At 41.5% G+C, this 144,179-nt stretch overlaps 8 protein-coding genes and 1 long non-coding RNA gene across 12 annotated transcripts in view; 4 read left to right on the plus strand and 5 right to left on the minus strand.

Annotated features, from left to right (window-relative positions):
• Window positions 1-5,517, plus strand: part of stab2 (stabilin 2) — a 78,932-nt gene extending 73,415 nt beyond the window's left edge. The window contains exons 64-69 of the mRNA XM_084050405.1: window positions 1-40; window positions 827-973; window positions 2,090-2,200; window positions 2,675-2,806; window positions 4,411-4,518; window positions 4,719-5,517. The exon at window positions 1-40 is cut by the window's left edge and continues 80 nt beyond it. Coding sequence (XP_083906531.1) covers window positions 1-40; window positions 827-973; window positions 2,090-2,200; window positions 2,675-2,806; window positions 4,411-4,518; window positions 4,719-4,778 — 598 coding nt within the window. The 3' untranslated portion in view covers window positions 4,779-5,517. The remainder of the gene's footprint in view (window positions 41-826; window positions 974-2,089; window positions 2,201-2,674; window positions 2,807-4,410; window positions 4,519-4,718) is intronic.
• Window positions 5,518-25,461: 19,944 nt separating this feature from the next.
• LOC311040294 (lipase maturation factor 2-like) lies at window positions 25,462-44,704 on the minus strand. The gene is made up of 14 exons (XM_084050490.1): window positions 44,505-44,704; window positions 42,274-42,506; window positions 41,412-41,440; window positions 40,971-41,164; window positions 38,146-38,324; window positions 36,977-37,115; window positions 34,448-34,582; window positions 32,755-32,860; window positions 32,250-32,349; window positions 30,602-30,787; window positions 30,249-30,432; window positions 29,771-29,882; window positions 28,417-28,525; window positions 25,462-26,964 (listed from the first exon to the last, which is right to left on the minus strand). Exons 1-14 carry the CDS (start codon window positions 44,599-44,601, stop codon window positions 26,659-26,661), a joined length of 2,109 nt encoding a protein of 702 aa, XP_083906616.1. The 5' UTR covers window positions 44,602-44,704; the 3' UTR covers window positions 25,462-26,658.
• Window positions 44,705-48,024: 3,320 nt separating this feature from the next.
• On the minus strand, window positions 48,025-63,342 carry LOC311039518 (RAD50-interacting protein 1-like). The gene is made up of 15 exons (XM_084049449.1): window positions 63,100-63,342; window positions 61,166-61,291; window positions 60,187-60,302; window positions 59,303-59,476; window positions 58,387-58,527; window positions 57,542-57,698; window positions 56,988-57,098; window positions 56,644-56,869; window positions 56,053-56,190; window positions 53,416-53,510; window positions 52,600-52,704; window positions 52,042-52,271; window positions 51,500-51,680; window positions 51,159-51,277; window positions 48,025-51,043 (listed from the first exon to the last, which is right to left on the minus strand). The coding sequence occupies exons 1-15, from the start codon at window positions 63,322-63,324 to the stop codon at window positions 50,812-50,814; spliced, it is 2,376 nt and encodes a 791-aa protein (XP_083905575.1). The 5' UTR covers window positions 63,325-63,342; the 3' UTR covers window positions 48,025-50,811.
• Window positions 63,343-76,130: 12,788 nt separating this feature from the next.
• On the plus strand, window positions 76,131-89,278 carry LOC311040073 (LIM/homeobox protein Lhx8-like; the record flags this gene model as incomplete). Its single annotated transcript, XM_084050146.1, has 8 exons — window positions 76,131-76,175; window positions 80,405-80,611; window positions 81,514-81,635; window positions 82,225-82,445; window positions 84,690-84,799; window positions 85,635-85,730; window positions 88,221-88,392; window positions 89,196-89,278. 8 exons carry the CDS (start codon window positions 76,131-76,133, stop codon window positions 89,276-89,278), a joined length of 1,056 nt encoding a protein of 351 aa, XP_083906272.1.
• A 7,561-nt stretch (window positions 89,279-96,839) lies between these two features.
• Window positions 96,840-99,441, minus strand: LOC311040143 (toll-like receptor 1). The gene has a single exon (XM_084050234.1). It carries the CDS (start codon window positions 99,178-99,180, stop codon window positions 97,003-97,005), a length of 2,178 nt encoding a protein of 725 aa, XP_083906360.1. The 5' UTR covers window positions 99,181-99,441; the 3' UTR covers window positions 96,840-97,002.
• A 1,265-nt stretch (window positions 99,442-100,706) lies between these two features.
• Window positions 100,707-103,132, minus strand: LOC311039546. The gene is made up of 3 exons (XR_014600177.1): window positions 102,270-103,132; window positions 101,932-102,058; window positions 100,707-100,851 (listed from the first exon to the last, which is right to left on the minus strand). It is a non-coding gene; the product is annotated as an uncharacterized lncRNA (long non-coding RNA).
• Window positions 103,133-111,336: 8,204 nt separating this feature from the next.
• mkrn1 (makorin, ring finger protein, 1) lies at window positions 111,337-129,081 on the plus strand. The gene is made up of 8 exons (XM_084050257.1): window positions 111,337-111,561; window positions 113,277-113,408; window positions 117,623-117,843; window positions 121,358-121,602; window positions 123,517-123,731; window positions 124,528-124,638; window positions 125,504-125,648; window positions 126,713-129,081. The coding sequence occupies exons 1-8, from the start codon at window positions 111,446-111,448 to the stop codon at window positions 126,923-126,925; spliced, it is 1,398 nt and encodes a 465-aa protein (XP_083906383.1). The 5' UTR covers window positions 111,337-111,445; the 3' UTR covers window positions 126,926-129,081.
• Window positions 129,082-132,633: 3,552 nt separating this feature from the next.
• On the plus strand, window positions 132,634-134,190 carry tmem121b (transmembrane protein 121B; the record flags this gene model as incomplete). Its single annotated transcript, XM_084050147.1, has 2 exons — window positions 132,634-132,901; window positions 133,211-134,190. The coding sequence occupies 2 exons, from the start codon at window positions 132,634-132,636 to the stop codon at window positions 134,188-134,190; spliced, it is 1,248 nt and encodes a 415-aa protein (XP_083906273.1).
• Window positions 134,191-138,291: 4,101 nt separating this feature from the next.
• Window positions 138,292-144,179, minus strand: part of il17ra1a (interleukin 17 receptor A1a) — a 15,188-nt gene continuing 9,300 nt past the window's right edge. For 3 of the 4 annotated variants that reach the window (XM_084050256.1, XM_084050254.1, XM_084050255.1), the window contains exons 11-14: window positions 143,861-144,174; window positions 142,861-143,112; window positions 142,179-142,540; window positions 138,292-141,706 (exon numbers count right to left, since the gene is read on the minus strand). In XM_084050256.1, coding sequence (XP_083906382.1) covers window positions 141,139-141,706; window positions 142,179-142,540; window positions 142,861-143,112; window positions 143,861-144,174 — 1,496 coding nt within the window. In that variant the 3' untranslated portion in view covers window positions 138,292-141,138. The remainder of the gene's footprint in view (window positions 141,707-142,178; window positions 142,541-142,860; window positions 143,113-143,860; window positions 144,175-144,179) is intronic. The other variant, XR_014600243.1, reaches the window with a different exon arrangement.

The raw sequence follows: 144,179 nt of genomic DNA on the forward strand, positions 1-144,179 counted from the left end.
TCTGTTTGTACCTGACAACACTGAGCTCTGGGAGAACCAGGTTGGATACAACTGCAACCTCTCTCTCTCTCTCTCTCTCTCTCTCTCTCTCTCTCTAGCTCTCTCGCATGCACGCATGCACACATACAGTGGTGGAAAAAGTACTCAAATTCTTTACTTAAGTAAAAGTACCAATACTGCAATATAGAAATACTCTGTTACAAGTAAAAGTCCAGAATTAAAAATGTACTTGAGTAAAAGTACAAAAGTATTGGCATCAAAATGTACTTAAAGTACCAAAAGTAAAAGTACTAAGATATTTGAAAATAGCCGATCTACAAGCTCACAACGCGTCGCGATGCGACGCGTTGTGAGCTTGTAGATCTGCTATTTTCAAATAGCCCATGTATAAAATAGGGCCAAAATGGTTAATGTATGTTTGATAATGTAATCATTTATATCTGAAAAGTAACTAGTAACTAAAGTTTTCAAATAATTGTAGTGGAGTAAAAGTACAATATTTGCCTCTGAGATGTAGTGGAGTAGAAGTAAAAGTATTGGAAATTTGACATACTCAAGTAAAGTACAAATACCTCAAAATTATACTTAAGTACAGTACTTGAGTAAATGTAATTAGTTACTTTCCACCACTGCACACATACACATACAGATATGTACTCAGTAAAATCCAAAGTGTTGAGGTCAATTTATGCTTTGAGCGACAAGTGTCGACCAACACGCCACACTATGTGTCTCTCAATGTGTGTGTGTGTGTGTGTGTGTGTGTGTGTGTGTGTGTGTGTGTGTGTGCGCGCGCGTGCGTGCGCGTGCGTGTGCGCGTGAGCAGACTCTGTCCCAGAGGGACATAGAGTACCATCTGTCAGAGGGCCAGGCTCTGCCTCTCAGTGAGCTGAGGAACGGCAGTCGGATCAGAACCCGCCTGGGCAGCCTCACTGTCTATGGCATCGCCGACTTCCTCAACCCCACAGTTCTGGTGAGTTCTCTCTGTCGCTGTACTAGCACTGGAATTGGCAAAATTGAAGGGGGAAAAATATGACTGATATATGACTATTTTATGTTTTTGACATCACTATTAGTGATACTGAAATGACCTATTATTTCTTATGAAACTAAGAAATGAGAATATTATAAAGTTAGATATTAAATTGAAATGAGGGGGTCATACACTGCTGCCGTTTTTCCTTTTCTCCTCTGTAAATATAGCTATTTGTTGATGACATGTATTAATGTGTTCATATTCCATGCCTTGTTGATGAATTGAATGTATAGGCTAAAAGGATAACACAAAAAAGTCCTGGGGACTTGTTTCCACCTAAGTGTTTTACTGTACCTCCGTGCTGTTTAAATGTTTTGGATAATAAAGTATTCCATCAATCAATCAATCAATCAATCAATCAATCAATCAATCAATGCGTCAAGCTCAGAATGTGTGACTGGAAATTGTAGAGCAGAGTTCACATATACATGAACTGTATGGCAGCGATTCCCAACTTGTGGGCCCTGAGGATATTCCAAGTGGGCCCCCAAATAATTGGCAAAAAACTCATACTTATAACATTTATATTGTTTACGGTATGTCAAAAATAAATCATGGTATTTCTCTTTAAAACCTTGAAAAAAAATTAGTTTTCATTGTGATACCGATAAATAGGAACTATATAGGTTCCATTGATCCAAGCCGGAACACATGCTCTGAAAATGTACATGGCTGCCATGTTAATTGGTCAGATACTGGTACTAATTCACTGAGTACAATGGAAACAAGCCCCTGGGGCTTTTTGTGTTATTCTTTTAGCATAACCTTTGACTGTACTACCTGTAGTGTTAATGTAGTGTTAGTGTTGTTATACAAGCTCACAGCGCGTCACTTTGTGCCGCGCTGCAAGCTTGTACATCTGCTATTTTTGAACATTTTTGAAAAATCTTGAAAGTGTGCTGATTTAGAAAGCATTTATAGAATCGGCCTCAGGTCTTAATGAGTTAATAAAGTATTGAGTCAATCAATCAGTCGATGGGTGCGTCGCGAACAGTGGGCTGATCCAGAAATATGTCCACTCACCAGTCACACTGCATGCCTTTGTCTCACCAGGCCTCCCGTTACATCAACGACCGCTTTATCACGGACTCCGACATCCTGGCGTCCAATGGGATCATCCATGTGCTCCGGGGAGCACTTAAAGCCCCGCCCCCTCGGCAAACGGTGCGTGACCTTGTGCACCGACGTGCAACACCTGAGAACAGACAAACCGCCGGCTTGTGTTTGCTCAAAGCTGCGAGGCTCTGAATTGTGATTAGTACGCTGAATGCTAAATGCTTAATCACTTTCAATCTGGGGCCACCAGATAGCTGTATGGGTAGAGAGGCTACCTGGCTAACCTAAGGCCCCAGGTTCGATTCCCTGCCCCTGCAATGTGTCGATGTGTCCCTGAGCAAGACACTTAACCCTAATTCTTTTGAAAAAAGGTTTGGACTTAAAAATGTAAGTTTTTCCATAAAAATGGGTATGCGGCCCAAAAATGGGTCGGGACCCATTGTTTGGGAACCACTGGCATAAGCTAGCGGTGCTTAGGTGGTTGATTGTTTATAATATGACGTGGTGTGTGGGTTTGTCCTGTGCCTTTGAGCGTTGACAGTGTCTATGACTGGCGACTGATTGTCCGTCCTCTCTCTCCAGATTCCCGTGGCGCACAAGGCATCGCTGGGAGTTGGGGTGGTGCTGCTGGTAATACTGGTGGCGGGGGTCATCTTTGTCGGCTACCATTTCTACACCCATAAGACTAAGCCCTTCCAGTTCCACTATTTTAAGGTATGTGTGCAGTGATTTTGATTTGAAAATTTATTGGAGGATAAATCCCTTGAGATGCATCCTCTCGTCTTCCAGGGGGTCCTCAGGCACAACATACAAACAATGACAAAAAACAATCACATAACATTCGCCAACAACAAAACATACACATAAGGGCTCTCACACCATCCCAGGCCATTCTACATCTGTTACGTCTAAAAAACTGAAAATAAATAATGAGAAAATAAAAATAAAAAGTAATCTAAATACAATCAAAAACAAAAATCAGAAACAAGAACAGTTCAATTTGAGTGAATCAAGCAAGGACATTTTGAAAACAGGAAATGAAACAATTGATCTAATTGCAATGGGTAAATTGTTCCAGTCAGTAGGTGCTTTAAACGTGTGTGTGTGTGTGTGTGTGTGTGTGTGTGTGTGTGTGTGTGTGTGTGTGTGTGTGTGTGTGTGTGTGTGTGTGTGTGTGTTTCAGACATGCAAAAGTGTCACTTTTCAGCTACAGTCACCTTTTTGAACCCAAATAGGACAATTGTGTGACACCTGACCCGAAAGAAAACAACATGTCGTCACCTTTTTCACCTCGGGGCTGTTTGCATGCCTGTTGTTTCCTACTTATTCTTCATTCAGTTTTCAGCAGTGTTAATTTTGACAGCAAAGCTTGATTTAGTTTTAGTCATAGTCTTTTGAGTAAAATTCTATAGAGACTAGTCATATTTTAGTCATCTGAAATGTTTTAGTTTCAGTTGACAAAATATCATAAGATTTTATTTGACTAAAACTACGTTTGATTTTGGTGGGCCGTGATGCCATCATAATGCGTGATTTTTACTTAGCTGTCAAAAATAGCCGATCTCCACGCTTGTACTGTAGATCGGCTATTTTCGGAGCGTGACATCAAACAAAACCAAACAATAAAATGAATTACTTCTACTGGATCTCTTCTCCACTAGTCCCTCCCTAACATTTTTGTCTAGTTTTTATTTGTTGAAGAAATTGTCAATATATTCAGTCATAGTCATCATAGCTTAGTTTTGATTTAGTTTTCGCCAGTGACAAAAAGGTGGTCGGCGAACATTTTTCTGCATTAGTTTTAGTCTACCAAATGAACACTGGTTTTGAGGTGGAGTCAAATGCATTTTGTCAGTGGCGTGCACAGACATTTTGAGGGGCAGGTGCTCAAGTAAATTATACTTTTTTTTGTTTACTTGGTGTGCTCTTTTTTCCCTCTACACCTATCTTTGCCAAAAATAGCCGATCTACAAGCTCACAACGCCTCGCAACGCGAGGCGTTGTGAACTTGTAGATCTGCTATTTTTGGCTAAAGTTCTCCTCAGAAAAGGGATGCTAGGTTTCGAGTGGTTATGGTAAAAAGAAAAATCATATCACATAAAGATTTGGCGGACCCCCTGTAGTAACTCTGAGGACCCCCTAGGGGTCCTGGACCCCCTGTTGAAGACCCCTGCTGTAAACTGAAAAAAAATGGCACTTCTGTTCAAGAGGGCAAAGGGCAGGTGCTCTAGCACCACCTAGAGTCTATCTGTGCACGACCCTGCATTTTGTAGCGCTGCTGCTGACTTATGCACCGTGTGTGTGTTTTTTTTTAACAGGACGAAGGTGAAGTGGAGTCGTCCCCTCCAGACTGTGACCCCAGCATCTGTAACCCAGTGTATGACGGAGGCCCAGAGCCTGCTGCTGCTGAGCCCACCTCTTCTGCTGTAGGTTGATTTAGTACTTTTTATTAATAAATAATTAATACAAAAGTATTGGCAACAAAATATACTTCATGTACCAAAAGTAAAAGTATTCATTATGCAGAATGTCCCAAGTTTTGTATGAAAATGTTTGAAAATCCTTTGAAAATAGCAGATCTACAAGCTTTTTCTGTGTGTAGCTGACGAATAGCTCTCATTCACAGGCAGAGGACAAGCATGAAGTGGTGAACGGTGGCCCCTACGACCTGCTCCAGGACAGCTAAGAGGTCCCCAGGCCCCCTGTTCTTCTGGCTAGAAACCCCCGTTAGCTACCGGAAGCCGTTTGGTGTGGACAGGACATGCTACTGAACATGCACGCCACCCTTAAACCAGCATTTGAAAACTAAGGAAGGCTGCACCGAGGGACTTTTCTCCTCTTAACTATTGACAATTGCTGGCATCTCCTTGTGATAAAAACGGCATGGTTCTCAGAGGCCTTGGAGGAAGAACAAGGAACAGACAATGTGGCCAAAGTTTATCACGTTTTGAGATGAGAGACATGGAGTCCAAGTTTATCTCGCATCCGGAACAGCCGTTAAGGTACAATCGGGATCTCACCAACAGTTACTGACATACCGTATGGATTCTGCCTACTTACATTTAGCAATGTTTTCACATTTGGTTATTAATGTTGTCATCTATATCTCTGGCCACTTCCAGAGGTGGTTTGGGTGACCTAGATCTTCAGTCTTGAGATGCATTTACAGATGACTTTATGTCTTAGCTCTATCCATCAAATGTTCATCTTCTCCTTGTTCTTCACAGATTTTAACTCCACATGTTCTCTCATGGTTGATTGCATTGTTTTCGTTATACATGTTCCCCTGTATATGGATTCTGAAGAGTACCAAATGATTATATGAATTGTTAAAAGTCCCCATGGTGTCAGGGGGTAATTTGATTAAATTGTTAAAATGTGTTTTCATGTATATTCACCAAATATCACTTAAATAAATGACAGATATATGACTTTGTTAATGGAATTCTACAATTAAGGAATTATTTTTTTATTATTAAGTGCAGTATTCATTCCAATAGTCAAATCAGTTTTCTTTTTTTTTTTTACATTTTCACTTAGCTCTGGGGGAGCAAAATGGAGCACACGTGCGCAAGGAAACCGGGGTTTTGGTCTGCCTTCAGCCTTTCACTTCCGGTGGTGCGACTGTTTTCATTCCCACTAACAATATTTCTACACGGAACACTAACACCACTTCTCCCAGAGAACATGGATCGTTTTGGTTATAAGCCCACTTGTTTCTATGATGAAAGCTCATTTGCCCGTTAGCCAATGAAAACCCGACCCTCACCCCTTTCCCCAGCCAATCAATGTGATGTTTACCCGCCCCCTCCCTGCACTCTGAGCTCCTCAACGGTGTTCATTGTTGTTTACATGGAGGCTGAAACTCTATGCCACTCTAATATGCCACTAAATTAATTATAGGCACGACAAGAAAATAATGACTATGTTTTTGACAACATTAAGACCTGGATTTGTATCTGTCTCACTGACTGTGACAGCATAGGCCAATATGTGGTACAGTGGTCACACAGCACTAGCAGCGGCAGCAGCATACAGGTAAAAGTGCCTTTTATTTTCCACAGAAACGCCACTAAACACATGTAACATTGCGTGTTAACTGCCTGATTTTTTTTTTGGTCAACTTTGATCAAGGGAGGACCATGCTATTTTTGATAGCATTTTTAAAAGCACGTTAGCATCGTCTATTTAAATAAGGGTTTAAAGGCTCTATGAGGCAGTTTATAACATGGTAAAGCAAACGATTTTATGCTCAAATAACCTGGTGAGTTGGTGAATACAGTGGATTCGTTTTTAGATCGATATGGCATTGTATAATTGTGTTCTGGGCTGTCTGCAGCTTGTGCTTAAAGCTAACAACAGTCCATAGACAAATGTAATGATTCATAAATATACTCACTGATCACTATCATGCTCCTTAGAGTGTTTAGCTTAGTTTAAGGGTCTGATTTGTTGAAAATAGCTGATCAACAAGCTTGTAGATCAGCTATTTTCAAATATGTATAATATATAATAATTTCATAATGTTAATTTCAAATATGTGTTTATCTGTAGTTGGCTGCACGGTTTAACTGCTTTAGTAAATCTGAGACTCCTTGGACCATGTCATTCACTCATCTCTCCATCGCAGCTCATTTCTCTCAGGAGAACCTGTTCCCCTGTCGTCAGCCTCCAGCACAGAGGTAAGCCCAGGCAAGGATAACTTTTATTACTGTGTTGATTCTATTAGTTTTATCAGTGTGCTGTGTTATTATTATCAATGTCTTATTATTGCCCCCGGTCAATGCATGTGTTGGTACCTGCCCACAGTATTCTCTATAAACCCTCTGCTGATATTTAAATAAAGTGTCCAATGATTGTAAGCACAAAAGCCTCTGTCTGTCTTGTTAACCTTGAGTGGGAATATTTGGTCACAACAGTAACAGTAACTGTATAGTTGGTTCAGGGTCTCTCCCCTTAAAGAGAGTGGCATAGTTACATTGATTTATCCAAAAGTATTATCAGTGTCCATCTGGTCACACATGTAAGGATAAATACAACACTATGAACATAAAGAATAAAACATAAACCATGTAAGGGTAAATATAACACTATGAACATAATGAATAAGCCATTTAAAGGTAAATACAACACTATGAACATAAAGAATAAACCATGTAAGGGTAAATACAACATATGAACATAAATAATAAACACACCATGTAAATACAACAATGAGCAGGGCACTGCAGGGAATTGAACCCCATCCCGGTAAACCAGAAGAACCATACCAGAGCCTTTGTTTTGTTTTTTTGTTGTCATTTACAATCACATGGTAACATTCACTCATTTACATTTCAACAGTAAAGTCACTTCACAATTTACAATGTAGATATTCATCTATACTCTTTATCCAGAGTGACTTACAATAAACAAGGTAAACACATACATAGAATGCAGAGACAGTGTAGTATCTCAGTAAACTAGGATCACAGGTAAACCAAGAAACTAGCATCAGTCTAAACAGTATAATAAAATAACAGTACATAGAACCTATAGGATGCCAGGTCAACAAATGAACCCAGCATCTGAGGTATTTTTTTACTTTACTGGAGTATTTCCAATTTTCAGTACTTTTACTTCTACTCCACCATCCATCTCAGAGGCAAATATTGTACTTTTACTCCACTACAATTACTACTGAAGCAGCACAGCTGTACAGTTACAGATAATGAGCCTATTGAGATTAGATACGGTAATGTTTAGTGATATGGCGCCTTAAAAAAAAAAAAAAAGAGAACACAATAAATACAACTTAAATAAAAAAACATCACATTAAAATACAGTAAATAGAAGTTAAAACAAAACGTACATTTAAACTGAAAGTGCTAGCGAAACAAGTCATTTTTTTGTGCAAATGTTACATAATTTCCAGTGATATTATCCATCTAAGGCTAATGCTATTATGTAATTTTGACAGTCCTATGAAGTCATGACGACCAAGAAGAAAACAGGAAAACAATACCACAAAATACATGTCAATAATTAACAGTACAACAATAAAAAAAGGAGGAAAACTAAAACAAAACACAGATAATAGATACAACAGATAATAAAACAGATTCAAATTAATATTTGCAACAAAAAAAAACTCTTGCTGACCTCCCTCATCTATCCCGTCACAGTTCATCCATTTACCAATTTAGTTTAACCACTTAACACGGCCGCCATGTTAAAGGACAAGTCCTGACTAAAATAACAGCCTTTTTCCCTACTTATATTGATCCCAAATGACGGCCATGGAAAATTCATGAACAGACCATAAATAGGTAGCCATGTTTTCACTCCCCAAAAACCTTAAAGGAAAACTCCTTAGACCGAGACTAAGCAAATATATTAGTGTTTTATTTTTTCACTCTCATAAAGTGCTCCATGTGCTAAAGGTGAAAAGTGCAGCAGCCCACGTTTGGGTCAAAGGACCATCGTCAGTGCCTCGCCTATTGACCGGCGTGAATAATGAAGCTTTACCCGCAAATGACAACACATAAATCCACATCACATACAGGGCCTATGGTCACATGTGATGTGGACTGACATGAAGACTTACCTGCAAATTACTTAAGGGACGTGATATGATAAGACGAGACGCAAATCAAATTATGCGAAATGATACGAGACATAAGTCCACATCACATACGACACTACACTACACACACTATGGTCATATGTGATGTGGACTGACGTAATGAAGCTTTAACCGCAAATGATTGTATCTGATGATATAGCACTGACGATGGTCCTATGACCTAAATGTGTGTTGCTGCACTTTTCACTTTGAGCACTTGGGGCACTTTATGAACATGAAACAAAAACAAAAATAGCTTTTCTTGGTCTCCGTCTATGGAGTTTGTGGAAGGAGTCTTTTTTTTTCTGCCATTTTTGCTTTGTTTTTGAGACCAGCTACAGTCAGTAAATATTCCTCTTTCCTTTTAGTTTCCTACAATTAAAAAATAAAACATTTACAAAAATAAAGTTTACATTTTTCAAAGAACCTCATACATTTAAGGCAACAAACGGAACCAAATGGACCCTGGTCCACTGTTTCCCAAGTTATGGGTCGGGACTCAATAGTGGGTCGGGGACACATTTTCTTGGGTCATGAGAAAAAAAAGGTATTAGCATACATTTATTTATTTTTCTCATTTGTTTAACGTACAACTTACATTTAGTTGAAATTTAAACCAGTGGTTCTCCGCCTAAATAATTGGCAAAAACATTATAAAAAAGTTATACCAAATAAATAACTTAGTACTAAGTTAGTTTCAATGGATTGATTGGTCTTTAAAGCATGCTCTGAAAAGGCTCACCCATCTGTCCATTTGACACGGCTGCCATGTTAAGTGGTCAGATCCAGAATAAGGTTGAGAAGCACTGATTTACACATTTCAAAGATCTACAACTACGGCAGATGAAGACATAACCCTATCGATTAACGCTCTGTGCATGAACATTTAATTAAGTTTCACAATTATCATTTTTAGAGGAACCATATTGTATTCAACACTTTTTTAAAGCTCTGTGGAAATTGTTTTACTTTGTTTTAATAAAAACCTGATGCTTTTAATTTGGTAAACAAGATATAGATCATAATTTTTTTATTTATTTTTAAATGTCCACAGAACTTACAAGTGTGAAATAAAATCTTGACTCCCCCAACCATTCTTTTTTAAAATTGTAATAATTTAATCCTTTACAGACCATAACTGGGTAGCCATGTTAACATCTTTAGACAAAAGGAAAACCGGTAGAAGAAAAGACTCACTCCACAAAAACCTTAAGGAAAACTCCTTAGACAGAGACTAAGAAAATGAATTAGTGTTTTATTTTTTCATGCTCATAAAGAGCTCCAAGTGCTAAAAGTGAAAAGTGCAGCAGCAAACGTTTGGGTCAAAGGACCATTGTCAGTGCCTCGCCTACTGACCGCCGTGAATAATGAAGCTTTACCCATAAATCCACATCACATACTACACTACACTACACTACGGTCATTATGTGATGTGGACTGACGTGATGAAGCTTTAACCGCAAATGATTGTATCTGATGATATAGCACTGACGATGGTCCTATGACCTAAATGTGTGTTGCTGCACTTTTCACTTTGAGCACTTGGAGCACTTTATGAACATGAAACAAAAAAAACAAAAATAGCTTTTCTTGGTCTCCGTCTAAGGAGTTTGTGGAAGGAGTCTTTTTTTTCTGCCAGTTTTGCTTTGTTTTTGAGACCAGCTACAGTCAGTAAATATTCCTCTTTCCTTTTAGTTTCCTACAATTAAAAAATAAAACATTTACAAAAATAAAGTTTACATTTTTCAAAGAACCTCATACATTTAAGGCAACAAACGGAACCAAATGGACCCTGGTCCACTGTTTCCCAAGTTATGGGTCGGGACTCAATAGTGGGTCGGGGACACATTTTCTTGGGTCATAAGCCCCCCCCCCCCCCACCCCAACCTGTTAATAAAGTATTCAATCAAAGCGTTCAGCAGGTGATTGGCCCGTGGATTACAGTTCATTGAACATTAATTTATTAAATACATTTGAAAATGACATCGGTTTGTTCTGCATGGAGCAGATATGACATATTGGAATATTGTTGATGTCCAAAACACATTATAAAAAGTGAAAATAGCCGATCTACAAGATCAATGTAATTTAAGAAAATGCTATATAAGAAATTCCATAAAGAAAAGAAAATAATTAAAATCTACAGGAGTGAAGATCTACAAGCTCACACAAATTTCACAAAGTAAATAAAAAAAAGAGCAATTCCATAAAGTATGGAGAAAAAAAAGGTATTAGCATACATTTATTTATTTTTCTCATTTGTTTAACGTACAACTTACATTTAGTTGGAATTTAAACCAGTGGTTCTCCGCCTAAATAATTGGCAAAAACATTATAAAAAAGTTATACCAAATAAATAACTTAGTACTAAGTTAGTTTCAATGGATTGATTGGTTTTTAAAGCATGCTCTGAAAAGGCTCACCCATCTGTCCATTTGACACGGCTGCCATGTTAAGTGGTCAGATCCAGAATAAGGTTGAGAAGCACTGATTTACACATTTCAAAGATCTACAACTACGGCAGATGAAAACATAACCCTGTCGATTAACGCTCTGTACATGAGCAACATTTAATTAAGTTTCACAATTATCATTTTTAGAGGAACCATATTTTATTCAACACTTTTTTAAAGCTCTGTGGATTTTGATAATGTAACCTGATAATGCATTTAATCATCGGGTAAACAATACATCATATTTTTATAAAAAAAATATATATATATCCACAGAACTTGCAAGTGTGAAATACAATCTTGACTCCTCCAACCAAAAACATTTAGACAATTGTAATAATGTAATCCTTTACAGACCATAACTGGGTAGCCATCTTAACATCTATATACAAAAGGAAAACCGGTAGAAGAAAAGACTCACTCCACAAAAACCTTACGGAAAACTCCTTAGACAGAGACTAAGAAAATAAATTAGTGTTTTATTTTGTCATGCTCATAAAGAGCTCCAAGTGCTAAAAGTGAAAAGTGCAGCAGCAAACGTTTGGGTCAAAGGACCATTGTCAGTGCCTCGCCTACTGACCGCGGTGAATAATGAAGCTTTACCCACAAATGACAACACATAAATCCACATCACATACTACACTACACTGCACTACGGTCATTATGTGATGTGGACTGACGTGATGAAGCTTTAACCGCAAATGATTATATCTGATATAGCACTGACGATGGTCCTATGACCTAAATGTATGTTGCTGCACTTTTCACTTTGAGCACTTGGAGCACTTTATGAACATGGAAAAAATAAAATACAAATATATTTTCTTAGTCTCTGTCTAAGGACTTTTCCTTAAGGTTTTTATGGAGTGAGTGTTTATTTCTGCCAGTTTTAATTTGTTTTTGAGATAAGTCAGTAAATATTCCTCTTTCCTTTTAGTATCCTACAATTTTTTTTACATGAATAAAATAAAAACATTTAGAGAAGTAAAAAGTTCTCATGTTTCAAAAGAACCCGATACATTTAAAAACAAAAATCTAAGAAATTCCATTTAAAATATTAAAATAAGAGTAGTTGAAATAGCAGATCTACAAGCCAAGCTTGTAGATCTGCCATTCTCACTAGGTCCCAGGGAGACATCACGTCTTTTGGGTCTCGAGCTAAAACATTATGATAATCCTTACACTGGAATGTTTACATCCCAGTGTGTTTTTGCCATTGTTAGTTTATTGTTAATTTCAGATCCAGATTCATTAGTGACTATTCTTCCTGGGGTCAAATAGTAAATTTAAAATGAATTAAAAGCACATATAAGAAGCAAGCAAAAATAGAACATGTGCTATTTCGTGAAAACAACAAATCTAAGCAATAAATTAGAAGAAAAAAAAAGGTTGTGAAAATAGATTTACATGCTCGTTGTGAGCTTGCAAATCTATTATCTTCACTAGTTTGGGTCCTGAGCTAAAAGGTTTGGGAACCTCTGCAGTGGCACAATGCCTGGTAGCTGTTAAATAGAGCTTACACATTTTGATTGACATGAGTTATGACTGTAATGTTTAGAATGCAATCACACAGTTATGACTGTTTATTTTATTTTCCAGGAGTAATACAGTCTACAGTGACTGAACTGCCTCTTACACAGTGTCACAGTGGCTGCTAGCTGATGCCTATGAGTTCAATTCAAAGTTTACAATTTAAATGGTGCATTTATCTATAGTACCTTTAACCAAAGCACTTTGTAATGTGCATTACATTCACCAACATACTTAGCAGGGGGAGAGATAGAGAGATGAGAGGGATAAAGAGACAGAGAGAGGGATAGATAGAGACTCGTATAATTTACATCATTTGTGAACGATTGACATAAATCATACGAGGCGCATATGACGCAATGGCAGCAGCATTCTTTGTTTCATGTTCTCTGCATCAGTCTCAGTCCAGCATCAGTCCATTTTCTTCATTATTCTCCTGCCAAATGACGAGCATTGTACGCAAACAACGTGAAGCTAAGTCCACATCACATACTGGTCATATGGTTGTATGTATCGTTTATATTATATTATATTATTATTATTATTATGTGATGTGGATTGACGTGATGAAGCTTTACTCGGAAATGACGGCACAAATAACGAGTAACTATACGTGATGCACATGCCGACATCCGTCAAACACCTTCACATCACATACTGGTCATATGTGATGTGGATTGGCGTGATTAAGCTTTACCGCAAATGACGCAACGCAAAATCAATTGTGCCAATATTTGTCAGCAATACAGCAACAGCATGAATGACATTAGTACACAACATACAACACTATGAATGACATTAGTAAACAACATACAACACTATGAATAACATTAATACACAACATACAACACAAGCAACAGGAATAACCAAAGTCATTAACCCTTTAAGACCTGAAGCCGACACCCATCAAAATATTTTGTTCCACGGACCCCCCCAGAAGCAAAGATTTGAGTTTAAAAATATTTGCTTTAAAAATGTATATATTCAAAGACTTGCACACATTTTCAAAAATTTAAAAAAATAACAGATCTACAAGCTCATAGCGCGGCACTCGGTGCTACGCTATGAGCTTGTACATCTGCTATTTTTGAATAGCCAAAGTGTAAAATAAAGCTTTTTAGCTCAAATCTAAAAATGACACAGTTCCAGGTCTTAATGGGTTAAATGCATATGATATGAATGATGGCCCTACATCTCTCCCTGTTCTGACCTACTGTAAACAACGGCGTGTACCTCGCCTAAAAGAAAAAAATTGCCGACCGATGTGAATGACGAGCTATCCGCAAATGTCGTGAAATAATCACAAAATCACATAAATCCACATCACATACTGTAGGCCTACGACCAGTAATGTGATATTATTATTATTATTATTATTATTATTATGTGATGTGGATTGACATGATGAAGCTTTACTCGCAAATAGCCTGAAACGGTACAACGGCAATTAAAATTACGCGAAACGACACACGACGTAAAGGACGACATGCATCACATACCTCCACATATGTTCATATGTGACGTGGACTAACGTGATGATGTTTTACCCGCATATGTTGTGAAATGACACAACACAAGACATACATCACATCAATGCACATCACATACGGCCCCCGTGTACGGTCATATGTGATGTGGGCTGACGTGATGAAGACTTACCTGCATATGACGGAAGCGACGTGAAATCAAATGTAATTTTTACCCGTATGTGTTGTGAAATGACAACACATACATCACATCAATCCACATCACATACTACACTACACTACCCAATGGACTTATGTGATGTGGGCTGACGTGATGAAGACTTACCTGCACGGATGTGACGTGAAATCCTGAGACGCGACGCAAATCAAATCAAAACGCTGGCCGTGACCCGATAATAAAAAAAACACTGGTCCAGTCCCTTCTTACTTATTCTTCACGAATGACGGGCATTGAACGCAAACGACGCAAACCACTGGCCCGCCACCCGTTAAATGACGCAACGCAAGCGGCGCCAAGCGAATGACGCTGATAGTGCAAATTTTACAGTTAAAACTAAAAAAGGTTTACTTGATACTATGACAGGGCAAAAAAAAAGCTATATTTTTAACTATCAAAAATAGATAAAGCGCAAATAGGTTTAACTATGTGAGTTTGCTATGTGACCAAGAGCCACATATACTATACCCTGTCACTATATTATACAACCTAGTATACATATACTGTACCCTGTCACTATATTATTATACAACCTAGTATACATATACTGTACCCTGTCACTATATTATACAACCTAGTATACATATACTGTACCCTGTCACTATATTATACAGCTTAGCGTAGGCCTACATATACTGTACCCTGTCATTACATAAACAGCCTAGTATACGTATGCTGTCAGTACTACAAATAGAACCAAATGGACCAGTGACTGGTCCATTTGGTTCCATTTGTACACACAAAAACCACACAAAGACACACTAGGGGGAAAAAAAGTAATAACTTTATTAAAGCAAATAATAAAGAGAAAAGAGGGAAAGTTAAAGTATGGAGGTCAGGTAGAAACCTTTTATGTCCAAAACTGTTACTTTTTAACCCATGAGACCTGAAGCCGATTCTACATGTCTCCTAAATCTCAACAGTTTTCTGAAAAACTTATGTTTCTATATCAGTGGTGCTCAATCTTTTTCATGTCAAGGACCCCCAAAATTATATGTATTTGGCCACGGACCCCCATCAAAATATTTTGTTCCAGGAACCCCCCAGAAGCAAAGATTTGAGTTAAAAATGTTAGCTTTAAAATATAAATATATATATATAAATATATATACACAAAGATTTGCACACATTTTAACGATTTTTGAATAGCCCAAAGTGTAAAATAATGCTTTTTAGCTTTTTCATCTAAAAATGACACAGTTTCAGGTCTTAATGGGTTAAAATGGACACAAAAAATAAACTGTGTTCCAATGGAGCCAATGTAATTATCATGATCTTTGCTTTGTGAGCTTGTAGATCGGCTGTTTGTACTGCTTTAGTGTGCGACACTGTAGTGTGACCAAGTAAAGAAATGTATTTACAAAAAATTATGTTTAAATATGGAGATACAAGGTTTCTGCCCGACAACCAATGATAGACCGTGTCACTACTAGCACTTACCTTCAACAGCAGCCACGACTCAAACAGCAAATGAAAAAAAAAACACTAATAAAGGAAGCAAATGACACGTCGCACATCATTTGCTTTCTCTATTAGTTTGCACAGACCTACAGCACAGATGGATGTAAACACAGTGTTAATGGGGCTACATGCTACCATAATGATACCAGACATAAATCACATACCTCCACATCACATACATTTGTACACACAAACCACTAGTGAAGAACTAGTGCAATAGACAGGCAAGAAGAAAGAAATGTGTTTGTGAAAAGAAAGAAAGACAAAAATAAAAAATCGATCAAATAACTCAGACACAAGAGTGAATAAAAACATATCATTTTGTTATTGCTTTATTAAAGCAAAGAATAGAGGAAAAGAGGAGAAGTTACGACCACATATGGTCGTATGTGATGTGGACCGACGTGACCAAAGCTTTAGCCGAACAATTACGTGAAAGGATAAATAAATCACATAAATGTGATGTGGACAGACATTTGTCATTTGTGGCAACGCAAATGACGTGAAACTATACGATAGACGACGCGAATGACGACATACATGGTATGGTAGCATGTAGCATGTAGCCCCCTTAACAAGCAGCAGCAGAAATCAGAAGGTTCCTACCTTCCGGCCATCTACAGACGTCTTCTTCTTGTCAACTTCATGTTCTGTAAAGACACAAGAAAAAGAAAACAAAAGGTTGAGTTGTGCCGGCCCTACAGGGTGACATTTTGGAAGCCATAGTGACATGTCATAACCTAGTCACTGACAGGCTGTGTCACCATTATGACATTTTACTTCATTAATTGTCACAAATAATTGCAATTAATGATTTAATTGTGTTTGTTTGTGTTTGTAGATCGGCCATTTCCTCCATTTTATGAACTGGAAACTATGACGATTTTATGCAAAATAATTGCAATTACCTCAAATAATTTGCGATTATGTAACCGGAAGAGTGGGCACCTGGGAAAAGTGGGCACTTCAATGTGTAATTGGCCATTTATTTTCCTCACATTCAGGTCACGTGACGTCTGTTTACGTCCTGGTTTCCATTAGGAGGGGATCAGTCTATTTTCTCCTTTGACTTACATGCATTCTGCTCATCAGACACAAGCCAACTAACGTCTTATTTCGAAAGGTAAAGTTATTCTAATACTGTGTGCTGTATTATTATCTTGTTTTCTTGATGATGTTATTGTTCTTTTACATCTTACCATTTGGAAATTGACTTTAATAGATAGATTGCGAATGCTAGCAATGTTACCTGCCTGTGTAGAACACATCACCATACAGTGGTGTAAAGTAACCAAGTACATTTACTCAAGTTTTACTTTACTGGAGTATTTACAATTTCCAGTACTTTTACACCACTGCATCTCAGAGGCAAATATTGTACTTTTCACTCCACTATTGCATTGTGAGCTTGTAGATCTGCTATTTTCATAAGATTTTTTATACATTTGAAAACTGGGACATTCTACATAATAATTACATTCTACTTTGGTACCTTAAGTGGCCTACATTAACATTTTGATACCAATACCTTTTACTCAAGTACATTCTGAATTTCTGACCATACATACATTCATACACACATATGCTACAAGTGAAAGTCAGAAATGCAGAATTTACTTGAGTAAAAGGTATTGGTATCAAAATGTTAATGTAGGCTACTTAAGGTACCAAAGTAGAAAGTACGCATTATGTACATATGTAGAATGTCCCAGTTTTCAAATGTATTAAAAAAATCATAAGAAAATAGCAGATCTACAAGCTCACAATGCAATAGTGGAGTGAAAAGTACAATATTTGCCTCTGAGATGCAGTGGAGTAGAAGTAAAAGTACTGGAAATTGTAAATACTCCAGTAAAGTAAAAAATACCTAAGAAATCGTACATAAGTACAGTACTTGAGTAAATGTACTTGGTTACTTTACACCACAGTATGGTGAGTACGTATATATATTGGTATAAAAAGGAAATGCTAAAATAAGCCTATGTGTTCTACACAGGCAGGTAACATTGCTAGCATTCTCAATCTATCTATTAAAGTCAATTTCCAAATGGTAAGATGTAAAAGAACAATAACATCATCAAGAAAACAAGATAATAATACAGCACACAGTATTAGAATAACTTTACCTTTCGAAAAAAGACGTTAGTTGGCTTGTGTCTGATGAGCAGAATGCATGTAAGTCAATGGAGAAAATAAACTGATCCCCTCCTAATGGAAACCAGGACGTAAATAGACGTCACGTGACCCGATGTGAATAAGGCCTAATACAGCCACTGTGGGCATAAAACAATACGTTGAAGGGTACGTTTAGGTCTGATAATGATGTACAGTACACATGTTCACATCATGTATACTTCACATCACTTGAGACCATTTAGCAAATTCTTAATTTGTTTAACATTTGAGAAACAACAATAGCCAATTTAACAAAGACGTGCCCACTATTCCTGTATCAAACACCATTTTCAAGTAAATACACAATGCTTAGCATTTAATCCAGTTTTAGAAACAACTAAACAGTGGCTCTCAAAGGTTTTCATATCAAGGACCCCAAATGAAAATGCATTTGACCAAGGATTGGGCCTCTTCCGTACTTTCCTTCACAGGTGTTACAAATGATACTAATTAAGAGTGTACAGATGGAACCAAATGGACCCGTAATTTGTTTCCATTTGTACACTCGGAGTTAAAGGGATATTTCATTTTCAAAAAAAACTTTGGGTCATTTTATCGTCTACTCAGGCTTTTGTGAGCCCCCCAGACCGTTTTTAAGTTGCTTGATTCAGTATTTAGACATTTGATATTCATTTTATCAGACACGCGCCCTTGACACGGCTCCCTTATCAACGGCCCTTTGTATGTTGGTGAGTGATTAGCGACGCATCAAAGCAAACATCTAAAATGACTGGAATTCTCCTTTAACCCTTTAAGACCGGGAACGTATACATGTCATTTTTAGATTTCTTAATAGGCTATAAAAAAAATAGCAGATCTACAAGCTCATGAGCTTGTAGATCTGCATTTTTTTCGAAAGAAATCGTGAAAATGTGTGCAAATCTTTGAATATACATTTTTTTTTTAAGCAAACATTTGTAACTCAAATCTTTGCTTCTGGGGGGATTCTACAAATGTAGAAATCCTCAGACCCCCGCAGACCCCCATCTCAAAATATTTTGTTCCAGAAGCAAAGATTTTAGTTAAAAATGTTAGTTAAAAAAAATATCTAAATTCAATGATTTGCACAAATTCAAGATTTTTCCAAAACATAGCAGATCTACAAGCTCATAGAGCGCGGCACTATGAGCTTGTATATCTGCCATTTGACACAGATGCGTTCCCGGTCTTAATGGTGACACAGCCCTATAGTTTATAGTGTTCAGGTGTGATCCAGGTACGTACCGTGTGGGGTCTCCCGCCGCTCGGTTGAAGATAGCTGGTATTAATAGAGCCGCGTAGGTTGTATGGCACCACGTCCCGAGCACCGTACGCCTTGTATCTCGACGGAGAACGTTCGTTGGCACCGTTATACGTTTCAGCTCTCGGGGCCTCGTTGCTGCGTCGACTCCATCGAGGTTCCGTCTTCAAGCCCCTTGTCCTGAGTTACAGACACTCTATTACCAGCTATCTCCTGATGACTCCATCCATCCTTTGAACCTTCCCTGAAGCATTCATACAGCGAGTCAAACGCTGAGTCATAGCTAGGAGCCATGACTCAGCGTTTTTAACTCACTGTATGAAGTAGATTTAGTCCACTCTGCTGAAGGTCACCTCATGATTAACCTGCAAGACACAGATATACACCAACATTACATTTAATATATTGTAGAATAATAATAAAAACAATAATAGAAAATAGAGCCACTATATTTCCACACTCACTGCAGAGGAACACACTGCATATTGTTGTTGTCGGGCAGAAACCTATTATCTCCTTATTTTAACTTTTTTTTTGTAAATTAAATTTGTCATTCTAGTATGTCACACAAAAGTAGCAAAAATAGCTGATTTACAAGCTCAAAGCGCACCGCGACGCATTTTGAGCTTGTAGATCTGCTATTTTGCAATCCTGAATTCTTTTGGGGTATTTTTTAATTGGAATCCTGAAGTTTTTTTTACAAATACATTGGACATACAGGAAAGTCATTAAAGGAGTAGTTCACCCAAAAAAATGACTTATTTTCTATCAATTACACACCCCATGAAGCCTTGAATTCATGGAGATTATTATAGTTTCATTTTAGCATTAGATCAAGACTCACATTTCTTCTTATTGATTTTGATATCGATACTTAGTTTAGATTAATTATTCTCCTGCCTGAGTTTCATTTATCTTATGTTACAATTTATAGCTCCGTTATCTCTCCTATCCTTAGGCTTTTACATTTGTTTTGTTCTAGATATTTTACCAATATTCTATGTGTAAAGTGCTGTACAAATAAAATGTCATTATTATTATTATGATGATCTCATCTATGACATTCTTGAACACTCTCCAAAAATAGTGTTTGTAGTTAGTTCCATGTTAAAGTCTCAAACATCTTGATAAATGTATATTACTCTAAATCATACATGGGCAACTGGCGGCCCGGGGGCCACATGAGGCCCCCACCTTCACTTAATGCGGCCCACGGGTTAATATCAGAATAGTGATATATTATTGATTTCAGCTGTTATGATTCCTAACATGCAAACATGACCCGCTTTAATTACTTCAGTCTATATGAGTAGCTTAATGACTAGTATTTAAATTCTGTAGTCTTTTTTATGTCCAATGTATTCGTATTTAAGTTCATAAAGCTAACAATTATAACTAAATGCATTTGAAATTAAATTAAACTGTAATACTTTTCAGGATTCAAATTCAAAAATAGCAACAAAAAAAATTGGATTCCAAATCAAAAGTAGCAAAAATAGCCGATCTACAAGCTCAAAACGCGTCGCGCTGCGACGCGTTTTGAGCTTGTAGATCGGCTATTTTTGGCACTTTTGTGCGACAAAGAATGGCGTAGTAAGTACAGCATTCATTTAAGAAAAATACGGAGGTGTCTGCCCGACAGTATACAGTATAAGCAATGTGGCCCTCTGGAGTGAGTGTGGAAATATAGTGGCCCTCTCCATCATCAAAGTTGCATCACCCCTGCTCTAAATGTAAAGTGTTTATCCCAAAGCCACAGATGTTATCCCACCATGCGGACCCTTTATGTTCAGTAATATTAATATACAGATGTTATCCCACCATACGGACCCTTTATGTTCAGTAATATTAATATACAGATGTTATCCCACCATACGGACCCTTTATGTTCAGTAATATTAATATACAGATCTTATCCCACCATTCAGTTCAGTAATATTCCACATTATCCAATGAATAAATGGTTCAATCTGGTCTGTCTGAACATCACCATCCATCCATCCATATCTATATCATGTAATGGGTTGCAGCAGGTGAGCACAGGTATTACACCCCATGTAATCCAGGAAATACAATGACGTTCATCCACAAACGGGATTAAATCACTTTTTTATTAAACTATAATGAACATTAACTGAACACTAACACCCCGTATGTACGGATAACATCTGTGGCTTTAAGATAATCGCTTTATATTTACAATGCATACGTAAATGTAGACGCACGCGCCTTAAACACAGAACCACAAACTATTTGGTAAAGTGGCACAGCAGGTGAACGCAGGTATTACACTCCATGTAAATGTGGAAATAGAACGGCGTTCCGACACACACGGGATTAAAACACTTATTTATTCAACTTTACGCAATATTACGGAACACAACTGACCCGTGTGGACGGGTAACATGCGTGGCTTTGGGTTTAAACACTTTATGTGTTGGTTTGGGTTCATTTATGGGGATTTATGAGTCGTTTAAAACGACCAACAAACATCAGACTCGATCACCATAAATAAAATCCCTGACCGTCTTGTTCCAAGTCTTAAATAGATTACAAAACGCACATTAATGTATATATGGCGGGATTAGATCTACAAACCTCCTCACAGTGAGTGTGGTTTAAGGTTTAAACGTTAGGTGACAATTTAGTTCAGTGATCATTTGGAACAAATGTTTGTTTGATGATAGCCTTGGATCAAGACTATCAGAGATGTATTTGATCGATTTATACATTTCATTTCAAGTCAGACTCTATAGAAATGACTAGTTTGATGCCTTTTCTCCCTCAGTTATAAAACACAATATTTCACATATTTGTCCATGTTGGTGTCATAATAATTCACAGTCCTAGAACACCTTGTAAGCTTAAATAATAATGGTGTTAAATATTGGTGATAAAAACGTGTCATGTTGATATAAATACCTTCTACAGAGGACCGTGGCGCTCTGCACCCACACCAAACAATTCAAAGCAAACGAGCGTCGTGCGCTTGCGTCCGATTTAAACCTGTATTCACATCCGGTCCAAAGCCCCGCCTACTGGATCCGGTGTGTTGAACACGTATGGGACATGGACGCACCATTTCCGTTTCCCTTTTTCTGACCGGATGTTCTTCCTGCGGAGTGAATTGATCCCCAGTCTGCTTTCAAGTAATCAACACTAAATTATCTACTGCTGTGTGGAGGATGCAGTAGTGTAAAGTAACTAAGTACATTTACTCAAGTACTGTACTTAAGTACAATTTTTAGGTGTTTGTGCTTTACTTGAGTATTTCCAATTTCAAATACTTTTACTTTTACTCCACTACATCTCAGAGTCAAACATTGTACTTTTACTCCACTATATTTGAAAACATTAGTTATGGTTACTTTGTACATTTTTATTATTATTACAAAACATACATTAACCACTGCAGCCCTATGAAAATAGCAGATCTACAAGCTCACAACGAGTAGCAAAGCGATGCGTTGTGAGCTTGTAGATCTGCTATTTTCAAAGCATTTTTATACATTTTGGAAACTTGTGAAATGGGACATTCTGCAAAATGAGTACTTAATTACTTTAAGTACTTAAGTATATTTTAATACTAATACTTTTGTACTGTACTAGTGGTAAATGTTGAATTCCGCACTTACAGAGTATTTCTACGTTGCAGTATTGATACTTAATAAGTAAAAAATGTGAGTACTTTTTCCACCACTGCTGGTATGGAGTCAAAAACAAACGTGCACACACGCATGCACGCACGTACGTGCGCGCGCGCCACACACACATGCACACGCACGCACGCACGCACACACACACACACACACACACACACACACACACACACTCTTTCTGTGATAGTGGAAAGTAGGCGAGTGGTGGAAGAAGTAGCTTATATTCAAACTTTTATATTAACTTAAATTATTATGAACAAATGCTAAACTTGTTATAGACCAATTATTTGTTTACTAACATTGAGCCTGGACGCACAGGTGATTGTTTCACGCAATCAATTCCCAGCCTGTTTCGGGGTGCACTGGTTTCAGCACACCCCAACCCCCTCTTGTGTGTGTTGGCTAGTGAGACGCGTCCTAACGAGACCTGATATAATGGGTTTCGTTGCGCGCATACATGACGTCGTCTGTTAAGGGGTCTATAGTAAAAGTAGTGATAATATAAACATAGCTACTCTGTTACAAGTAAAGTCCATCTATTCTCAATTTGCATGAGTAAAAATAATAAAACATGTTGGACATTCAGCTGATATGTGATTCTTCTTGTAGTTTAAATTGTGCATATTTAATGAGACAATTTACATATTTGAATAAATTGTCTATTTAAAACCACACATCAATATGAACTTGTTTCTCAAAGTGGGGTCCTTATTGGGGAGGTCTCAGGGGGTCCCCAGCAAAATTATTTAATAAAGCATCAGCATCACAATCATTTTAACCACTTTATCCATATTAAATATCAGATATACAAGCTCACAGCACCACTGATATTTTAGAAATGTTTTGAAAAATGTGTGGGAAACGTTTAATAATGTTTAACTTCTTAACATAAATCTTCTTGTCTGGGGGTCCCTGGGGGTCCCTGGCACAACATCATTTCAGATGGGGGTCCGTGGCCAAATTAATACATTAATTTGGGGGTCCTTGACATGAAAAAGTGTGAGAACCACTGGTTTATAGCAGCCATAGTCAGACACATGTAGTGTCTGATGATGGACACTAGATAGCGTCTGAACAGCAGTTTTGCCAAGTGCTGCTGGAAAAGGAAACCAGCATCTTATCTCCATTAAGATGGTCAAGGTAGGAAGAAAAAGTACATTTAGATTCACATGTATGAAATATTACCCAAACTATTCTCTGACAGTGGTGGAAGAAGTACTCAGATATTTTACTTAAAAGTAGCAATACCGCAATATAAAAATGCTCTGTTACAAAAGGCCTGTGTTCAAAATGTTACTTGAGTAAAAGTACAAAAGTGTTGGCATAAAGTACCAAAAGTAAAAGTACTAAAATGTTTGAAAATAGCCTAGGTATAGGTATAAAATAGGGCTGATGTGGTTAATGTGTTATATAATGGAATATATTTATATCTGCAAAGTAACTAAAGTTTTCAAATAATTGTAGTGGAGTAAAAGTACAATATTTGCCTCTGAGATGTAGTGGAGTAGAAGTAAAAGTACTGAAAATGGGAAATACTCCAGCAAAGTAAAAAATCCTCAAAAGTGTACTTAAGTACAGTACTTGAGTAAATGTACTTAGTTACTTTACACCACTGCCCAAACTATTATCTGACTATGCCGATGATGATGATATCTTGGACATTTAGACCAGTGGCTCTCAAAATAAATTCATGTCAAGGACCCCCACAATAAAATGTATTTGGCCACAGACCCCCATCTGAAATGTTTTAATGCCAGGGACCCCCATCTGAAATGATTTAATGCCAGGGACGCCCATCTGAAATGTTTTAATGCCAGGGACCCCCATACAAGGATTTGTGTTGTTAAAATGTTAAAGAATATATATATTGCAATTTCTTTCCAATTTCTTCCGAGATTCTTTTTGTAAATAGCAGATCTACAAGCTCACAACAGGTTGCATCATGTATCTAGCTCGACAAAGTCGCTCCTTTTCAGCCTGGCTTGGCGTTCATGGAACGGAATAAACCAGGCTGTACGGACCAGACTTTGTCAAACCTGGATTTAACTTAAATCCAGGCTTATTTAATTCTGCTTTCGTGTTGACAATTGTTAACATTATGCAGTTACTGTTCCTACCCAAAGCATAGGTTGAACCTGTGAACATCAGCTGACTTGGGCTGGGTAATATCGTCACTGTCAGGCAAAAACCTTTATCTCCATATTCAACTTTTTAAAATATTTTTTATTAATGCTCTCCTTAGTTATACGGGTAACCGTTATCCGTTAAGGACATCCAAGGTTTCCGCCCGACAAATGTGACATGAGACAAACATAGTCTCGGATATGGTGATGACATGCTATGCCATGAATATTGACTTTTCCTTGTTTTAAAGGCTGCAATTACAGTAAAGAGATATCATTTTCTGAACTTACCCGACTGTTAGCTGTTGTTAGACTTTTACACTCTAATTATTATTATTATACAGATCACTGACAATTATTTAACAAAAATAACATTGTGTTAATATTTTGTGAAAACACTTGATAGTCCCCCCCCCACAATACCGTAACAAATAGTGATATTTATTATCATCTTATGTCAATATTGCACATCACCTACTGTAAGCTGACCTAATGTATGACAAAAACAGGTAGCACCAAAAAACCAACACACATCCCTTGAATTCTGACAGTATAGTGCAGTAAGTTACAGTTAAGATGCAGAGACAGCGGACCTGAGAGTTTGTTGGAGGCACAGACAGTACAGTCCCATAACGTACGCAGTATATCGTCTCTGTCGGGTGGAAACCTCATGTCCAAAACTGTTACTTTTCAGGATTCAAATTCAAGAATAGCAAAAGCAGCAGATCTGCAAGCTCAACGCTCAACGCTTCACACCGCGTTTCAAGCTTGTGGATCTGCTACTTTTGTGTGACGCTGTAGTGTGATCAAGTAGGGCATTAATTCACAAAAAGTTTAAATATGGAGAAGAGAAAAAAAAGGAGAGGTTTCTGCCCGACAGCAACGATATTGTTGCCGTCGGGCAGAAACCTTGTATCTCCGTTTTTTTTTATGTTTTCCCATAAATGAATGTCCTACTTCTGTCATACTATCAAAAATAGTTTACAGAAATAGTTTTCCGATCTACAAGCTCACAACGTGAGATTAACATGAATTATTATTATTATTATTTCTTTAAATGGTTCGGTGTGGGTTTCATAAATATTTAACTAATGAAAAGCGAGCTTTGCACCAGACAGTGACGATATCAGATGATGGTAGCTGAGTGAATGTAAGTGAGCTTTGTACTGTAGCCAAGTTTGAAAAATGTCAGCTGGGAAGGGCTTGTTTGGCGTGAGGAAAACCTGAGAGATTGTAACATGTAATATCCATCTTGGTACATGCAGGACGTGTCGCAGTACATAAAGTGGTTCTCAAATTGGGGTCCGGGGACCCCCAGGGGTCCTTGACGGAGTTCCAGGGGGTCCCCATACAAAAAAAAGAAGATTTTGAAGATTTTGTACTTCGGCTATTCAAAAATTGTAGATCTACAAACTCACGGCGTGCTGTGAGCTTGTAGATCTGCAATTGTTGATACATTTGGAAACATCTTGAAAAAAGTAAAAAAAATATGAATAATTTGGACATTTATAACATACATCTTCACTTATGGGGCTCCCTGGCACAAAACGTTTTCAGATGAGGGTTCGTGGCCAAATAAATACAATTGATAAATTTGGGGGTCCTAATGTTTGAAAATCACTTCCTCTTCCTGGGGCTCTTGTCAGAATCCTGCCTGGTTGGGACGTCCTGCTCCATCGAGGCCTTCACCTTCGACACAACCTGCGGCTCCTTGGACCTCTTGGTCTTAGGCTCCGTCTGACGTCCCCGCTTGCTGCTGCCACGGTCCCAGGACAGCAGGGACTTGAGGAGGCAGACGGTGGCAACGGCGGCAAAGAGAGACTGGAGCATCAGTGGCCCAGGCAGATTCTGGACATGTGCTCTCAGCCGCTTCAGAACCTGGACTAGGGTGGAGTCTGGATCGGACTGGTCCTGGTCCTCTTCCTGTGCAGAGGACATTATCATGGATTAAGCAAGGGTGATTAGGCCTCCACCTGAAGGGATTTATTTATCAATAATGACTGGCTACCTGTCAATTATCCCGCTTATTACACGGCTACTTAATAAATGTACCCAAAAGTAACAACGAAACAAAGTATTTCCTTGCTTACGGCAATGAGTGTTGCGCTGGGCGGACAAGGTCGCCTCGGAAAACAAGGAAGTGTTGATCAAATAGAATATTTTTTTGTTTACTGCATTGTCTATTTCTCGCTTTAAATGTTTTCAAAAACATTCTTGAGAGCAATGTTTAGTTGTAAATGACATGGTGTGTTTGTTTACATGGCTGTCATGTTGGATACAGCATACAATCAAGCAGCGCAGGTTGATATGAGCAGGTGCTTTGATTAGACAGCGGTCTGTTATTGAGCTCAATGGTCATTATCCAGAAATACCACACCGCTGAATTCAGCGATTGACCAATCAGAATCAAGCATTCAACCAAAGCGTGTAATAAAGCAAAATAAAATCTATTACTACTGAAAAAATGCCTAATCTGTGCAATTTGCTCTGTGTGAACAGCGTTTTCAGCGCTCAATGCGTTTTTTTTTCTACATAGGACAACATTGTGTAGCATGGCATTTATTTTTAATGTTTTTTTGTTACATTGGACGACATAGTGTAACATGGCATTTAAAAAAAAAAAAAAAAGTTCTTAAAGTTGAACAACATTGTGTAGAATGGTATTGGTTTATGGTTTTTACATTGGTACCGACATGATACAGCTTTGATACCTTGCTGTCCTGTTCTATCATGTTAACACTTATCTGGTGATTATTTCACAAACATGAACTGTTGTATATTGTCCTTGTATATCATGAATTGTTTTGTACAAAGTATCAATGATACTGACTATGATACTGACTGTGATACTAACCAAGATACTGACCAAGATACAGATAGAATTCCTGTTCTCTATACATCCCTAAGGCTCATGAAAATCCCACTAACCCTCCTGGACGCCCCATAGTTTCAGGCATTGGTTCTCAAACATTTCCAACTTCGTAGATTTTTTCCATCAGGCTGAACAGCTTCCATCTTATGTTAAGGACACAGGCCATTGAATCTCTTTATTGGAGTCCATAGCCCCACTTCCCACAGACATAATATTAGTGACTTTGGATGTGGAAGCACAAATGTTCTCCGTGGTGGTGGTATTCAGGCCCTTGAACACTGTTTTTCTTTTATCGCGTAGCACAGACTCAAAACCCACAAACCATTGCATTAACACTCTTGCCGAGCTAGTGCTCACTCACTATTTCTTTATGTTGACTTTTTCCCATAACCAACCCTTTTCTCCCCAATACAAAAGGTATGTACAGTAGATTGTTTGTGCCTGTTTTAATGCCAAAAGACGAAGAGATTAATGAATATGAATAAAGCATAAGCATGTCTTACATTCAATCCGTGTTGTGTTAGCATCCCCTCCAGGGTGGCATCACCCAAGCGCACTGTGGGATAGACCTCTTCCATTATGTCTCTCCTCCACCATTGTTTGGGACTAGACCTGTTCACAAACGTGCACAAAACAAAACAAAACGCCACTCTTTTATGGGATGGGTTGCAGAGAGCATGATGTCAATTTGTTTTCATCTCAGAATACGATTTTTTCGGTACTTTTACTTCTACTCCACGACATCTCAGAGGAAAATATTGTACTTTTACTCCACTACAATCATTTGAAAACTTTAGTTACTTTTTAGATTTAGATTTTTATAACTAAGCATATTTTAACCATGCGATGCGACGCATTGTGAGCTTGTAGATCTGTTATTTTCAAGATTTTTAGAAAACTTGAAATGGGACATTCTGCATAATGAGTACCGTAATTTTCGCACTACAAGCCGCACCTGAATATAAACCGCAGCAGCTAAATTGAATGATTTGTACATATATAAGCCGCACTGGACTATAAGCCGCGGGTGTAAAATCCCTAGATTTAGGAGGTCCCCTAGTGGCCGTTAGCTATAAAAATCCATAAATAAGCCGCACCGTTATATAAGCCGCAGGGTCGAAAAATGGGAAAAAAGTCGCAGCTTATAGTCCGAAATTTACTGTACTTTTACTTTTGGTACTTTAAGTACATTTTGATGCCAATACTTTTGTACTTTTACTCAAGTAAATTCAGAAGTCCGGACTTTCACTTGTAGCAGAGTATTTCTACATAGCAGTATTGATACTTTTCCTTAAGTAAAACATTTGAGTACTCTTTCCACCACTGATCAGGACCCACAAATTCACCGAAGTGTTCGCGGCCCACCCATCTGACCACGGCAGCCGAACCTTAAGTGGTCAGATGGGTGGGCCATGTGCATTTTCAGAGCATGTTTATTTTAACGATCAATTGATTGATTAATTGAATACTTTATTAACACGTTTGAAAAACAGTCAATCAAAAGAATATGGGTTGGATCAATGGAACTAACGTAGTACACTTTGAGTTCAGCATTTATCGGCATCACAATGAGAACAAATTTTACAAGGTTTTAAAGAAGAAAAACTAGTTATATTATCATTCAAATCTTATGTTTTGCCAATTATTTGGGGGCCCACTTGCAATATCCTCAGGGTCAGGAATGGCTGTGATAGAGTGAATGCAAGTGTGAGTACTGACCCGTCCTCGTCTTTGTGATAGACTGAATGCAAGTGTGAGTACTGACCCGTCCTCGTCTCTGTGATAGACTGAATGCAAGTGTGAGTACTGACCCGTCCTCGTCTCTGTGATAGACTGAATGTAAGTGTGAGTACTGACCCGTCCTCGTCTTTCCCAGTGAAGCGGTACTTGTAAAGACTAGCTCGGAGATATGTGGGCGGGGCTTTACTGAACGGATACAGGTCCTGGTCTTTCTGGAGCAGGTCAACCACTAGAACACACACACACACACACACACACACACACACACACACACACACACACACACACACACACACACACACACACACACACACACACACACACACACACACACACACACACACACACACACACACACACACACACAATGTACTATGGCCTATCTAAATTATCTGTGCCAAATTTAATAATTATATACTTTCAACATAATAAATGGAAATAGGCAATCTACAACTATTTTTGAAAATGTCTCAACATTATTCAACAGATGAATTCAAACAGATGAATGGAGAAGACGATTATGCTAAATGTATTAATAATTGTGATTATCTCTAACATCTGCGATAAGGCGATTATGACATAATGGTGAACTCACCATCCCTCTTGCCCTGCAGCAGAGCCTGGACCAGCCCAGTGAACCAGCGGCCATGCGGCCAGCGGCCAGCCGGTACCACCTGGGCTGCCTGCTGCCACATCAGCCAGTCCAGTCGGGCCTGGTAGGGGGCTACTACTGGGGGTGCTATGTCCACATTACCAGGCCTATACATCCACTGGATCTCCTAGGGAAGTCAAGTCAAGTTACGCTTATTTGTATAGCACATTTAACCTATTCAATCCGGGAAAGCATCGGTGTCATTTTAGATTTTAGCTATAATATGTATAGCAAATTGGTTCTCAAACCATTTGAGAACCCCCCAAGGGTCCAAAAGTGACATGTAGACATTTTACCTTCCAGGTGGTGTTGTCCATGCTGCCTTCTAGAACCACCTCAGGCCGCCCTCCGTGGTCCTGTCTGATGGTGCCAGATGGGGCGTAGCTACTGACCAGCCTATATGGCTCCACCAAGCTGTAGGCTTTCCTCACCTCAGGAATCACTCTACTGCTAGACACTGGCTCCATGGATGTGTATGGGACCTGGTCAGAGAGAGAGAGTCAGAGAGAGAGAGAGAGAGTCAGAGAGAGAGAGAGAGAGAGAGAGAGAGAGTCAGAGAGAGAGAGAGTCAGAGAGTTAGAGTGAGCGTGAGAGAGAGAGAGAGAGCGAGAGAGAGAGAGAGACAGAGACAGAGACAGAGACAGAGACAGAGACAGAGACAGAGACAGAGACAGAGACAGAGAGACAGAGAGAGACAGAGAGACAGAGAGACAGAGAGAGAGAGAGAGAGAGAGAGAGAGAAAGATTGAGTCAGAGAGAGAGAGAGAGAGAGAGAGAGTCAGAGAGTTAGAGTGAGCGTGAGACAGAGAGAGAGTCAGAGAGAGAGACAGAGAGAGAGAGAGAGAGAGAGAGAGAGAGAGAGAGAGAGAGAGAGAAAGAGAGAGAGAGAGAAAGAGAGAGAGAGACAGAGAGAGAGACAGAGAGTGAAAGATTGAGTCAGAGAGAGAGAGTCAGAGAGTTAGAGTGAGCGTGAGACAGAGAGTGAGAGAGTGAGAGTCAGAGAGAGTCAGAGAGTGAGAGAGAGTGAGTCAGAGAGTGAGAGTGAGCGTGAGACAGAGAGTGTGAGAGAGAGAGAGAGTGAGTGTGAGAGGGAATCAGAACTTTATTGCCATATCACTGGTTTACAGGTGTAAAGAAGTGGGTGAAATTCACACGGGTAAGGATCCTGCCAATCGCCACCAGGGAGACTGTTTGAATGTTTCACGGTGCATCCACTTTGGCCGGGTGTCACGAACACAATAGACCATATTCACACGGTGGCCATTTTGGCATTTTGCATTGAAGAAACGGGCTGGCATTTCATGCCGCCATGTGAATATGGTCTATAGGCCGCGTTTGTGTCGCTGCACTAGCGACTCCTACAAGTTGGCCAGGGTGCATGTTCAGTGCGCTGTGTGACTCCACATGCGTTACATGCCCTCAGTGATACTCTTCACTGTCAGGTGGAAAGAAGCAGACTGACGGCGACGGCGTCGCCGCATGTGTATCATCTACACTAGGGTTGGGATCCGTAACCGAGGGAAACCGGATCCAACATTGACGAACCGGTTTATCACACTGTCAGAGCTGGTATGTGGAATTCACGTCTGCTATACAATTACAAAACCGGTGGTTCTCAAACTTTTTAATTTCAAGGACCACTGAGAGTGTACAAATGGAACCAAATGGACCCGTAAGGGTCCATTTGGTTCCATTTGTACACTCTCAGACCTGTAAGGGTCCATTTGGAAACCCCTATAGGAATCGTTAAAGGGAATACCAGTTCCAGTTCATTTTCCCATAGCTTGGTTTGATTGGCTCGGCAGCAGTCAAATCAAATCAAATCAAACAATCAAATGGAGCTATGAAAAAAATTGAATTGATAGAATAAATAAATGGGGAGAAATAAAAACTGATTGCAAGCTAGATGAACAGGTGATGGTTGATCCGTCTGTCGGTACTTACCACACTGAGGGTGAACAACGCTACCGCCGCAGCACCGAAGACGAACCACTGAAGCAGAGCCCAGAGCTTCCAGAACACACCCCTCACAGACACCACGGCGCTGGGAGAGAGAGAGAGAGACATTTTAGTTGCCGATTAATTGTCCTACAAATAATTGTGATTAACATTTTAATTGTGTTTTTGGCATTGAACATTGGAACATATACCGTAATATTGCGCTGGGCGTAATACACACAGGAATGACTGACAATGACTGCTATCAATAATAAAAAATAAATAATGTACAATGGCCAAAACAGGCCATACATTTATCCTTTAAAAAATGTTCAAAAATAGCTAAAATAGGTCATCTAGTGGCTCACAACGTGTCACAACGCAAAACGTTGTGTGCTTGTAGATTAAATGTATTAGCTTCTGACGATTATCCTAAAATTGCGATCGGGCGATTATTTAATAACTTGTGACAGGCCCCATGTACAACAAACACAATGAAAAGTGAACTCACTCCAGCATGGATGCTACCAGTTCCCAGGTGAGAGAGAGCACGCCTATCCAGATACTGGGCACCGTAACCAGCTTCAACACCTCTGCAAACTGCTGCTGAGAGAAGGCTGCAAGCCACAGGAGATTCAATTCATTTTCACCACTGCACCATGAATTAGCTGTTCTGGATCAACCTGTGTGACGGGGCCCACTAGTGGGCCGTGAGGATATAGCAAGTGGGCCCCCACATAATTGGAAAAACACAAAAATAATTATGATAATATAACATTATTAAAAGATTAGTGTACCAATAAATAAAAAACATGCTCTGAAAATGCACATTGCCCACCCATCTGCCCACTCAAAATGGCAGCCGAATGGCTGTCGTGTTAAGTGGTCAGATGGGTGGGATGTGAACGCTTTCCGAGATTTTCAGCCCCTGATCAAGAAAAGGTTGGGAACCGCTGGCATCATAGGCGGCGGAAGGGGGGGGGGGGTTCTGAATGTCCCCCCACCATGTAGCAATCAACAAGTGTATTCATTTTCCCAACCAGCGCTGGTCTAGCAGCCCGCTGTTCTGGTCACCGTTTCCCATTGTGTTGCGCAATCGACGTTGTGTATTGGCTGCATGCTTGCCTCTCGCCGCAATGACCGTTCTGTTACTGGCTACGTGCAGTTGCTCTCTCAACACGATCAACTAGGTGTCAGACAAGCTAATACACAAAAAAATCCTGGTTCTTTGTATGCTGGCTGTGGGTGTGGAAGAAGAATCAAGTGCTGCTATGTTAGACTGACTGACCAGGGATCAGATTACTGCAGCACAATATATGGGGAAACAAAGTTGTTCCCCCTTCAGTTAAAGTGAGAGGCGAGAGCGCACGCACAAAGCGCATTAAACCTCCGTGGAATCAAAGTGCACGTGGCACGTGTGATCATGGATTAGGCTACTTTTCATCGAGGTGAAAACATGCAATTTAATGTCATTGTCTTTTGGCTGATTGTTTTTGATTGATTGAATATTTTATTAGGCAAAAGAATGTAAAACAACACATTTACATTTAAAATACTTTGTCTAACAGGTCCGTTCATAAAAGTCCTTGCGGACTTGTTTCCAATGAGGGCCTTGGTATTCAATTCATAGACTGCTACAGGCTGCTACAGCTTACATCGCCTATACTGTGGTAGCACAGCATTTTAGGTTTGTCGGGTCCATAAAATAATGGGTGCCGTCCAGGTGTGTCTTTCTTTTTTTAATGTCAGCTCCACTCGGATCTCAGAACCAATTTCAGGTTCCATTAGGGTTTGGGTCCGTCATTTTGAACCTGTGAAGAGCTCCGTGTATAATAATCTAATCTACGGTAATATTTTCATTATTTATTCTGACTCCTTATTACTAAGTGATGTTTATTGAAATGCAATCCTATTTTTCATGTAGTTCTTCTAACTTTCACAATAGAGTAAGCTTGAATGTCCCTTAAATAGAAAGTCTGAAAATGACTTCAACATTTACAATCTCGTCTTTATCCGGAGCTACTTAGTGCTTATAGTAAGTTAATTCAATTCCGAGGACTCGTTGTCCATTTGGTTTCATTTGTATACTCTTCGGAGTTATAACAAAACTGACGGTGACGTCATGACGTTCACCCCCCCCCCATAATGTCCCTTCACTTTTTTCCTCCTGCGCTTGGCTGGCATGAGTCATTGACAGCACCCACCTATTTCGGAGGATATGGTTTTGGCCTCCCAGTTGAGCTTCAGCTGAAAGAGCGTTATGGTGCCATAGATTATGAGAACACAGATAGCCGCCTCGACCAGCAGAGTCAACCAGGACATCAGGGCTTGGCTCCAAGCTGGTGACACAAAGACAGTCGATAAAAGACCATTAGATCAGGCTGTGTCAGCAAATGATAAACTTAAAGCATGGCACCCTGGTGGTGGCACAGTCAGTCTGTGTGCATGTGTCCTGGGCAGTGTTGGGCAATATTACTCAGGAGAATAATATGTTACTTATTACATATTACTCCTTAAAAAAAGTCATAATATTATATTACTTATTTCTTGGAATCAAGAGTAATGTATTATATTACATATTATATTACATATTACCTTTGTCCCACCCCCACGGGGGAAAAAAACAATCTGTTTAGCCAGCTCATTTTAGAACAGAATCCAATTTACTATTCCCAATGTTGCGATGCGTCTACAGTTACATCTGGTAGGATTCACTTTTCATTATGAAAGTTTCTTGAATTCTGACGAAGCAAGTTAATTATAGACTATCCAGAAAAATCCTTGATTATGCGGTGACATATGCAGGTTTTTTTTTTCAATTTTATGCGGTGAAATTGCGAAAAATGCGAAAAGTTGCGAAATATGCGGAAATACGCGATGCGCATATTGTGCGATGCGGCCTTTTTGAAAAAACATTACCCCCGCATAATTATGCTCCATTTTGCTGATTATGCGGTAAATTCTGCGATCGCATAATCACATTTTTCTGGAGGGTCTATAATTAACATGAAGTAAATTGAGCAAACAGGAGGAGTAGTGTATGAGTCTTCTCTTCTGCAGCAGCAGGCTGTCCCTGCCTGCGTCTGACACGTACGTACGCACGCGCGCGCACACACACACACACACACACACACACACACACACACACACACACACACACACACACACACACACACACACACACACACACACACACACACACACACACACACACACACACACACACACACACACACACACACACACACACACACACACACACACACACAATATAGGTTCAAATTGAGAGTGGTCGTCTTGTGCCGCAGCAACAACAATTATTATATTAATAATGTTGAAGTAAAATAAATATAAGGAACGCAAATTCAACTAGTAACTTTCTTTACTAGTAAAGTAAATACATCAGTTTTTTTAAAGCAGTAGTAGCTACAGTATAAAACTAGTTACTAATTTGATACTCCCAGGATACTCCGGCCTATGTATGTTAGCAAACTCCCCTCTTTAATCCTGAAATCTCAGCCCAGGGACAGTGCTGTTGACTTAACGTACTGAACACAGCTGAGCTCACACACATAAATTCCTACTAAGCAAAATGTCAACCTGTCCCTGTGTTACACGCACTGCTGCTTGGCTGTGCATGCACACTCCCTGGGTGCCAGAGCAGAATCTCTGGCCCAAACTTTTTCAGATCAGCCTGTTATAGCGCCACCAGGAGGCCGATTTTTGCAAAACATTTTTTTTGATAATGCTCCTACAGATTCTATCCCTACATCACGCTAATCGGTATACAGTATCTCTAGAGTCATGTGATCAAGACGGATATGTCAGATTTTTCATATTCCATCCTGATTGGCCTCCAAAGTTTTTCAGGATTGCGATTTCCGAGAGATTTTGCACAACATTCCCACTAGGCCGAGGAAGAAATGCCACTTGAAAATGTTGAAATCAGCTTCATGGTGGCGCTATAACAGGCCGATTCGTGTTTTTACCGATATACTGTAACTGCACCGATCTGCATGAAACTTTGCATGCACACTCCTTACAGGCTATACAAGGATCTACAAACTCACAAAGCATTGCGATGCGACGCGTTGTGAGCTTGTAGATCGTCTATTTCCACTATTTAAAAAAAAAGATTCATAACATGGAAACGATCATGACTATTATGGAAATGAATTGCTATTATCTCAAATAATTACGATTAGGCGATTATGTAATAATTGTGACAGGCCTAGAATGAGCTTAACATCTAAAGCAGCATTTCTCAACAGCTTGGCCAGGATCCAAACAAATGACTCACCAGATGTTCTGAAAAGGAAACGGCTTTCGCTGGAAGAATACTACCATATTATTTTTGTTTTAGCTAAATCCAAATTTGGATCCCAGTGAGTAACCAGTTGAGAAGCATTGGTCTGATGCTCAATCTAAATGGGACTGAGGGTTGGGTCAGAAGGACGAAGCCTTTTTCATAATATACCTGCCCCACTGGAAGGTCCCTTAGTGTTCACTGTTCACTTGACAAAGCGATATGAACAGCTGCAGAGGGTGAATGATGCAGGGCTCCACAGAAGGACAAAAAATAATACGAAATAATAATTTGAGAATAATTCAGCACTGCAGGTGTAGCACCAGGATGAGATGACACTAGTTTTATTTGTGGCCGCATTATCGCCTATTTGCTTTCAACAAGAACTCAGGATTTGACTGTGGATGATGGGGTTACGGTTACGTACTCTTGGCTCTCCTCTTCTTGCCGTGAGCCGTCCAGGACCTGACGTGCTCATCGTCCAGCAGGGAGAAGCTCAGAGCCATGGACAACAGGGTCACGACGGACACGTTGGTCACCAGCATGGACACCACTCCGCTCACCAGCTGACACACACAGGGACACAATACAGTGACATAGACATGGGGTCTTCAACGTTTTTTCCGGGCCAAGGACCCCTTGGCCGAGAGAGTGATGAAGCAGGGACCCCCACTACATATTGTATAAAATAGTGTTACAGATTAAACCTTTTTCCTAGTTTGACAGCATCAGTGTTGTGTAAATTAATGTTTTTAGTTTGTTTACCCATTATCTTTTCTATTAATATGTTGGATTTCATGTTAATGTGTATTTTTACTTTTAGACATTTAACCACTTAAACCCTCAATACTTAAATGCAAACTTGACCTTTGGCTCTGTACTTGGTCTGCTCTTTTTTACCCCTACACGAAACGTCTTCCCAAAAATAGCCGATCTACAAGCTCACAACGCGCTGCTACGCGTTGTGAGCTTGTAGACTGGCTAACGTTCCCCTCAGAATAGGGATGCTAGGGTTGAAAGTGGTTAAAAAAGTTCCTATCAGACAAAGATTTGGCGGCCCCCTTGTAGCAACTCTGAGGACCCCCTGTTGAAGACCCATGACATACAGTAGATAGTAACTATGCTAATCCTTCTCAGGAGTCAATGAGGAGTCATTTCACGGTTTTGTAAACATGACTGCTTAGAAATGCTTACAGGGCTCATAACGACACATGGCATTTTTTTTCCTATCGATTATACACCCCATGGAGACTTGAATTCATGGAGATTTTTTTTGTTTTTGTCGCATTCCTAAGCCAATAATTTGACCGGCGCCGGCTCCGGTAGGAGACACAAAGTGTCAACTTTGAGTCTCCTATCGGAGACATTAGCTAGCATCTTTCCACCGGTCATCAAATTAATGGCTTAGGCGACAAAAGCTAAAACGTCTCCATGAATTCAAGGCTTCATGGGGTGTGTAATTGATAGAAAATAAGTTTTTTTTTGGGATGAACTACACCTTTAATGTATAATTCAAGCCATATTATCAACTACTTTTTACGTCAGGAAAAAACAAGGAAGTGAAACACTCATTTGAACCATTGTTCTCAAAGTCACCTGTATGTAGAAGGCCCCTAGGCGGAGACGACGGAATTCAGCGAAGTAAAGGAAAGGCAAAATGATTTCAGACACCAGATGTGCCACAGCTGCCAGCCTGAGGAGCCAGTCTGGCAGCTGGTAGGCAAACCAGGCCAGAGGTGTGGGACTGCCTTGAGTCTCCAGCATGTCACTCACCGCTAGAGGGACAGACAGACAGACAGACAGACAGACAGACATCACTTAACCCATTTAGACCTGAGGCCGTTTCTACAAATGTCTTTTAAATCAGTTTTTTTTTAAATGTATATTGGTATAATATCAGTAGTTCTCAAACATTTTCATGTTAAGGACCCCCAAAAGGATATGTATTTGGCCGCGGACCCCTATCTCAAAATATTTAGTTCCAGGGACCTCGCAGAAGCAAAGATTTGAGTTACAAATTTTCACTTTAAAAAAATAAAATAAAAATGATATATATATATATATTTTTTTTTTTCAAAGATTTACACAAATGTTCATACATTTTCAAAAATAGCAGATCTACAAGCTCATAGCGTGGCACTCGGGCTATGAGCTTGTATATCTGCTATTTGTGAATAGCCAAATAAACCTAAAATGACACAGATGTGTTCCCGGTCTTCATGGATTAATGTCCAGAATGACAAAGCCTATGATCTATTAGTGCTCATCCACTTCTACCCGTGGGTGTATTTAACTTAATTAATGAACATGAACTGAAATATACTCAGCTAGTGGAATGCAAGTTTACATGATGTACTGCAGTGTTAATTTAGACTGCAGATTTTGATTTAGTTTTAGTCATAGTCTTTTGAATAAAATTCCATTTAGTTTTAGTCATCTGAAATGTTTTAGTCAACTAAAACCAATCTACAGTTGATTTAGTCTACTGAAATACTTAGCTGTGTGCCGAAAATAGCCGATCTACAAGTTCACAAGGCGTCGCTGTAGAGCAGGTATTTTCGGAGCGCAACACCCACGCCCAGTCAAATGACTTCCAGTTCTACTGGATCTCCTCTCCAGACTAGTCCCTCCCTAACACTTTTGTCTAGTTTTTCTTTGTTGACAAAGATGTCAGTACATTTACATAGCCACAGTTTTAGTCTTCATAGATTTTTATTTCGTTTTTGTACTTGAAAAAAGGTAGTTTTAGTCGAATTAACACTGATGTACTGTACTGTCCTTGGAGCTACTATAGGGGGTCCGCCAAATCTTTGTGTGATAGGATTTAGTTTTTTTTACATTAACCACTTGAACCCTAGAATTCCTTTTCTGAGGGGAACATTAGCCGAAAATAGCAGATCTACAAGCTCTCAACGCCTCGCGCTGCGAGGCGTTGAGTGCTTGTAGATCGGCTATTTTTGGCAAAGAGGCTATAGGTGTAGAGGGAAAAAATAGCAGACTAAGTAAAAAAAAATCTTTAATCTGAAACACAATTTTATACAACATAGAGTAGGGGGTCCCTGCTTCATCTCTGTCTCAGCTAGGGGGTCCTTGGCCTGAAAACGTTGAAGACCCCTGACTTAGAGTGTTCTCTTTTGAGTCACGTTTGACATCACAGTTTTATGACACTGTGTCACAAAATGGGTATCATGATGAAGACTTGTAGACTACAATACTTGCAGTTATGCTGTGCATTCAAATAGGATAGTAATAAAGAATAGTACCACGTGTGCGTATGTATACTGTATAAGACAGACAGAACAAACTAAATAGCTAATAGGCTATAGGCTAAAATTACCAAAATTGATAAATAAATCTTTATGTACTATATATTATATAATTAGCAATTCAACACTGGCCAGCCACACCTGATTCTTCAAACCTTACAATAAAAAAATAATTAAAAAAAGGTTTAAGTAGACCTGGGCCATTTGATCACAACATCAAAGTGCAGTTTGCATCCATAACTATTTTGTAGCATCATTTTCATTTGACAACAATCGCCTCCAGGGAAATCAGTGATTTGCATGTGGCTTGTTTTACATGACATCATGTATTGAAATGATTGAATCATCATCATGCTGGTATATTAGAGCACTGTTTCCCAAAGAGTGGGTCGGGACCCATCTTTGGGTCGTGGACCAATTTTTATGGGTCACAAGTTTTTTAGTTAAAATGTTTTAAACGTTTAAACAGAAACAATCACAACTTTTCATCAATTAAAATAAATTCCGAATTTTTCTAAAGTATTTCATAATAAAAAAGAAAAATCTAATAATTTCCATAAATAAATTAAGACAAAATTAAGAAGTAGTGAAAACAGCAGATCTACAAGCCTGACTGATCATGCGTGATGAAGTGTATCTGCAATGGGCAGATGAAGTCAGATGCAACGGGCCTTCAATATAGCAGTTACTCTGAATATTAACACTGCATACAGTAGCGTGGTCAATGTTATGTATTAGACAATGCACTATTGACATTATACTACATACAGTAATCATTGCAGTAGATAAACAACACAGATAGTCTGCATATTGAAAATGTAAATCGCTTGTGCTGATATCGCCCATACCTCAGTCATCTTTCAACCACTTAAGCCCTTTTATGCTTTGTCGTATGACGAATAGCAAAAACAGCCGATCTACCAGCTTGTAGACCGGCTTGCTGTTACTAATTTAGTGAAACTTGTGGTTAATAAGATTGTTGTCAAATGTTTCCCATCATGCAACACATCCATACTCCCCCGGAACGTGAATGCATCTGCTGGAAATTAAGAACACACTCCTATTCCTATGGCTAAATGTATGACTAATTTGAGCACTTAGGACACATTTCCTACTCTGAGACGTTTGATGGGTCGGGGCCCTGTTGTTACTAACCAGTGAGTCCCCACCAGGAGGGGCTGTAGCTAGCCAACTTGGCCACTCCAGAGCCAAAGGTGAGGCGAAACAGGAGCCAGCGGGCCAGCCAGAGGGTCACTTTGTTCGGATGGTAGAAGGAGGCACACCGGCCCAGGAGGTTGAGTGGAGCAATGAGGATTGTTAGAAAGCCAGCCTCCAGCAGAAGACTGTCCCTGTATCACAGACGGGACAAATAACATCAGCTGATCGCCACATTCAACAATTCAGTATTTAGCTTGACAGATGCATTGATTTAAAAGGCAACTAACCAATTTCATTCTTGTACTTGACAAAAAAAGTATTCAGGTTGTTAAGAAAGTTCTGTCAGAAACAGGTACTTCATCTTAAAACAGTTGCTTGTGCTAAAAGCAGATTTTAGCAAACAGTTTATCTGGTAAGTCAGTACAGGGGGCAACTTACCATGGAAGACGAAGGAAGTCTTTGTCTACCTGTCAACAGAACACAGTCAGGAGAAACCAGTCAACCGTATGTTTACAAATTATTTTTAATTTGTAAACAAATGTATGTGGCCATTTTACTCTGTTTAGTGTTTAGTTTAGTGTACTTGTGTGCAGGTTTGGATCTACACATATATACAGCTAGGTAGGCCCAGGCAGGGGTGCCGATTTATGTCCGCGCCATTGGGTGCGCAACACCCGGCACGAAAATGTGCGGTTATTTTCCAGGTTTGTTACCTTCTTGTTTTTTTTTGTTACTTTATTGCGGTTAATTTGGTACTCCATGAAGTGAAGATGTCAGAGTTTTTTCTTTTTTTGTGATGAGTTTGTGATCGTCATTCGTCATTTCTCCTGTGTGCTTTAGCCCCGAGGCACCCACAGTATCGGCACCCTTGGGCCCAGGGCCAGCCAGATCACTTCCGTGATGCTGCAGCCATATCTGGCTGGCTACCCTAGTCAATGCTTGTGATTCCACAAAGCATCATAGAGTGGCCCAGAAGCTGCAAAGGTGTGTCCTCTGCTAAAAAAAAATACACACAGTGCCAATTTTTGCCGTTTGCCGCTTGTGGGAAGCAGCCAAATAAGAGAGTGAAAAAAAATGACATCCAAGTTTTTAAAAACTCAGGCCCGCCCATATTTTTCCAGGCCCAGTCAGAAGTGTAATCCTATCCGCCACTGTGGAGTATCTGTCACTGCTTGTGGGAGTTGGCCTACTTGTGTGATCTTAAAAGAAATAATAATAATCACATCCAAACTTGAGCCTTGTCAAGGATTTCAATTCAAGCTCTACACATATTTAACCCCACCCCAGCACCCCAGGATACCTGACATAGAGAGAGGTAGAGGCTCCAGAGAACGAAGTAGACCAGGCTGTTCCTGAGGGACGCCAGGACAGCGGTTCCCAGGGCCAGCAGAGCACCCAGCAGGCTGAACAGCTCCATCAGCTGCTGTCCGTCCAGCCTCAAGCTCCGCCAGAGCAGGAAGGGCAAGCCCAGGAGAAGATCGTCTGGCTCCTCCACCCGATGCACGGGCACAACGCCCTGCTCCCCGTACAGGCCTGATCCCACACACACACATTTAGAAAGGGGGAAAGAAATGTAGTTAAATCAGTTAATCAGTTACATCAACCTCCTGTAGAATAAGACAAATCAATTAAAAGGGGGTGTAAGTGATTATGTTTTGTTAAAATTGCTTTTTTGTTAAATAGCTCTATATTTCAACACGTGGCCTATGCACCAAGTAGCCTTCATTAGGACCTTTACCCTTTACCCTGATAAAGGCCACTGAAACAAATAATAATCTTTATTTGTATAGCACTTTTTAAAAACAAGTTTACAAAGTGCTTCACAACACAACCCACAACAGTGTGGGGAAAGCAAAACAAAAAACAAGACACAGACAGTTCATTTAACAAATACAACAGAAAAAAAGCAGAAAACAACAATAGAGGCCATACAATGGAGTCCTCAGACGGGTATAGTACTCTAGTTAAACGCCATTCTAAAAAAGTGGGTCTTTAGACGAGTTTTAAAAATGGCCAGTGAGGTAGCTTGTCTAACTTTCAGAGGAAGATTATTCCATAAAAGTGGAGTCCTAACAGCAAATGCTCTACCCCCATCTGTGACCATATTAGATGTTTTTACATCAAGCAACAGTTGGTCTGATGATCTCTAAGGTTGCGGGAAGGGATGTAAGGAGGCAAAAGGTCTGAGATATAGGCAGGTGCAAGGCTGTTTCGTGATTTAAAAACAAACAATAATATTTTAAAATCAATTCTTAAAACCACAGGTAGCCAGTGTAGTGAGGCCAGAACAGGGGTGATATGGTCAAATATTCTGGTTCTAGTAAGCACCCTAGCTGCAGTATTTTGGACTATTTGAAGGCGGTTGATGTTTTTTTGAGGGAGACCGGAAAAAAGGGAGTTACAGTAGTCCAGGTGATTTGTGACGAAGGCATGAATGACAGTTTGTGCATCAGAAAATGTAATGAATGACCTGATTTTCGAGATGCTCCTTAGTTGGAAAATGGCAGATAATGTTAACTGGTCAATTACTGGTAGGAACTCATGAAGAGTGCCCTGGACTAATTTCCTGTCAACATTACCATAGAGTGTTTGTTCAGTAACAGGTGTCTCCCCATCTCAAAAGTTTTTTTTAAAAACATTTAAAAACATTTAAAACATTTATATATATATATATATATATATATATATATATATATATATATATATATATATATATATATTATATATATATATATATATATATATATTTTTTTTTTTTTTTTTTTTTTTTTTTTTTTTAATAAATAATAGAATGAATACGCTTCTGTACTGCTATACCATTGTTTGTGCGGGCTACTTTTGCAAATGGTAATACTAATAAAAATCTACAAAGTAACTAGTAATTCAAGTTTTCAATATTTGTGGTGGCGTAAAAGTACAATATTTGCCTCCGCGAAGTAGAAGTACAGAAAATAAATAAATGTAAATACTCCAGTAAAATAAAAAATACCTCAAGAATTGTACTTATATACAGTACTTGAGTAAATACTTAGTGATTTTACACCACTGCGTCGGTCAAGTGTGCACTGTCTGACGTCATTGTCCTGCTGTGAACTCAGCCCCTCACTCACTCAGACTCAGACCCTTTGATCCAGTCCCAAATCTCTCTCCATTCAGTCCATTGTAATGATTGTAACGCCTGTTGAAACGCCACGCGGCTAAACAGGGACACATGCTGAGTGATGATTCACCTCATGGCGATTTGATGCCAACCGATTGTACAGTAAATGAAAACTGTACTAAGCAAACTTTTAACTGCCTAGAAAATCAAGTCGACAAGCTATAATAGCCTATTGGTTTGAATGAGACCCACACACACACCACAGAACCAAGTTCATTCACTTCATTGCCACAAATATTTCTGGAGTGAAGCAATAAAAGAAGCCTATCCTATTTACTTCTCATGATAGTTTGCTTGAAGGAAAGGAAATCAAACAGGGCGGACAGTATTCATTGGATTCATTCCGATGCACATGTTTGGCATCTTCTTACCTGGAATCTGCATATACAGGGACGCAAAGGCAAACATGTAAATCATGGCCATACTCCACAAAAACATGTGTCGCGGATATAGACTAATTTCCTCCATCTTTGCCCAAAAAAACAATCAACCGCGGTTCCTTCTGGACAACAAAAGTAACTTCTCCTTTAAGCATAAAGCCCACGGCAGCAGCAGCAAGCCTCACAGTTTGCACCCAGTTAAGGAAAAATGAGCGGCTTTTGGAAGGAGGAGTTTATCCATGGATCACACGACGGTCGTCTGTCACGGCCGTCATGGATGAACTGCAGCCTGGTGTTTGAACTTTCTCCCTTTTTGACCCGTGCATCTACATAAACGATCAAATTTCAGATATAAAGTGCTTACCCCATGGCCATGGATGTTGCAATTATGTACGGGCCCTCAGAAGTACCCGTATCTTCCGTACTGTTCAATAAAAAGTATTTTAATCCGATCGATGGCCATTTTCTCATAGCGTTATTATGTATCAGAGTGCAATACACCTCTCAACCGATAGGGTCACGTGAGAAAATACGGAGAAGATGGCTGCCGACAGGGATTAAATGCTTTTTATTGATCAATATGGAAGATACGGGTATTTTTGAAGGCCCGTACATAATTGTAATATCTGCAGCCATGGGGTAAGCACTTTATATTTGAAATCTGAACGTTTATGTAGATGTACGGGCCAAAATTGGAGAAAGTGCAAACACCAGGTTCAAGTTCATCCATGACTGTCATATAAGATATGACTGTCAAGTTTAAGAGCTACTATTTTCCGTGACACATGCCATGCGTAGCCGTTTGTCTGCAACATACACACGCCCTTGACTTGTGTTTTTTGACAAAAAAGAATAATCTAAAATTCAGACAACTTCTATATCCTAAAAGGGCTGGCCATGAACACACAATGATAGCTATTTACGTTTTACCACACTTTATTATTCATTCCAACATGTTCTACTTAAGAAAAAGTGTGGCAACAATCATCCAAATCACGGGGTTATTTGAGGTCAACAACTCTCTCAACTCAGCTACTGTATACTCACATGTGGCATAATATGGCTAGATGGAATAAGGGTGATGCATAGGTCCTATCATTTTGTGTCCTTTTCTTCTCTTTTTTCCCCCTATTGTTTTTCTTCAGAAAAGTAAATAATTGAAATCATACAAGTAAAAAAGAAAGTATATAGTATTAGGGCATTTTATATATATATATATATATATATATATATATATATATATATATATATATATACACACACACACACACACACACACACACACACACACACACACACACACACACGCACATAACCTAAACATAACCTCAGCAAAACTATGCCTAAACCTAACCTCATTCCTAAACGTAACCTCAGTAAAACTATGCCTAACCCTAAACTTATTTCTAACCTTGTCCTTGTCCTTAGTAAATCAAATACAAGAGTACTGGTCGGCCAAAGGCGTGTTTTGGGGTGAGCCTTCCCATTACCCTGCTACATGGAATGACTTTTGCGCAATTTAATAAAGGCCTAAGCTCATCAGGTGTAGTTCCTCCATTGCTCTCAATAAAGTCCCTGAATCCATCTATAGTACTATTAAGTGGCAGCTTGACTCTTTTGCACAGTTGCTTTATTTCCACCCCTCCAAATGCTAGTGGCATTGCTTTTGGCCAGCTTTTACATTCCAGAACTTGGAGTTGTGCAAGAAATTGAACATACTGTGCTTCAGACTCTTTCTGTGCCACTAGCGATGACCCTTTAAAAGATGCAGTGGTGAACAACCGATTGGTTAGATTATTGCTCAGACTTCTGAGAAACTGTTGCTCGTTGATGGAAACCATTTTTTGTTTGTCTGTCAGCTTAACTGTGCCAAATCTACCTTCTTTTACTGCAGTTTCAGCTTCAAGGACTTTGTTGCCTTGTTTTTTTCTCCCATTGCATCAATGAAGTTAATGCAACGCCTCATACGTTTGCCTGCAGAGGTTAGTGTCATTTTGCGGTTTTGTAGAGCATCTGAAAGAATGCTTAACTCATTTAGTGTGTCATACAGCAGTGCTAAATCTAGCAACAATCTTATTTAAAGTCATTTTCCTTAATGGACCTTCATATGTTTTCCTATCAGAGCTCTGTTGTCTCTCATCTGTCATTGCCATGCTGTAGTGAGCACATAGTGAGTCTAAACTATCCCACACTGCAGACACTGTGGGGAAAGAACTGGATACCCATCTTGTGTCTACTCTAGCACACGGCCAATTCTTCTCTCTTGTTCTCACCAGGCCGGCTGCACACGCTTTCAGTTGGTCTTGGTTTAGTGCTGATCTACTGCACAGAGTATACAATTTATCCATAAATATCTGGAAATGGTTCATAGTGATAGTGTCACCTACAGCAAGTTCCAGTCGGTGATTTAAGCGATGCCAGCTCAATATATTAGGATACAGTTCAGACATTTTTGTAGCTATACCAACTTTGCATCCCAACATGACACTGGCTCCATCACTTGAAAATGCAACTAAGTGCTTCTTCAAATATGTATCATCAAAGCCATGTTCACTGAGGCATTTCAACAGATGTTGCATAATTGTTTTTGCTCTTTGGTTGCGATGTTCAAATCAGATCAAAAAATAAGAACTCTGGGTCCTGGTGCTTGTAATTTTCAGCTTTGAGGTACACAATCAGTGTAGTTTTATCTGCAAGGGTTTTCTACTTTTGACACATTAAGTACATTTTGATAACACTTTTGTACTTTTACTCAAGTAAATACTTAATTCCAGACTTTTACTTGTAAAGGAGTATTTCTACATTGCAGTATTGATACTTTTACTTAAGTACAAAATGTGAGTTATTTTTCCACCACTGCAAATGACTGTGTGACATCGTCTTTGTTGTCACTTTTCGGCTATGTGGAATGAGGGGAAGTCCAAAGGTTTTGAGAGATCGTAAATTCACTGACTGGAGGACATCAATATCTCTCATACACATCTCAAGATGACTTTAGCATAGATAACTCGTCAAAGCAGCACATGCACATTTGTGTGTGTGACTGTTTAACACCCTTGTTTTGTTTTACTGAAGCAAGTCAAGCAACTGATTCATGTATCTGTTTATGCAATGCCCCCTTCTCAACAGCAGAGGGAAGAAGACATGAGCTGACAAGTCAGTCATTATTTTCTTTACATGAAGTGATGCAATAACAACTTCAATGTTGAAATACATTCAGTCACTACATACATACATGCATACATGCATACATTCAGTCAGTCACTACATAGCCTACATTCAGTCACTACATACATACATACATACATACATTCAGTCAGTCACTACATACAGTACATACATTCAGTCACTACATACATCCATCCATCCATCCATCCATCCATGTATAAAGTTGTGTTCCATTGACCTTCTAATCCTTCATTTCCTCATTATCCACTCTATTCAATTCAAAATAGCAGTACACTTATTTCCACTTAATGAGAAACACAGACAAGACTGAAAGAGGATTTAAATATATTGTTTTTTATTAAGTGCCACTGTCATCCTTCTTTTACAAATTAATGTACTATTATACTCACATACAGTACACAGGAGTAGGGCACTTGGGCTGTGGGGAAGCAACTCACTGCTTAAAACAGCAGTGTATTGCGTGTACAGACGCTGTACTAACCGTGTGGTAGTAGCGCGTCTCAAAGAAGGTCTTCCTATCCCATATTTGTACTTTCTATCTTTTGGCTGAGTGGAGTCAAGTACTTTGTACAAGTGGTGTAATACTCACAGTTTAGGGCTGGGCAATATGGACACAATCAAATATCATCATATTTTTGACCAAATAGCTCAATATTTAACCATAATAACGTTATGTCGATAATATCAATTTTCTTTTAAATTTTTCAAAAATGTTCAAAAAATAGGAGATGTACAAGAGCTTTTAGATCAGCAATTGTTGCTTCTTTTTTTGGGCAATTATATAGGGCTTAAAGGAGTAGTTCACCCCAAAAATGACATTTTCGATCAGAGATTTTTTGGGTGAACTATTCCTTAGTGATTAAAATGAGGAAAAACAACACTTATGCCATATCATGATATTACGATATCCAAAATGCAAGACAATATCTAGTCTCATATCATAATATCCTATATAATAAAGATATCTTGCCCAGCCCTACCCACGGTTCAGTCTTGGTCTCAAGTCCAGTCGTGTTGGTCCTAGCTCTTCCTACACTCGAGGATAATCCGTTCTTCAAACTAAAAAGAAGTGGACCCCTGGCACTGAGGATAGTCTGACAAATGTTAGATTCCTGTGAGGTTAGGTTTAGACATAGATTTTTTGTGAGGTTAAGGGTAGGGTTATGGTTAGACATGATTTTTTGTGAGGTTAAGGGTAGGCTTAAGTTTAGTTATAATGCGTGCCGTCGGAACAATGGTACAATGGACCGTCGGAATAATGCCACGGCACCTCACAATCAGGGAAGACGTTCCAACTGGAATCAAATTATGGAGGGGGAACAAGAGAGTGAAATTAAACCAAATTAATTCCGTCCCATTAAGAATGAAGACGCGGTGGTGCCTGTGGTCACGTGTTGTGAGCTTGTTGATCTGGTCTGTGAATCCTCTCCGAGACGAGATCGATTGTTCTTCATAGACAGTTTTATAGAGTTTTCAGCATTTTGATGACTTTCCACAAGTTTCCAGTTCTTTAACAGTCCCGCACAAACTCAACTAACTCACAAACTCAGAGCTACATGACTCCTGAATCATGTATGTCAAGCATCAGGCTTACTCAGGCCAAAATGTTAATAATCAGTGATCATCATTTTGTATTTTCACATCCGTTATCCAATTTTCATTTGACAAATTATTCAACTCATTGAGAATTACATATAATAGTTTTTCATGGCTGTTGAGCAAACAGAGTCATCTTGTTCATCTAATGTCCTTTTAACTGGTGTCTTCTTTAATGAAAACACTCCTGGAACCTGAAGTTAACAACTTAAGCCCTATATAGTTTACTTCACCACACAACGACACAGTGTGACATGTTGTGAGCTTGTAGATCTGCTATTTTTGACAAATTTTGACAATTTGCACCCATAATGCCATGGCCAAAATAGCGATGCCAGGTGGAAAGTGGATAACTTGGACTCCACTGAGGTGTTCTTACCTACTAGTATACTGTAGTGTACACAGCCATTGGCAGCTATTTAAACAGATTTTGGTAGCATACGCACTGATCCAATCAGTAGGCCTCAGAAGCAACACACAACTCGTCATTCAAAATGCACCTCTGGACTTTCTAGCTGGAATTTATCAGTGTGGTTCAGGTGAGGGACTGAAAGGTATAGGGTAAGTGATATTTATTTGTTGAAATAAGTGTTTAATTGCTCTATAGTCTGATAGAAACCATTGCTATAGTGTTTGCTCAGTAACAGGGGTCTCTCCAGTTCTTTAGTAAACAGAAAAATGCATTTTCAGATCGGGCTACCAATTGTATCCAATCAGGGGAGAGAACTCATACAGGATAAACAAGTGAAATTGGATGTGATGAAACAAAGAAATGACCTGACAAATGTGAAACTGGAACACTATACCATTTTCAGCTGATAAATGGGTACTCTCTCCTGATTGGCGGATATTGGCAACCCACCTGAGGAAGTGTTTTCTGTTTACTAAAGAGCCTAAGAGACGGGGAGTCCCCTGTTACTGAACAAACACCCAAAAGCAATGATTACTACCAGAAAATAGACCTACCTTTAAGCACCCTTAGTTTGTTTGGTAACCACTGCAGCACTATATACTTTGTTGACCGGGGTCCTCCAGGGGGCTATACTAGGCCCCCCTCTTTTTGTCCCTCTACAGCAAATCTCTTCACCAAAAATAGCCGATCTACACAGCAACAGCTTGAAGATCTTCCATTTTACCCGAATGTTAGCCCCCCAGAATAGGGACGCTAGGGTTAGATGTTGCGTATCTTGGCAGAGGATGAGCTCCGTTAACATCTAGGTTCATGGTAATCTCTCAAGATAGATTCAGAGCTCCACAGCTGAATCTGTCCGCAACTCCCATCACAACGTGCACTGCAGAGTTGTTATTAGGAATGAAAACAAAGGAGCACCACCGGAAGAGGAAGGCTGAAGGAGAGTAAACGGGCCGACATCCGGTCTCTACACGGGGCGGTGCCGATGGGTTCCCAGACTGGGTTTATGGTAGCAGAAGGTGAAGAGTTCATCACAAGGATTCTCTCTCTATTGCTCACATGTACAGTACACACACACACACACACACATACATACACGTCTCACTGTCCAGGCCACGATGCCCTGAGGTTGAGTAGAATGAGGACGTCGCAGGGGGCCAGACGGTAGACCCCCACATCGTTGAGTGCCGACTCCGGTGTAGGATTATTCTCTCCTCCTCCTGTCCGCTCCTTCTCTAAAGAAACGCGCTCCGCCACTGCATCTCTGAGGAGGTCCCTCAGCAGGAGAGCCGAGCCAACGTTGAGACACAGAATTATGCAGGCTTCTTTGACACTGGGGAGAGAAGAGAGAGAGAGGGGGGGGGGGGGTCAAGCTCACTGTATTAAAGGAATACACACACACACACACACACACACACACACACACACACACACACACACACACATACTGTTTGAAGAAGTTCTCGGGTCTCTTGCAGTAGTGTCCAAACAGAGGGAAGAGGTTTCTGGTCATGTCAAACTGGAGCTGGGCCGCCCCGCCCTCGTTGAAATGATTATAGAGGATCACCTGACAGAGAAATTACAAGCGTGTTGACCGTCTGGATACGCGCACATACAAATAAAATGCGTTGCATTGCGGGAAAGGTTTACATAGCTTTTTGGGGGGGTTTCATAGTCACATTGGCAGTCCAAAATGGCAATCTTTCTTTCTTTCCAGGACACCCTGCAAGCCAGAAACAGATCCATTGTCACCCCAGAGCCTCCACCTCTCGCCCCTTTGCCAACTCACTTCCTGGTAGAGGTAGTTGTCCAGCCGTTCGGCCAGACCCTGCCAGGCGATCTGGAACAGAGGGACACACAGCAGCTGCTGCAGGTTCAGCAGGTGGTCCCGCAGGCAAAGCATCATGGGACACGCCGAGCTGGACAGAGACATGGTGGCCTGGTCGCACTGCGACGGCAGGGACAACCACCTGACACACAGACAGACAGAGGGACAGAGAGACGGGGAGGAAGGGAGAGTTGAGCGAGAACAGTAACCTCCGGCTGCAGATCCAAGGGTTTCCATGGGAATACGGCTGCGGACGATTACCGTAGCTCCCATGGATCGGACTTATGGACCCCCGGCTACCTTATTGTGCCCTTTTTGTGTCCCCCTTCAGGATGATCAGGACCCCTCCGCTTCGTGTGGGGATCTAATCATCCTGTCCAGGGTTTTTTCTCAACAATGACCGGCTCGCAGTCAATTATCCCTTGCATATTATACCATTGTTTAATTGTTTTGAAATACAGAAATGCATCCAAATCTAGATAAAATCAAGATAAGGGACTGGCCTGTCCTGGCGGTAGTCCTTGGCCTTCTCCTTCACGTCTCTCATGACGGCGTCCAGGATGCGTCCCAACATGTCCCCCCTCAGCCTCTCCAGTAGGGCCAGGAGGCCCTCGAACAGCGAGCCCTCCAGGGAGGCCAGGCGGCCCACCTCCGTCATGCCCAGACCACCCAGGACACCCTCCTCCTCGTCGTCGGCCAGGGAGACGGCGTCCTGCTGCAACTGCAGGAAAAACTGCGGAGGAGGGGAAGAGATGGAGAAAAAGAAATCATCTTACACTAATCGATTTGTTTTCAAGTTTAGTTAATCACTGGTGGAAAGCAACATACATTAACTCAAGTACTGTACTTCAGTGCAATTTTGAGGTACTTTTACTATACTTGAGTGTTTCCATTTTCCAATACTTTTTACTACATCTCAGGGGCAAAACATTAACTTTTTACTCCACTGTAAGAGCGACTATTTTCAGCGAATGTTCACACCAGAGTTGGGACACTAGGGTTCCTGTTGTTGGGAGAGCACATCATCGATAGGAACAAGCACTTCGTGGACCTATACGCACCACATTGTCCCCCCAGTCTGCCAGCACAGTGGAAATGTAGTTGGCGGCGTTGAGGATGGCACCGTAGCGCGTTCCCAGCGGGGTTCTGGACTCCTCTTTCATCACCTGGGAGCAGAATGGAAGAACAACGTCATCCACTTCCCACGGAGAGAACACTTATCGGTATTCCCTCGCTAGCACTTCGGTTTGCAGGACAATACCCACAACGCCTCGCGCCGCCAAAAGTCAGCGGTGGTTGAGTTTTGGCATTCATTTATACAATAGCCTGGTATACAGACCAAATGGCCACTTTGCTCATTTGGAAAGTGGTCGGAGCGAGCAAAAATAAACAGCAAATAGTAAATGACAGGTAACCGATCAACCACATTCACTCTAACACAGCTGTGGTGGAGTTTATTAACAGATTTTTGATATAGTCTTGTTGTTTTTCATATTGGACCCCTACTTTCTTTAATTCATCAAGTATTTTTTTGCATCTTTGTTGCATTCCTTCACGATGAATCGAAGAATGCAACAAAAACAAAAACGGTTTGACAGGGTGAGTAACTGATGGGGAAAAGTCACATTGGAGGTGAAGTACTCCTTTAATACAAATCTCTCTCCCAGCATGGATGACTATGTTGTCATATCTCACCATCAATGCCCCGCTGCCTCGTTCTCAAATCACAGATGTTTCTAAGCTTTATGGTTCTCTTTTTGGTTTAGTATTTTCCCCATCCTCCCTTCCTCTTTCTCCCCTGCCCTCCTTCCTTCTCCCCTTGCCCCCTCATCTACAGTATGTGATGTGGATATGGAAGCCCTCCCTCCTTCTCTCACCTGTGTGAGGCGGATACGGAAGTCGTCCACCAGTTCCCGCTGTAGTTCCAGAAACTTGAGCTGCGCTTTGGGACTCGGCAGAGAACGGTAGCGCTCTGGAGGGGGACAAACAGGAACATTGCGTTTGATGATTTCTTTTAACAATAATACAGTCCCTTATTTTCAAGAAAAATAAGGGACGCCCAGAAAAAGATACAATCTCACTGTATATACATGTACAGTTTTTGTATATTACTCAGGCATGCAAACAGCCCCGAGGTGAAAAAGGTGACAACATGTTGTTTTCTTTCGGGTCAGGTGTCACACAATTGCCCTATTTGGGTTCAAAAAGGTGACTGTAGCTGAAAAGTGACACTTTTGCATGTCTGATTACTAGAAGTTCGGGCCGCTACGCGGCCCGAACGTCTAGCGTGACGCGTCGTTCACTTTGCAGTGCCACCTTACAGGCACCTCACAGTGTGAGAGAGAGTTTTGTGCTCTCCTAAATCCACGGCAGGCTTTGAAAGTACCCACTTCAGAAAGAGGTGACGTGCATCACCTCTCCAATGACCAAAACCCACTATGGAAGCCGTCGAACTGGTGCGATCTGACGGCATCCTAGAATTTATAGGTAGGATGTGATGTCATATACCGTCTCATCGTGATGTCAGATTACGTCACACTGGCGTGATGTCAGATTACGTCACACTGGCGTGATGTCAGATTACGTCACACTGGCCACATACAACGTACGTACATACTGACAACCGACATGGCGCAGGATTGAAATTGTATATATAATAACTAGAAGTTCGGGCCGCTACGCGGCCCGAACGTCTAGCGTGACGCGTCGTTCACTTTGCAGTGCCACCTTACAGGCACCTCACAGTGTGAGAGAGAGTTTTGTGCTCTCCTAAATCCACAGCAGGCTTTGAAAGTACCCACTTCAGAAAGAGGTGACGTGCATCACCTCTCCAATGACCAAAACCCACTATGGAAGCCGTCGAACTGGTGCGATCTGACGGCATCCTAGAATTTATAGGTAGGATGTGATGTCATGCGTGATGTCATGCTGTCGTGAGATTACGTCACACTGGCGTTGTGTCCATATTCGGGACGACCGTCTCATCGTGATGTCAGATTACGTCACACTGGCGTGATGTCAGATTACGTCACACTGGCGTGATGTCAGATTACGTCACACTGGCGTGATGTCAGATTACGTCACACTGGCCACATACAACGTTCGTACATACTGACAACCGACATGGCGCAGGATTCAAATTGTATATATAGATAAGATAAGATAAGATAAGATAAGGTAAGATAAGATAAGATATTACTTGAACCCCAGCATCCACGTTCTGGGGAGAACATTAGCCAAAATTAGAAGATCTACAAGCTAACAACGCGTTGTGAGCGTGTAGAACTGCTGTTTTTGACAAAGACATACTGTAGACAGAAAAAAGAGACAACTCAGGTCCAGTTTACAAAGTATAGACTTTGTTTAAGTGGTTAACAACCTGTATTACTATGAGCTGTGTGAACTTGTAAGATGCGTGTCATTGATTGATTCCCAAAAATAAGGAACAAAAGGTACTTTTCCATTTAAGAGGCAAACCATGCCATGCCAAGCCGTGTCGTGCTGAGATTAGCACGATTGTGGCCACCATTTCCATTGTCCCCTCTGCCCCCCTTCCACAACCAGGCTAAGTGTCTTCTAAGTGTCGTGAGAAACAAAACTACAACATGATGCAATTCATCGGGAACAGTTACCATTACATCAAACATATGCAGCGCAGTGGGCGCAAATAGCGTGCATTTTTCTTTCCTTTTTACAGTTAAAGTTGAGGAAAGGTTCTGGTTCTCCACCGCGCAGAACCGTACCGTGCTCAAAATCCTTAGGGAAAGCTAGATAAAGTTTGTCCCTTATCAGTTCAATAAGGGACACGTCTTTTAGTTTCCAAACAAGGTAGAATTCCTTATTTCAAGGGACGGTGGGCAACCCTGGCCTGCACACTATATACTATAGTGAAAATGTACTTGATCCTAGACCCGTTACAGGTATTATTTCAGCCTAGATGTGTAGACCATCAACACGCACTCTTTTGATTATGAAGAGAAAAAGAAAAAAGTGTTTTAAGTTAATACTTGCTCTATATAGCTGCCTAGTTTATTAACTGCCCACAGATACAAGAACAACACTATTCTAGGTTAAACATTTACAGCTACAGTAGGCTATAGGCGATCAGAGATCTCTGCCCTACTGATACATCAGGAGAAATCTTAAAGGGGCCTGGACTGCAGAGAAGACCAGCAGTAACACACCTACGCCCATTGCTTTATAAACCAATCCTGATACGTAACGTCATGATACGAAGGAACGCCCCTAGAGTCTTTGCATTGGTTCTGTGATGCTGTTAATATTTCCTTAACTAGGTTAGGCTGCGTGCATATTCAGCGCATGCTTGTTTTAATTACCAATCAATCCATGGATGTTGTGGATTGGATAATTGGAACTAACATAATACACTTTTTAATATTAACGTTTTAGTCCATAGTTATAGTCGGAGATCTCCTGATTGTCTGGACTGGTGACTCAAGACTAACATGATGTGTGACAGAAATGATCCTTGAATCCCCACAGGGCAGTGGTACCTGTGATGACCAGGAGCAGAGTCATAAAGGTCTCAGCGCAGTCTGGAGCTTTCAGCTCGTCCATGTCGCTGATGTCTCTGTACTGAGAGCTCCATGCTCCCTCTGCCGACAACATGGTGTCCACCTTCTCCACCGCCACTGGAGAGGAGAGGAGAGGAGAGGAGAGAGAAAGAAAGAACAGCAAGTGAGTCTGTCTGAGTGCATGTTCTGATTTTCAGTTTTCATTGAGATTCTGTTGAACATAACAAAACAAATTTGTTCGCACACACACACACACACACACACACACACACACACACACACGCGCACACACACGGTTGTATTACTATACTTGTGAGGACATCAACATTTTAGGATGCCGATTTAAATGTAAAAAAAATGGCCATGTTTAACCGTAAGCCTAAAGCCGTGCAGGACACCAGCGAAACAAAGTTATTAGCAAGCATAATTCTAACTCTAACAACCTTCATAAAACAACCATGTTTCTGAAATGGTCCTCACAACGTCTATTTCTGAAATTCTACCATACTTGTGGGGACATTCGGGCCTCACAAGAATAGTAACAGAAACACAATCATTTTCCCAACATACTCTTCTTCTCGACCGTGAGCCACTTCTGCAGCGTGGCCTCGTCCAGCAGGATGTGCAGGGCTCCGGGGAGAGAGGCGGGGTAGTTGTGAGTTCCCCTCAGCTCCTTCTCGAACTGCAGCAGCTCGTCCACCAGGTGGCAGAAGAGTGCGTCGTCGTACAGAAGTCTAGGGGCGTCGCTGGCCAACTTCTCCTGGGCTAGAGACAGCAGGCCACGGCAGAGCTCCACCTGATGACACACACACACACACACACACACACAAATACACCAGTGTTAATTTTGACAGCAATTTTTGTTTTAGTCACAAGTACAGTCTTTTGAATAAAAAGGGCAGGGCAGCAAGTACCCTGGCGCTGCAGTTGCTTCCAGCTCGGTCCATGATGGGCTGTATCTTGTCCTCCATGAAGGCAGAGCTGTTCCCCATCCACATCAGAACTTGGGTCAGGTACCACTCCGGCTGATACACAAACGCGCGCGCGCGCACACACACACACACACACACACACACACACACACACACACACACACACACACACACACACACACACACACACACACACACACACACACACACACACACACACACACACACACACACACACACACAAACACACACACAGATGAGTTGGGCATGTTCATAGTGTGCATATGGTCTAGATAGAAAGATGAACGAATGCCATCCTTTATGGAGACATTTTGGGTTCACAACTCAACACATTGTGAGCTTGCTATTTTCAGCTTCAGGGTTATGGTTAAATGGCATTCATAAAATCACCGTCCTAAAATGTTGTTGTCCTCACAAGTACAGTATACTAATACAAACGCGCGCGCGCGCGCGCGCGCGTGCGTGCGTGCGTGCGTGCGTGCGTGCGTGCGTGCGTGCGTGCGTGTGTGTCAAACCTTGTGCAGTGAGTTGGTCTGTCTGTTTCCAGTGAAGTGGTATCTGAACCTCTTGCTGAGCGGCAGCAGCATGATCTGGATGGGCAGGGAGAGGGGCGGAGCCTGGGGCACACCTGGACGGGGGGCCGACGCCGCCTTCTCCGATATGACATCATCACTGGAGGAGGAAGTTAAAGAAAGAAAGAAAGAAAGAAAGCACATCCTCCATCGTGTCACTGAACTTTTTTGTTACCACTGCGCTCTGACTCCTCTGCTGCGTTGTCCTCTTAAAACAAACATTTGGCAAGAGTGAAGGGTCACACTGTGATAAGCCCGTAGTTTATTTCTCCATATGCCTTACAAAAGAACAAACGTTTAGGCTATCCTTTGTCACTGACGATGGACTGGGACCGTCTTGTCCCAAGACTCAGCCTTTACGGGATTATAAGACACCAAAAACTATACAAACTATGCAAAAACGTATACAAAGTTAGAGTCAACTTCTTAATAACAACATTTATTTAAACAATTATTTTAACACAAGAGCCAAAAAGTATCACTGTTGAGTTAACAATAGATAATATAGTACTGTATATGGACAGTACTGTAATAAAATAATTTCATATTATGGAAGAAAGCACACTCATGGACATGAACGTGTTTTGTACGTCTCTATGATGACAAATATTTAGAGCCATGTCCAATCCATAAAACAGACCGAGGTTAGGGTTAGGCATAGTGTTTGCGAGGTTAGGGTTAGGTTTGGGCATAGTTTTAGTGAAGTTAAATGTTAGGGTTTAAGCGCAATCAAGGCGAAACACCAAGGAAAGAGGGAGTCCCTGTGTGGCGTGCGTGTTGAAGGATACGAGGTCTGCAGAGCCAAAAGCTGTCCGGCCAGCAGGTCCAGCTGGCTGTTGATCTCCTGGGCGTTGGCAGGGGGCGCCAGAGACTGGGTAGGAGGGGAGATGAAGGGCCAATGAAGCAGAGTCAACACCTCTTCAAAATCACTAAAAAAGAAAAACAGGAAAAGGAGGTTGGTTTAGATCCCAGTGAGTTACTGTCAAGGCAGTAACAACTGTTACTGGGGTCCAAATACATTACTTACCTTACTTACAGTTACATACAATCATGCTATAAGCCAGCGGTTCTCTAACTTCTTAATTTCAAGGACCCCCAAGTCTGGTATGAATTACGACCACGGACCCCCAAAACTCTGAGTGTCATAGAGACATGTAAGGGTCCTAGCGATCAAAATCTTGCTGGGGACCTCCTGCAACTCCCCAGGGACCCCACTTCGAGAACAAAAATTGTATTTTTTTTCTTTTTGTAGTCAATTATTTTGACCCCCTTTTAGTCGTTATACCAATTAATTCCTCCCACTGCTGTTGTACCATACTGGCTCACCCCTCGCCAGTGAGGGGCCCCCACCCGGAGGACGTAGCACCGCTCAACATTCTCGGCAGACAGGTGCCGCCTCCATTCCTTAGGAGTACCAGCAGCGACAAATATCACCCTCATTGTCCGGCTTTCCTCCCCCGAACACAGCCAATAGATCCTCGGCCAAACCGGATGGATTTAAACCCCTCGACTCCGGTGGTGGTGGGCGGCAGGTACTTTTACCCACCCACTGACCTACAGAGTTTTCTACCAACATGTATTGTATTGTATGTATTACTGTTTTGTGTTAACCTAGCATAACCTTTGGCCGTACTACCTGTACTGTTAACAATCCTGCTAATAAAGTATTCAGTCAGTCAATGGATGAAAACACGCGGCTGTTACCCTGCCAGTCTGTCTTTGATGATTTTGTGCCAGAAGCGCAGCGTGTCTCTGAGGAACACCTGCAGGTGCGTGCAGTCAGACTCCTTCAGTCCCACGTCCAGGCTGGCCATGGTCCCCACCGCCGAGATGGCCTCCCACACACTGTTGGTCATCAGACACTGCTGGATGCAGTCACTGCACACACATACACACACACACACACGCTTAGGGCTCTCACAATTATTGCATAATCGCAATTATTTGAGATAATACTTGTGTCCATGTCGAAAATTTTTATATTTTTTGTAAGTATAAAATTATTCAATAATATCAGTCATTTCTGTCATATCTGCCCTGTGCAAATTTTTGTTTTACAAAGCCTAAAAAGGCAAACAGAAATGCATACGTTCCAATGTTCAAAGGCAATTAATTAAATTGTTAATTGCAATTATTTGCGTGACAACTAATCGTCAGTCAAGTTTCATGATCGTTAACGACATGTTGGTCCAAATTATTTTTGTGTCATTTTCGTTTAGTGCAGTAAGGGGTTAAGGCAAAGGAACTGCATATCATTGCTGTCGGTTAGAAACCCTGTATCTACATCTCCTTATTTCAACTTTTTAAACGTTTTTCGTAAATGAATGCCCTACTTGTCAATGTCATACAATGGTATGATAGTGTCGATTTACAAGATCGGAAACACTTTGAAAGTGGCTAATTCTGTCTGTGGGTTTTATAAATATTGAACCAATGGTGGTATTAACAGGAGCTTGTGACTAATGATAAACTACGCCGTATCCATTGGAACACACGTTCTTTTATCCCAATTTCCTGAAAAGTAACGGTTTTGGACATACAAGGTTTCACACCCGACAGCGACGATATCCAATCATGGTGAACGTTACCTGAGTTCCTCTATGCGTTGTAGACACTGCAGGTATTTCATGTGTCGGTCTATGACGTCAACCTGACCCAGCGTCTGGCTAAGTGTGTCCACCCACGGCTGAGCCCCCTGTAAGTGCTAGAAACATGGGGGAAAAAACAAATAATGCTTCCAGAACGAATAAGTCTCTCTAAGTACTCTAATCCAGTGGTTTTCAAACATTTTCATGTCAAGGACCCCTAAATGAATATGTATTTGGCCACGGACTACCATCTGAAAATATTTTATCCCCATCCTCATTTTCCAAGATTTTGATCTTGAAAATAGCTGATCTACAAGCTCACACCGCATGGCATCGTGACGTGTTGTGAGCTTTCAGATAGGGTATTTCCAAATAGCCGATATACATGGGTGGGGTGGGGACACCCTGGAACCCCCTCAAAGACACCTTTGAGAACCGCTGGTCTAATCAATGCTGTTAATTTACTGTCAAAGCTACTGTTAATGCACTTTTGACCACATTAACATCTATACCTGTTAACAGCTCATACACCATGCTAATCCCAGACAGTCCAAGTGCAGTGAGTGGACCAAGCAAGAGTTCTGTAGTATACCTTAACCTCCTGGTTTCTGGTACTTTACTGTAACTGTGGTACTGCCTTGACAACTGAATTTCTCTCGTGGGATCAATGGGTCTATTAGGGGGGGTCTCACCCTCTACTCTGGCTGTTACTCGTGATTAAATTATTCATTGATCTCCAAACACCGTACAGTATGTGTGAACATTGTGTACGCTATCTTTTGCCGCAAAGAACAAAGTGTGGGGCTGAAGGCGGTGTTGTAAGAGTAGTAGTAGCTGAAACGAGTAGCTTAGTGAGCAATGCATTTTTGCTTTAGCAGAGTTCAGTGGTAAACTGACAGAACTGGTAAGCTCCCAGGGCTCTCAATATAAATCTTTTTGGAAGAAGAAAAAATAATAATAATCATAATCAGCTCTGTACCTGTTGCAGTGTATTAGAGAGAGCCCTCTCTTTCTGCAGCATTTGCTCAAGTGAGGCCCTGGCCTCCTCCGCTGCAGTTAAGGCTGCAGACACCTTCAGGGGCACCGAGCTGGATACTGTCAACACCTGGGGGGGGGGGGGGCACTTGTTAACCCATTCAATCCAGGGGGGGGGGGGGGCACTTGTTAACCCATTCAATCCAGGAACGCATCTCTGTCATTTTAGATTTATTTGGCTATTCAAAAATGGCAGATCTACAAGCTCATAGCCGCTACGAGCTTGTAGATCTGCTAATTTTGAAAAATCATGGAAAATGTGTGCAAATCTTTGAATATATATATTTTTTTTTAAAGCAAACATTTGTAAATCAAATCTTTGCTTCTGGGGGATTCTACAAATATCCAAGTTCATAGAGGCACGCTATGAGCTTGTAGATCTGCTATTTTTGTTTAGCCAAAGTATAAGATATGGTTAAATTCTAAAATTAAACAGATGCTATCCCGGTCTTAATGGGTTAAGGAACAAAGACCTTGACCCAACACAGTGCTAAGTCTCTGACACGGATATAGGAAGAGTGTGGGCACCTCAATGCTAAACTGGCTATTGTTTCCTAAATGTAAAAAAAAGAAAAACAAAACTTTAGAAAATGGTCTGAAGGCATGGCAGGACTGCACTAGCAACAGGTTTTGTAGCATTTTTGTGGCAATTGTAGAAATATCAGGCCTCAAATGTTCAAGCATGTTCAAACCATGTATAGCCTACTTAACATTACTTCAGTTCAGAGTTCAGACCATTGGAAAAAATAGCCGATTTAACATTGAGGTGCCCACGATGTTAAGGTGCCCACTCTTCCGGTCGCACGTGAGTGACACTTCACACAGTGTGTGAATCCTCACTTGTAACTCGGAGAGTGTACAAATGTAACTAGTTAGTTCAGAGTTACATTAATGTGGAGGATTTACTGGCTACCCAAAGCACGTGGACAGGGAGACAATCCAATTTCACTGTTGTACCAGTACTTGTGGGTGAAATAATTTTCCATAGTTACTAAGCTCCCATAAATTGCAATTCAATAGAAAAATCATAAGAAACAAGAAAATGTCAAACGGCGAAATACAAAATATACACAAGTACTAGTACCTAAGTATATTGTGTATATTGTGTACTTAAAGAAAATCAAATAGCAACAAGGCAGAGTACCCCAGTCTCTTGCACTTAGCAGCAGATATTCAATCTGTGGGAATGGAGTAGGCTGCTATATTCAGTATTCACAGTCATATATATGACTCATACACACAAGTGCATAGTATTTAGTGCATAGTCACAGTTATAATCAGGGAGGTAATGCATCCAGAGCCGTGGTAAATACTGTCACATGAGTTACACACCCTGCAAGATAAACAGCTAACTAGATGAATAAGTAGACAAGCTTGCAGTCAGTGGTGGACAAAGTACTCAAGTAAAAGTACCAATACTGCAATGCAGAAATACTCTGTTACAAGTAATAGCCCGGTATAAAAGATACTTGAGTAAAAGTACAAAAGTATTGGCATCAATATACTTAGTATCAAAAGTAAAAGTACTCACTCAGTCATTACACAGAATGTCCTATTTCACAAGTGTTCAAAATGTATGAAAATCTCACAACGTGATAATAAAGTGGTTAATGTATGTTTTGTAATAATAATCAAAATCTACACAGTAACTTAAGTCGTCAAATAATTGTAGTGGAGCAAAAAGTACAATAATTGCCTGAGATGTAATGGAGTAGTAAGTAAAATAACTGAAAATTGGAAACACTCCAGTAAAGTAAAAAATACCTCAGAAAATTTGTACAAGTGCAGTACTTGAGTAAATGTACTTCGTTACTTTAACACCACTGCTCAGCTCTGTCTGTATCATCATCATAATGGTTCTGATCTGATGATCCTGACCTGTTCTTCCAGCAACTTGTTCTCTGCAGTCAGTCTCTCCAGGATCTCCCCGACGTTCCTCAGTGACTTCACGTCGCTGCCCACCTCCTTCTCCATGAAGCCCACCACGTAGTCCTCCTCCTGCAGGGCCCTGACACAGGCTGCATCTTCACCGGGCAGAGATGATGAACCAGCAGCAGGCAACTTGTCCATCGTCTGGTCTTCGGCTGCTGTGGGCGCCGCCATGTTTTCCTCCGTCCACGATTTCCACGTCATCAGCTCACACACGTACGTGAGCCACAGGGACGTCAACGCGCTTGCCTGCGTGTAAACGACAATCATACGGCTATGTCTCCCTCTTGTGGTTTGTAAGACGTATTGCAAGCTGGTGACGCAAGGTTCCAGGCCACATTCAGTACTTTATAGCATTGGCTCTCAAAGTGGGGTCCGGGGAGTCCCAGGGGTCCTTGAGGAAGTTCCAGGGGCGCCCCAGCTAAATGATGGATGGTTAGGAACCAAAATATGGACCCTTATGGGTCTGTAACTCTGAGAGTGTACACTACAAATGGAACCAAATGGACCCGTTAGGGTCCATTTGGTTCCATCTGAGACCTTCCTCTGAGACCTTTAACTCTCAGAGTTAAATTAACATTGATTTTACAATATAAATTGAGGTCCCATGATATAAATTCCATTAAATGGGGGTCCGTAGCCTCTAATGCATGTCAAACTGGGGGTCCTTGAAATTAAAATGGTCGAGAATCACTGCTAGAGCCGTAATAATCGTCTCTTATGGGGGTCCCGGGCATATCTTTTCAAATGGGGGTCTGCGGGCTAATAAGTGTCAATTTGGGGGTCCTTGACATGAATAAGATTGAGAACCACTGCTTTATAGACCTGGGGTCTTCAACAGGGGGTCTGGGCGGGACTTCTAGGGGGTCCTCAGAGTTACTACAGGGGGTCCGCCAAATCTTTGTGTGATATGATTTTTATTTTCCTTAACCACTTGAACCCTAGCGTCCTTTTCTGAGGAGAACTTTAGCCAAAAATAGCAGCTCTACAAGCTCACAATGCCTCGCGCTGCGATGCGTTGTGAGCTTGTAGATCGGTTATTTTAGGCAAAGAGGTATAGGTGTAGAGGGAAAAAAGAGCAGACCCAGTAGACAAAAAAAGTTTAAACTGAAACACAATTGTATACAATATAGAGGGGGTCCCTGCTTCATCTATCTAGCTCTCAGCTAGGGGGTCCTTGGCCTGAAAACGTTGAAGAGAAGTTAACAACTATTAACTGCTATTTAAAAAAACTCTTGCAATCCAATTTTGAATATTTTGAATATTTGTTTTAAACGTTCTAACAACACAAATCCCTGGGACATCACATCCCTGAAACATTTTCATGAAAATATTTGAGAACCACTGGTTTAAATATAGACATTACAGAGGCTTCCAGATATATGAACACAAGCAGTTTACATTTGTAACCAAGCTGTATAATAGCATCCTTAAGACGTTGGTACTTTAGCACCTTGGTAAGGAATGACACACACACACACACACACACACACACACACACACACACACACACACACACACACACACACAACCAGCGCACAGTAAAAAAGCAGGAGTGTTCATTTTAACTTTGAAGGTTTTAAAGATAGACCCATATGAGGGTAAATGTTTTATACTTCTCTGAGATAACATTCTGTGTCTGTAGCAGCAGAGAGATAAGCGTGTAATGACTGAATGACAAACAACAATAAATGTGCTTTTAGGATGCTGACATGTTTTGGGTAAAGAAGGGAAACCAGTGACAAACAGTGGCACCGCTCACACGAACCCCTGGCGTCACCATGACACACACACACACACACACACACACACACACACACACACACACACACACACACACACACACACACACACACACACACACACACACACACACACACACACACACACACACACACACACACACGTGCGCGCGCGCGCAATGGGAACAGTGCACTCCTGTTGAGCTGGATGCTATACGATGCTATATGTCTTCTAAATCCTAATATTTTTTGTGGTTCTCAAACTTTTTTCATGTGAAGGACCCCAAAATGTACATGTATTTGGCCGCGGACCACCATCTCAAACTATGTTGTTCCAGGGACCCCCAGAAGTAAATGTTGGAGTTAGAAAAATACAAAAATATATATATATTTGCACAAATTTTCACATTTTTTCCAAAATAGCAGATCTATAAGCTCATAGTGCGGCACTCGGTGCCGCGCTATGAGCTTGTATATCTGCTATTTTTGAATAGCCAAAGCATAAGTAAAATAATGCTTTTTTATAGCTCAAATCTAAAACATGACACGGTTCATGACACAGTTCAGCTGTGTGTTGGTGAAGGGTTAACTCCCCTGTGAGAGCTGTGAGATCTAGCCAGTCAGACGGTGTTAGATGTCTGGCAAAATATAACGCGGGCCCCCCCCCCCCCCAAACATGACCTGTGTCTGTTCCCCTGTTCCTCTGGGCCGACAGGGAAGAGATGAAGCATGCTGATTATGTCAATCTATAATGAATGTGAACGCGCTTCAACACACATCGTAGGAAAAGTTGTGGATTTTTATTTTATAATGTTCACACTTTTTGTAAAGCACTGATTGTCAGTGACAGCCAGGCAGAATGTGACACCGTACAATTATATTCACTGAAAACATTAACTGACTAAAAAACATTTGAAGCATTTGACTGAATTGCAGAATTCTTTCCCTGTATGTTGCGTCCTGTTCTGTGACATATAGCCTAGTTGCCTAATTTGAAAAAAGCTGAATAATAAAAGAGACATGTCTGTCTGTCTGTCTGTCTGTCTGTCTGTCTGTCTGTCTGTCTGTCTGTCTGCCTGCCTGCCTGCCTGCCTGCCTGCCTGCCTGCCTGCCTGCGTGCGTGCGTGCGTGCGTGCGTGTGTGTGTGTGTGTGTTCACATCTAGAGAAGGAGCATGTGTCCATCATAGTCTACTCTACTGTATCAGAGTGAGACATGTGTCCATCATAGTCTACTGTATCAGAGTGAGACATGTGTCCATCATAGTCTACTCTACTGTATCAGAGTGAGACATGTGTCCATCATAGTCTACTCTACTGTATCAGAGTGAGACATGTGTCCATCATAGTCTACTCTACTGTATCAGAGTGAGACATGTGTCCATCATAGTCTACTCTACTGTATCAGAGTGAGACATGTGTCCATCATAGCTCTACTGTATCAGAGTGAGACATGTGTCCATCATAGTCTACTCTACTGTATCAGAGTGACTCGTGAGACATGTGTCCATCATAGCTCTACTGTATCAGAGTGAGACATGTGTCCATCATAGCTCTACTGTATCAGAGTGAGACATGTGTCCATCATAGTCTACTCTACTGTATCAGAGTGAGACATGTGTCCATCATAGTCTACTCTACTGTATCAGAGTGAGACATGTGTCCATCATGGCCTACTCTACTGTATCAGAGTGAGACATGTGTCCATCATGGTCTACTCTACTGTATCAGAGTGAGACATGTGTCCATCATAGTCTACTCTACTGTATCAGAGTGAGACATGTGTCCATCATAGTCTACTCTACTGTATCAGAGTGAGACATGTGTCCATCATAGTCTACTCTACTGTATCAGAGTGAGACATGTGTCCATCATAGTCTACTCTACTGTATCAGAGTGAGACATGTGTCCATCATAGTCTACTCTACTGTATGTTCCTGTATGTGTTCCTCTGGGCCGACAGGGAAGAGATGAAGCATGCTGATTATGTCAATCTATAATATATATATATATATATATATGCAGTTTGATAATTTTTAAACTAAATATAGGCCTAACTGTAGTCAGTGGTGGAAAGTAACTAATTACATTGACTCAAGTACTGTACTTGTTTGAGGTACTTTTACTTTACTGGAATATTTTCCAATTTTCAATACTTTTACTTCTACTCCACTACATCTCAGAGGCACATATTGTACTTAATTTAGTTACTACTAGTTACTTTGCAGATATGAATTATTATTACAAAACATACAGGTGTTGTGAGCTTGCATATCTGCTATTTTCAAAAGATTGTAATACATTTTATACATATGATACCTTGTGAAATGGGACATTCTGCATAATGAATACTTTTACTTTTGATACTTTAAGTGTATGTTCTAGGCTACTTTTACTCAAGTACATTTTGATTACCAGACTTTTACAGTTTTTACAGTATTTCTGCATTGCAGTATGGATACTTTTACTTACTTAACATTGAGTACTTTTTCCACCACTGACTGTAGTTTCAGTGAAAACACCGTCACTGATGCTTTAATTGAAAATAACAGATCTACAAGCTCACAGTGGGTGCAAACACTGTCCTCCTGAGCTTGTAGATCTGCTATTTTCAGCACGAACGCACTGACACAGTGCACGCGCGCGGGGGGGTGATTGAGTCGTGCATGTGTGACGGTGGCCAGGTTGTCACATGTAACTTGCCACTTCTTTTTAGAATGCTGACACTCTTTACTTTGTCTCAATAATAAATAAATAACAATACACATTAAACTCACAACAATAAAATATCAGTTGCACGGTAAAGTGCGGGGTGCGTAATTACTGTGAGAATAATACTGTTTGTTAGGTACTGCAAGACTACGCCACCTTTTTATTTAAGAGGTAGGGTCCTCTGTAACACTCTTTCTTAGGCTATTCACAGGTTCGAGTTTACCCAGGTAAGTACAATACTTTTAAATGAGAACAACACTTCAACACATATCCCTTGGAGAAAGCTGGACGGAAACAGGTTTGTATAAAAAGGTAATCTGTTTTATTAAGCTAATACAGTGGCGTCTATAAGCCATAAAATATTGAAAAGCATAAACAAAATATAACACTAATTCTAAAACCTCAACCTCCTAATGCGCCCACTAACTAACTAAAATACAGGAATACAGACAATCACCAAACACTAAAAACAGACAGGGCTTGTGCAAACTATAGCAAATAAATAATGAATTTAGCGTTAAAGTGCCAACTATTACTGAAGCAGTAAAGTGCCAAGTGCCAATTCAATTGCTATATGTCATATACTCATCACGGTTCAATGCAAAAGGTGGGAATGTCCTTATATGGGGTTTAACTGGAGCGGGGGTTTAGGCCAGGAATCACTGTCTCTTCTTGTCTTCGTGCGTATTGCCTGCAATCATAGAAACTAGAACCAGTTCATCTGTTCAGGTATATTTCACATATGAGGTTTAGGACCGTGGGTTTATAAAGGTAACGTTGCATAGAAGGACACTTACTCGCCCGCCAGACTGTACGTCTGGCTTTGAGGGTGTGAAGCGCGCAACGTTATCGCCACTGGACCTCTCCTCCGTTCCTTGGTTCGCCTGTCTGTCCTCCCCGTCTCTGCTGCTACTGCGCCGTCTGCTCACCGTCCGCTGCTGGTGGCTTGGTACGTGCCGCGATCACTGTATTCCCCACCTCTGCTCCGTGGTATGTCTGCTCCTCCTGTGCACAACCGTCCCTTCTGGCTGTCACTTCCACACTGCCCTGTATGCCTGTCTCTCTGCTGTCCAAGTGGCTCGCGCTCACTTTTGAATAAGGTGGGCCACACCCTACTCCGCCCTCATTCGCTCTGCCACCAGCGTGACCTGGGGACATTGGCCGTCCGCTGTCACAAGGCCAATGTCACACAGCCTATAGGGGAGTCCAATGTCAAGTGGCTCGGGGACCGGGGGGAAATACATTGTCAACCATAAAACATGCAGTGCAGAAATATAGTTAAGAGAATGATGTTTTTAAGTGCGTAATACAGGTTTTTCATCATCAATAAAAAATGTTACAATTTGGTTTCACCCCCCTGCTTTGACCCTGTCACATCCCCCCCCACTTTTCCGTTGCCAGTCCCTGCAACTGTCCCTAATCATGTCCATACCTCTGGGGTGGCTGGCCTATATTTGCTCTTCCCGAGCGCCGTGGCTCATCTGGTGCTCTCGGGACGGAGAGAAACCCATAATACTGCGGCGTTGTTGCTTCTACCTGCTCGGGCTGCACTACAGCTGGGGGGTCCTCGTGGGGCGACCTGGGGGCTACACACACTTTCAACGCATTTCTATGTATGGTCTTTTCTCGCCCCCCCTTCTCGGGTCTGACTCGGTACACCAACCCCGTAGCTCCCACCTGTTCCATCACTGCGTAAGGCTCGGGGTCCCACCACGTACTCAATTTCCCCTGGCCATCTCTCTTCCTATTTCGAATCCACACTCTCTCTCCTGGTAATAGGGGTGTAATACCGGCCCTACGGTCATAAACCTGCTTTCTCCTCTTGGCCGTTTCTCCCATCCTCTCCCCTGCGGTCCTATAAGCTGTCGCCATTCTCTGTTGGTGGTCCTGTACCCAGCCACCCACTCCCATGCGCTCTTGCGCTGACTGCACTCCTAACTGGACATCTATAGGGCGCCTCAAATGTCGGCCAAACATTAAGTAGGCGGGGGCATAACCCGTAGCACTATGGATCGTGTTGTTATAAGCATGAACTAACTCGGGTAAGTGCTCATTCCATCTTCCTTGTTTATCAGTGTCTAGTGATCGCAACATGTTCAGTAATGTCTGATTAAATCGTTCCACTCCACCGTTCCCAGCCGGGTGGTACGGAGTGGTGCGACTTTTTGCAATACCATAAGTCTGACATAAATGGTGCATTAACTCGGACTCGAAGTTGGGGCCTCGATCTGAGTGGAACCGGACCGGACAGCCGAACGGCTGGATAATATGCGTCCATAACGCACGGACAGTGGTGTGCGCAGTCTGGTCTCGGGTGGCAATAGCCCAACTATAACGGGTGAATAAGTCAGTAGCTACCAGAATGTTTTGCCACGCATCAGCAGGCCTACCTAATGTGAGGAAATCAATGGCTATTACTTCTAGTGGATATGAGACTTCAAAGGGTTGTAAGGGGGCCCGAGGCTCTGACCTGTTCCTCTGCAGGCTGCAGGCGACACAACCCTGTTGTAACTGACGCACCGCTCCCTCCATGCCTGGCCAATAGAACCGACGTCGCAGCTGGGCCAAGGTCCTCTCCAACCCAGCATGCGCCGCGGCCGTGTGGATTCCTCTCCATACCTCCTCTCTGCGTGAACCTGGACAAATGATCTGTGAGTATTGTTCTTTGGTATAAGGATCGGTCACCTTCCTATATAACACATGATTTCGTATAATCAGTTTGTTCCACTGGCGTAACAGTTGCCGCGCTCCCCGAGTCCAATTCTTCCTCTCCACCATATTAGGGGCTCTCCCCCGTTCCACCCACCTCTTCACCACCTGCACATCTGGATCCCGATCCTGCGTCTCTCTCCACTCATCCTCCCGGGCTGCTGGCGTCGATTGTACAGCCGCCACATCTACAGGCTGCACTGGGAACCGCGATAGGGCATCAGCGTTGGCGTTGTTTTTGCCCGGTCGATACTTGATGTCGAAAGTAAACGACGCAAGTTGAGCAGCCCACCGTTGTTCCACAGCTCCCAATCTAGCCGTTTGGAGATGCGCAACAGGGTTATTGTCCGTGAATATTGTGAATCGAGCGCCAGTGAGATAATCTTTAAACTTCTCGGTCACGGCCCATTTAAGGGCCAAAAGCTCCAATTTGAACGAGCTATAATTTGCGTCATTCTGCTCGGTCGGGTGGAGACTGCGGCTTGCATAAGCTATTACACGTTCGTGACCGTCTTGGACCTGGGCTAGAACCGCTCCCAACCCACGGCCACTCGCATCAGTGTAAACCACAAAAGGCTGTGTATAATCCGCATACGCTAACACCGGGGCTTGTGTGAGGGCACTCTTTAACGCATCAAACGCCCGCTGGCACTCCGAAGTCCACTCGACTTTACACTGGTGGGATTTTACGTCATTTGGGATTCCTATCAATAAGTTGTTTAAGGGTCGTGCTATAGCAGCAAAAGAGGACACGAAACGCCTATAGTAACCCGCTAGACCTAGAAACGCGCGGACCTCGCGGACCGTTGAGGGTGGTGTCCAGTCCCGCACTGCCACCACTTTCTCCGGATCGGGCCGCACTCCCTCTTTGTCCACGACATGGCCCAGAAATTGCACTTCCCTCCGCAGAAGTTTGCATTTGTCTAACCGCAGCTTCAGTCCATGTCTCCACAGGCGTTGGAAGACGAGCTCGAGGTGCTGTAGATGAGAGGAGAAGTCAGGTGAATATACTATAATGTCATCAAGATATACCAGCAAGGATTCTGTCACCTGACCACTCAGACACTGCTGCATCAGCCTCTGGAACGTCGCGGGCGCATTACAAAGCCCGAACGGCATGCGTTGAAACTCGAACAGGCCCAGCGGGGTCGTAAAGGCGGTCTTCTCCCGGTCCCGGGGATCCATTCCTACTTGCCAATACCCGCTGGCCAGGTCTAACGTGGAGAACCATTGCGCCTTCGTCAGGCTGGTGAGCGTCTCTTCTATCCTGGGTAGGGGGAAGGCGTCCTTGTGCGTCACGGCGTTAAGTTTCCTGTAGTCGACGCAGAACCTCCAGCTGCCATCTTTCTTCTTGACCAGTACGATAGGTGCCGCCCACGGACTGCAACTCTCCTTGATGACTCCCTTCTCCAGCATCTCATTCAGGAGGGTCTTCATCTCCCGGTACATGGAGGGCGGCAACGGCCGGTGTCGCTCTCGTATGGGTGCCGCGTCTCCGGTCGGTATCTGGTGTTGCACGACGTCCGTCCGTCCGAAATCCTCGTCATGGATGGCGAACACCTTCTTCCACCGACACAACATCTCGTGTAACTCTCTCTTCTGCGCCTCCGGCAGGTCATCACGCTCCGTCAACACTTCCATCTCTTCGGGCAGGGTCTTCAGTGGTCCATCATCTTCCACACTGATTACGGCCACTTCCACCTCTCCGTCGGTCCCCAGGGACAGGCTCAGGTCCCTGCCGCCTCGGACATCCGCTTCTTCCACCGGGTACAGCCTCCCCAGCTTCTGGTGGCGGTCCAGGACCAGACTATATGCGTGTGGGTTGCACACTCGTATGGGAACACGTCCGTGGCGCACCGTGACGAGGGCACGGGCCACTCCCAAATCTTTTCCATCCGGCAAGGCTTCCATCAAGGCCTCGTAGTCCGCTCCATTTGGTCCTCTCCAAGCGCGGCCCCAGATCATCACTTCACTCTGCGCGGGGATTCGAATCTTCCGCCGGCCGACCGGCCACACATAACCGATGGACCCATCTTCGTTCGTCACTGCCTCCACCCTCCTACAGGTGGCGAATGCGTCCTTCCACAGCGTCCTTCCCTGCTGACATGGAAACACAGGCCTCCCAGGCCATTTAAAGAGGGCATGCCATACAGCGTTCACGACATTCATCCCAATAATCAGCGGTTGAGTACAATGTTCATCTTTCACGATTACAACTCCTCTCCCTGGGATCTTCATTCCCTCCAGCTCTAGGTCCAATATGGCATAGCCAGTGTACGGTAAGTCAAGACCATTAGCGGCGCGTAATTTAAAAACAAGGGGCCCATTTCCCAACGTTAGGTGTGAGAATTTTTCCTCAAATAAGCTTTGCTGCATTAATGTGACTTGTGACCCAGTATCCAGTAACCCCCTTAAGTGGACTCCTCCCATAGTGATCCCAATAGTCGGACAGTCCCCAATAAACACTTCATTAGCCCTTGATCTGGCGAGTGCGCGCTGCACCCCTGTCTCCCGGACCTCGGCGACAGGGCGTACTAGTTTAAATGATTGGGGTCAGATTTACAAAAGCGAGCAATGTGCCCAGACTGCCTACAGCTCCTACAGATCGGCCTACCTCCCTCATCCCACTCGTTGCGTTGGTACGGCTCCCGGCGTCGTTCAGATGGAGGCGAACCGCGAGGTCGTGTATCGGTGGTGTTGGGTCGAAGGAGCGGTCTGATCTCTTTCATGAGCTCCTGCGTAAACCCCTGCATTTGCGATTTGACGTCTTCCATAATCTCCTGTTTCAGTTTCTCTCTCCATTCAGATTCCTGTGAGGGTGTTGGGATAGAGACAGGTTTAACAGCATGGCACAAGATTTCAGCAGTCCCTTCTCTTCTATGTTCAGTGTCTAGTAGGAAGGCCTTATTTTTTAGGGCGGCGAAGTCTTCTGTGGGGTTTCGACGGGCATATATTCTTAAGGCTTGACCCAGAGGGCCTTCAGACAGTCCTACAAGTAACTGCTCTCGCAGAATGGCATCGGAGGGAGCGGTGTCTGGGTCGAGCCGCCGCAGCCCGCAGAACAACTCTCTAAGCCTCAAAATATAAGCCTGCACACTTTCGCCTGCGCGTTGCGCACAGCCATAGAACAAGGCACGAGCTTGGGAAGCAGAAACAGATGTTTTATACAACGTGTCTAAACATTTAAAGACTTTGGCCACTGTATTGCGATCTTCCTTGTCAATTACACTAATTTGTCGCTTAGCTTCCTCAGTAAGGGTCTGTACTACAAAAGCAACTTTTTTCTCCTCTGTTAAATCCTGAGTGCCCAATAATCCTTTAATCTGTTCTCTCCATTCCCTGTATTTCTCCTCACCTTCTATGCCCGAAAACTTAGGTAGCCACGGTGCCCCTGGATACACTGGCATCATCATCATTACTTTCTTGATTCAACCAAACAAAACAAAACAAAAAGCAGCAAAACAGCAAAATTTCAATACAGTTTCTCTTAGGGATTTTGTGTTGTTCTCTACCCAGTCCTGCCGCGCTACGCCAAATATGTGACGGTGGCCAGGTTGTCACATGTAACTTGCCACTTCTTTTTAGAATGCTGACACTCTTTACTTTGTCTCAATAATAAATAAATAACAATACACATTAAACTCACAACAATAAAATATCAGTTGCACGGTAAAGTGCGGGGTGCGTAATTACTGTGAGAATAATACTGTTTGTTAGGTACTGCAAGACTACGCCACCTTTTTATTTAAGAGGTAGGGTCCTCTGTAACACTCTTTCTTAGGCTATTCACAGGTTCGAGTTTACCCAGGTAAGTACAATACTTTTAAATGAGAACAACACTTCAACACATATCCCTTGGAGAAAGCTGGACGGAAACAGGTTTGTATAAAAAGGTAATCTGTTTTATTAAGCTAATACAGTGGCGTCTATAAGCCATAAAATATTGAAAAGCATAAACAAAATATAACACTAATTCTAAAACCTCAACCTCCTAATGCGCCCACTAACTAACTAAAATACAGGAATACAGACAATCACCAAACACTAAAAACAGACAGGGCTTGTGCAAACTATAGCAAATAAATAATGAATTTAGCGTTAAAGTGCCAACTATTACTGAAGCAGTAAAGTGCCAAGTGCCAATTCAATTGCTATATGTCATATACTCATCACGGTTCAATGCAAAAGGTGGGAATGTCCTTATATGGGGTTTAACTGGAGCGGGGGTTTAGGCCAGGAATCACTGTCTCTTCTTGTCTTCGTGCGTATTGCCTGCAATCATAGAAACTAGAACCAGTTCATCTGTTCAGGTATATTTCACATATGAGGTTTAGGACCGTGGGTTTATAAAGGTAACGTTGCATAGAAGGACACTTACTCGCCCGCCAGACTGTACGTCTGGCTTTGAGGGTGTGAAGCGCGCAACGTTATCGCCACTGGACCTCTCCTCCGTTCCTTGGTTCGCCTGTCTGTCCTCCCCGTCTCTGCTGCTACTGCGCCGTCTGCTCACCGTCCGCTGCTGGTGGCTTGGTACGTGCCGCGATCACTGTATTCCCCACCTCTGCTCCGTGGTATGTCTGCTCCTCCTGTGCACAACCGTCCCTTCTGGCTGTCACTTCCACACTGCCCTGTATGCCTGTCTCTCTGCTGTCCAAGTGGCTCGCGCTCACTTTTGAATAAGGTGGGCCACACCCTACTCCGCCCTCATTCGCTCTGCCACCAGCGTGACCTGGGGACATTGGCCGTCCGCTGTCACAAGGCCAATGTCACACAGCCTATAGGGGAGTCCAATGTCAAGTGGCTCGGGGACCGGGGGGAAATACATTGTCAACCATAAAACATGCAGTGCAGAAATATAGTTAAGAGAATGATGTTTTTAAGTGCGTAATACAGGTTTTTCATCATCAATAAAAAATGTTACAATTTGGTTTCACCCCCCTGCTTTGACCCTGTCACACATGCAGTGGTGGAAAAAGTACTCACATGTTTTACTCGAGTAAAAGTATCAATACTGTAATGTAGAAATACTCTGTTACAAGTAAAAGTCTGGAATAAAAAATGTAATTAAGTAGAAGAACAAAAGTATTGGTATCAAATGTACTTAAAGTACCAAAAGTAGAAAGTACTCATTATGCAGAATGTCCCATTTCACAAGGTATAAAATGCATTAAAATTCCTTTGAAAATAGCAGATCTACAAGCTCACAATGCGCAACGCATTGTGAGCTTGTATATCTGCTATTTTCAAATGGATGAAATGTATATAGGGCTGAAGTGGTTAATGTGTGTTTTGTAATGATAATCAGAATCTACAATTAATTCAATTTAATTTAAATAGTAACTAAAGTTTGCAAATAATTATAGTGGAGTAAAAAGTACAATATTTGCCTCTGATATGTAGTGGAGTAGAAGTAAAAGGGAAATTGCAAATGGGAAATACTGCAGTAAAGTAAACAAATACCCCGAAATTGCACTTATAAGTACAGTAGCCTACTTGAGTAAATGTACTCGGTTACTTCACTGCTCCTGCGTCATCAATCAGAGCGCAATCAGCCGCAGCTGGTGGCTCAGAGGTGACGTCATCGCTAGGTGAGCTCGAGCTGCAGCAGAAACATTCAGAGAAAAGAAACTTAAACATAAAGATAAGTTTAGATTAAAAGTGAATGTTTTGTTCCTCATTTCACCGACACAGAACGAACCTTAAAGGACTTTAAGGTTGTTTTAGTTCTGGATAAAGAAGTAATTTGTTAATTTATCCTGTTAATAGTTTAATAGAATAAATCATTCATCCAGAGAGAGAGAGAGAGAGAGAGCTTCGTCATGTCGTCACAACACAACAATGTTCTGACAGAACAACTAGAACTAGTAGGTGTTTTTATATCATTAAACTATTATTAAACTAGTAGGTGTTTTTATATCATTAAACTATTATTATACTAGTAGGTGTTTTTATATCATTAAACTGTTATTAAAGTAACATGTTGTTTCTGGTAAAGCATGTGTAACATAACATACACATGTGTTTGTTTTGTCTGTTTAAGTTAGTCAACAACGAGTCATTCCTCTAAACACTAAACATCCTCCATGATGAATAGTTCATTGGTTCTCAAAGTGGGGTCCGGGGACCCCCAGGGGTAATTGAGGGGGTTCCAGGGGTTCCCCAGCTAAATGATGGGTAGGAACCAAATGGACCCTTATGGGTCTGTAACTCTGAGAGTGTACAAATGGAACCAAATGGACCCGTTAGGGTCCATTTGGTTCCATTTGTACACTCTCAGAGTTAAATTAACATTGCTTGTAGAATATAAATTGGGGTCCCAGAGATAGAAATGCCATTAAATGGGGGTCTGTAGCCTCTAATGCATGTCAAACTGGGGGTCCTTGAAATTAAAATGGTTGAGAATCACTGCTAGAGCTGTAAACATCTTCTCTTATGGGGGTCCCTGAGGCATATCTTTTCAAATGGGGGTCCGCGGGCTAATAAGTGTCAATTTGGGGGTCCTTGATATGAAAAAGTTTGAGAACCACTGCTATAGTTCACTTAGAGTTACAGGTTGTGTCTGTATGAAGACTTTAAGGGCTATATATATGGCTTTAAGGGCTAACATATAGACCAATTATTTGTTTACTAACATTGAGACTGGACGCACAGGTGATTGTTTTATGCAATCATTCAATTCTCAACATATTCTTTCGCTGGTTTCAGTTCATTCAACCTCCTCCGTGTTGACTAATATGACTATGAGACATGACACAATGGCTTCATCTGGTGCCAGTATGACGTTGTCTGTCTGTCTGTCTGTCTGTCTGTCTGTCTGTCTGTCTGTCTGTCTGTCTGTCTGTCTGTCTGGAGAGAGAGAGAGAGAGATATAAACGTGTTGATACATTGTACATGTTTGCTCATCAGGCCTTGTATTCTAACTGTCAATTAAGGTGAACATCAGCCTGTGTTCATGTGTTTACCACAGTGTGTATGAATGTAACCAAATGGACCCTAAACGTCCTTTTGTCTACGTCTACGAGAACCACTTGGTTACATTTGTAATTGAGAGGGTCCAAATGTAGCTAAATGTAACCCAATGGACCATTTGGTTACATTTGTAGCTACTGTCACTTTCTAATGGCTAAAACATGTATACTAATGAAAGTGTGTTTGTACATTCAAACACACTCAGTCAAATGAACACACAGGTATGTTGTGTAGTTTAAATATCTAATCCTACACGTTATGACAATGCTTCTCTAGCTTTTCAGGCCACAACCCCCCAAAATAATCATATTTGAACTGGGGACCCCCCCAAAATAATCATATTTGAACTGGGGACCCTCCCAAAATAATCATATTTGAACCGGGGACCCCCCACCCTGATAAGCACTTGGAATGTAGGAGTTGAGGCATTTTGACTGGGTTCCACAGATATATTGTGAAAATAGCAGATCTACAAGTCTTGTGAGGCTGTTTTTTTTTTTTTTTGCGTCTTTCTTATACTTGAGATTTTGGCCAAATGTTTGACCAGTTTTTATAGTGTAGTTTGTTGATTAGTTTTGATGCAGTAATGGTCTTTTTTTCAATTCATCTAAATCTTTTATTTTTAGGTGTAAAAAAAAAGGTCTTTAAAGTCTTTAAATTGTCACTTCACTGTCATCTGGGACCCACTGAGAACCACTGCGTTATGACACCGTTGACATGAACTATTGTTACGTATTTATCTGTGAAAAGTGTGTGTAGCCTAAAATAGACCAGTGGTTCATGTCAAGGACCCCCACATTGATATGTATTTGGCCGTGGACCCCCATCTGTGAGCCATAATGTTGAGCCAGGGACCCCCCAGAAGAGAAGATTTGTGTTAAGAAATGTAAAACTTTTCATAAATAGCTTGTCAGTGTGTTTGACACGCTGTGAGCTCATATAGAATAGATCTGATATTTCTGAATAGCTTAACCCATTAAGACCTGGAACGCATCTGTGTCAATTTTTTAATTTGAGCTAAAAAGCATTATTTTACACTTTGGCTATTCAAAAATAGCAGATCTACAAGCTCATAGCGCGGCACCGAGTGCCGCACTACGAGCTTGTAGATCTGCTATTTTTGAGAAATCGTGAAAATGTGTGCAAATCTTTGAATATATATATTTTCAAGGGAACATTTTTAACTCAAATCTTTGCTTCTGGGGGGTCCCTGGAACAACATATTTTGAGATGGGGGTCCGTGGCCAAATACATATCAATGTGGGGGTCCTTGACATGAAAAGCTAGCTGGGGACCCCCCCTGGAACCTGGGGGGTCCCTGGACCTCATTTGGCGAACCACTGCTATAGACATGTTTCCCATAGACATCCAGTGTGTGTGTAGCCTAGCCCATTGGTTCTTAAAGTGGGGTCCCTGGGGGTCCCCAGCAAAATTGGCTATTTGAAAAATAGCAGATCTACAAGCCCATAGCTTGTAGCCTAGATCTTCTATTTTTGAAAGAATGCAAATCTTTAAATTGTTTTTTTTTAAAAAGGCGAATATTTTGAACTCAAATCTTTGCTTCTGTGGGGGTCCCTGGCACAACATATTTTCAGGTGGGGGTCCACGGCCAAATACATATACAATTTGGGGGTCCTTGGTACGAAAAAGTTTTGAGAACCACTGACCTAGTTCTGACTAGTGTTGATTATGACAGAACATTTTCATTCAGTTTGAGTCATATTTGAGTCATTCTGAAATGTTTTAGTTTTTGTCTAGTTTTAGTCGACTAAATATCATAAGATTATAGTCGACTAAAATTCGCAATGGCTGATTTACACTTGCATGCTGAAAACAGCAGATCTACAAGCTCACAATGCGTCGCGCTGTGAGCTTGTAGATCTGCTATTTGCAGAGCGCAACACCCGAGCACAACCAAACATAAAATGTCTTGTCTTTTAGTTCTACTGGATCTCTTCTCCACTAGATCCCTCACTAACATTTTAGTCTAGTTTTTATTTGCTGACGAAATCGTCAATATATTTAGTCTTAATTTCAGTCATCATAGCTTAATTGTCTCCGCTAGGCCAAAAGCCATGGCGAGAGAGTATGTTTTACCCTCCGTCCGTCCGTCCGTCTGTCCGTGTGTGTGTGTGTGTGTGTGTGTGTGTGTGTGTCCGTGTGTCCTGTCCGTGGGTTAGCAGCTAATCTCCGGCACCGTTGGCCCGGTCGCTGTGAAACTGTGCACACACACTCCCTGGATTCCAATTCAGAACCTCGGCCTCACATTTTTCACATGGGCCTGTTATAGCGCCACCTGGAGGCCGATTTGTGCAAACCCATTTTTTTACATTACTCCTACAGATTTTATCCAAACGTCATGCAAATTGGTACACAGTATCTCTATAGTCATGTGATCAACACAAATCTGTCCGATTTTCCATATTACATCCTCATTGGCTAAGGTTGGCTTCCAACATTTGCAGGATTGGTCCGTTTTGAACAAAATGCCTCAAATCATGAATGCAGCTTGAGATTTCCATGAAATTTCACAAACACATTCCCACTAGGCCAAGGAAGAAATGCCACCCTTTCTCACATTGGCCTGTTGTAGCGCCACCAGGAGGCCACAATAACGTACCTGACCTGGCGGAGACCTGTGCTCCGAGGAGCACTTTTTCTAGTTTTTATTTAGTTTTGGTCAGTGAAAAAAAGTGACCAACATTTTTCGTCAAAGTTTTAGTCGACAAAATCAACACTGGTTCTATCTGTAGTTGTGTTCACAGGGTTCCTCCTGGTCTGAGGAGGACATCTTCTAACTGTAGTTGTGTTCACACAGGGTTCCTCCTGGTCTGAGGAGAACATCTTCTAACTGTTGTTGTGTTCACAGGGTTCCTCCTGGTCTGAGGAGAACATCTTCTAACTGTTGTTGTGTTCACAGGGTTCCTCCTGGTCTGAGGAGAACATCTTCTAACTGTTGTTGTGTTCACAGGGTTCCTCCTGGTCTGAGGAGAACATCTTCTAACTGTTGTTGTGTTCACAGGGTTCCTCCTGGTCTGAGGAGAACATCTTCTAACTGTAGTTGTGTTCACAGGGTTCTTCCTGGTCTGAGGAGAACATCTTCTAACTGTTGTTGTGTTCACAGGGTTCCTCCGGGCCTGAGGAGGACATCTTCGAGGAGGACGGCTGCTACTCTCCCACCTCCTCGGTGTCCTCCTGCATGTCCTCTTCCTCGGCCACCGTCCTCCCCCCCACTGTGACCACCTCCTTCTCCTCCTCCTCACACACAGCGGGGGGGAAGGTCCTCTGCACCTCCTGCAACCAGGAGATCTCTGACAGATACCTCCTCCAGGTCAGTGGAACCTCCTATACCGTTAGTCTAGTAGCTGCATTAACCCTTTAAGACCGGGAACGCATCTGTGTTTCATTTTTAGATTTCTTTGGCCAATCCAAAATAGCAGATCTACAAGCTCATAGCGCGGCACAAGCTTGTATATCTGCTATTTTTGAGTTGCCAAAGGATAGACAATGGTTAAAGTGGATACACAGATGCGTTCCCGGTCTTAATGGGTTAAGAAGATCCTCTTTAATGTATTTGTTTGTTTACAATCTAATCATGTATGTCCTTACTGAGCAGGCCCTTCCACGCCTTAACATAATGCATTCCACCAAATTGCTCAAACTGTACGCCACAACTGTATCGTTAACATTTATCATTACATTTGAATGTAGGCTAATTGCCTTAGCCTTTGTCATCCACGACAACCAATCATTAGCCTCATAGCATAATTGGCTAAATCACTTCTTGGTCAAATTGACATTTTTTTGCCCAGCTCTACCCTCCTAACACTGCTGCATCATTGTGCCTTTTTGCCTATGCCCTAAGCCAATCAGAATGCTTGTTACATTGCTTGTTGACTTAGGCAGAAATGATTTAGAATGTAACAAGCATTCTGAATTCATATAGGCAATAAGGCAGGATGAATCAGCAGTGTCAGGAGAGTAGAGCTAGGTAGATATAAATAAAGGCAGATAAACATGACTTAGGCAAAATGAATAAGTCATCTAGGTGACTACGATATTTTTTTAACTAATAACGGACACACATGGACACACAAACACACACACACACACACACACACACACACACACACACACACACACACACACACACACACACACACACACACACACACACACACACACACACACACACACACACACACACCGCCTAATCTTTGCTTCATTCTTCAGGTCAACAACTACTGCTGGCATGTGCGCTGTCTGTCCTGCAGCGTGTGTCAGACCTCACTGGGCCGACATGTGAGCTGCTACATCAAAGAGCAACAGGTTTTCTGCAAACTGGACTACTTCAGGTACAAACACATTGATTCTGGACTACTTCAGGTACAAACACATTGATTCTGGACTACTTCAGGTACAAACACATTGATTACATACACTGAAAAAAGCAGAGGAATCATCCTTTCAAAGGGATAGTTCACCCCAAAAAACCCATGTAGACTTGAATTCATGGATTTTTTTTTAGTTTTTGTCTCAATCCTAAGACAATAATGTGATGACCAGCGGACCGGTAGGCAGCGGTTCCGGTAGGAGACACAAAGGACTCTTTTTTTGGTTTTCCTTTTTAATGTTTGCATCCTTGTATGTCTGTTTGTCTCTTGAAATCCTTTTCCAATAAAAAATGAGTGAAATAGATAAATATATATGATTATTTTGGGGGGTCGAGAAGCACTGAACTAGACTATACTTTGTTACACCAGCCAGCATAACGTTTGTAACTAAGTATATTTTGATGCCAGTACTTTTACTGATTACTGAAGTACATACGTATTTGAATACAGGGATTTCACAGGCATTTTTGCATTGCAGTATTGCTACTTTTACTTAATAATAAGAAAAAAGAAGAGCTCTGAGTACATCTTCCTATTCTCCTCTCTTCAGGAAGTACGGGACCCGCTGTGCGCGCTGCGGGCGCAACATCCGCTCCAGTGACTGGGTGCGGCGTGCGCGTGGCAGCACCTTCCACCTGGCCTGCTTCTCCTGCTCCTCCTGTAAGCGCCAGCTCAACACCGGAGAGGAGTTTGGCCTGATGGACGACAAGGTGTTCTGTCGAGGTCACTACGACAACATGCTGGACAACATCAAACGCGCCCAGGACAGCAGTAAGTCAACTATATATATATATATATATATATATATATATATATATATATATATATATGTATATATGTATGTATGTATGTATATATATATATATATATATATATATATATATATATATATATATATATATGTATATGTATGTATATATATATATATATATGTATATGTATATGTATATGTATGTATATATATATATATATATATATATATATATATATATATATATATATAGCTGTGCGAGAAGAAAAAAAAGAGGACGCTCTGCTTGCAAATTCCGCCGATTTTCGCCGTTTTTTTTTTCTCTCTCACCGTTTGGTGAAGCCCCCAAGGTTGGTGCCCTGTGCTGCGCTGCTTTTATCCGCCAGATTGGGACGTTCACGGCATATTTTGCACCATCACGGTGCGTTCATCATCGGTGACGAGTGCCTCTAACAGCCGCTGCTGGCTGCGTGCACGCAGCGAGGCGATGTGAGGCGATGCGAGACACGCACACAATGTCCTCTCCCCCTCCGCCTAATTGCTGTGTATGGGGCCGACGCATGCTTTAGCGTGATTGTGTGAGTCAGTGTGGCTTCAGGAAGTAAATTCCTAGTCTCGATCTCCAGGCTTTTATTTTTTATTTTTAATAAAAAATAAAAGCTTGGACATTCCTGTCCCAGCTGTTGGTACGCAAAAGCGCCTCGCGTCGTCTGACGTGGTGCGCATTTTTTATTTTGGTTGCGCATGCGCACCTGCGCACCAATTATGTGCACCCCTGAATATAATAGCAGATCATCGTAACACAGTTACGGGTCCGTTTGGTTAGTTTTAAAGGGATAAATGAACAATTTAACTGTATAATACTGATGCATGTGTGTCTGCAAATTACAATTGACAATTCAATTTTTTTGTCCAGTCTTCTGCATTGGGCCTTATTTTTAAGCATTTTGCAAATCGGTTACATGTCGCCTTTCCGACATTAACTAACCCTATACGTAACCCTAACCCTAACTGCACGCGGAAGCCACTAGTCGGAGTAGTGAGATGTCGGAATGGAAGGCGGTTACCTTGCAAATCAACGAGTAATGCTAGGTATAGGACATAGTACGCACGGTGGCGCAGGGGGCACGGTGGCGCTGTCCATAGCGCTGTTGCCTCCCAGCTAGAAGGTCCTGGGTTCGATTCCCGCCGGGGACGCTGTGGGCGCTGGGGCCGTGTCTTCTCCTCCGCGTCATCAGTGCCCATACCCTAGGTGGGGTTGGCGAAAGGGCCCACTCTGTGTGGAGTTTTCATGTTCTCCCCATGTCCCCTAGGGTAGTTAATACCCTCACAAAAACATGCAGTAATCCTGGTCTCTATACTGCCTCCCCCATGACAGCCAGGGCGCCTGATGGAGGGGAAAGGAACTGGTTGGAATAACGTGTTCCTTCCACGCGCTACGTCCAACCAGGGAAACTCCCCCCTGTCAGGTGATAAGAAGGTCAGTTGGCTCTCATGCATTGAAGGAGGCATGAGCTCGGCCCTGGGCTCCCTAGGCTGGCGGTGGGAGTGTAGCGCCCAGCATCACTTAGATAATTGGCACCGGGTGAAAAGGAGTCACAAAAAAGTGGGATAATTTTTTTTTTAATAGAAGTACATAGTATTGCAAGAGTATTAACCCCATATTGAGTTTTAGATTTCAAAGTGTCTTTCAAATGCGATGGGGTGAATTGTTAGCATGCCGTCTAAGGCAGTGGTTCTCAGACTTTTTCATGTCAAGGACCCCCAAATTGACACTTATCAGCCCGCGGACCCCCATTTGAAAAGATATGCCAGGGGCCCCCATAAGAGAAGATTTTTACGGCTCTCTAGCAGTGATTCTAATTCATTTTAATTTCAAGGATCCCCAGTTTAACATGCATTAGGCTACGGACCCCCATTTACTGGCATTTATACCTCTGGGACCCCAATTCATATTGTAAAACCAATGTTAATTTAACTCTCTCAGAGTTACAGACCCATAAGGGTCCATTTGGTTCCTATCCTTCATTTAGCTGGGGACCCCCTGGAACCCCCTCAAGTACCCCTGGGGGTCCCCGGACCCCACTTTGAGAACCAACGGTCTAAGGTTACGTCTCCCAATTGTAATTCCAGCTGGAGCCATACAGTATGTTGCATGTCTTACACCTCTCTCTCATCTCATCTCAGCTCTCCGTCTCTTTCCTGTCAAAAAAAAAAAAAGGCAAAAAAACAACAAAAAGGGAAACCCTCTTGTGATCTTTCAGAAAGGGCCCGAGATGAAGACGTACTGCCATCTGGTGGACAGCATGGTGCCAGCACCATATCCAGGCCTGCCAAGAGGGCCAGAACCAGCTTCACCGTGGACCAGTTACAGGTACACAGTGTTGGGCTTGTTACCAAAATAAAACAAGCCCAACTCTTAATGCACTACTCGTTACTGAGTGTCGCGCTATGAGCTTGTAGATCTGCTATTTTTGAAAATCTAAAATGACAGATGCCTTCCCGGTCTTAATGTTTTAATGGGTCATGGTGGGGATCCATGCTGCATCACTGTGGAATGGACTTGGCACAAAGAGTGAGGAGATGTCAATGTTTATGTATGGAAAGCCAACGGGAAAAGTTTTTATTGCGACTGGGTCCAGTGTTGATTTCGTCGACTAAAACTATGACGAAAAATGTTGGTCGACTACCTTTTTTCACTGACCAAAACTAAATAAAAACGACATAAAAACTGAGCTACGATGACTAAAACTAAGACTAAATATATTGACAATTTCGTCAACAAATAAAAACTAGACTAAAATGTTAGTGAGGGATCTAGAGGAGAAGAGATCCAGTAGAACTAAAAGACAAGTCATTTTATGTTTGGTTACGCTCGGGTGTTGCGCTCTGAAAATAGTAGATCGGCTATTTTCAGCATGCAACCAAGTGTAAAATCAGCCATTATGACGCCATCAAGGCACCGCCAACATACATTTTACTCTACTAAATCAACTGTAGATTTAATCTTATGATATTTAGTCAACTAAAACTAGACAAAAACTAAAACAGAATGACTAAAATATGACTAAAACTAAATGGAATTTGATTCAAAAGACTATGAGTAAAACTAAATAAAAATGTGCTGTCAAAATCAACACTGACTGTGTCCAAATAATTCTGTGCCCCCTCCTCCCCCTCCTCCCCCCCATCCCACCAATACCCTCCAGGTCATGCAGACACAGTTCTCAAAGGACAACAACCCAGACGCTCAGACTCTGCAGAAACTAGCAGAGAGGACGGGCCTCAGCCGCAGAGTCATACAGGTATACCACCTACTTACAGTAGGATACGCAGTGGTGGAAAGTCATTAAGTACAAGTATTGTACAATTTTGAGGTATTTTTGTCTCCGCCAGGCCGAAGGCATGGCGAAAGAGTATATTTTCGCCCCTGTCCGTCCGCGTGTGTGTCCGTGTGTCCTGTCTGTGTGTTACCAGCTAATCTCCAGCACCGTTGGCCCGGTTGCTCCGAAACTGTGCACACACACTCCCTGGATGCCAATTCAGAACCTCTGCCTCAAATTTTTCACATGGGCCTGTTATAGCGCCACCATGAGGCCGATTTGTGCTAAACCCATTTTTTTACATTACTCCTACAGATTTTATCCAAACGTCATGCAAATCGGTACACAGTATCTCTATAGTCATGTGATCAACACGAATCTGTCCGATTTCCATCCTCATTGCCTATGGTTGGCTTCCACAATTTGCAGGATTGGTCCGTTTTGATCAAAAAGCCTCAAACTATGCACGCAGCTTGCGATTTCCATGAAATTTCACAAACACTAGGCCAAGGAAGAAACATTGGCCTGTTACAGCGCCACCAGCAGGTCTAATTTAGCCAAACACATGTTTGGAACAAAATGCCTCAAATCATGAATGCAGTGTCCGATTGCCGTGAACGACCTAAGAATAAATGGCACCCTTTTCACATTGGCCTATTATAGCGCCACCAGGAGGCCACAATAAAGTACCTGACCTGGCGGAGACCTGTGCTCCGAGGAGCACTTTTTCTAGTTTTTAGCGGCGCTAGCCGCTCTATACCTTTAGGTATAGAGCGGATATTAGCCCTCTATACCTGGCTTTTGCGTCAACGTTCTGATTGGTCAGGCTCGCCAAGGTTCTGATTGGTCAGGTCTGTCAACGTTCTGATTGGTCAGGCCCGCCAAGGTTCTGATTGGTCAGGTCCGTCAACGTTCTGATTGGTCAGGCCCGTCGAGGTTCTGATTGGTCAGGTCCGTCAACGTTCTGATTGGTCAGGCCCGTCGAGGTTCTGATTGGTCAGGTCCGTCAACGTTCTGATTGGTCAGGCAAGGGAACTATTCATGACATCAATATTATATCATGAATACAAAATTAGATGGTTTATATAAACTGTAAAAGTCCGGAACATAAACACTCTGGGTACGGCTTATAAATTGTATAGATTATTTCATAACACATACATATCTTTCTGGTACCACATGTATACACACGCACACACAAAGTTTATTTTTTAGTTACCCACTCTATCAGCTATGACAGATCAGTTTTTGCCACTTACCTTGGAATGCATTTGGTGATTCGCTTCCAATGGCACTATTTAGTGCCACTGGAAGCCTTGAAATAAATTTACAGAGATTTAATATTGTTTCTCTAGTAGAAACACATATCTATGACAAAATATATCAAAGGCGCCGCTACCTTCACACAGGTGTGATTTTTTATTATTATCGCAAACTACCAACTACTTAAAGGAGAATTTTGGACTAAAGTTTTATTACCTTTTCTATGTTGTTATATCTTAGGATGAATGGTACAGTAGAACATTTTCATAACTCCACCCCTGGTCCGCCACAGCTTAAAAGGTGCGCGGATAGGCCTTAGATTAGATCACATATTTGAATAGCTTTTTTTTCCCGGTGAGATCTGATGTTCATAGTGACAGAACACTATGCAACCAAAAGTCTAGCGAGACTTCTGTTTTTTTTAACAGTGTTTTGTCACTATGAACGTCAGATCCCTCACAAAAAAAAAAAAAAAACTATTACAATGTGTGATCTAACCTAAGGCCTATCCGCGCACCTTTTAAGCTGTGGCGGACCAGGGTTGTAGTTATGAAAATTTTCTACTGTACCATTCATCCTAAGATATCATAACAACATAGAAAGGTAATAAAACTTTAGTCCAAAATTCTCCTTTAAGGCCTATATATATGTCGGTCATCTGAAAATAGCCGATCTACAAGCTCACAGTGCGTCGCATCGAGCTTGTAGATCTGCTATTTTCAAAATATTTTATAAATTTTGAACTTGGGACATTGTGCATAATGAGTACTTTTACTTTTGGTACTTTAAGTACATTTTGATACCAATACTTTTGCACTTTTACTCAAGTACATTTTGAATTCCGGACCATACTTGTAACAGAGTATTTCTACATTGCAGTATTGATACTTTTACATAAATCTACATGAGATAAAAAGGAACGTATCAACATCAACCACCGCTCTGTGTTTCTATAACCCTCTGTTTCTATAACCCTGTGTTTCTATAACCCTGTGTTTCTATAACCCTCTGTTTCTATAACCCTGTGTTTCTATAACCCTCTGTTTCTATAACCCTCTGTTTCTATAACCCTGTGTTTCTCTAACCCTGTGTTTCTATAACCCTGTGTTTCTCTAACCCTGTGTTTCTATAACCCTCTGTTTCTATAACCCTCTGTTTCTATAACCCTGTGTTTCTATAACCCTCTGTTTCTATAACCCTCTCCTCCAGGTTTGGTTCCAGAACTGTCGAGCTCGTCAGAAAAAACACACACATCCCGTTTCCTGTACGGTGATGACATCACTTCCTGCTGGCCAACTGGCGGCACCTTTGATAGAGGACCTGCATTACACTACGTTTGTTCCTGATACAACCCTTCTGACCACTCTGACTTACATGGATGGTAAGACACACACACACACACACACACACACACACACACACACACACACACACACACACACACACACACACACACACAACCTGTGTGTTTGTGTTTAGATTTTTTTTCTCAACCAACTTCTGCCGCAAAGTCATGCCTCTCTAGGACCCAACATGGTGACACAGACACGGGTGTGGCCGTGCCCTGGGGACCAATATTTACAATATACCCACATGTGGGTATATACTGTAAATATTGGTCCCCAGTTCAAATAGGATTAGTTTGGGGGGGGTCACGGCCTGAAAAGGTTGAGAACCTGACTGTTGTACACAGGGACGTGCACAGATAGACTCTAGGTGGTGCTAGAGCACCTGCCCTTTGCCCTCTTGATCAGAAGTGTCCTTTTGAAAAAAAGAAAAAAAAAACTTTTTCCAGTTTACAGCAGGGGTCTTCAACAGGGGGTCCGGGACCCCTAGGGGGTCCTCAGAGTTAGTACAGGGGTCCGCCAAATCTTTGTGTGATATGATTTTTCTTTTTACCATAACCACTCGAAACCTAGCATCCCTTTTCTGAGGAGAACTTTAGCCAAAAATAGCAGATCTACAAGCTCACAACGCCTCGCACTGCGAGGCGTTGTGAGCTTGTAGATCGGCTATTTTTGGCAAAGAGGTATAGGTGTAGAGGGAAAAAAGAGCAGACCAAGTAAACAAAAAAAAGTATAATTTACTTGAGCACCTGCCCCTCAAAATGTCTGTGCACGCCACTGGTTGTACAGTTCTCTTCATATTCACTAGATTTTAAAACGTGTGTTTCTCTTCCTCCAGTCCAGTCTTCCAACGGAAACCCACTGCTGCTCCAGCCAATCATGGCCAATCCCATGACACACCTGCCCGTCGGCCACGCCTGAGCCACGCCCACTTTGAAGACGAGCCGAGAGGTTTCTCAGGAGCCGGTGGCATTGCACTGAACGTCAACACGCCTACAACACGCTTACAACACGCCTACACTGAACGTCAACACGCCTACAAGTTTGATCAACATTATGAACCCTGTCACAAAGCTGTTTGAATTTGTTCAGGTTTACAAAAAAAACAACATTTTCATCAGCTAATATACATACACTGCCCCCTTGTGGCTGTGTGCGGGCATTACAAACAATTCCATTTCTTTAAAATATTTACTGAAGAGAAGCAGTATGGCAACGTGCCAGTGTTAAGTTAAATATACATTGAGTGTATAAAAAGTTATATTTTTGTTATTGTTGTATCATATTATTGGTTATAAATGTCCTGGCATTTAATTTATTTGAAACGTATGACGAGGCACCTTGTGGCAACATTACGACGAACATGTTTATTTACACGGTCGAGTTGGATGTTAAGCATCGTTAACCCAGAGCTTGTCTTGCTATATTACTCGGATCCTTTCTAAGTGTATGGCCGATCCATCCCCACTTTCTACATTTGATTTGTGTGTTGATTTGCTCCTGTTTCATGCATCTCCACAGTTCTACATTTGAGATCTTGTTAGGCCACCAAATCCTCAGTATGTATCTGAGACAGTTGTTAATAAACACTTGCAGTTTATCAGTGATTGATTTGGTGGTTTTCCAGGTTTCACAGCCATAGAGAAGGACAGACTTTACATTTGAATTACATAGGAGGGCTGTGGAAATCCCGTCTACCAGTGACATCATCGATAGGCAGGATTTTTTTTTTCCAACAAGATTTAAATGTTCTTATTTAGATTAGTATTAACGTGAGAGCAATGGCTTCTGTTATTGCATCGCAACTTTCCAGGTCAATAGAAAGCCTGCCGTTTCTATTAGCTTGGATTCCCCATCGATGATGTCACTGGTAGACGGGTTTCTGAACCGTCCACAGCCCTCCATGGAGACACAGTGAGTAGAAAAAAATGGTGCCATTTTATCATGAGTATTTGTGAGGACCTATTACAGGGCTGATGCAACTCTGATGATGTAGACTAGAGGGCCACTATATTTACACACTCCCTACAGAGGGACACATCGCATATTGTCGGGCCATCCTATGTCACACAAAAGTAGCAAAAATAGCCGATCTTCAAGCTCAAAACGCGTCGCATCGCGGCGCGTTTTGAGCTTGTAGATCTGCTATTTTTTTATTGGATTCCAGATTTTTTTTCTTGCTATTTTTTTTCTTGCTATCCTGAAAAGTCAATTTTTTATTTCATTTCAAAAGCATGTAGTTATACTTATGTTAACTTTATGAACTTAAATACAAATATATTAGACAAGACAATATCATTTTAATACTAGTCATTAAGCTACTAATATAGACTGAAGTAATTAAAGCGGGACATGTTTGCATGTTTGGAACTGTAACAGCTGAAATCAATAATATATCACTATTCTGATATTAACCTAAGTGAAGGTGGGGGGCCGCATGGGCATGGGGCCGCCAGTTGCCCATGTATGACCTATTATATGAAGATGGGTTGAAAATGGGTGAAGTGGTCCTTTAACCTCTGGTTTTGGTGGAGGATCTCTTGCTGGAGTGTGTGGTTCCAGTCATTTCACACAGTGGAGGATGTTGATGACTTCCACAGGAGAGACCCTCTGCAGAATGAAATAAATACAAAACCAAGGGGAAAAAAACACTTTACAACTCATAGATACAGAACAAAGAACAGGAGACGACAGGCAGAGGAAAGGAAGTAGAGAGCCAGAGCAGACAGGATGGACAAACGGAGAGAAGCATTGTGTCAACATTATAAGTGATATTGTCTGATAATTAAGCTCATTGTTGGTGACGGTCAAGTAAAAAACAAACTTTATTTCCTCTCTAGATGGACAGGCAGAGACTTTGATCTCCATTCAGTTAACCCCGCCCACTTCTGGCCATTCTACACATTTAGTCAAAACACAAATGTTTTTGCACACACACACACACACACACACACACACACACACACACACACACACACACACACACACACACACCTTTCACAAATGTAAAATGGTGAATGAATAGAGTATATTCAGTATAATGTTAATGAAACATATAAGAAGGGAGACTTTTAGTCACTTGGTATGGACAATAACACAATTGAAATAAGCATGACTGGCCACCAGGGGTCGCCTCATACTACAATCAGAGAACATTGATGGTTTATAAACCAAATTGTCCAGAGCATGGATATCGGGCCCATAGAGCTATATATGAACCATATAAGAACTATTTAAGATCTTGTTTGGGCCAGAGGAACAGTGTGGTTGCCATGTCAACCATTATGCAGTATTTGAATCAACTCTGCCACCTGGTGGTCAGACTTTGCCAATGATTCTCATCAGCATTTAAACACCAATGCATGATGTGTTTCTCTACATTATTGTATCAATGGAGAAGTGAGGGAGCGCAACAAAAAAAACTTGTTTGAATGGAAAGGAATGAATTAAAATGGAAACCTATAGGTATTATTTCATATATTTACATATTATGTTTCCAGCCGCCTGGATCAGCCATCCTTGAACTTTTCGCTGTGAGTGACGGGGCTTTAAGAATGATCCACATCTGCTGCAGCATGCCGTATAGATGTCAGTGGGTCCATCATGGTATCTAACAGTATAGATGTCAGTGGGTATAGATAACAGTATAGATGTCAGTGGGTATAGATAACAGTATAGATGTCAGTGGGTATAGATAACAGTATAGATGTCAGTGGGTATAGATAACAGTATAGATGTCAGTGGGTCCATCATGGTATCTAACAGTATAGATGTCAGTGGGTATAGATAACAGTATAGATGTCAGTGGGTATAGATAACAGTATAGATGACAGTGGGTATAGATAACAGTATAGATGACAGTGGGTATAGATAACAGTATAGATGTCAGTGGGTATAGATAACAGTATAGATGTCAGTGGGTATAGATAACAGTATAGATATCAGTGGGTATAGATAACAGTATAGATGTCAGTGGGTATAGATAACAGTATAGATGTCAGTGGGTATAGATAACAGTATAGATATCAGTGGGTATAGATAACAGTATAGATGTCAGTGGGTATAGATAACAGTATAGATGTCAGTGGGTATAGATAACAGTATAGATGTCAGTGGGTATAGATAACAGTATAGATGTCAGTGGGTATAGATAACAGTATAGATGTCAGTGGGTATAGATAACAGTATAGATGACAGTGGGTATAGATAACAGTATAGATGTCAGTGGGTATAGATAACAGTATAGATGTCAGTGGGTATAGATAACAGTATAGATGTCAGTGGGTATAGATAACAGTATAGATGTCAGTGGGTATAGATAACAGTATAGATGTCAGTGGGTCCATGCTCCCTAACGTCAAATTACAGCATTTCAAACCCCTGCTATGGAGTCTCAGCTGAAAACAAAGAACATGCCGCCCCCATACATACACACACACACGCACGCACACGCACACACACACACACACACACACACACACACACACACACACACACACACACACACACACACACACACACACACACACACACACATTCCATACAGCACCAATTAGATCCTCTCCATTATTTGCCTCTCTATATACCCTCTCCCTCCCTCTCTCTGTTGTGTGTTGCCCCCCCCCCCCCCCCTCACAGACCCTAATCCCCTTATTTGTACCCAGACACCAACCAACCCAAAGAGCTCTTTCCCTATAATTTAAAATGTTTCAAGCAAGCCTATTAAGCAAGTACACTTTGGAAACAAGGCCAAAAAAAACGCAACCTAACCCGATAAATCTGCTGAAGTCTTTAACCTGAATTTGCAAACAAGATCCTTTAGAGGCAGTCTCATTACTGTCTTTTCTTATGCTGGGAATGTGTTCTGATGTTTTTTGCAGCAGGGAGATGGAATTGTTCAACCTGATTCCAGTACATCTTCACCATTCCCTGACCTATGGTCAGACAAGATGTGGGCCTCAAAAAAGGACCACTACCCGTGGCTCCATTTTAAAGATGGGAAGTAAAGTTGGGCTGCAAAGTGTGCTCGTCCATTACAGATTTCTCTGTCTTCATAACCCATGGTTCACGATTGTCACCAGAATGGACTAACTACGAAATCACACACAATGGAACAACAAGAACTACTATTCTGGCGTCTCTTAGGAAAAAAATGTGTGGCCACAAAGTCTCAGATGCTCATGGCAAAAAAGAACACATTGTAAATGAGGCAAAAAAAAAAAGAGAATTAACACTATTAATTCTCTTTGACACTTTGACACTATGAAGGTATCAGAACTGGCGGCTACACGTAAGTCTGTGTAGTGTGCACTATATACTGTAGCAGAGAACGACAAGCCGTTTTCAGATAGTTTTAAGATAATGGATAAAACTGGGTCTGACACTGGCTTCAGCTTGCACTCAAGATCCAGTGCAGCAAACATAACCAAGCATAGGTGTAGAAATGTGCAAAGAATTCTGCAAACAAATCAAAGCCATAGAAGGTACATTTTCCAATTCTGATCGATCAGTCAACTACCCTTGCAGATAAAACTACACTGATTGTGTACCTCAAAGCTGAAAATTACAAGCACCAGTCCAGGACCCAGAGTTTTTATTTTTTGATCTGATTTGAACATCGCAACCAAAGAGCAAAAACAATTATGCAACATCTGTTGAAATGCCTCAGTGAACATGGCTTTGATGATACATATTTGAAGAAGCACTTAGTTGCATTTTCAAGTGATGGAGCCAGTGTCATGTTGGGATGCAAAGTTGGTATAGCTACAAAAATGTCTGAACTGTATCCTAATATACAGTATCGAGCTGGCATCGCTTAAATCACCGGCTGGAACTTGCTGTAGGTGACACAGTTAATGATATCACTATGAACCATTTCCAGATGTTTATGGATAAATTGTATACTCTGTACAGTAGATCAGCACTAAACCAAGACCAACTGAAAGCGTGTGCAGCCGGCCTGGTGAGAACAAGAGAGAAGAATTGGCCGTGTGCTAGAGTAGACACAAGATGGGTATCCAGTTCTTTCCCCACAGTGTCTGCAGTGTGGGATAGTTTAGACTCACTATGTGCTCACTACAGCATGGCAATGACAGATGAGAGACAACAGAGCTCTGATAGGAAAACATATGAAGGTCCATTAAGGAAAATGACTTTAAATAAGATTGTTGCTAGATTTAGCACTGCTGTATGACACACTAAATGAGTTAAGCATTCTTTCAGATGCTCTACAAAACCGCAAAATGACACTAACCTTTGCAGACAAACGTATGAGGCGTTGCATTAACTTCATTGATGCAATGGGAGAAAAAACAAGGCAACAAAGTCCTTGAAGCTGAAACTGCAGTAAAAGAAGGTAGATTTGGCACAGTTAAGATGACAGACAAACCAAAAATGGTTTCCATCAACGGGCAACAGTTTCTCAGAAGTCTGAGCAATAATCTAATCGGTTGTTCACCACTGCATCTTTTAAGGGGTCATCACTAGTGGCACAGAAAGAGTCTGAAGCACAGTATGTTCAATTTCTTGCACAACTCCAAGTTCTGGAATGTAAAAGCTGGCCAAAAGCAATGCCACTAGCATTTGGAGGGGTGGAAATAAAGCAACTGTGCAAAAGAGTCAAGCTGCATGCACTTAATAGTACTATAGATGAAGTACAAAAGTGTTATCAAAATGTACTTAAAGTATCAAAAGTAGAAAGTACTCATTACGCAGAATGTTCTATTTCACAACTTTTCAAATGTATAAAATGTAATAAAAATATTTAGAAAATTGCAGCTATAAGTTGAATTCACAATGTGTCACGCTATTTTCAAATGGCCAAAATGTAGGCTATATAGGGGCTGAAGTGGTTAATGTATGTTTTGTAATAATAATCCAAATCTACAAAGTAACACAAAATAATTGTTGTGGAGTAAAAGTACAATATTTGCCCGTGAGATGTAGTGGAGTAGTAAAACTACTGAAAATTGGAAATACTCCAGAGTAAATGTACTTTACATTAGTTACTTTACACCACTGGTAATTTTGTTCATTTTTCCTATCCTATTTTTCCTGTCACTATTCTAGATCTAGTAGCCTTGGATCAAGACTGTCATTGATGTATTTTATCGATGTTGACATCTATGATGATAGTCTGATCCAAGGCTGTTCTAGATGGAATACAAACAAAATGTTCCCTTTCTGATTTGAAATGTGTCAAACTGTCAAACATCTTTGGAATCTGTTGCGCTGTGCATTGTGTAAAACATGTGTATATGCTATTTACGATGTTATGTATGTATGTATGTATGTATGTATGTATGTAATAATAATTTAAAAAAATATATATATATACATATATATATACACATATATATATATATATATATATATATATATACATATATATATATATATATATATATATACATATATATATATATATATATACATATATATATATATATATATATATATACATATATATATATATATATATATATATATATATATATATATATATATATATATATATATATATATATATACATATATATATATATATATATATATATATATATATATATATATATATATATATATATATATATATATATATACATATATATATATATATATATATATATATATATATATATATATATATATATATATATATATATATATATATATATATATATATATATGTATATATATAAATCACACATCTTGACATACAAACAAATAAGTTATTGATACATCAATACAACAACATCATGATTTGTGTGCGTGGGGATCTCATCTTAAACAAGCTACAGTAGTTTGACTTTGTTAGACAGATAAATATTGTGAAAATAGCCGATCTACAAGCTCAGAGCTTCTAGATCGTCTATTTTCATTTTTCAAGTATAGTTTGTCGATTACTTTTGAAGAAGTAATGGTCTTTTTCTTTGTTTAGTTTTTTGTTTTGTTTAGTAGGTAATAAAAAGGTATTAAAAGCCCTTAAATTGTCACTTCACTGTCATCTGAGGACCCCCCAAAATCATCAGGGGACCGCCCTGGGGGTCCCAACCCAGAGGTTGAGAACCACTGTCCGAGGTGAATGTAGGCTACAGTATGTAGGAGTAGTTAGGTGCAAAAGCGAGCCCACAAATAGTGAGGAGGACATGAGTGTGTTCACTGAAGCGAACCAACAATAAAAGTTGCAGAGAAACATGTCTAGTGATAACACTTTATTGAATAAACAAATAAAAATCTCCATAGCCTACTGTGTAACAGCCTTTATCTAATTAATATTCTGTGGTTATATAGGCTGCATATTCAAATTGACATACTAATGAATTAAATAACTGATATCAACGGAAAATGTATCAAAAGCAATTGCAGAATAATCAATAATAATTTGCTATTACACCTTCACCAAAATGTCTTGTTCCACATTATAAAATGAAAAGTTGTGATGAGCATTTATTTTGTACTTTAACTTATTTTACGGTCAATTCATGGTTTAAATGAATCACACGGAATAATCAATTATAGAAATGACTGTTTGTTGCAGCCCAGTAAAATCCAGAGTATTTGTTTAGCTCTGAGAACTGGAAAACATGGGTCCACTGTTACACTGTCAGAGTTAGGTTAACACTCCAGATGTTGCTGTGTAATGTTTAGTTTTCAACAGCATCTGTGAGCAGAGGCAATGTATCCGATATAGCTACAGCCACATCCTTTAGAGCCATTCTCTTGTCGGCAGCATGCAGCATTGACTTAAGGCTTGCCCAGAAAACACGTTGCTTACGCTCATCTTCTGGCCACTCGAGGTAAGTCTGCTGCATGAGCAAACTCCTTAGTTTTAGGAACTTCTTTGGCAGAGAGTCCATTGGAATCGGCTCCAATAGAATAAAAACTAAAGAGTCTTCCTGCCCACTTATGGCTCTGTGTTGGGCAAAGAAAAGCTCGTAGTTGCACCAGTCACTCTGGACAAAGTTTCTGGAGAGCACAAACAGTGTCTTGTAGCTCGCCTCGACACAGTTAATAATGTTGTCAATGATCCATTCGCCAGGGACAAAGTCACGGTCGTGAATGCAGAGGGAAAGTCCAGACCCCTCAAGAGATGGCGTCAGCTGACTGTCAACCCAACTGGAGTCATGGTGGCTGTAGGAGATGAAAGCATGATATTGAAACGATGCATTCACCAACATGTCGGCCCGCTTCTGGCCTCTCCTTTTCACCCTGATCCACACCCACAGCATCTTTGCATACCACATCCCATCACAAACATAGAAAACAAGACCCAGGCCCGCACAAATGGCAAATGTCACAGACAGCGACACTGCTGCCTGAAGCGACTTATCACAAGCCAGCTTACTCATTTTATACTCTGAGAGTGGCAGGCCGGCTGCTGATGGTGGGATGCTGCATGTATATTCCAAAGGCCAGTCAGAGAGCAGAGACTTATTCAGTGCATTCAGAAACCAAAAAGAATCACATGTGCAGGCAAATGGATTGTGTCCAGCTTTGAGGACCTGCAGTCTCGGCAGGCCCAAAAAGGACTCCTTGGAGATGGACGTGATGGCATTATGGTCTACATACAGGCTGAGCAGATTCGGGGCATAGACATCCAGCGGGAGGGCCTGTATGTTGTTAGAGCTCAGATAAAGGTGCGTCAGTCGAGGGAATTGCGACAGGATCTCCCGCGATATCGTCGTGATGGCCGTTTTGGATAAGTCAATCCTCTCGAAATGCGGAGACAGGTATTTGAAAACAGTGCTACCCAGGTTGTTGTTCTGTAGGCTCAGCTCCCTGAGGTGAGTAGGCCAAGTGCACGGCTGGTCCGTTTTGATGGTGTTGTCACTCAGGTCCAACGACTCCAGGGCTTTCATCTGATGTGTCTTACTGGAGATGAAGGACAGACTGACAAACCGGTTCTTGCTCAGAGAGAGCCATCTGAGTTTGGGGAAGACAGAGGCATTTGAGCACGGCCCCCACCAAAACCCATCTTCTGACAGTAAGTTATCTGAGAGATCCAGCATCTCCAGTGATGGCATTGCCGCTATGAGGTTGCATGGTGAAATGTTCATTCCAGTGTGGGAGAACTTTAAATAGGTCAATGTAAGTGTGTCAACGCTGATGTTAATTGTGGGGTATCTGTACTGGCGATGGGACACGCCATCAAAGATCATAGAGCGAAGGTTGGTTGAGTGGTTCATACTAGGGAACTGAAACCCCTCTGGTGTGTCTTCGCTATAAAGTATGTTTACCAATGCAACCATCTCAATAGGGGAAAGCCATACATTTTTGAACAACTGAACTAGAAAAGTGCTATTAATCAAAGTGTTCACAAATGTAAGATTTTGAATTAGCGGCATTTTTCTCAAATTCTTAAAATGGTCACCTGACACATTGCAGTCATCTGGAAATGGCTTAATAAATGTTAATTCTCTTGTTTGGGTCTCATTTAAGTCCTTGAGTAGGATCCCTAAGATGTCCAAATTCTCACATTCAGTCATGATGAGTGTGAATTTCTGGAGAGACTTCAATTCTGCAAGAGCACCAGAATCATATCTTTTCCACTTATTTCCTGCTCCCAACGTGAGGTGTTTCAAAGAGATGTTTCTAAACGGAGTGAAGTCATTGTAGTTCAGCGACAGAGCATTTACACTTCCTAATAAAAGGATGTCCAAATGTGTTAGTGTCTGAAACGAAGGTGGTAGGCGATAACTGTCATACAGGTTGCTTGATAGGTCAAGGATTTTGAGTTGTGGCAACAGAATTGCAGGAATGACGAATAAGGAATTGTGAGAAATGTTCAGAACTTGGAGTCTTGGCGTTCGTTCAAACATCATGGGAGATATTGCCCGGAGGTTACAGTAGGTTACTTTAAGGAAGCAGAGCTGGGAAAGTCTGACAAAGGGAGCTTCATCCAGTTGTGCAATGTGGTTGTAAGAAACATCCAAATATTGTGTGTTGTCTGGCAGATCAGAGGGAACACTTGTTAAGTTTTGTTTGGAGAGGTCCTGGATCTGTCGCCTTGAGGTTACACATTCAAACCATTTTCCCCCATTGGCTGTCAGGAGGGAAACCACAGCAACCGTACAGAACAGTAAAGCGCTGTAGTAAAAAGATGAAACAAATGAGTGCTACAGTATAATAGAACAAATAAGTCAAATGAAGCAGGTTTATATGAATATAAAGATTTTATTGCAATATTTTGTATTTGCATATCTATTTGCCAAGACTGTAACTGAAAGGACATTCTGGTGGAAGAAATTACCATAACAAAAATAAATAATTATAATACATTAGAAACAACGGAAAACGCTTTACCTTTGTCTGGCCATGACTTCACAAACAGTAAGATGAAGCTCTTCAGGGCATCCTTTTATATCCTCTTTGCTTTTTAAAGTTACACAATTACTGTAAGCTATTTCTTAGTTCTTCTTTTCCACCACACAACTATTTGTTATTCTGCTTTCACATCCCTTTTGTTATAGTCACTTCTCCATTTTTGTTTGATTGTTTTTAATCAAAAATAACGTTTGTTTCTTTCAGTTGTGAGTTTGAGTCTTAAAGCGGCACTATGTAACTTTTGCTTGGGAATAAAATGTAATTTTATCCAATCTGTATGGTAGAGTATGTTAATACAATATAACTTATACAATTGGGGTGTATTTTGTCTCCCTGCTCTTTTATTGAGACATTTAGATCATGTCAAAGGTCATGCTCACCTAGACACATGATCTGACACGAATTTTGATTAAATTCGTGTCAGATTTAATGATTACATTTATTCCCTGAGCAAGCAGGAAGGCTCTATTAGCTCAATGGTATAAATGTCAGCACTTGCGCAGGGAATCGGGTTCAAATCCGGGGTAGAAGAGGAAAGTTACATAGTGCAGCTTTAATCGAGATACATGTCAGCAAACCTGTGAGTTAAATGATATATAAGCCTGTTACAGAATGTAGAGAAATATACATATTTCTACTAAATAAATAAATATTACTACTATATTTATACTACGGATATAGAAATAAAGAAATAGAAGAAATAGACATTTTCCACTCTGGACATATGGAAGTTCTTCTTAAATCTATGGAAATTCCTAATTTAACAAACGTGAAATAGTGACAAATAATTTCATGTGAATTATCAGTATAGCTACAGTAGGCCTACCTACAGTATTTACATTGGTTAGTTACAACTCAGATATTTGTGTCATGCAATACAATTTACAGTAGATGAGAACACCTAACATTTGTAACATTTGCAATAAACAATGGCCACATCTTTAGTGTGATATTCTGTAGATATAGTTGAATTTGATATCCTGAGTCATTTGTTCAGTGTAACCAGGAGAACATGTGTCTATTTTCCTTCCTTATGGTCTCATAAGAGTCTCTTTGTATGAATACTTGAAATGATAACATGAGCTGTTGAATGATGCACTGAAGACAATTTACATCTGGGTGTTTGTAGGGGCATGTTCAGATGTTCCGCAGGGTCTGGAGGAATTTATCTGAAAGACAAGAAAAAACTGTTTGAAATGCAATATTGCCATATTTCCCCTCATGGATTAAAAGGTCATTTGTATACTGAATACTTCATTTTACTGTGTGTCAAGAGCTCGCTATCAACGGTGCTGGAAAAACTCTACTAACCATGATATGATATATGGAAAACATGTTAAAACGCATCATTTGACAGAGGAGATTTTCCAGCGTGTTCAGGGCAATAAGATTCCCTAGATAAATTATTACAGTTATTTATACCAATTTTCATCTTCCAAAACTGTACGTTGAAGTGTTTAAAAGCTGTATGTCACACACACACACACACACACACACACACACACACACACACACACACACACACACACACACACACACACACACACACACACACACACACACACACACACACACACACACACACACACACACACACACACACAGTCTCACCAAAGCACTTCTCTTCCTACCTCCTTCCTGTCTCCTTTGACAAATGGAATTTACTTCCATTGGTAATAAAAAGAAAATGTCAAGAAGTTCCACATTCCCTTAACTACTTTCACGTTTTCTTGTTTGTGAGGTGCATTCGCATCGGATGTTTTATTTTAAGCGACGCAATTCAATATTAATTCAATTCAAAGTGATGGAAGGTACTGTACTTGGTCCTGATACATCAGGATTCCAATTTGTTCCTATTTGCAGAGAAGCTTGCAGTTACAATGAGAAAGCGAAAATACCCAGGCAAGACATCCTTGGACATTTTAACCACATCATGGTCTAAAGCAGTGGTTATCAAAGTGGGCATTGGAGGGGTTCCAGGGAGTCCCCAGCTGAATGATTGATAGATTGGAACCAAATGGCCCCGGTGAACCTCTCAGAGTTATATAGTTCCGTGGCCTAATGCACACCAAACTGGGGGTCCTTGTAATTAAAAGGTTTTGAGAACCATTGGTCTAAAGCATAGACTGTATAAGGTCTAAAGGGAGTAATGCCCTTAGACAAATGAACAACAGCAAAAGTACCAAAATCATGACACGTGTACGGTGTATGGTGTACAGTGTACAGTGTACGGTATACGGTTATGTTACCTGTCTTTTGTGACAGCCCCTTCAGTTGGCACTTCCCCAGGGACAGGTTGCAGGTGTAAAGCCCTAAGCATCCTGCACAGTGAGGATGGGCACTGCAACTTCTTGCTTGGATACCATTACAGCCATGCTGAAAAGAATTATGTTGAAACAATGTTACTACTCATTGTTGGAATAATAAATCTGTCAGTATAATATTTTCCTTTCACTGTGAATATGTTTGATTGATTGATTGATATCTTTATTGATCATGAAATAAAACACAATTATGTCACATGTAACATACATCTGACCCACAATAATCACAAGGATAACGCAAAAAGGTCGTCATCAACACTCACCGTGTCAGAGTTGAACCGGCCGTAACGTACACCACGGTCCCTGTTGACCACTCTTTGCCTTGAGAATCCTCTGAAACCCTGACGCAAAGGCTCACTGTCTATTTGGTCAATCGTTCCACCGTCGTATGAATTTTCATATCTCTCCTCAGGTACAGCTGACATCTGTCGCCATCTGCGGGAGGCCATGCGAGGATGGTGAAAGCTGCCGGTTCCATCAAGTCTTTGCCAAGCCACTCTGGGCCCCATACCCGACTGTGCAGATACTGCTTGCAGACAGGCTATGTGGATAATGAATAAATATTTCAAGAGGGAAACCTGCCGTTCCATTGTGTCTTTGATGGCAACTTTGAATTCCAGTGAATACAGTCTCCAGCTTTAAGACCACACATATATATGTCCATCCCTGCTCCCCGCCTCCATCATAACCTGCCTCAAAGTGTCTGTAATGACGTGTTTCAATAATGGCCAACATTCCTGTGTCTGTGTTGCAGAGTGTGATGACAATGCAATGTTTCCCAATTGATTATCCATCCGGGGATAAGGAACACATGATAATTATGTTGATATGTTTTAGTAGCCCCAAGCAAAATTGGCAAATACAGCCTTAGACTTTAGTGGCTGCTGGTGTTGCAGGCGATGTTGTAATTAAGTGGAATCCGTGCAGCCACATTAACAAGCCATCATTCAGCAGTCAGGAATGATGAAGCCCTGCAGCGTTTTGGATCTGACCCCAGCACAGCCTTATCACGGCATGACAATCAGTGCGTCAAAGCAACAAATGTGGTATCTGGCAGATTTTGGTAGTGAAACATGTCAGTGAGACAAAAATGCACATTTCTATGTAAGATTCTACATCTAGTGGCAATGTGAAATTCCAAGCAATGTGACTTTAATTAAGGATTAATTACTGCTATTCATCCATAACAGCACCTCTATTCTGTTGAACTAGATATGTCCCCCCCCCCTTTTTATCAATTATTTAGCTGCTGTTATATATTTATATATGCTACGAACTCAATTGAGATGTTTTTCCGTTTGCTTGAAATGGATTAATGATAAACTTCAATTGGTTTCAACTGAACATAATCTTTCCTCATTTAAAATCACTAGTTTGGCTGGGTTTCACCCATCTTCATCTTTGCCTTGATAAGGAAGAACAATACCTAGACTCAAGAATCAAAAAGGTATTTTTTGTCACTCACTCATTCGGTGGAAACAGCAAAATGCTGGTGCTACATGTCCACAAGACTGTGCAACAAAGCAGCATGATATCCTGTACACAAGATTGGGGTATAAAGAAAAAAAAATAACCAGAAACATAAGATAGTACAAAAGATAGAAACCAGGTTAAAAGGTACAGGCAAGACCCACACTAACAATTATGTAAAGGGAACTTTAGCAGCAAATAAGCTTTGCAGCAGTGGGGATGTATAATAGGGAGTCATTTTGTATTTAAGTATCACATATATAGAAATGATAACATATGTGTTGTCAACAACATTGGCAGGAAAACAAACCTGAAATGATAACATATGTGTTGTCAACAACATTGGCAGGAAAACAAACCTTAGCAGTAATGGAGTGGTGGATGGGGGGTGAGATAACAGTGGGTAAATGTACAGAGTTGGGGGTGGCTATATTGTTTGCTTTGCACATGCTGTGATCATGTAAAAACTCCCAAAGTAATGTGTAAAAGGCACATCTATCTTAATTCAACCTTAACGATTTGGAATATCAGAATCAAAACAAAGATTGAATGAAAGATGGAACTTGAAAATTTGTGTATATGTGCTGAGAACTTGAAGCATGGTCCATCATTTGTTGTCCACTAATACTGAGTAAAAATGACAGTAAAGCTCATCCTGTCAAGTGTGAGAATTCAATATTTTCTTTTATGTATTATAATGGGTTGAAAGAATAATCAAATTGTATTTAACTGAATCAAATTGTGGTGAAAAAAAAATGAGACATTTCATTACACACTGAAATGTTTTAGGCATTCATTCGTTTAAATTAAATCAAAGTCAGGTCAGAGATTTAAAACTATAGGAGCGTGTGTGCAGAATTGAGACATAACAGTGAGCACAACATAAGCAACATAAACATTTTGCGTGTTAGTACTTTATGAGAATGTCTTCTGTCCTTCCTATTCAACTTCAAAATGTCATTTACGCCCATTGTTTCTTTGTGCTTACACAACCTTGTCATTCCTGTTAATAGTCGAATGTACAACAGTCACCAGGCCGGGGAAAGGCCAGTTGTTTTGTTGCAACAGACTGGAAGAAATTTCATACTTGATTCATGCATGCTTTCTGTTCCCCATATAATCCGGATACCATGGGATCTTTTGATTATGATAGCACTTTCTTTCCTAAAAAATAACATTCACTACCAGTGGTGTAAAATAATTAAGTACATTTACTCAAGTACTGTACTTATGTATAATTTTGAGGTATTTTTTACTTTACTGGAGTATTTCCAATTATCAGTACTTTTACCTCCACTACATCTCAAAGGCAAATATTGTACTTTTACTCCACTACGATTATTTGAAAACTTACTAGTTACTAGTTACTTTGTAGATTTTGATTATTATTACAAAACAGACATTAACCACTTCAGCTCTGTATACATTTCGGCCATTTGAAAATAGCCGATCTACAAGCTCACAATGTGTCGCATCGTGACGCATTGTGAGCTTGTAGAGCTGCTATTTTCAAAGGATTTCTATACATTTTATTATTTGAAAACTTGTGAAATGGGACATTCTGCACAATGAGTACTTTCTACTTGGTACTTTAAAAACATTTTGATACCAATACTTTTGTACTTTTACTCAAGTACATTTTGAATGACTTTTACTATTTCTACATTGAAGTATTGATACTTACTTAAGTAAAACATTTGAGTACTTTTCCCACCACTGTTCACTACACACATAGCAGCTTTGTAAGTTCAAATAAATCAATACACCTCTGTCTCACTTTTAAAAAGAGCCTCTTATCCCCTGGCTTTGTAACCTAGAGACATTTATTATTTTGCATGGCAGGTTGGTGGTTACTCATTGTACACCTACACGTGTATCTCACACTCTCTTTTTCCATTCCTTTCTTCCTTGTCTTTAGTTATGCTCAACCTCTTCAACCTCTGCCACTGGTGGAAAGTAGCTAAGTACATTAACTCAAGTACAGTACATATGTACCATTAGTACTAAGAATTTCCATTTTCTATACTTTATACTTCTACTCAACTACATCTCAGAGACAAATATTGTACTTTTTTACTACACTTTGAAACTTAAGTTACTAGTTACTTTAGATTTAGTTTATTATTACAAAACATACATTAACCACGTATGCCCTATTTTATTCTTTAGCTTTTGGAAGATAGGTATTCCTCCTTTTACTTAAACGGATAGTTTAGGGATAGCTATTAGTCACTTTGTGGAGACTTGAATTCATGGATATTTTTCTGTTTTTGTCGCATTCCTAAGCCAATTATTTGGCTTGGGAATCAGCAGCGGTTCCGGTAGGAGACACAAAGAGTCTCCTTTGTGTGTCCTACCGGAACTGCTGCCTACCGGTCCGCTGGTCATCAAATTATTGGCTTAGAAATGCAACAAAAACTGAAAAATATCCATGAATTCCATCCTTGAATTCACGTCTCCACGGGATGACTAATCGATAGGAAAAGGGTATTTTTATGGGTGAACTATCCCTTTAAGTAAAAAAGTACTTCTTCCACCAATGCTGGGTTCTTTCACATTTGTGACTGCGGCACCACTCAGCTAGATTAGTTGGGTGCACAAGGGAAGATAGTCTCACCATGTGATGCCATCCTTATCTGTAGATTCACATGCTTACAGTCTCCCTGTGTGAACGCAAGCAGCCAAGGGGATCTACTGTAGCCTATTAATGTTTACTATGTGCTTCGTTTGCACATGGAAAACACAGATGTGTCATCACCACGGAGACCGATCCAGAACACAGGATGTGTGTGTAGTGGGGCGATGAGAGTACGAACAATACTTCAAACAATGTTTTGGTGTCATCCACCAAAACACAGGCCATGACTAAATGAGCCGTATTACAAATTCAAACAACCATTGAAACTGTCTAAGAGGCGGAGAGAATGGCTGCGATTGGGGAATGAGCACCTGGCTACATTTCAAAAGATATTGCTATTTGCTTTACTTTTCCCAATAATCCTATATTGTGTAGGAGCTTGAATGTTTACTGGATATTGATACTTGGGATCCAAGCAACATACTTTCCTCTGTGTACATTTCCACTGGGCCTTAAACGAGAGATGGGTCTTGGTTGTTAGAGACGGTAGTTGAGACAACTTGGAAAAGGCATGTTGTGATCAAATATACACAGGATTGAAGTTTTTTTCAGTGTTCCCAACATAATTTCCATAAAATGAGATTGAGAAAACTTTTCAATGTCATTATGTTATGTTTTATTTATTTGATATGGACATCACAATTACATTGGACAAAACCAGATGCATTGTTTACAGTGTATATAGCACGAGTGCTAATTTTGAACACCTGTCCACAGGTGTTCAAAATTAGCACTCTAAAATACAGTAATACCAATCTAAAACCCAATCAAGTACAAACAAATAACAATATATCTATACATATTATATTATATCATCATATTATATATTCACACACACCCACACACACACACACACACACACACACACACACACACGCGCGCGCGCACACACACACACACACACACACACACACACACACACACACACACACACACACACACACACACACACACACACACACACACACACACACACACACACACACACACACACACACACACACACACACCTTGGTTGCTTGTTGCACAGGATACAAGTCAAAGCACTTTCAACCTGGCGTCCCTATTTTGGAAATGTTGTTAGAGTGAAAAATTCTCCAAACTTCCCAAAATGTTCTAATTTTCACAATTTTCAAAAATAGTGCATCTGGAGCTTGTATATCGGCTATGTTTGCTATTCGTTATAACGTATAGGGCTTAAGTGGTTAACACACTGACTATCTAATGCCTGAAAACATAATGACATGACATATGACAATTACCATATTATTATTGGCAATTAGCGGCATTAAACTGCATAATAAAAGGTATTATCTAATATTCTCCCTCCCTATGCTGAATATGATGTTGCATTGAAGATGTATACTCTCATCACTATCTCTCTTGCTGTGGTGGGCAAAGCCATTCATTCTCAAAGTATGGGTCCCGGGACCCCCAGGGGTCCTTGAGGGGGTTCCACGGGGTCTCTAGCAAAACGAGGAACAGTTGAACCATTTAAGCCCTTTGTATGTAATCAAAAGAAAAAGAAAAACAGACAACCTACCACCTCACAACAACAATTGCGCCTATAATGGACATGCCCAAAATAGGGGTGACAGATTGAAAGTATTAATGTCACTGTAATTTTACTGGCTAGAAGCTGTTAGTCCAATGAGAGAATGTATAAAATACTATTCAGATCAGAGGTTTCTCTCTCTCCACCTATAGATAGACTGCAGTTATACTATAATCTAACAACAAACATCTCTTCAAATGGGGGTCTACGGCCTAATACATATCAATATGGGGGTCCTTGACATGAAAATGTTCAAGAACCAGCAATATATTTTTGGACCACCTACTGCATGCGACCACAAGGTGGGGTTGGCTCTCTTCTACCCATATAGGGGGAACATTGATTATTTTCTTGTAGGCTATACTAGTATTGCATGTCTGATAAAGATTCGGTCAATATATGTCAGGGCTTTTTGTATCATCCTTTTAGCATTATTGTATAGTAGTGGAGTAGTAAGCAAAAGTACAGAAAATTGGAAATACTCCACTTAAGTACAGTACTTGAGTAAATGTACTCAGTTACTATACACCACTGGTTGTTATGATGATTCCCACCAGCCAGATCTGAATCAAGAAAATGAGAACCGTAAGTGAAACAAGAATAATATTTTGTGTGGTGTTGAATACAAGCCTATTTCCCATGGGATGGAGTCTTGCATCAGTGCCAGTAGTCGGTTGCATATGGATTGCATGACAACTAGCCAGCCAATTACAGCGTACCCCATCCTTCCGAGCTATGGCATCCCACAATGGGATCAATCGCAGCCTCCTGGAAGATGTTATAGATTAATATTGTTATATCGTAACAAAAAGGTTCCTAATCTAATAGGCTACCTAGTACCTATGCCATTGAAGATGCTTTCCACAGAGTGCATTATTACATACAGTATGTATTACACATTATGACATATAAAATAATCTATCAAAACATGAGGTCAATTAGGCCTACAGATTCTCACCTTTCCAAGGGGGGGTGTTGGCATCCTAGTTTTTTTGAGCAGTTAAAATGTTGGTGACTACCACACATGAGCGCAAGCGTCAGTGAACATTTCTGTCATTCACTTCACATGTGAATGTGAAGTGAATGACCCAGTGGCCTGGGACAACATTATCATGTGAAGTGAATGAACGCGTGAATGTGTGAAAGAGTATTCCAACAGATGAATCCAATTATCACCCCGACCCGCACAAATTACTGGTTCAGTGGTTCTCAAACTTTGTCACGTCAACGACCCCCAAATTAATATGTAATTGGCCGCAGACCCCCATCTGAAAACATTTTATGCCGGGGACCCCCATCCAAGCTCTGGGGGTCCCAAGACCCCACTTTGAGGACCATTGCCTTGAGTTACAAGGGCAACCTCAACCCTGTGAGATCCCACGGTGTATGTGAGTCAACCAAAGAACAAGATTTTTGTACAGGATCTCCTCACTGGTCATAGGAATACACTGAAGACTCTAGCAGGAGCACTCATCCAATGTCACTTTTAGACTATGCATGCACCTCATGGTACCATAACACCACAAAGGCCTTAAAAGCAAGGCTCCAGACATCCCAATTTCCCAAAACAGGCTACTACTTGGCCTCACACCTACAACTTATTTAACCCCTGCTCATTATGCTAGGGTGGGATGGCTCAGGGTAGAGGACAGAGTAGTACAGCAACTTGCAATGGGCCTGGGCCTACAAGATACACTACACCACAAACACAAAGACACCCATGTACCTTAAAAAGAGGAAGAAGGGATCTGAGCACTCATATATGGAGGAGAGGAAGTAAAGTTAAAAATGTATTCTATAAAAATGCCAACATGTTTCGACCGGTAAGGTCTTCATCAGGGCGAAAACTGGCGAAGACCTTAACCGGTCGAAACATGTTGCCATTTTTATAGAATAGAATTTGTTTTAATTTTACTTCCTCTCCTTCACATTTTTTGAGTGCTTGGATCTCTTCTTCTTTTTTAAAGTAGTCCCCCTGATCCTAGAAGCACCGTACACCTTCAAGCCTTTTTTTTTATCTCCTGTGAGCACCCGGTTGGCCTCTGTGTCTTTTCTCACACCCATGTACCTGTCAAACTACTTCAAAAACATTAAAGATGTTCACACACAAGCACAACACCAGAGGGAGCTCCACAAATCACGTTCAACCCAGATTTGGCTCAAACAAGGGGTTAAATTTGTTCTACTGCTATGCCACCAAAATGTGGAATGCCCTACCAACAGTCATAAAAAAGTGCGACTCCTTACTCTCCTTCAAAACCGCTCTAAAAGAGAACCAACAGGTGGCTGCAATTTGTAACTACTCCTTTATATGATGTTTTTGCAAATGTTGTATATTATTGTTTGTTTTTAAATGTTTCGATGAATTGAATACACAGGACCGCAACGGAAACAAGCCTTAGTGCTTTCTTGGGTTTATCCTCTTAGCATCCTTTTGTATGAAACCGTGCCTTGTATTTTTTTGCAAACTTTTAATAAAGTATTCAGTCAATCAATCAATCAATCAATCAATCAATCAATCAATCAAAAGAATGTCACCTGCACATGAGACTATAACGTTGCTCACCATTTTTTAACTGTTTGTGTTTTTTTCTCGTAAATGAATGCCCTACTTTGTCATACTACAGTGTCACACAAAAGTAGCAAAAATACCGACTACCATGTTTGCTACCTTTGAATTTGAATCTTGAAAACGAACAGTTTTGGACATAATGAGGTTTCCACCCAAAAGCAATGACATGCACAAAGGTCTATGATGTTCTCTATATCTGTTGCTGTACTGAACCCCATTTATTTTGTTTGCTATTCTATTGCTGCTCATGGACATACCTTTTATTATATCTGCTGCTATATAACGTCATGTACATACCTGCTGCTACTATATCTGCTGCTATTTTAACTGCCTCATTCCATTGCCATTTCTTCTCACCATGCACCCTATGTATATGCATATGTCTTATTCTACTCATTTCAGGAATATCTGACCTGCTTGTATATGTACTGAATATACTCTACTCAAATCAGGAATATTTGAATATCCTTTTCGCCTTATTCTTTCTTTCTATCTCTGTTCTTCTTCCCTTTCCAACAAAGAGAGAGAGAGAAAGAGAGGAATTTTATAATCATAATTTGTCTCAGTATCAACTGACTCTGACAATTGCGCCCCCTAATGGTTAATGTGGCGGTTTGCACTCGGGGTTGTTGAGTTTCTTGTAGTCCTCCCTGTAGGGCCTAGGAGGAAAATCAGAGGAGAGGACATGACCCAGTGGAACCCCTGCGTGAGGTAACAGCACATGCGCATTTAATAGCCTCTTTTTAAGACAAATTAAAAAGAGGCTAAATTATTATTATTATTATTATTATTATTTGTATTATTATTATTATTGTTATAATAATAATACTTATTATTATTATTACTTATGGTACATTTACTGAACCAAAGAGTCTATGAAAATTGTGTGTGTGTGTGTGTGTGTGTGTGTGTGTGTGTGTGTGTGTGTGTGTGTGTGTGTGTGTGTGTGTGTGTGTGTGTGTGTGTGCGCGGCGCGCGCGCGCGCGTCATTGCGCATGCGTCCGTGGTCGTGCCTCTCAAGCTCAAGTTCGCCTCGTCGTTTCCTTCCTTCATATCTCCTTGTTGTAAAGCCCCTGAAGCCCTGCCGCCGTGTGTCGGTCTGTCTGTCGGCTCCTTTCCGGAACATCCGGCTTCGCTGTTGTTGTGCTGCCTGCTGGCTGTGGGCTGGCTGTGCGCGAGCGTCTTCAACACAACATAAACAGCAATGGCGGAGGCAGCAGCAGCAGCGGCAGCGGTAGTAGCGGTGTCTACGGCAGCAACAACAACAACAACAGCAGCAACAACAACCGGAGGCTGCTGGACCAAACACGTAACCTGCAGGTAAACGAGAGCACTTCACACGACGTTTACAACACGACGACTGTCCGTCCACCGTTCGGCGTCTGAATAGCGTCGCTGGCGGAGCGGCTTGCCGAGCCGAGCCGAGCCGCTCAGCTGTTGTTGTGTTGTTATGATGATCCCCACCAGCCAGCCTGTGGTCATGATGGGGAATGCGGGCTTGTATTGAGAGCTCTACGTAACGTTATCCCGGCGATTAAATCCCGGGAGCAACAGTAAAAAAAAAAGTAAAGCCCAACATAACAAAACTATAGGAGATCGGTTTAGTGATTAAAACAACGGTCAAAGGCCAAGTTCGTGTCGTTGTCAAGTTAAAGGTTTCCCAATGGGAATCCATGAGAGTGGACGGTGAGAATTTCCCACCGTCCACTTTCCTTCTTAATAGTCTGAGATAACCTAGCCGCAAGCAAATGTTATGATCCTATGTTTAATATTTGGGATCTAGAGTTGCAATACCAACCCTTTAACAGCCCATACATCCAAACAGAAAAGTAATAAAACTCAACAACATTGCAGCTGTACGGAAAGCTTGCCTTGAATTACCCTCTTTCTATCTGCAAAGTTTTTGTTTCATAAAACGCCACCGTAGACATGTTATGAGCTACTTTCTGTCAATACTTTCCTTGCAGGTGATTACTTTTTTAAGTGTTGGAGTTTGGAAGCGCTCGTTGGAAATCACTCAACGGTCCTGTGTTTGCTGTGTACCACCTGTTTCGAAATTGCACACAATGCAGAAGGCAGCAGGACGTTGCATTATTGAAAACGAGCGCTTCCAAACTCCAACACTTGGAAAAATAATCACCTGCACTGAATTTATTGACAGAAAGTAGCTCATAACATGTCTATGGTAGATTTTTTTATGAAACCAAAACTTTGCAGATAGAGGATAATTCAAGCTTTCTGTACAGCTGCAATGTTGGTGAGTTCAATGTTGTTTAATACAAACTTTTCTGTTTGGATGTATGGGCTGTCAAGGGTTGGTATTGCAACTCTAGATTCCAGATATTAAAAATAGGATCTAAGAGATGCTTGCGGTTAGGGATAACCAGGTCAGTGGTTATTCTCAAACATTTTCATGTTAAGCACGACCCATAAATTGATATGCATATGGCCGCAAACTCCCATTTGAAAAGATTGTGTGCCTTATATCTTATGATAAGAGAAGGTTTGTCGACATCTTTCGAAAATAGCAGAATTGCAAAGCTCACAACGCAAAAATGTACATCAGTGTGTTATTCCACATACCAGTGAACCAAGAGCCACATCAATTTTACCTTGATTTCTGACCGTATTTTATTTTACTTGCAATTTACAATTGAAGCTAATCGACATAAGAGGAGTCCAAATCATTTTACACAACAGAAGATGAAACAATTAAAAAAAATCATTTGAACAAGTAACCAACTTGGCTACAACACCTGCATATCTGTCAAGAAGGCGACGAGAAGGACTTTGCTTTTGGTGTCACACACACAAAAAAAAGTTTTCTCATAGAAACTGGAAGCAATGCCTTTAACAATGCATTACATTAAACATGATAAAACTGAAGGAAAGCATTAAGTTGTTTAAGAGATGTCGCAATACTTTTGCTATTCGACCAGTTGTAATGGCAATCCATTCAGTCAATAGAGAAAATACGTAGACTCAATTGTAAGACAATCGGCCAGTATGGCTAATTATTTCTCTACATTCTGCAGGTACTTCATGCACGGGCTTTGCAAAGAAGGGGTCAACTGTCGATATTCCCATGATCTCGCCAGCAGCACTCCTGCAGCCATGATTTGCAAATTCTTTCAGAAAGGAAACTGTGTGTTCGGGGACCGGTGCAGGTACTTCAGCTGATTTGTATTGCTTTGTCCACATTATACACTAAATGACACAGCAGCTTTGATGGCAGGCCTTCTAACTAGAATTGTTTAGGCATTGCTCTTACTTGTGGACCTGACACCCGAGAATGCTGTTTCCTAATGTCAACATGTTGGTGGAAGTCAATATGCCTGTGCTAGCCACCAGAGAGGAACATACATGACCCTAAACACTATCCTTATACAACGAGCCTGGCACCATTGCTGTGTTGAACTGTATTGAAATTTGCATTGATGTGTTTGTGTTCATTGCCTTCAGTATCGTACTAATGATGCAGTCTTTGTTCTACATGTCTGTCAGTCGAAGCTGTTGAACGTTGCTGCAGCACCATTGGAATTTCTTGACGTCGCTGATTTGCACTTTCCATAAATCCTTGTTGTTTTTTACTGCATGTTTAATATTCATGCTGATTAAATTATTCAGGGTCATCAATATGTGAAGATTTTACGTGAAGACACTTTCACACGACTTGTTCAAATTTCCCCCAAATCATTTAATAACTTGCTTAGTCCAAGTGTAAGCCAGAAGATTAGCTCCCCGGTGAATTGTAGACCTTGAGTTTGTAACCAGACAGGCGCAGACAGCCAGGGCAGACACTGTCTGCCTCATATGTCTGCGTTCAGGAGCATCCCCATAGTTACCACAGCAGCTCAAAGCTGCTAGCTTAACAGAGCAAAGAATTTCCTTTTGTTATTTGAATGTTTGATAACTTCCATCCTGAATAATGAGTTCCTACGGTTGGCCTATTAGCTTTGGTCCATAGTCGCCATGGGTTGTTGTTTTCACGTTGATAAGTAGCATTCCTTCATCCATATGATGGAGATGCAATGAGGAGGGTGTCCTCATTATTTCCGTGACCCCTTGGGGGGCTCCGCAGCCTCTATTAAGACCCCAGAGAATGGGCCCCGCGGTGGGGGCTCCATTATGGATGAATTCCGCTGGGCCGTTGCTATTGTGATGGGGCTGACTCGCTCTCTCCCGTCCGTCTCAGTCTCTCACCCCTTCTCTCTGTTGGTTTCTTCATCCTCTTCTCCCGCAGCCCCCAGGCCAGACGGAGCAGCACACTGCAGCCTGCATGGCAATTGCATAACCCTCTCTGTGCGTTTCGCTCCTGTTCCCATTATACCCCCCATCCCACCCACTTCCCTCTTCACCGCTGTTGCCGGGTTCACCCGGTTCACTCTGCCATTCTACTGCAGCGGGCTGCTCCTCTCTTTTATTTATGTGAACCACTAACGCCCCCCCACACCCACCCACCCACCCATTTCATTTCAATTTAGCCCCCATGTTTAGTCAATGTTCCAATGGGTTTCTTCTAAGAGCAGGACCAGTTGAACATTGGGTTCCTTTCTTTCCCAGTAGAACCCAGCAGACGCGCAGCTCTTAACGGTCGAAAGAGAACGACGTCTATCGATTTGGCCATCATGTATGCTGGCTGTCAATGAGCATTAGTCATTGCTGTATAGTAGCGGCGTGGAGTTGTGTTGTTTTTCCTAGTTAGGCCATGCTAACAGGAACGGCAGTCATCTGGTAGAGGGTGACTGTGCTATAATGAAATGAAATGAACCACTTATGCCCTACAACATACTTGACTGCGTGTTGAACAGTGAAAATAAACCATCTACAAGCTCACAATGTGTCGTGATGTGTTGTGAGCTTGTGCTATTTGCAAACGTTTTTATTTTTTTATTCTTTGAAAATTTCCACTTGCCCAAAATAGGGATGCCAGGTATGGCATGCTCAAAATAGGGATGCCAGGTTGAAAATGGTTAAACATGCCAACGTGTCAGAGAAAGGACTTCAAACGGCACATACGGAGGCCTGCATGATGGCCTCTCAGAGCCACATCTAGGCAATTATTTTATCGGGAAAGTGCAGGAATGTTCTGGTTATAGCCTGATTACGGTCATATTCTGATCTCAACGTGTTTCTTAGATATCTACTGACTGTTATGAATAGCATGGAGTTGCAAGCACAAGAGGCACACAAAGTAACAACTGCCTTGATAAACGGAGATAACGGCAACCTCACTGGCATTTCATTGAAAGAAATAAAACCTAGGCTTAAGACGGTACTCCCATTTTATTTGTGTACATTTGGGCATAATGTGAAATATATGTCTTTATAAGTGGTTTCATTACCTCTTCAGTTTTTTCATGGATGATTCAAAAAAAGTCAACAGTCTGCATTATGTGTAGACTAAAAATGATTAGATTAGCTAGACATCGATTGGCGCGCTTGACCACATGATCACAACATCCTGGATTCCATTCGAGGCCAGGATCTGGGTCGCCCGCCACCTCCCTTCTCTACCTTCTATATAAACATACAAAACATGTCATCCATTCCCTTCTCCCTGCATTCCTGTTTCTAATCCACTGTCCTTTCTGGAAATGCTTTAACATAGCATAATGTAACGCATATATTCTGTTTTGCTCCTTAGAAACTAGCAATGAAACAGTGAGGCTCTATGGTTTCTGAAAGAATTAAGTCCCAGTCATGCATGAGAGATTAGCTCAGTGAGCCACTACTTCCTTCAGACATATGGAAACCAACGTCACAAGGTTATCAATATTTATGACCTTCTACTGACAACAGCCAAAGGCTTTGTTTTCATAGTTTTTCCCCCCTCCACAACAGCTGCTATGCATGCAAAAAAACATTACTCACGCATATAGGCTACTCACTTTGTTTACATTGGCCTTGTCCAGAAAGATAACAGGCTTACATTAATCAAAATATCAAATACTTTACATCACAGTGCAACAGGCTGCCTGGCACTCCAGGCCTTATCTTGTTGGCCTATGTTTAGACTAGGGCATAGCTCCTGGCTTCCAGTCAAACCGTTTACTTTAACCATATGAACCCTTTTATGGGCATGTCATAATAGCCGATCTACAACGTGTTGCCTTATGAGCTTGTAGATCGGCTATTTTCTGGGGATTCTACAAATGTCTTCTAAATCCTGACAGTAGTTTTGAAAAAAAAACTTCTGTTGCTATAATATCAGTGGTTCTCAAACTTGTTCGTGTCAAGGGTCACCCAAAATGATGTGTATTTGGCCGCGGACCCCCAGCTCAAAATATTTTGTTCCAGGGACCCCCATGCAGAAGCAAAGATTTGGGTTGGGTTAAAAAATGTATTGATATATATTCAAAGATTTGCACATTTTCACAATTTCTTTTAGAAAATAGCAGATCTACAAGCTCATAGCCGTGCTATGAGCTTGTAGATCTGCTGTTTTTGAATAGCCAAAGAAATCTAAAATGACACAGATGGGTTCCCCGGTTGAATGGGTTAAGGACTAAAGGAGCAGGTCCACTTCTCATGTTTTCCCCAGTAAAGACGAGGCTGTCCTCTGGTGCCCCTTACACATACCCAGGATAAAAATAGGAGCTGTTATTTGCCATACAACATCTACTGCAAACAACGCGTTCATTGGTTATGTTCTTTTTTCTTTTTTGAGTGGTGCCAACCACTCCTATATCTGACTTTGTGCGTGTGTCCGTCCGTATGTATGTATGTATGTATGTCCAATAAACAAACATTGATGACAACATCAATACGGGGCTCATCAAAGCCACCACTCTCTTCACACAGGGTGTGATTGTTTTATATATGATTAGCCTTAGAATAGAAATGCGAGTCATTAAAACTAGGGTTTCCTTAACGGTTCCCTTTAACAATTCCTATATTTAAAAGAAAAATCGATATCATTTTGGGCTTCCTTTTTTTGATGAACACAAATTCAATGGTACTACAGTACATACAGTATTGCGTATATTATTCTAGTGGTTCTCAAGGTGAGGTCTGTCATGGACCCTCTGGGTTACTTGAGGAGGGTTCCAAATGGACCCTTATACGTCTGTATCTCTGAGAGTGTACCTATGGAACCAAATTGGGGTTCACAGTCAGAAACTTAAATGTAAGAATTTCACATGACTACTGGCAGGCTATGAATAATACATTTTAGGAGGGAAGCTGCAGGCCATGTAAAATCTTCCCTCGTGCCATGATTGCCCCCTGGGCCAGACTTTGTACGTGTCTTTTGCAGATGCTATTTTGTTTTTTTTTAAATAAAAATCGATTATTTTATTGTTCATCAATAATGTTTTGTTTTTATAACGATTAGTTCGATTAACTGTCGCACCCCTAAACTTGAACTCTCTTGCCACAGGTTTGAACACTCTAAACCGGCAAAGCAGGACGACTCGCGCGCTCGCACGCCGCCGCTGCCATCCGCCCCCCTCCCGCTCGCCAGCGCCTCAGAGCCCATGCCCAGTGGACCACCAGGCGGCGCTGCGGACAGCCCCGCGGAGGCGCCCCCCCGTGGCTTAGGGGCAGTGGACTGGGTCAACGCTGCAGAGTTTGTGCCAGGGCAGCCCTACTGCGGACGGGGTGAGTGAGCTCTGACAGAGACGACACTTGTCCATAAGAATGGAAGAGTTCTTTTTTACATGGCTGTTTACTGCTCAACGAAAAGTATTTTTGGGGCTTAACCCATTAAGACCGGGAATGCATTGGTCATTTTATATTTTCAGCTATAACCTATTATTTCATACTTTAGGCTATTCAAAAATAGCAGATATACAAGCTTGTAGACCTGCTATGTTTCTGAAAAATCTGATCTTCTATTTTTTGAAAAATGACATGTTGAACATTTGTGCATTCTTCTAATATATTTTGTTCCAGGGACCTCCAGAACCAAAGATGTGAGTTGCACATGTTCGCTTTAAAAAAATATATGTATATTCAAAGATTTGCACACATTTTCACGATTTTTCAGAAAACTCAGATCTACAAGCTCGTAGCGCGGCACTCGATGCCGTGCTATGAGCTTGTAGATCTGCTATTTTTGAATAGCCAAAGAGAACTAAAATGACACAGATGCGTTCTCGGTCTTAATAGGTTAACCACTTAAAGGTGGCTAAGTGATTTTTTTTTTAAACAAACTTCTTTTGGCTAAAAAAGTAAAAGCTCTACATGCTGATAGTAGTCATTGCTATCGAGTGTTTGTTCAGTAACAGGGATCTCCCCGTGACTCTGTAGCTCTTAAATAAACAGGTGGGACTGAAATTTCATTCAGTCAGGAGAGAGAACCCATTCATTGGCTTCAATTGGATAGTGTTCCACTTTCGTCTTCTCATTTTTCTTGTCTCATCACTTCCAATCTCACTTGTTTATCCTTTTTTTCCTTTATGTCTGTCAGTCTCTCTCCTGATAGGATCAAATTGCTATGCCGACACCTGAAGAAAGTATTAGTAAAGAGCTGCAGAGACAGGGAGACCCCTGTTACTGAACACACTATAGCAATCATTACTATTCTGAATATAGAACTATTTAACACTTTATTAAACATGTATTACTTACACCCTTTACGTACTTTAAACCTTATATAATTCCCTCAGGGCTCTATACTTGGTAACCCCCCCCCTACACCAAATCGCATTGCCGAAAATAGCCGCTCTACAAGCCTAGAATAGGGACGCTAGTGTTCATGTGGTCAACAGAGAAAATTGGATGTACTAGTCCAGTGGTTCTCAAACTTTTTCATGTCAAGGACCCCCAAATTGACACTTATTAGCCCGCGGACCCCCATTTGAAAAGATATGCCAGATATGATCCACATATGAGAAGATTTTTATGGCTCTAGCAGTGATTTTCAACCATTTTAATTCCAAGGACCCCCAGTTTGACATGCATTAGGCTACGGACCCCCCATTTAATATCATTTCTATCTCTGGGACCCCAATTTATATTGTAAAATCAATGTTAATTTAACTCTGAGAGTGTACAAATGGAACCAAATGGACCCGTCCATTTGGTTCCATTTGTACACTCTCAGAGTTACAGACCCATAAGGGTCCATTTGGTTAACTATCCATGATTTAGCTGGGGACCCCCTGGAACTCCCTCAAGGACCCCTGGGGGTCCCCGGACCCCACTTTGAGAACCAATGTACTAGTCTGTGTGCTCAGGAATTAAAGCATCCAGCAGGGGGTGCTATTCGTCACTGTGTTATCCTCATAGAAACAAGCTTGATGCAAAAAGTTCATGCTGGGTCAGGATTATTACCGCCTCTGAGGATTGATTGCCCTCTTGTGTCTGATGAGACGTGTTGACACAAACTACTGCTGGGCTGCACAATTCAACCTGGATTTTTATAAATAGGGCCTCGTTTAGTTTTTCATCTGCTCAGAGTCGCGTTGCCATGTCTGCTTATTATAAGCAACTTTGGGCTTGTTTTTTCTGTAAAGTCGCTTGTAATATTGGTAGTAGCGGGACTGCTTGTTTCTGAAGTGTAGTTGTTTATTTTGCGTGTGCTTCCTAAATGTTGTTTAAACCAGTGGTTCTCAAACAGTTTTATGTCAAAGGGCCCCTAAATTAATATGCATTTATTTAGCCACAGACCCCCATCAGAAAATATTTTGTTCCAGTGACCCCCATACAAGATATTTTTTTCAAGGCTATTTTCAAGTAGTATATTTTACGGTTCAAATGATAAAACTGGTCGCTTCTTTTGGGCTGGTTTTTCGTAGACCTTGTTTCTCTCTAAAAATCTGGCAACACTGGCTCAGAGGCGTGAGAGGCCTGCATAGTGTTTTTTTGGCACTGTGTGTGTGTGTGTGTGTGTATTTTGAGCCGTGCAGTGTGTCAGTAAACAGGTGCGTGTCGCTGTGTGGTAGGCCCTAAGGAGAGTGCATGAGCTGGCTGTATGGGGGAATTTTGACCCGCTGTAGTTCTTGTTTACACTTTACGTCATCAGAGACCCGACCCATCGTGGCAGAGTTTTGGGTCATAGAGCCCTAGACCAGTGTTTCCCAAACAGTGAGTCTGGACCTATTTTTATGGTTCGGGAAAATAAATCTCATTATACATGTTTAATTATGGTTTCCTATAATTGTTACATTTGCCATATAAAAAAGGAAGCATTATTGCTAAATAATTTGAGAAATTTTCAAAGAAAAAGGAAAATCCACAAATAAAAAAACCTTAGAAATAGTGAAAATACAAACAATCGACAAGCTTACAACAGCGATGCTGCGTCAGTCATTTTCATTATCATATTATAATTATAATAATACTTAAGTGGTTAATTCATAATGGATTTTTTTATTTTGTTTTGGGTCCCGGCCCGAGGAGACGCCAAATGTATCTTTTGGGTCTCGGCTTAAAAAGTTTGAGAATGAATGACCTAGACCGCCGATTGCCGGTTGAAAATGTTTTAAATCATGGAATATTTTCCGGGAATGCTGTCCGCACGGTGATCACCTCATTACACGCACAGGGGTCTCATTGTCTTGGGGGGGGAAAAAAATTATCCGATTGCGGTAATCCGTTTCATAGTTGCGGCAAGTTGAAAATGGCCTGTTTTGCCAAAAATACATACAGAATATTTCCCAAATACTTTAACCAGGAAGTGAATGGAGCAGCAAATCTTTGGATCGCGTTATCTCATGGTTGTGATAAAGTGATAAACGAAAACGCGTCTTAACGCGTCAATGGCAATAAAAGAGTTAAGTTATATGTTCAAAAATAGCCGAGTTACAATTCTTGTTGGGATGCGTTGTGAGCTTTAGATCTGTTGTTTTATAAAATCTTTCAACTCTTGAAAATGTTCACCTATAATGAAATGCATGCCCAGGTCAATGGCGGTTAAAGAGATCGGGACACATTGGTTGAATAATTGCAGATACCAAAGTTGTCAAAAAGGTCAAACAATAGCCGATATATTTTTTGGGCTATACTTGTCATATCAGCCAATAGCGTATGCCGTACAGCATGCTACCCAAAGTATAAAATATGAATAAAGGGGTTAAAATAAATGTGACGCTTTATTAATCCCTGTTCCACTGCAAATGTTGTAAACAAATCCCTTTGTGCCGTATCATTTTTATTTTGTGTCACGCAGCTGATCCTGTGGAAGCGGAGGAGGGGCCCGTCGTCCCTCTCATTGAAGAGCCGGAGAAGGACCAGGCCGTTGACGACGACGACGACGACGCCAAGGAGCTGCGGAAGCAGCTGTGTCCGTACGCCGCGATGGGCGAGTGCCGCTACGGCCTCAACTGCGCGTACCTCCACGGCGACGTCTGCGACATGTGCGGCCTGCAGGTGCTCCACCCCACCGACAACAACCAGCGCTCGGAGCACACCAAGGTAACCCCCTTTCCAAACGATTGGCTGCACTGCGGTCCAGGAAACCATACTCGATTTTTAAAAGTAGGGCAAGTGATATTCTTTGGTTTAAAGGTTAAAGCCCTATATTATGATAGTAATCATTGCTACAGAGTGTTTGTTCAGTGACGGGGGGTCTCCCCGTCTCTCCAGCTCTTTAATAAACAAAGTACATTTTCAGGGGGGTCTGTTCATATCTTTGTGTCATCACTTCCAATTTCACCTGTTCAATCTGTATCCTGTGTGAGTGCTCTCTCGTGATTGGATACAATTGGTATCCCGACCTGAAAACGCATTTTTTGTTTACTAAAGAGCTGGAGAGACCGGGAGACTCCTGTTACTGAACAAACACTCTATAGCAATGAGTACTGTCAGAATATAGAGCTATTTAACACTTATTTTAACCAAAGAAAAAAATCAGTTAACCTACCTTTTAATCACTTTAACCCTATGTGCTTCATTGACCTGTGGTCCCCCAGGGGTCTGTTTACTGGTGTTCGCCTGTTAGGAATAGGGACGCTAGGGTTCTAGTGGTTCATTTGGCTGTCTGTCTAGTAGTGTCTACCATCGGGTTACATCACTATGCCAGTTGTGAAATGCCTCTGTACGCATCATGAGAAATGCATCAGAGTGCCACAAGTTGAAATGCTACGCATCATGATTAATGCATTGAAACGACCGCTGATTGTATTGGGGAAGTGACTGTGGTTCCTTGATTTATTTCTGCCCAGAGCTTAAAGGGCCATCTCGCCCACAATACCCTCTCATAATCTGCAAAGTATTTTGTCCTAGATTTCAGTATAAAACAATCCTCCAAAGAGAATTCACTACAGTCCGTACGCCATTAGCTGGATTTGTTTGGAATCATAAAATGTACCATGTGTATATATAAGTCAGCTTAGTAATTTGAACTCTGTATGGTCGCTGTCGGGCAGAAACCTCGTATCTCCATATTTCGTCACACTAGAGTTTCACACAAAACTGTCAAAAATAGCCGATCTACAAGCTTGTAGATGTATCTTTTGTAAGTGGTTAAGTGTTTCTGTGGGCCTTATAAATACTGAACCAATGAAAAGTATTAGCAAGAGCTTGTGACTAAATAGTAACTACTACAATATGGAACACCGGTTCCTTTTTTTCCATTTCCTGAAAAGTAACAGTTTTGGACTTTTCCATCCTTTTGGGACAAATCCTGTTCCCAGCATGTTTACCCTGGACTATTCCAAGCATGTTTACCCTGTACTATAATTAGCATAGCGTGGAATGACTGTATTCTTGATGACATCACCAGGGGGAATAAAATGAATGATAAACTAGTGTCAAGATAAATGAGTTGGCACCAGAACTCCGTTTAGTAAGTCATTTATGTGAGATTATACCCCATATATTGCCGTGCACTGTTGGTGGCTTGTTTCTAGTCCTAAATCTGAATGATGAAACTGGTCTAATCACATTGATATGAACTAACACTGGTGTGCTGATCTGCAACACTGCAGCTCATCAGTATCAATATCTATATAGCGCTGCCATTTGACTTGTGTATTATTGCTTAACCAATTAAGCCCTATTTTATACTTTAGCTTTTTGAAAATAGCGGGTGTACAAGCTCACAACGCATTGCGATGTAACCTGTTGTGAGCTTGTAGATTGTTTTTTTTTCCTTTTCTGTAACGATGTGCCCAAAATGGGGACACCAGGGCTAATGTGGCCCACACACATTGTGAGCTTGTAGATCTACTTTTTAGTTTAATCATTAATAATTGTGAAACATTTTGCCAATTTTCGCCAATAATGACATACCCGAAATAGGGACGCCAGGATTAATGTGGTTAAATATAGACAATGTTTTCTTGGCACCATTCCCCCATTCAAGCGCTTTGCTTTCCGTCTCCGCAGGCCTGCATCGAGGCCCATGAAAAGGACATGGAGATCTCCTTCGCCATCCAGCGCAGCAAGGACATGATGTGTGGCGTGTGCATGGAGGTGGTGTTCGAGAAGACCAACCCCAGCGAGCGCCGCTTCGGAATCCTCTCCAACTGCAACCACTGCTACTGTCTCAAGTGCATCCGCAAGTGGAGGAGCGCCAAGCAGTTCGAAAGCAAAATCATCAAGTGAGTCCTTCGGCGGAAGTTAAATGTTTTGTCGAAAAGCGAACGTGGCTTCTTCTTTGCCTTCATGCGCTTCACGTTACCAACCTAGGGAAAGGGGACTTAATGACAGATGCATACGTGCGTATCTCTAATTCTGTATGTGTCTATAGTGTAAAAGAAAGCTTTGAACAGACAGCAATACGTAAGCAGCAGCGGTGTGGAGATTTTTCCACCAATTAATAAATGCATGTCAACACCGGTAATACCGATAACACCGGATGCACATAGCCTACTTGAAATGACTCTGTGTGCTGTTCTTATACCTGACCTCCAAGGTGCCACTGCCGTCCGGTAACGTCATTGCCATTGTCAACCAGCAAGGTGTCCTACTTGACACACCTGTCATTGAGTCAGACACAAACAGGAATTAAGAGCACATCGCCTACACGTTGCTGTGAATTAAATAAAGCAGTATTTGTATTCAGGGAGACATACTGAGATGTACTGTGCGCAAATAAGCTGTTGTAAAATAAACGTTTAGAGCCTTCTTGCTTTCCCAAGTGGCAAGTGAAATGTGACTTTTAGTCATAGTCTTTGGAATAAAATTCCATTTAGTTTTAGTCATCTGAAATGTTTTAGTCTAGGTTTAATTGTCTAATTGTCATAATATTTTAGTCAACTAAAACAACAACAAAAAATTCCAGCCTGCCAAAATAATTGATAACATTTTCAATATATTTAGTCATCACAGCTGAGCTTGGTATGTATTTATTATTTATACGAAATCAACACTGTTTCCGACTTTGCTTCAACACAGGTCTTGCCCCGAGTGTCGAATCACATCCAACTTTGTCATCCCGAGTGAGTACTGGGTGGAAGACAAGGAGGACAAGCAGAAACTCATCCAGAAATACAAGGACGGCATGGGGTAAATGGATAATAATTACGTTTGCTATACTTGGCCAGCACAGCTCTTCCAAACATCAGTGCACTCACTATAAACGTGCGGTCTGAAACGAGCACTTGAGTAAATTAGCTTTTCTATTTGGTTGATGAGAAACTCCTCCCGTCTCTCCAGTGTCCACGATCAATGTCACATGTCTCGTCCTTTCTGTTCGTGAGTGTCCTGATACTTCAAAGGAGAGACTCTATGTAATGTCAGGTTTGATCTATCCTTGTGTGTGTGTGTGTACTTGTATTACTATACTTGTCAGGGACAAATGTCCCTGACAAGTATAGTAGAATTTGACAAATTGATATTGTGAGGACAGTTCTCCTGGTCCTCACAAGAGACATTGATGTTTTTTTTTATAGTTAAAACAGATTTTTGCAAATGTCTGGAAACCTGCCCAAAAATCAGGAGTGAAACATTGGAATATCTACCAACAAACTACCATGGACTTTAACAGTAAAGACAAACAAACTGAGATCTCTCAACAAAAGGACTGAAGTTACTTCAAATAAGGATCCCTCTCATTTCATCTGGACTGAATAGCCCCTAACATAAGAGTGTTAACTATACCAGAAATGTACTCATTTAATGTATATGTGATGCCCAACATGACCTAACTTGCTCTAAGAAAAAAGAATAAAAAGAAAGTTAAAAAAACAGATTTTTAGAGGCAAGGTTACACAGTGCGAGCATTTGTTTTGTGTGATTCATTGATTTAAACTGCTGTTTATGTCATGAGTTCATTCAGTTTTGATGTCCTCATAAGTATAGTAATATAAATGTGTGTGTGTGTACACGCATGTTCACTCACAACGCCCCCTCCGCTTCTCCATGTTCCCAGGACTAAAAAGTGCAGATATTTCGACGAGGGCCGTGGAAACTGCCCGTTTGGCTCCAACTGCTTCTACAAGCACGCCTTCCCCGACGGTCGCCTGGAGGAAGCACAACCCCAGCGGAGGCAGGCGGGAACCAACAGAAGGAGCCAGGTAGCGTGTTAACTCTGGGGAACACACCACTTAGCCCCGGTCCATGTTTATACTGTATGTAAGGACAGACAGTGGTTCTCACACTGGTGTGCTGTGAGCAGCTGCTTGTCGCTGTGCCTGTCTGATTGCCCTACGCCTCCCTTACCGAACGATCGCCTCCCATTGAAAACAAATTACCAGGTGCGTCTGTCGCTTCCCGTGTGAAAAGCCACCATGGCTGTGGGTGTTTTTTCCACAGCTGAACGCAATGCTCTCTCCTAAAACGCTTCCAAAAAAAAAATATTTCAACTCTGCAAGCAGATAAAAACGCCAGACGTGAGCACTCACTCTGCGCCTGGTCTTGCTACTGTTGTATCTAGCATAGCGTAAATACACAACGCTCCCATTGAAGACGCACATAACCATTTTAACTTTCAAAATAGTGACAATAACGGATCGCATTGTGAGCTCTTAGTTATTTTCGGTAGTTTTGCACTCTTGTATGACAAAGTAGGGCATTCATTTACTACAACAACAAAAAACTTAAAACGTGGAAATACGGAGATGCAAGGTTTCTGCCCGACAGCAACGATCTAAAGCATTGTTTCTCAAAGTGGGGTCCGGGGACCCCCAGGGGTACTTGAGGGGATACCAGGGGGTCCCCAGCTAAATGATTTATAGGAACCAAATGGACCCTTATGGGTCTGTAACTCTGAGAGTGTACAAATGGAACCAAATGGACCCTAACGGGTCCATTTGGTTCCATTTGTACACTCTCAGAGTTACATAACATTGATTTTACAATATGAATTGGGGTCCCAGAGATAGAAATGCCATTAAATGGGGGTCCGTAGCCCTAATGCATGTCAAACTGGGGGGGTCCTTAAATTACAATGATTGAGAATCACTGCTAGAGCCGTAAAAAATCTTCTCTTATGGGGGGTCCCTGGCTTATCTTTTCAAATGGGGGTCCGCGGGCTAATAAGTGTCAATTTGGGGGTCCCTGACATGAAAAAGTTTGAGAACCACTGATCTAAAGAACCAGCTTCATGGTTTGACCCTTTAGCCCTTTTTTCCCCCTTCAGAACTCGAGGCGAACGCCCCTGTGGGACCTCTTCGACGAGCGGGAGAGCACGGACTCGTTCGACAACGAGGACGAGGAGATGGTGACCCTGGAGCTGAGCGAGATGCTTCTCATGCTGCTGGCCGCGGGCACCGACGACGACGCCACCGACTCCGAGGACGAATGGGACTTGTTTCACGAGGAGCTGGACGATATCTACGAGATTTACCTATAGCAGCCCCCCCCCACACACACACACACAGACCCCCACCTAACCCGTTTCTCCTCCACCTATACTAGGCGCTTAGAATCAACTGTCTCGTGTGAGTGATGGACAGTACCCCCCTTCCCCTCCCCGTGTTGTGGCAGTGCCTTTAATCGGGCCGCTAATAAGGAACTTAATACAAGTTTGAAAACAAAAAAATATAAAAAAATTAAAAAAAACTTTAAAAAACAAACTTAAAAAAAAGATTAATTCAAGCAGGTCGGTGCACTCGTGCTAAACATTTTCTAGAAACCTGTCCTTGTGAATCTATCCTTGTACGGTTCATGTAAAAAGGAAAAAAAAGGCAAACAAACCCATATAAATGGTATCTAATTTTTTGGGGAATATTGCTAATAAACCATATCATGTTTATTTGTGGGTGTGGGTTTGACTTGTTTATCATCTACCCAGGTGTTTGTATATAACTCTCTCCATATATATATCTATATACAGTAAATATATATCCGAGACAGAGGATTGACCCACTGTTAACACATTTCCACTTACTGTACTAGTGATGACTGTGGTGGTGTTTTGGGCTACATCCTCTTCTCATGCACTGAACTGAACTCAACTGGGTGGTGGAGCCCGTGATCCACTTCTTTTACTGCACACATGCACGCTTATGGCTCAAGCCTGGTTTACACTTCATCGTACGACGTGTTCACTCCGATTTTCAAGCGGTAACACGTGACGCTTCCCTTATTTTCGAATCGAAAGGAATTGTTTTGCACACCCATGTAGACGCTGGTGCAGGACAAAAAAAGATGCGTAACAGGAATAAGAGAAGTCCACACATCCACTGCTCCAAGTAAACTTTGCTGTGCACTTCACAACCTTTCGACCAAAACGAACCACAACTGAACCGTTGTGATTTGCACAGTGGCGGCTGTTTGTGCGGACCTCTTTTATTCTTGTTACGCGTCCATTATTTTCACCATCATGTGGCGAAGTGTAAATTAGGCTTTCCTCTTCTTGTCCCAAGGGATGGGATGGAATAGAAGAAAAATACATTGTTATCTCTACAAATTCCAAAGTGCACATTTTTTATATGTCTCAAATCTCACCTAATCTGCAACACCTGTGATGACCAAAAGGAGAGGCCTCAGAACTAAGCTGGAGTAACAAATTGTAACATTTGAAACATCGACAGAAGCAGGCTAAAGACTAATTTATACTTTGTCGCACCGCCTTTAACACAAGTGTTGCTTGACAAAAAAAATATGTATTTGCTACTTATTCGTTCAAGGACATTTATTATTATTATTATTTTATTTTATTTCTGTTGAAAATGCATCTTTTGTTGACACGGTGGCTCAGTGGTTTAATAGCACTTGTTTCAGGAAGGTCCTGGGTTCAAATAGCACTTGTTTCAGGAAGGTCCTGGGTTTAAACTGAGACCTATTTGTGTGGACTGTTGGCATGTTCTCCCCATGTTCATGTGGGTTTCCTTACCTCTAGGTGCCCTTGTCTCCTCCCATACCAAAAACACCATGCATGATAGTGACTCAGTATCCAGGGTGTTGTGCCCTGGGTACTGGCATTAGAGCTGGAGCTGGTCCCCAGATGCCTATGGCTACCCACTGTTCTTAACCACTTGTTAAACCCTCTATACTTATTAAACTAGAACGTAGTTGACCGGGGTCAGCTCTGTACTTGTCAAAATAGCCGATCCACAAACTCGTAATGCATTGTGTGACGGCGTGTTCTGAGCTTGTAGCTCGTAATTTTTTGCAGAATGTTTGCCCCAGAATAGGGAGCTGGGATTCAAGTGGTTAGTAGTTAGGATGGGTTCAATGCAGAAGACAAATTCAGGGTATGTGCGAAATGTTGTAATTGGCAAATAATGTGATGTCAAGAGACACTTGCGTTGTGGGACCAAGCATAAACTTAGTTCCCTTCTCTCCCATACACACCCCAGCAGAATGTGTATGAACTGTACATATTTTTGTTTTGCTTAAAGCAAGTCATACATATTATTAAGCCAGGCTGATAGATGTCCTCTCACAAACGTGCAGATAGCTGGTCAAACTCCGTTGGAATGCATATGTTTATACTGAAATGTGTGTTTTCTATGTACCACAACCATCCATCATAACTTGAAATTAAAGTTTATTATCAAAGTCTGCTGTTTGCGAAGTAAGTTATTTTTTTTTATTGCAAACTATGGGGGTTCATATAGGCCTTGAAGTGTAAGTAATAAAGAATTGTTTGGACTACTACACTAGTAACAGAACAGAAATACACTATTTCTACAGGTATCCAGCTTAATTTCTACTTTAGCTATGCGCAGGCTAACTATTTACCCGGTCCCGGTCCCATCCACTCTGCTGCAGTCCCCTGCACCTGAACTTCTTCCCTTCTTAACCCACCTTATTAACACCTCTCTGACATCTGGTTACTTTCCCTCTACTTTCAAGACTGCCAGAGTCACCCCCCTCCTCAAGAAACCGACACTTGACCCCTCTGAAGTCAAGAACTACAGACCGGTTTCCCTTCTATCCTTCCTATCTAAAACTCTCGAACGTGCTGTGTTCAAACAACTGTCCTCGTACCTCCACCAGAACAACCTCCTGGACTCCAACCAGTCTGGGTTCAAAGTGGGTCACTCGACAGAGACTGCCCTCCTGGCAGTGGCGGAGTCGCTCCATGCCGCTAGAGCGAACTCTCTCTCCTCTGTCCTGATACTCCTGGACCTGTCTGCAGCGTTCGACACAGTGAACCATCAGATCCTCCTCTCCACCCTCGAGGGGATTGGTGTCTCAGGCTCTGCACTCTCCCTGTTTGCATCCTGACGGGTCGCTCCTACCAGGTGATGCTGGGAGGGTCTGTGTCAGAACCACACAGGCTCGCTACTGGGGTTCCCCAAGGCTCGGTTCTGGGTCCTCTTCTTTTCTCTCTCTACACTACATCTCTTGGTGCTGTCATCCGCTCCCATGGCTTTTCCTACCACTGCTATGCCGATGACACCCAGCTGATCCTCTCATTTCCCCCCTCTGACACACATGTGGAGGCACGCATTGCTGCTTGTCTGGCTGACATCTCGGAGTGGATGTCGACGAACCACCTGAAGCTCAACCTGGACAAGACCGAGCTGATGTTCATTCCGGGGAAGGGCTGTCCTCACCGAGACATGGCCATCACCATTGAGAACGCTGTGGTGACGTCAACTCGGACTGCGAAAATCTGGGTGTGACCCTGGACGATCAACTGTCGTTCTCGGCTAACATCGCATCAGTGACACGGTCCTGCAGATTCCTCCTCTACAACATCAGGAGGATTCGCCACTTCCTCACGGAGAAGGCAGCCCAGGTGCTCATCCAGGCTCTTGTCATCTCCCGCCTGGACTACTGCAACTCCCTCCTGGCTGGTGCTCCGGCATCTGCCATCAGACCTCTGGAGCTTGTTCAGAAAGCTGCGGCTCGTCTGGTGTTCAACCGCCCCAAGTTCTCTCACACAACTATCCTTCTCCGTTCTCTGCACTGGCTCCCCGTAGCGGCTCGCATTCAGTTTAAAACCCTGGTGCTAGCCTATAGGGCAGTGAAAGGAACAGCTCCTTCTTACCTACGGGTTTTGGTCAATGCCCACACCCCTGCCCGACCACTCCAGGCTGCCACCACGGGGCGACTGACTCCCCCGCCACTCAACGGTCCTTCTGGTCGATCGACACGGTCACGACTTTTTTCTGTTCTGGCCCCACAGTGGTGGAATGAACTTCCCACTGATGTCAGGACAGCAGAGTCACTGCCCATCTTTCGCCGCAGGCTGAAAACCCACCTCTTCAGGAAACACTACCCTTCCTCTTTGCCTGGCCTACTTGTTAACTAGTTGTACGAATGCTTGTTTTATTGTTGGAATGTTTATTGGATCTTGTTTAGTCAATACAATTATTTGTTTTAGCTCCTGCTCATTTGATTTAGCTATTTTGTCTCATCTGTTTAAGGAAATAGGTAGCTGATATATTCCACTTTTACCTTAGCGCTAGGTATGCTCTTGGTTGCTTGTTTTTGCAGAAAATGCACTTATAACCTCTGGTGATTAGTAGTTTTCGTTCCCTACCTATGTTGATTGCACTTATTGTAAGTCGCTTTGGATAAAAGCGTCTGCTAAATGACTGTAATGTAAATGTAATGTATTTAAGATATAGCCCTAATGCTTGTGCTGCACCACAACATCATGGTCACTATCATGGTCAGTATCATGTCACAGGGCTGTGCCATTTAAATTGGGTGTTGGGCTCGGTAAGGGACCTGGATATATTATATAGAGGGGCACTGGCCCAAGAAAGGTTGAGAAACACTGGGTGATTAGTCACACACAGCAGGTGCACAGATAATCATTGAGAGACACTCCTACATGAGAGTCTGATTGTCTCACACCTGTGAACACAGAAGGGTGGAGTATCCATGTATTGTAAATATATAAGATCATGATGGTTCCGCTTTTGTAAGAGACTAGATGAAGGTCCAGAGGAACTGATGATAGTATTTGAATAAACTTGATGCTGCTGAGCAAGAACAAAATATTTTCTTTCCAATCAATATAGCCTAGGTCTCCTTTGAGTGGTGGTTACACCACCTTGTCAATTCAGTCATTTGACTTGACTGACCCCAAATTAATTATTATATTCGGAGCTTTGGCGATCCATTTCTTTCAATGACTATTAAATAGTTCTAATTTAAGATCATGCTCAACTAGTTGGTGTTGTATTGACAATTTCCACCTTTTTTTAAGCACGTTGAATTGTTTGGTTATTTAAGTTATTTTTCTTTTTACACCAATTGACATTTTTGCCATTATTCCTACGAATATTCCATCAATATTGAATTAAACCAGATGTTTGACTAGGTCCTCAAAAAGAATAAAGTACGCAAGTAACATGCATGTTCATTTTCAAATGTTCCCATCCCTTTTAAATTCAACTACACCATATGGACACCAAGAAATTGGATACCTCAGACTGCAAATGCAATGATGTCAAACAAAGAAACGTCAGGATACCAATTCAGTAGTCTACAGCAGGGGTCTTAGCCCTGAAACATGACTGACATACAAGCGTCATGTGAACCATGGCTAGGTTCTTCAACGCTTTTCAGCTCAAGGACCGCTTAGCTGAGAGAACAATATAAGCAGGACTCACCATTACATATTGTATAAAGTCATGTAAGCTTTGACTTTTACAGGGGCCAGTTTCTAATTACAGCCACCTGTAGGTACTATTTTAGGGCGACGGCTTGTAGATCTGCTATTTTCAAAAGATTTGTATACATTTGAAAACTAGTGAAATGGGACATTCTGCATAATGAATGAGTAGCCTACTTTTGACTTTTGGTAGTTAAAGTAGACTACATTTTGAATACCAATACTTTTGTACTTTTACTCAAGTAGGCCTACATTTTGATTATGGGACTTTTACTTGTAACAGAGTATTTCTACATTGCAGTTTTGATACTTAAGTAAAACATGTGAGTACTTTTTCCGCCACTGGTAAACAGAACGCGCCCCCCAGCCCCCGATCCGTTACCAGATGTAATCCATGCCTTAGTTTGCACTCGCCTATCGCTCTCTCCTCTCCTCCACCTTCAAAGCAACAGCAATCCATCCGTCACAACAAGCGGAGAGGTGGAAAACTGGGAGGGAGGTGTGGAGGTGGACGCCAACAACACGCACAGAATACAATGATCGCAGAAATTCGCACCAACGACAACACCACCACCAAGGCCAGCCGTCCCCGATCCGAAGCGACAACAACAGTCGACGACTCCCCGTCGCCGGTGTCCTCCTCCTCCTCGTACAACGGCCGGCTGTTGTTCCCGGGAAGAAGCGCCTCTTCCAGGCGGGACCCCCAGACGTCCACCGCGGCCAGCAGCCTCAGCATCCGCCCGGAGGAGGAGAGCAGCATCCAGCCACTGGTCTCCGCATCCTCGGCGGCTGCTGCTGCTGCAGGCAAGATTCATTCAGCACACTTTTATTATTTGCCATTTGCACAAATCAATGCAATAAGGATGATTGAGTCAGCTTTGAAAGAAATAACATGTAGGCTAAGAAAAGAGACAGGAGAGGACATGCATCCTACAGTATTAAAAGAGAAAGTCTGGAAAAAAGCTGTTATCTAAAAAGCAACAACAATAAAAAAATATATTATATTTTAAATTCAGTTCAGTTCAAATTCAAGCATTCATATATTGCTATACGTGAAAAACAGGATATTGCACAGTGAAAACACAGTGTATTCACCTCATTGTTTCCATACAGGCACCATGACATCTTCGGGGGAATTCATGCAGACCGCTCCCCTGTTTGTGCAGAAATCCAAGCGGCACCTGCTCTACAAGGTGCTGTGCTTCCTCCTCCTCGTCTTCCAGGGCGGCGTCCTGGACTTCTACCTCATCGTCTTCACCGACCTGTACTGGTGCTCGTGGATCGCCACGGACCTGGTGGTGATCTCGGGCTGGGGGATATTCTTCATGAAGAACGCCCGGAGCAAGCGGGAGAGGGCCTGCGGCTTCCACCAGAAGAGCTCCATATTCGGCTGCAACCTCGGCGAGTTCACCTACGCCTACCTGGCGTGGCTCATCTACGTGATCGCCTGCACGCCCAAAGTGGTGCTGGTGCTGGAGACGTCGATCCTGGACCTTATCGCGCTCAAGGTTCCCCTCGGTGTCACCGGTTTTAAGATTATAATGCTGCTTTCTGCGCCGCTACTGTACTGCCTGATCAATTCTATCATCGAGGACCTAAACGGAGCCACGCGTCACCATTCCCAGAGCTGCTTCATGAGCACCTGCCTGGACCTTCTGGACAGCTTCACCTTGGTGGAGATGCTCCTCCGAAATGAGATCCCCACCGCCTACCTGAAGTATACTGTCATCTCAGTGTATTTCATCGCGTTGGGCGTCCCAGTCATCTGGTTATACGAGCTGACCGCCTCGGAGATGCGATGCCGCTGGGTGTGGGCGAGGTTCTTCACCGGCGTGGTGGTCAACGCTCCGCTCCTTGTGGTCAGGTGCTTTCAGGTGTATGTTTACAAAACGACCATCTCGGTTTTCATGTTGAAGAATATGTTCTTCCTGGTGTGCAAAGTGCTGGAGCTGATCGAACAGTGTCTGACGGTGAGAGGAGCCAGAAGGTTTGCCAGCGGAAGCAACCCTGCTCAGTTCTCTCACTGCGTCTCAGAGAATGACATGTGTCCCCATGGCTATGTCAACACCCTGGCTGTCAATACTCAGTCCTGAATGACATGTGTCCCCAATGTCAACACTCTGGCTGTCACTACTCAGTCCTCCTAAATGACAGGTGTCCCCAATGTCACCACCCTGGCTGTCACTACTCAGTCTTGAATGATAGGTGTCCCCATGTCAACACCCTGGCTGTCAATACTCAGTCCTGAATGACAGGTGTCCTTATGGCTTTGTCCATAGGCAGATTATGGATCCGGTGCCAATGGGGCCAGTGCCTGCTATGGGCCCTTGACCACCACCCTGGGCCACAAGGCACATTCAAGAATTTACTCAAATGTGTATAGGCTACCTCTCAAATACGCGGCCTTTTACCGCGACCCCTCCTAAATGGCTCTGCCCATTCTGAGTAGCGCGGCCCCTGGACCAATTATCTTTCAGCCCCCTGAAAGATAATTAGTCCAGGGGCCGCCCCCACAAGTCTTTCTCCATCCCTGGCTGTCACTATACTCAGACAGTCCTAGTGATAAAGGACCCCCAGTTTGATATGCCTTAGGGCCACGGACCCCCTTGATATGTTTTTATTTTTTAATCTCGGGGACCCAATCTACACTAAAATGCTCAATGTTCATTTAACTCTGATGGAATCAGATAAATTGAATCAAATAGACCCTTACAGGTTCCATTTATACACTCAAGATTACAGACGTGTAAGTGTCCATTTGGACCCCTGGTGGTTCTCGGACCCCATGTTTAGAAGCAGGTTCCTAGACCTAGACTATTTGACTGCTTCTTTTGAGAATGAAACGTCATCTCTGTCGGGTGGAAACCTGTGTGCAAACCTGTGTCCAAAACTGTTACTTTTCAGGATTCAAATAAAAAAATGGCAAAAGTAGCAGATCTATAAGCTAAAAACGCCACGTTTCGTGCCATGTTTCGAGCTTGCGGATCTGCTACTTTAGATACTTTTGTGTGACGCTGTAGTATGATCAAGTAGGACGTTAATTTACGAAAAAACACAATAAGTTAGAATATGGAGATAAGAGGTTTCTGCCCGACAACAACAAAGTTGTCCCTTTTGAAGGACAGGATAGTGTGAATAATGTGACACTCCTCTGTCCTTCCAACAGGTGCTATTTTAATCTTAATCTTAATTATGCCCCACGGACACTTGCAGTAGGACAGACTGAGATTTAAAGAAAAAAACTGCTATATAGGACCTTGTGAAGTTGTGGTTTTAAAAGTCTTCTGTGAAGTAAATTGTCGGCGTGCACTTAAGTAATGGAATTTAGTGTCTACTCTGTTAAATGGAATTTAAAGAGTAGACTCTGTTTTGACCTTGTAGCCTTTGTTTCACTGAATAAGTGCAATATCAGAACCCATGTTCCTGGTGATCCAATTTTCAATGTAAATTCATTGTTTTATATTGATGAAAGTATTGTCTGATATAACTGGTCTGTGCTGATTCAGAAATGACATTTCTTAATCCAAGAATAGAGTAGAAATCTGTGCTAATGTTAATATGAGCAATGATTCAAAAGTGCATTGCAAACTTTTCTTTTTCTACAGCCCTTTCCTACACTGAGCCTTTTTGTTTTACTTTAAAAAAAAAGACAGTATAATAATAATAATTATAATTGGTTAGCTTAGTGTTTATATATTAGCTTCCTGAGACGGACCTCAATTAATCAAACTTGACTTTCGTCCAAAGTCACTTCCCTTCATTTGGCTATATATCACAATGATTGATGAGTCAGACACATAATCTGACACATGGGTGCTCTACAACGTTCTATTTTTATTGAACATGGTGGCATACTAAGGCTACATGGCTAAGAACACTGCAGTTGACACCAAATCATTTTTTTTAAAGTAGGTCAGAACAGTACAAAGAAAGAAATAGGCCAGCACGTGATTGCATTGTCAGAAGAATAGTTACAAAAGTTAAAAAAAGAAGAAAATCACAACACTATTATAATCCATGATCAGGCCACTGTTACAAGTTTATAAACATGTTTTGTGGTGGAAAAAACATAGCTGAACAAGCACTTGAGTGTTGTGTTAAAGTACATTGTGCAATATGGTGGACATATTCAGTTAAGACTTTGTGCAATATATGGCTATTAAAGGGTAGGGTTTATTTGCAGTGCCTAAATAATGATTTAGATCATAGTATGGTGAAAGTTGGTTATTGAAGTGACTTTAATGGAAGTAAGGTGATTCTGTGCATTTCTCTAACTTTGCTAGTCTAATTGTCTAATTTATACTTAACCACGTGTCATGTTTTTCAGTTGAACATTTGCAATGGTGGAAAGTACATTTACTTATTGTAGTATTGTACTTTACTTGACTTGAGTATTTCCATTTCGACTACTTCATACTTTTACTACATTACATTTTGGAAGCAAATGTACTTTTTAATCAGCTGCATTTGATACCTTTAGTTTGCAGATGAACAATATCAAATATAATCAACACATTAATTAGCATGTATTATTATACAGGTAGATATAATCAGGGGAGGGGACACGAGCTGCCCAGCAGTATATAAAGCAGTTGAAATAAGCCCATCCTTTACCAGCTGTAACATAACCACACACTAATGCATGAATAATTACAATATAATAATGTTATATTTCAAATCTGACATTCTGCATAATGGGTACCTTTGACATTGGTGCTTTAAGTATATTTTGTAATTTTACTATAGTCAAATTTTGAATGCAGGACTTTTACTTGTAACAAAGTATTTATACACTGAGGTATTTGTACTTTTACTTAAGTAAAACATCTGAGTACTTCCTCCATCACTGAAAATTCATTATTTTTTTGCAAGTGACCAAGGTTAAAGTAGGCTTAAGAGAGGGCCTGAGGTGATTATGTGCCTTTTGTGTTTATCAGGAAGGTATTGATTAATGGTGATCGAAAAGGAACTTGCATGTTAGTCCTTTTATCTTTGGCATATCGATAGGTGTGTGACCACAGAATCCAGGGAAGCAGATCTTTTCATAATGCATTGTCAATGGAAACGTACTGCAGTGGTTCTCAAACATTTTCATGTCAAGGACCCCCAATGAATTTGGCTCTCTGAAAAGATTTTGGACATGATCCCCATAAGGGAAGATTTGTGTAAACATTTTCAAAATGTAAACATTTTCAAAATGTAAACATTTTCAAAATAGCAGATCTACAAGCTCACAATGCGTTGCATTTAGCAGCTATTTTCAAATAGTAATAGTATAAAATAGGTTTAAATTGGTCAAAGTGATTTTGATGCTATGTTAGCAAATGTGTCTGGGGACCCCCTGGAACTCCTTCAAGGACCCCTGGGGGTACCCGGGCCGCACTTTGAGAACCATTGACGTACAGTATATGCAGGCAGGTATTTGAGGATGTATGCAATGTTTATTTTTTAGATTTGTGAAGTAATGTTCACTGTGCAAAGGAATAAAGTATGGTGTCTGATGTGTAAAATGTGACCATGAAATGGGAAAAAAAGTACTTTTGAATTCATTAAATCACACTTTGAGATGTTGAGTGAATTGGTATAATGTATTATGTTCACTCATTTTAACCAAAAATATCAAGTTCCAACAGTGCTGTCATTAAAGTACTGTAAAAGTACTGGTGGTGATGTCATTAAAAGTCAATATGTTGCTCCTTAGTGAATGTTTTATAACTCCATGGTCTTTTTTTTTCTTCTTAAATTGATTGCACAATGAAATAGAAGAATGGCTTTTGTTTTTGTTTGATGTTTATCATAACATGCCAAATATTTTATAGTTAAAATACAAATATATATATATATATATACTTTTTCATATGCCTATAAGTGTTTGCAAAAGAGCCTGGCCGATATGGCATTTTTGGAACCATTTTCCAATCTTATTAGATTGGAAAACATAAAATTCTTATTACTGGAATGACAGACCTCAGTGATACTAGAAAATATCAAAGTCTTCAGTTTGGGAAAACAAATGAATGCTCATATATTAGTGAATTGAGCACCCATACAAACAGTTAAAAGTGTCATATCAGACAACAGATTGTATTAAGACAAGCTGTATCGGCCTACAGCTCTAGTTTGCATACTGAGAGGTTCCTCTGTGGAAGAGCATAAGAGTTCATGGAATTAGAGACGAGAGGCTTACCAGACAATTCTATCACAGCCAGGATGTTTTATTTACAAAAAATGTATAAATGCTATTTTTTCTGTCTATATAGTGGGCCTATAAACCAGGGCTGGGCGATATTATCAACATCTAATAGAATAATATTTCTGACCAAATACCTTGATAATGGATATCTTGACCACACTATCAATTTTCGACATTATTTTTCCAAAATAGCCGATCTGCGAGCTCACAAGGCATTGCGATGCAACATGTTGAAAGCTTGAGGATGGCCTATTTGTTATTTTTTGCAAATCTTCGACAAGTTTGAAATAATAAGTATGGAATAAGGCTTTAGTGATTAAAACCAGGAAAAGACATCACAATATTACTTTATCCAAAATCCCACACAAGTCACATTGTCACAAGATCGATATATGTTGCCCAGCCCTAATATTAACTATATGACCAATCACCGGGTATCATCACATACACTCTACCAAAGGACATGGTTTTCCTGGACACAGATATAGATTAAACAATGTTCCTTATTTGTCAAGAACGAGAAAACACAGGTTGTGTGCAAAGCTAATACTTTTCTATGGCCTGATATGGACCATCATTTTCTCCCAAAATTGTTTACAGGGGAAGTAATGCTATATTGTTTACAGAAAGAAAATTCCACCTGTAAAAAGAAATGTGTGTGATGTATCCGTATCAATGTAATCAAATCAATGTACTGTCGATGTACAACAGACTATTGTGTGGTTGAAAGATTCAATAAATCTGAAGTACTGTGTAATGTGGCTTTTGTGTTGTGTAATGAGAGGCGGATGTGAAGAAAGTAAGTGCTAGAAAGTTTGTTTTGACTTTGATTTAGCACAGTTGTAAAAGCAGCACAAAATGTCTACACAAATCTTTAAAAAGAAGAGCACCAGGAGGAGGCAAGAAGCCCAAAGGGCTCATACAAGGCCTCTACCCATATGATCTCAGTAACCAAGTGCGTTGATATAAGACATTAAGCACCAAGCATAAGATATGGCACACAGCCTACAGACACAGCAAACAGGAATGAATGCTAGATACAAAAAAGGCCACTCCACCCTTTGATAGGCTCTATTCACAGCAGCCATATTATGAAGACATTCACAGGTGTTACCAATGATACTAATGCAGGCTCTGTTCCATTTAGTCTAGCACAGTGGTTTCCACGAGTGTACACATGGAACCAAATGGACCCTTACGGGTCCATTTGGTTCCATTTGTACACTCTCAGAGTTACACACCTGTAAGGGGCCATTTGGAAGCCCATGAGGGTCCTTGCAAGTCCCAACTGTAGACCCACTGGTGTTTCCAGTGGGCCAACATGCACAATATTAGCACCCTGACTCTTTTTGACCAGAATGGAACAGAGCCTTCATCATTAGTATCATTGGTAACACCTGTGAATGTCTTCATAATATGGCTGCTGTGAATAGAGCCTATTACCAAGGGGCACTGAAAACAGTACAAACTAGAAAAAGTGCTCCTCGGAGCACAAGTCTCCGCCAGCAGACTTGTGTTGGGAATGTTGGGAATGTTCTAATTCTTAAGTTCTAATTCTTACAAAAAATAGAACATGTTACTGTGTCATAGTAACATGACACAAGTGTCCTATCCGTCTGTATAACTGTCCTATCCATCCTGTCTGTATAAGTGTCCTATCCGTCCTGTCTGTATAAGTGTCCTATCCGTCCTGTCTGTATAAGTGTCCTATCCGTCCTGTCTGTATAAGTGTCCTATCCGTCCTGTCTATGTAAGTGTCCTATCCGTCCTGTCTATGTAAGTGTCCTATCCGTCCTGTCTGTGTAAGTGTCCTATCTGTCCTGTCTGTGTAAGTGTCCTATCCAATTGTTACAGTATCCGCCATTTCTCAGCCATTTAGTGATTATTCCTGTCTTACCTCACTTTGAAAGAGGCAAAGACTCTTTCAAAGTGACACATGTATTTATAGCCCGTTATATGTCACTAGCCAATCAGATCACACTATTTCACCGTATTGTCAAGTGTCACGTGAGGCTCGACCAATGTTTGCTTGGCTGACGGAAAGTGAAAACAAACTCTCCTGGCGGAGACAAAAAACCCACACAAAATGAGGCCCCATAGGGCTTTAACAACATGATTGCAAATGACAATAAGCCAACATACCGTAGTTGGCATGCATGTCTTGCATGATTATATGATTACAGGAGACATGATTACATTGCAAATTACAAATTTGCCAACATGGTTGACATGCATGCTTAAGCCTGATTACAAATTACACGATTACTAGTAATGACAATTTAGCCAACATGGTTGACACATACATGATTATACAGGATACCAAAGCCATACTGCTGATTACTCTCATATGAATTAAGTGAAGATAGTTGTGAGCCAATAGAATGCTTGTCCCAAAGTTTAATAGGCCTACGTCTGTATTTGAGGCAAAATTCCCCATGATTAGTACGGTAAAGGGGAGGGTGAACAACGTGTAGTTGTGAATTTATTTGAAAGTAATTATTAAAAGGTTTGGGAATGGAGTTAGGGAAGTGAAAAAAACATAAAAGATCTACAAGTTCACAATGTGCTATGAATTTGTAGATTTGCTATTTTCACAATCTTCTTTTTCTGAAACGACTTTGAATTTCTACATTTCGCATTTGCATCAATATGAAAAAGAAAATGTTCTTTGTAATTTGTACTTCTGAAAAAAAAAAAAGCTAGCAAAAAGCAAATCGGCTACTCCAGCTCTTTAAATCAAGTGCAAATTTGATTGAGCAACTTTCACTTGCAGTTCAGTAATATCCGAACAGGAGTATCTATACTTTGACTCAAGTACTGGGGCTGAGTACTTTGTCCACCACTGTTCCTAAGCCATTTCAAACATCCCAGTGTAGCCGTGATTCTTCTGAAAGAGCTCCTCCTGCAGCCTTACCAGGGCCAACAATGGGTCTTCACCCTTTCCTCCACAGGGGGAATCTGGCTGGGTAGACATCTTGGAGATGTATCCTTGGTCAGAACCACTGCTTGGGCCCTTCCTGGAAGGCTCCAGAAGCTTACCGTCCACCTCGTCCATCTCGACTGGCTGGCTGCAGCGAGCATACTCTAGGGAAGGGAGGTATTCCACTTCCTCCGCTACCGAGGGCATCCCCGCAACGCTGAACCCGAGCGACTGCTGCAGGGCCGCCAGTTTCTGTAGAGCCTCGGCCGAGGGCTGGTTCGGAGGCGAGAGGAGAGCCTCGTCCTCGTCCGCGGCAAGACACCGGCGTGCTAGGACGAGAGGGCCTTCGTCGAGGTGGGGCCAGTTCTCTGTCGGCCACGGTGGCTTGCTCAGCACAGGCTCTGCCACGTACAAAGGCTCTGCGTGCTGGCTGTAAGGACTCACATGATCCTCCAGGACTCCCGCTGGGGTGACCGCATTCAGAAGAAAAGATTGTCTGAAAAGGAACGATTGGATCCGTCAGCTAAAATTCTTTGATGGTCGATAAACAGTTTTAGGGCTGCAACTCCATTACTTCTTCGATTAATCGAATGAGCGAGAAACGTGTTTTATGCAAAAAAGAACGACAAGCTCACAACATGTCCCATCACAAAGCATTGTGAGCTTGTAGATTGGCTATTTTCACTAGTTATCAATTTATTTTGAGATGTTAAGTAAGAAACGATTATTTTCTATAATCGACTGTTGCACCTGTAAACTGTATGCGCTGAGCCAAAGCCCAGAACTATTAGAAATTAAGAAAAAGAAAAAAGGCTATAGCTCAAAACTATATTCGACCTCCTTACCATTCACCAAGTTTTCAGAATTCAGAACTCAGCAGTAGAGGTGCCTCTAACCCAAGCGGAAATGGCTCTAGACATTATCTTAAATGCAATGTGGGAAGTGACCGCGCAGTGGGGTCTACGTACCGGCACTCCGAGTTGAGCCTCGGTTGCAGCTCCACCACCGAAGCCATGTGGCGCTCCGGGTTGACCTCGGGCGTCAGGACGTGAACGCTGCTGTAGTTCTGATGGAGCTCTATGTCCTGAACGTAGACGGGGGGTCCTTCTCTGAAGAGGGGAACACACTCTAGGACCGGAGGGATTTGGGGCCGCTCGATGAGGGCATTGGACTCGGCGACCGCTTCCTCCTCGCTCGCCACGCATTCCGTCTCAAACCAATCGGGATTCTCCAACTGGTAGGCCTGAAAGCTCTCAACGGCGTTCCTCAGGTCTCTGCCCGAGGGACAGTTGAAGTACTCGTCCCCGCCGACGCCCTGGATGTGGTTGATCTGTAGGCATGCAGCAGTTAATCAAAATATCAAAAACAGCGAAAATAGCAGATCTACAAGCTTCCGGTGTGTGCGGTGAGTTTGTAGACATTTTTTTTTACTCTACAACATTGTAAGCCAAAGTATAAAATAGGGCTTAAGTGGAATCAAATGAATCTATTTAGTCGATTATAAAAAACTATTAGACATTTTTCACACTTACTTTTTCACACTGATAATATGTTAATTCTTTATAATCTAAAAAAGCTTAATCAAAAAAAGTAACAAATAGAATAAGCACTGTCAGAAGATGTTTGACAGCGGCGGGCGGCCCTGCTCACCTGACCTGGCTGGTACTTCTCAATGTCCAGAATGCGGAAATACAGCTCCTCGAAATGCTTCATCAGCTTGTACTTGACCCCGAGGTCAAAAACCGACGGCACGTCCCCCTCGCCGCATATGTCGTCAAAGTAGGCCACCATGTATTTGCCCAGGGGGGCGGCCTGGTGCATGTCCGGCAGGAGCAGGTTGAGGAAGGGGATGAGCATGTCGTCTGTGGGAGAGAGCACGTCCTCTCTCAGCATCACCCGGCCCTGGACACAGGGTATGCAACAGTGAACTAATACGTTTAATCGATTACAAAAAATAACTAACCAATCGATAATAGATCATTTTATAAAAGAATCGATTAATAATCAATCCCTAATTTTGCCATTATAGAAAAAAGACAATGTTAAAAAACATTTGTCAAAAATTGTGAAACTAATTTACTAGATATGAGCTCACAGCTTGAGATTGTAGACCTCCTAGTTTCACTATTTTGCATGACACTGTTGTGTGGCTTAGTATACTGTAAGGGCTTACCCAATTAAACCCTCTAGCCTTACTAAAATGGACCTGAGTTAAATCGGACCTGAATCGCCAAAAATAGCCGATCTACAAGCTCACAAGGCATCAAAACGTTGTGAGCTTTCTGAGCGTTGTGAGATCTGCTATTTTTGGCTACTGTTCCCCCCAGAATAGGGATATGTTTTCTGAAAAACTTCTGTTGCTATAACAGTGGTTCTCAAACTTTTTCTTGTCAAGGTCGCCCCAAAATGAAAAAGATGAAAAATACAAATGTTCAAGATTCCTCAAAAATAGCAAACCAGTGTGCTATATAGCTAAAATCCAAAATGACAAAGATTCTTTCCCGGTTTTAATGGGTTCATTGACTAACTGATAAATAGAACAATCTAAAAAATACATATTAATAAATGTGCTTATCGATTATCCTATCAATCGAAAAAGACAGAATCATCACCAAGAAAAGAATGGATAGCTGCAGCCCCCCCTCCGTACCTGGCCGCACATGGCTCTCCACTTGGCCTGAACGCCGGGCGAGCAGAGGACCAGCATCTTGTCGGAGGGGGCGGTGAGCTGCTGCCTCTGCCACTGCAGCCAGCGCATGGGGCCCACGGTGCCCAGGCCGGCCGAGTCCAGGAGGTCCACCAGCACCTCCGCGCCACACTTGGCCTTCAGGAAGGCGCACAGCTTCAGCACCACGTCCCTGTACAGACGGTGGTCTTGGGAGTAGATGACCAGCACCTTGGGAGGTTGTTTGGGCAGACTCGGCTCCTCAACTCCGACCAGAGGCTTGTGGAGATCAGGCTGGCCTATA

This window comes from Gymnoscopelus microlampas (genome assembly GCF_963454915.1).
Source record: "Gymnoscopelus microlampas genome assembly, chromosome: 23".
NCBI lineage: Eukaryota > Metazoa > Chordata > Actinopteri > Myctophiformes > Myctophidae > Gymnoscopelus > Gymnoscopelus microlampas.

Excerpts from the sequence above, each read along its gene's own strand:
- LOC311040294 (XM_084050490.1), bottom strand. The coding sequence starts at position 44,601 with ATGGAGGAAATTAGTCTATATCCGCGACACATGTTTTTGTGGAGTATG. Across the intron at positions 37,116-38,145 it reads TAGGGGCCTTCTACATACAG|CTGGTGAGCGGAGTGGTGTC; the intron begins GTGACTTTGAGA and ends TGTGTGTGTCAG. Across the intron at positions 32,861-34,447 it reads AACCATATCCTCCGAAATAG|CCTTCTCTCAGCAGCAGTTT; the intron begins GTGGGTGCTGTC and ends TGTGGCTTGCAG.
- LOC311039518 (XM_084049449.1), bottom strand. The coding sequence starts at position 63,324 with ATGGCGGCGCCCACAGCAGCCGAAGACCAGACGATGGACAAGTTGCCT. Across the intron at positions 57,099-57,541 it reads AGACCAACTCACTGCACAAG|CCGGAGTGGTACCTGACCCA; the intron begins GTTTGACACACA and ends TTTGTGTATCAG. Across the intron at positions 51,044-51,158 it reads CCCGAGAACTTCTTCAAACA|TGTCAAAGAAGCCTGCATAA; the intron begins GTATGTGTGTGT and ends TTCTCTCCCCAG.
- LOC311040143 (XM_084050234.1), bottom strand. The coding sequence starts at position 99,180 with ATGATGTTTGAACGAACGCCAAGACTCCAAGTTCTGAACATTTCTCAC.
- mkrn1 (XM_084050257.1), top strand. The coding sequence starts at position 111,446 with ATGGCGGAGGCAGCAGCAGCAGCGGCAGCGGTAGTAGCGGTGTCTACG. Across the intron at positions 111,562-113,276 it reads ACCAAACACGTAACCTGCAG|GTACTTCATGCACGGGCTTT; the intron begins GTAAACGAGAGC and ends TACATTCTGCAG. Across the intron at positions 121,603-123,516 it reads AGCGCTCGGAGCACACCAAG|GCCTGCATCGAGGCCCATGA; the intron begins GTAACCCCCTTT and ends CCGTCTCCGCAG.